At 43.4% G+C, this 144179-nt stretch overlaps 2 protein-coding genes across 6 annotated transcripts; one reads left to right on the top strand and one right to left on the bottom strand.

Moving 5' to 3' along the window:
* Positions 1-33046: 33046 nt before the first annotated feature.
* On the bottom strand, positions 33047-37803 carry DOK2 (docking protein 2). 2 transcript variants are annotated; one of them, XM_050801477.1, is made up of 5 exons: positions 37408-37803; positions 36083-36364; positions 35761-35848; positions 34532-34716; positions 33047-34104 (listed from the first exon to the last, which is right to left on the bottom strand). In XM_050801477.1, the coding sequence occupies exons 1-5, from the start codon at positions 37468-37470 to the stop codon at positions 33484-33486; spliced, it is 1239 nt and encodes a 412-aa protein (XP_050657434.1). In that variant the 5' UTR covers positions 37471-37803; the 3' UTR covers positions 33047-33483. The 2 variants fall into 2 exon arrangements, with proteins under 2 accessions (XP_050657434.1, XP_050657435.1); XM_050801478.1 differs by lacking the exons at positions 35761-35848; positions 37408-37803 and having other exon boundaries at positions 36083-36163.
* A 5677-nt stretch (positions 37804-43480) lies between these two features.
* Positions 43481-131714, top strand: XPO7 (exportin 7). Of its 4 annotated transcripts, none has more exons than XM_050801471.1 (28): positions 43481-43607; positions 91122-91268; positions 93746-93839; positions 94394-94560; positions 96130-96195; positions 98948-99052; positions 100632-100797; positions 102335-102408; positions 104665-104784; positions 106318-106464; positions 107231-107403; positions 109245-109438; positions 110179-110284; positions 111790-111925; positions 112430-112503; positions 113642-113722; positions 114641-114704; positions 115111-115219; positions 116165-116271; positions 118905-118993; positions 120030-120137; positions 123852-123934; positions 124186-124400; positions 124631-124769; positions 127204-127364; positions 128310-128408; positions 129006-129133; positions 130112-131714. In XM_050801471.1, the coding sequence occupies exons 1-28, from the start codon at positions 43590-43592 to the stop codon at positions 130203-130205; spliced, it is 3264 nt and encodes a 1087-aa protein (XP_050657428.1). In that variant the 5' UTR covers positions 43481-43589; the 3' UTR covers positions 130206-131714. The 4 variants fall into 4 exon arrangements, with proteins under 4 accessions (XP_050657428.1, XP_050657426.1, XP_050657425.1 ...); XM_050801469.1 differs by having other exon boundaries at positions 96130-96222; XM_050801468.1 differs by lacking the exon at positions 43481-43607 and adding an exon at positions 87991-90577 and having other exon boundaries at positions 96130-96222.
* Positions 131715-144179: the final 12465 nt, after the last annotated feature.

Raw genomic sequence — 144179 nt, 5'->3', positions numbered from 1 at the left:
GGGGTTTCACCACATTGGCCAGGCTGATTCGGAACTCCCAGCCTCGTGATCCACCTGCCTTGGTCTCCCAAAGTTCTGGGATTACAAGCATGAGCCACCGCACCCAGCCCACTCTCACACTTTTTTAAGATGGGGTCTTGCTCTGTCACCCAGGCTGGAGTACAGCAGTGCAATCATAGTTCACTATAACATCAAACTCCTGGGCAAGTGATCCTCCTGCCTCAGCCTCTCAAGTAGCTGGGACTATAAGGGTGCACTACCACATCTGGCTGATTTTTTAATTTTTTTTTGTTTTTTTTTTTTTAGAGACAGGGTCTCACTATGTTGCCCAGGCTGGTCGCAAACTCCTGGGCTTAAGGGACCCTCCCACATCAGCTTCTCAAAGCACTAAGATTACAGGCATGAGCCACCATGCCTGGCCCTACACTCAAACTCTTTTTAATCTCTTTCTCTTATTAATGATATCAGCTGGGGCCTTCAAACACAAATGCTTACAGGGACCAAAAAGGAAATATTTTCTTTTTTCTTTTTTATTGAGACAGAGTCTCACTCTGTTGCCTAGGCTGGAGTGAAGTGTTGCAATCTCTGCTCACTGCAACCTCCGTCTCCTGGGTTCAAGTGATTCTCGTGCCTCAGCATCTCAAGTAGCTGGGATTACAGGTGTGCTACCATGACTGACTAATTTTTGTATTTTTAGTAGAGACAGGGTTTCACCATGTTGGCCAGGCTGGTCTCGAACTCCTGACCTCAAGAGATCTTTCTGCCTCGGCCTCCCAAAGTGCTGGGATTACAAGCGTGAGCCACTGCACCCAGCATGGATATATTTTAATGAAATTTTTATATCCTGGAAGATGATTTTTTTTTTTTTACTTTAAAATGCTATGTGGGTCAGCATGGGTAGGCCCAACAAAACATCCATGAGGGTCACCAGTTGGGGATGTCTAGGAGAATTCTTGCCTCTCATCTTTCATTTTCCTTTCTTCTCTCTCCTTCTCCACTTTTTATTAGTAAGTTCAAATCATTACGATGGCTTTAGACATGAGAGACATAGGTCAACCCTATCTCAAAGAAAAAATACAATGGTTTAGCAGGTATCCTTGAATTTTTAACCAAAATAAGACATTTCAAGAACCTACGCCACCAGCCTCAGTCTAAATCCCTTGAGAGAGCCCAGAAGCGAAGTTGCAGATTCTCCCCCACATGTTTCCTAGACCTCCTCCTCTTCTAAATTAACCTGCTTCCCTCAAGCACCAGAATTCTAGATAAATAAAAAATGAGTTCTTATTCAATGGGATTGTTTTTCTGTTTGGTTTAATTACTAGTGTTGTGACAGTATTGTTTCCCACTGTTTCCAATGCAAACGTGCAGAGTCTCTGCTTCACTGTGCGGTAAGCAGGGTGTTATAAGCTAGCCCCGGAAAGCTAACCATCACTTAAAAGACTACTCCTATGGGAACATAGGTGCCAAATTCCAAAGATCCAACTTTAACAGATCAGCTCTGGGAAGCACAGTCTCTGATAGACTGATGGCTGCCTGGGAAAATGCTCTAGTTTGAGGGTTACATTTTGCTTTTCACACCAATCTTACTAGAATCACAGACTATGAGGGCGAGAGGCATGCTTAGAAATCACTTAGTCCACCCCCTCGTTTTACAGATGAGGGAGATGTTTATATGTGAGAAAACGGCAAGATGAAGTGACATGCCCCAATTCTCCCAGCTAGACAGTGACCCGGGTCCCCAGACACCCGGTGCAGAGACTCCTGCTTTTTCAGATGATGGGAAACACCATGGCCTTAAGGCAGCCAAGGAAGAAAAGAAATAAAACATGGCAGCCAACATTTATTGAACACTTTGTACGAGTCAGGCACTATGCTGGGCACTTAAGCTCATTTAATCTTCTAAAAGCTCTATCAGGTGGTACAGTTCTTATGTCCACTATACAGATGAGGCTACAGTTTTTACGTTCACCCAAAAACACACAGTGAGTATCACAGCCAGAGATGGGGATGAAAATCAGGCCTCTATATCTTTTTTTTTTTTTTTTTTTTTAGACAGGTTCCAGCTCTGTTGCCCAGGCTGGAGTGCAATGGCACAATCTCAGCTCACTGCAACCTCCACCTCTTGGCTCAAGTGATTCTCATGCCTCAGCCTCCCAAGTAGATGGGACTACAGGCATGCACCATCACACCCAGCTAATTTTTTGTATTTTTAGTAGAGATGGAGTTTTGCCATGTTGTCCAGTCTGTTCTCGAACTTCTGGCCTCAAGTTGATCCATCCGCCTTGGCCTCCCAAAGTGCTGGAATTACAGGCATGAGCCACCATGCCCAACCCAGGCCACCATACTCTTAATCAAGGCACTGCTTCAGGGTCACCTAATTTGCTCCCCGCCCCACCATGCCCTCAAAGGAAGACCTTTGCCATTTGGTTATCCAGTGGAGGTAGTGCATTTTGCTTTCTCTGTTGACGGAGAGGTGGCCTCCAGTGTGTAGGATTTCTCTGTTGAGAAGTACTTAAAGGCTTGTCATTTTCAGGTCCTAAGCAGTTTAGATGTCCAGAAAATCCTCCCAGTAAGGATTCATTTATTTTGAAACTCAGAATAAATGGATTTCAGAAATACATAGCTGAGCTAACAGAAAAGTAAGAAAACTCTTCAAAGGCCAAAAATCATTGCAAAGCCCAATCCCAGGAGGTAAGTGCCCACTGAGGCCTGTGATTGGGTGAGAGGTGATCGGATGATCCCTGTTGACCTGGAGCTTGGTTTTTTGTTGTTGTTGTTGTTGTTGTTGTTGTTGTTGTTGTTGTTTTTGAGACAGAGTCTCGCTCTGTCGCCCAGGCTGGAGTGCAGTGGCCGGATCTCAGCTCACTGCAAGCTCCGCCTCCCGGGTTTACGCCATTCTCCTGCCCCAGCCTCCCGAGTAGCTGGGACTACAGGCACCCGCCACCTCGCCCACCTAGTTTTTTTTTGTATTTTTTAGTAGAGATGGGGTTTCACCGTGTTAGCCAGGCTGGTCTCGATCTCCTGACCTCGTGATCCACCCGTCTTGGCCTCCCAAAAGGCTAGGATTATAGGCTTGAGCCATCGTGCCCGGCCTGGAGCTTGGTTTTTTAATATCGATCAACATGAAGGGAAGGAATTCAGGAGACAAAACCTGGAGAGAAAGATGAGAGACTGAAGAGAGAATTTTTTGTCTCACAATCAAAAATTACAGGACACAGCAGGCAGAAAATGAAAAACCAAATAGGGAAAAACCAAAATGAAGAAGTTGCTGAAGTCAATCCTGGGAAATGAGAGTATAAGTAGCAATTAACAGTCATGGGACACTAACTCTGAGCTTGATCTGTGCTAAAGGCTTTACATAAACATATCTCTGTAACTTTTAACTGCACATGAAACCAATCGATCACTGACTGACTTAGCAATAAGCCTAAAATATCAGAATTGGAAAGGGCATTATCGACCACTTAATCTCTTGTTTTTCAAACTGCAAGTCTTGCAACTTTTGGTTCTATAGATAGGTTAGTATATAAATAATATGCATGGCCGGGTGCAGGGGCTCACACCTGTAATCCCCCAGAACTTTGGGAGGTCGAGGTGGGTGGATGACTTGAGGTCAGAAGTTCGAGACCATCCTGGCCAACACGGTGAAACACCGTCTCTACAAAAAATACAAGAATTAGTTGGGCGTGATGGCAGGTGCCTGTAGCCCCAGCTTCTCAGGAGGCTGAGGCAGGAGAATCGCTGGAACCCAGGAGGCGGAGGTTGCAGTGAGCCGAGATTGTGCCAGTGCACTCCAGCCTGGGCAACACAGCCAGACTCCATCAAAAAGAACAAAAAAAAGAAAAGAAGGAAAGAAGGAAGGGAAGGAAGAGAAGAAAGGGAAGGAAAGGAAGAGAAAGAAGAGAAGGAAAGAAGAAGGAAAGAAGGAAGGCAGGAAGGCAGGCTCAGAGATTGACTAGCCTTGAGCCTTGGACAGAAGGTGAACTCAATGCCAGGCCCTTCTGACTCCAGGCCCTCACAGCAAAGTGAAATTCCATCTAAAAAAAAAGATTTTGAATCTGCTCTTTTAAACACATTTAGCAAAATTTATAATTCTAGATAAAGTCTGTGCCTTCAAAGCCATCACCTTGGGAAACACATCACTTACTTCAATAATCCTTGTACTTATTTCAGGGTCTCTGTTTTAGGAATATTAATAATTACCTATTATGAAATGCCTGCTACAGATCAAAAACTATGCTAGGCACTTTACACACTGTACCTTATTAAATCCTATAAAACAATTGTCCCCTTTTCAACAAGACAAAGCTAGTTTTATTCTATCTGTATCAGACCTCATCAGTGGCCACAGAAACTCTAATCCCTAATTGTAGTCATCACACTTGGCTCTAAATGACTTTAGACTGTTCCCAGAAATCAGTCTACCCTTGAAATGCAAAAAGTGACCTCCACAAAGAACAGCCAAGACAGTATGTCACACGCTCAGTTGGATTTCCCATAAAGGAATTCCAGGAATATTTTGTTCCATGGCAACATCTTTGTAATAAGTTCATGGCCTCCCAAGATGACTGCTTTGATGTGTGGATGCACGTGTGGGTGCATGTGTGTTGAATCAACCAAAGTGCTTTAGAGATACAGACTATACCCTTAGATCTGCCTAAATGTCTGACTGGTACTTTGAGAAGACAAGAGACAAGAAGGAAGTGTCACAGAAGTTTCTTTCCTGATGGGTCAGGGGCATGGCTCCCTGGTGCTCCTGTCTGTCTGATTCTGGGCTTTCCTTCTCATCCCATTGGCTGTGTTTCTGGTGACTGCACACAGCTAGTGACAGAAAAGACACCTGTGACAGAGAGGATATCTGGCTCCCAGCTATAGGGTTCACCCTGTCTGGAAGGCCCTCCCATCCCCTTCCCCTACTGCTGTAAGATCTACCCTGTCGGGTCCTACAGGGCTATTTCAGGATTGGTTATTCTTCTCCCTCTTCCGTTACTCTTTTCCTTGGTGTGGAGGACTGATGTTTTTACCACCTCATGCTGCTGTTTTGTGAGTTCATTGTCAAGCTCCCTTCCAACTAGACCCCTCCGGCCCTCGGCCCTCATAGAAATTCTGGAGTTGCCACTGGTCAAGGGAGCCCTTAGCGCAGCTCAACAATCACCACGTTTCCTGAAGCAACTTTCGCTTCTCTTCTCTCTTCAAACTTCCAACACCTTCTCCCTACCCCTCAGTCTCAGCCCATGATTCTTTTCTTTTCTTTTTCTTTTTTCTTTTTTTTTTTTTTTTTGAGATGGAGTCTCGCTCTGTCACCCAGGCTGGAGTGCAGTAGTGTGAACTTGGCTTACCGCAACCTCTGCCTCCCAGGTTCACGCCATTCTCCTGCCTCAGCCTCCTGAGTAGCTGGGACTACAGGCACCCACCACCATGCCTGGCTGATTTTTTTTCTATTTTTAATAGAGACAGGGTTTCACCGTGTTAGCCAGGATGGTCTCGATCTCCTGACCTCATAATCCACCTGCCTCGGCCTCCCAAAGTGCTGGGATTACAGGCATGAGCCACCGCGCCCGGCCCAGCCCATCATTCTTAAAAAGAGAAGCAATGAACGCCACAGGCTCCCACCACTGTATCTGTCATCCCACCTGCCTCTGAACCCACCTTCTCTGCCTTTCCTCTTATTAACACATTTCCTCCAATCAGCCACATTTAATGAACAGGGTGAGGCATGCCCTCCTCCTCCAAACACTTTCTTTCTGAAGCCTCCAGGACAACACTCTAGTGGTTCTTGTCTCAAGTCACCACCTACTCCCTTTCCACTGTCTTTGTCGATTTGTCCTCACAGCCCGGCTGGTTGCAGTGCCCTAGAGATCAATCCTTTGACTCCTTTTCTGTAAACACTCACTTTCAAGGTGAGCTCATTCTTTCTCATGGCTTTAAAATACCATGTAAACACTCATAACAAACTCATAAATGTGCCTCTCTGCCCAGACCCTCTCCTGAGTTCCAGGCACATCCATGCCACTGCCTAGCAACCATCTTCCCTTTGAAGTCACATCTTCACTTCAACGCACTCCACTCAGAAGCCTCAGTCTTCCCTCCAGGCTTGACCCTGAAGCCTTCTCCATCTCAGTCAGTGGCTACTCCATTCTTCTAGCTCAGGCCAAAAACCTTGGAGTCAGCCTGAAACCTTCCTGGAAGCTCACGCAGTCAGTAAACCCCACTGGATCTACCTTCTGAGTAGATCTGGAATCGGATCATTTCTCACCATTCGCCACCTTCACCACTGCCACCTGCACTTCAGCTGCCATCACCTTGTCTGGATAGTGTGGGAGCCTCTCTCTGCTCCTACTTTTGCCTCTCAAAGTCTATTACTCTCAGCACAGCAGCAGGGTAATCTGTTTAAAACTAAGTCAGACTACTGAGCTCAAGAACAAAATAGCAAACAACCCAATTCAAAAATGGACAAAGAATTTGAATAGACATCTCCCCCATGGAAGTTAAGCAAACAGCCAACAGGCGCATGAAAAGACACTAATATCACAAATCATTAAGGAAATGCAAATCAAAACTGCAATGATGCACCACCTCATACCCATTAAGATGGCCACTATGAAAAAAAGGTGTGTGTGTATATATATATATATACACATATATATAGGGCCAGATGCAGTGGCTTACACCTGTAATCCCAGTACTTTGGGAGGCCAAGGCAGGTAGATCACTTAAACCCAGGAGTTCAAGACCAGCCTGGGCAACATGGCAAAACCTTATCTCTACAGAAAATACAAAAAATTAGCTAGGTGTGGTGGTGCACAACTGCAGTCCCAGCTACTTAGGAGACTGAGGTGGAAGGATCACCTGAGTTGGGAAGTTGAGGCTGCAATAAGCCGTGATCACACCACTGCACTCCAACCTGGATATTAGAGTGAGACCCTGTCTCAAAAAAAGATAAAACAACAACAACAACAACAACAAAAACAGAAAATAATAAGTGTTGGTGAGTATGTGGAAAAAATGGAACCCTTGTTTGTGCACTGTGGTGAGAATATAAAATGGTGGAACCACTGTGAAAAACAGTATAGCAGGCCGGGCACGGAGGCTCATTCCAGCACTTTGGGAGGCTGAGGCGGGTGGATCACAAGATCAGGAGTTCGAGACCAGCCTGGCTAACATGGTGAAACCCTGTCTCTATGAAAAATACAAAAATTAGCCGGGCATGGTGGCAGGCACCTGTAATCCCAGCTACTGGGGAGGCTGAGGCAAGAGAATTGCTTGAACCAAGGATGCAGAGGTCGCAGTGAGCTGAGATTGTGACATCACACTTTAGCCTGAGTGACAGAGCAAGACTGTCTCAAAAAAAAAAAAAAAAAAAAAGAATGGAAAAACAGTATAGCAGTTCCTCAAAAATAGAAAGTAAAATTATCCTATGATTCAGCAATTCCACTTCTGGATATACCTAAAAGAATTGAAAGACAGGTCTCAAAGAGATATGTGTACACCCGTGTCCATAGCAGCAGGATTCACAATAGCCCGAGGCAGACACAACCCAAGTGTTCAACAGTGGATGAAGGGATAACCAAAATGTGTTACATACTTACAATGGAATATTATTCAGCCTTAAAAAAGAAAGACTTTGGGGGCCGAGGCGGGTAGATCACTTGAGGTTAGGAGTCTGAGGCCAGCCTGGCAAACATGGTGAGACCCCACCTCTACTAAAAATACAAAAATTAGTCAGACATGGTGACGCACACCTGTAGTCCCAGCTACTTGGGAGGCTGAGGCAGGAGAATCGCTTGAATCCAGGAGGTGAAGTTTGCAGTGAGCCAAGATCACGCCACAGCACTCCAGCCCGGGCAACAGAGCAAGACTCCATGCTCAAAAATAAAAAAGAAAGAAAGAAAAAAAGAAAAAGAAAAAAAGAAAGGAAATTCTGGGCTGTGTGCTGTGGCTCACATCTCCCAGCACATTGGGAGGCCAAGACTGGAGGACTGCTTGAGCCCAGGAGTTCAAGACCAGATTGTACAACACAAGGAGACCCCATCTCTAACAAGTTTTTTGGTTTTTGGTTTTTGGTTTTTTTTTAATCAGCCTGGCACGCACCTGTATCTCCCAGTTACTCAGGAGGCTGGGATGGGAGGATGGCTTAAGCCCAGAAGGTCGAGATGACAGTGAGCTATGATTGCACCACTGCACTCCAGCCTGAGTGACAGAGTGAGACCCTGTCTCTAAAAATAAAATTTTCAAAACAGGAAATCCTGACATATGCCATGACATTGATGAACCTTGAAGACATTATGCCAAGTCAAATAAGCCAGATGCAAAAGGACAAATACTGTATGATTCCACTTATACGAGGTCCCTACAGAAGTCAATTCACAGAGACAAACAGTGGAATGATGATTACTAGCAGCTGGAGGGAAGGGGAAATGGGAGTTGTTGCTTAATGGGTACCGAGATTCAGTTTGATATGATGGAAAGAGTAATGGAGATGGATGGTGGTGCCTGCTGTGCATTATGAATGTATTTGATACCACTGAACTGAACACTTGAAAATGGTCAGGATGGGCTGGGCACAGTGGCTCATACCTGTAATCCCAGCACTTTGGGAGGCTGAGGCAGGTAAATCACTTGAGGTCAAGAGTTCAAGGCCAGCCTGGCCAACATAGTGAAACCCTGTCTCTACTAAAAATACAAAAATTAGCTGGGTGTGGTGGCACGTGCCTGTGGTCCCAGCTACTCGGGACACTGAGGGAGGAGAATTGCTTGAAACTGGAAGGCAGAGGTTGCAGTGAGCCAAGATTATGCCACTGCACTCCAGCCTGGGTGACTGAGTCTGTCTTAAAAAAAAAAAAAAAAAAAAAGTCAGGATGGTACATTTTATGTTGTGTGTATTTTATTTTATTTTATTTTTTGAGATGGAGTCTCGCTCTGTCGGCCGGGCTGGAGTGCAGTGGCCGGATCTCAGCTCACTACAAGCTCCGCCTCCCAGGTTCACGCCATTCTCCTGCCTCAGCCTCCTGAGTAACTGGGACTACAGGCGCCCGCTACCTTGCCTGACTAGTTTTTTGTATTTTTTAGTAGAGATGGCGTTTCGCCGTGTTAGCCAGGATGGTCTCGATCTCCTGACCTCATGATCCGCCCGTCTCGGCCTCCCAAAGTGCTGGGATTGCAGGCTTGAGCCACCACGCCCGGCCATGTGTGTATTTTATTACAATAAAATAATGGAAAACAAACAAGTCAGATTCCTGGCTTCTCTACTCAAACTCATGCCTAGGTATTTAATATTGAATAAATTATTCTTACCCAGGTGTGACTGCCAGGCCCCTGCCTCTCCCTTCCTTTCCTGCCTCTTTCCTCTCGTCCACTCTGCCCCAGCCCCGCCAGCCTCCTCCCCTGTTGCAAGGGAAGCTTGAGGTGCTCCTGCCCGTCCACTCACCACTCACTCTTCAGGGAATGTTCTCTCTCCCCTTAGCCTGGTTTATTTTTCTTCTTATCACTGTCACCACCTGGCGTATCATTTGTCTGCCTCCCCTCCCCCAACCCTGGCACAGCTCTAGGAGAACAGGGACTTCCGCTGCTTCTGTTCATGAACGTGCCTAACAAGGGCCTGCCCGTCCTTCTGACATGGTCCTCCCAGAGCCGCAGCTGCCCCTCTGTCTCAGGAGTACAGAATTTCCTCCTCCTCCGCAGTCCCCACACCTGGCCCACCCTTCCCCTTTGTTCTTCTGCCCAATGCTGCCAGTGACAAGCGGTTAAGACCAGACACTCAAGAAAGCAGACAACTAGGGACCCAGGGGTCTTTGTCCCAAGAGTATCTCAGTAAATGTTGGCTGCTTATAAAGAATCTCTGCGGTGTTGATTTTGTGATCAATGAGGGGCTGTTTGCTCCTCCTCAAGTGCACCCATCCCCACTTCAGGGCACCTACTGACCCCAGAACCAAGTTACCAAAGGCCCATTTAGGCCCAAAGGATGCCACTTGCCTCTGAGAGATGAGGGGAGCTCACAGCCTCCTCGCAACCCTTTAATGCAGTATTTCTCCAAGAAGTCAGGTCTCACTGGTGGCCCTTGGACAGGCATTCAGTGGCATTGTCCACATCAGGAAAAAGTTCTCCCTTTTCAATGCTTTTTCAAAGACCCTGTCATGGGTTGAACTGGGTCCCCTACAAAAAGAGAGGTTGAAGTCCTAACCCCTAGTGCTCAGAATATGACCTTATTTGGAAATATTATAGGATTGGTGCAGATGTCATTAGTTAAGATGAAGTCAGCCTGGAACAGGTGGACCCCTAAGCCAATATGCCCATTGTACTTATAAAGAGAGGAGAGCCCCGTGAAGACAAAAGCACTCAGGGAGAGCTCGTGACCAGGAAGGCAGAGATTCCAGCTATGGGGCTGCTAGCCGAGGAACACACAGATTTGTCAACCAAACACCAGAAGCTGTGACAGCCAAGAAGGGATTCTCTCCTACAGTTCTCAGAAAGTGATGGTCCTGCTGACACTTTGATTTTAGACTTCTAGTCTCTGGAACTGTGAGACAACAAATTTTTGTAGTTTCAAGCCACCCAGTCCGTGGCAACCCTGGGAAGCCAATACAGACACTGATGACCTCAGGGAGGAAGTCTCACTTGGCGGCTGGCGGGTTTTTCAAGCCTTTCTGGTACTTGCTAATTTTCCTTATTGCAAAGAGAGAACAGTCCACAGGTTAAGAGCTTTCAGCAAGAGAGGCACCAAAGTAAATTTTAATAACCTTGTTTGGATTCCATTATATGTATTTTTATGATTGCCATTGATTTCTAACGAGTGATAACAGGCTTTCCTTGCACAACAGTAAAACAAAATCTCCTTTTCAAAGACATAAACCAAGTTTAAAAATGAGTTCATTTAATGAAAAATACTATGTCACATTAATAGAACTGACGAGAAAACATGACAAAAATAGTGAATGCGGGGAAGGTAACTAAAGTTTGTCATATGCCATCTTAACGAAAGCCAAGACCAGATAGCCACTGTGTCTCATACTTTCATGTCCCAAATCATAAATGCAAAAGATTAAAATGAAAATGACAACATATTCAATGATTAGAAAAAGTACGAAGTGGGCAAAATTCTTTGCACATTGGTCTTACCTTTTTCCTGTCTTCTCCCCTTCTCATTTGCCTTCCCTCACCTTGGAGCCCAGGACCTGCATCCAGCCCGGCTTCTGCTTGTCTCCGAACAAAATTGATCTGGCCGGGCGCGGTAGCTCACACCTGTAATCTCAGCGCTTTAAGAGGCTAAGGCTGGAGGATCACTTTAGCCCAGGAGTTCAAGACCAGCCTGGGAAGCACAAGGAGACCTCTCTTTACTGAACATTTTAAAATTAGCCAGACACGGTGGCACATACCTATAAGTCCCAGCTGCTCAGGAGGCTGAGGTAGGTGGAGGATTGTAGAGCCAGGGAGTTCCGAGGCTGCAGTGAACTATGATTGCACCACCACACTCCAGCCTGGACAGCAGAGTGAAATGAAAGAGAGAGAGAAAGAAGAAAAGAAAAGAAAGAAAGAGAAAGAAGGAAAGCAAAGAAAGAAAGAGAAAGAAAAAAGAAAGAAAGAAAGAAAGAAAGAAAGAAAGAAAGAAAGAAAGAAAGAAAGAAAGAAAGAAAGAGAAAAGAAAAAAGAAAAGAAGAAAGAAAGAAAGAAGGGAGGGAAAGAGGAAAGGAGGGAGGGAGGGAAGGAAGGAAAGAAGGAAGGACAAGGAAAGGCAGAAAGGGAAAAAGAGAGAGAGGAAAAGAAAAGAAAAACAATCTGATAAAGTAGACTCCACTGAGCTTGGAGTTAGAGAACTCAGTGACAGCACCATCATTGTCACTAATGTGATGAGTGACTTTGGGCAAATCCCTCAGTCTGTCTAGATTTTGGTTTCCTCTCTACAAGAGAAGATAAGACTACTGGGGCTCTTTTTGCTCAGGATTCTATGCTTCTGGGATGTTAGCATTTAATGTGTTCCCCTCTTAGGGACTCACGTTTCACTTTAAAAAAAACTTTAGGAAAAAGATGAATAAATTCAGAGGAATGAGCCCCCAAAAGTGAAATTCCAGGTTTAGGGGCATGTGGGGGAGAGAGATTTTTTAGGGTGGTGGGGTAAGGCACTTGTAAAATCACATAGTCAGCAACCGGCAACTGCTGCCTCTGCATGAGGCCAGCTTCACCTCCAGATGGTAGGCCTACCTCTGTCTCAGACCCCCTCGGACCCCACGAGGCCTGCCCTGGCCCTCTGGCTGGCCTTCCATTCCATCAGGAATCAGGAAGTCAGGTCTCTGATAGGGATAAATACTGCATTTTTAATTTTTGAAAAGCAAAATGTAGGTATTTATTTACATTCATGTCCATGTACACACACACACACACACACACACACATGCACACACACACACACACACAGTTGGCGACAGGAAAGGGCCAAGAAGAAAAATCAGCTTTGACAACCTAATAAATGTCAATTTCTGAGGGGGGCTGAGTTAGAAGATGAATCCTCAGAACTTTAATTGGAGACATGATGCTCTCACTTTGCCAGCACCCCCGCCTCTCCTGATCCCTCCGCAGATAGCAAAGCCCTTGCCTTGCTCTAATTGACAAGAGGCCTCTGTCTGCTAAGATATGCCTCTGGGATGTCAGGAGGCCCGGGGATGGGGTGAAGGTGGTGCTCTAATGCCTTTCAGAGAGAAGAGGTGAAGCAGCAGGATTTGTGTCCCAAAGGCGGAGAGCCCAATGGGCTGAGCAGTCACAGATGTGCCCTACACTCTGCCTGCCCTACGTGAGACCCTGCAGAGACAAAGGGGTCCCTCCTGACTAGTGATGCTTGCTTTCCACCTGACAGCAAGTCAGGAGGCTCCCTTTGGCACCCCGGTGGTACCCTAATCCAGGCACGATGGGAGAAAGGGAAACCACATGGAGGAGGTGGTGGTGTGTGGTGGTTGAGAGGATCACTCCCCAGCCAGGCTGCCTAGAGTCACCACCAACTGCTGAACTTTGGGTCAAGTGTTTGACTCTTCTGTGCCTCAGTTTTATCATCTGTGAAATGGAGGTCATCACAGCTTCTGCCTGCATGCACTGTGAGAGGATCAGATGGGTTAATCCGAGTGGAGCAGCCACACACACTCATGCCCAACGGAAGACTCAGTGGTAACAGCCCTTCTGCAGCTCAGCACAGCTGCCAGAGCTTTGGAGCCAGCACTCCTGGGCAAACTGTGGAGTCTCAGCACCATCACCCAAACAAGCTGCATGTCATGCGTGAGACAGTTCAGCTGTGACAGACAGCCATCACAGTGATCGAGCTGGGCAGGAGAAGCAGTCATGGCCACCAACACCTGACCCGCCACTGCATTCTGACCATCACTTTCTAGTAAAACACCGAGGACCACTTTTCCTTTGAGACCCCCACTCTAACTTCTGCCCCTGCAGAGCCCCCAAGCATTCCGCTTTCGGCCTCCTACAGACTATAATCCTAGCCATGCAATTTAGCTCATTTTTATATTAGTAATAGTTCAGGTAACTAGCATCTGCACAGTGCTTTGCAGTTTACAAAGGAATATTTAGTTTACATTTTTGAATTGTTAATACACTGACAAGGCTCAAAATTTAGAAATCTGTATTAAAAGGCAACAGCGAAGAGTCTCCCTGTTACTCTCATCTCCTACCCTTCCCGACCCCAACCTCAGCCCCCACAGGTAACCACTGTTTTTACTTCCTCAGAGATCCTTCTAGAATTTCATTCTGTATGCATGAGTAAATATTTCTATTTCCCCTCTTTTCATTTTATTTTATTTTATTTATTTATTTATTGGAGATGGAATCCCACTACATTGCCCAGGCTGGTCTCTAATTTCTGGGCTTAAACAATCTTCCCTCCTTAGCCTCCCAAAGTGCTGGGATTTTAGGTGTGAGCCACTACACCCGGCCTCTCTGCTTTTTAAACACAAAATGTAGCATGCTACCTATACACACTGTTCTGTGCCTTGCTTTTCTTCATTTGATGGTATGTCTTATACACAAGTACAAAGCTTTCTGTCTCCTTCCTTTCTATAGCTGCATAATACTCCATTGTGTGGGAAAACAAAATATCTTAAAGAGACCCCTCTTATCGAGTGTTTACATTCTTCTCAATATTTTCCCATCACAAACATTCTGTAACAAGTAGCCATAAACAAATCCTTTGCACTTATGCAGATGTATTTATAGGACAATTTCCCAGAAATGGAACTGCTAGTCAGAAGATATGCGCATTTAAACCGTGGAGAGATGTTGCCAAACTGCCCTCCCTAGAGGTTATATACATTTATCTTCCCATGAGCGATAGGAGACTATCTGTTTCCTTACAACTCCACTATGACTGTGTTACCAACTTTCTGGACTTTCGCCAATCCGATAGGTGAAAAACTTGTTTATTGGTGTAATTTTAATTTACATTTCTCTTATTTTGAATGAGGTTCAGCATGCTTATACACATTTAGGAGCTATTTGTATTTCTTTACCCTAAATGTACTTTGCTGGCCATTTATCTCCTTTATCTTCGCAATCCCCCGGTGAGAAATGTGAGGTAAGTATTAATAATATCTGCATTTTAAAATGATAGAGCTAAGACTTGAAGCATTTAAGATACTGGCTCAAAGCCTAGGCTGGTGTGGCAGGGCCAAAATACCATCTTGCATTTTTTTCTGATTGTTTTATGTTTAGGATATTCCCAGTTGAGTGGTACATTTCTTACCTGCCTTCAAATCTTCCCCATGAATCTAGAATGGCACTAAGATGTGGCAGAAGAGTGAGCCAGGGCACCATGGGTCCCGAGCCCTGGTTTCTTGCTGTGGCTCCGTGAGTTACTGGCTGTGTGCCTCTGGTCAAGTCCCTTGACTCTCGGGCGGACTTTCCATATCTGTAAAGCCAAGATTTAAACTAAATCACCAAAGTCCCTTCCAGGAAATGATTATAGTGGGAAGCACTCCATGAATCTTTTATTATTATTTCTTTTTGAGCAGAGGAAAGAAAACCATTTTCAGACCTCCCAAGATGAGAATGTTCAAATCATACCCGTTTATGTGAATGCAGTCTAATCAGAGGCGGTGAGTGAGGCAGCAGGGGAAGGGATTAGGGGGTCTTCAAGCAGTAATGCAAAGTGGGGAGGCTGTCACAGTGGTATGCTGGAGTCTGTCTGTACTGAGAGCCGATTGCAAGATCTTTTAGGAGTTTTGTAAGCCAATTGACATCCCATTGATAGCTTGAAACAGGCCATGGTGGGAATATTTACACCATGGAAATCAGCAAATGCTACATGTGATAGCATCGCCATCTCCCACACCCAGAGCCAGTTGTTCACCAGTGTTTAGCTGCCACCACACCGCTGCCTGAGGATCTACAAAAAGTCATAAGCGGCCAGGCTCAGTGGCTCACACCTGTAATCCCAGCACTTTAGGAGGCCGAGGCGGGAGGATCACCTGAGGTCAGGAGTTCGAGACCAGCCTGATCAACATGGAGAAAATCCATCTCTACTAAAAATACAAAATTAGCCGGGCATGGTGGCGCATGCCTGTAATCCCAGCTACTCGGGAGGCTGAGACAGGAGAATTGCTTGAACCTGGGAGGCAGAGGTTACAGTGAGCCGAGATCATCCCATTGTAATCCAGATTGGGTAACAAGAGTGAAACTCAATCTCAAAAACAAAAACAAAAAGTCATAAGCAACAGAGGCACTGGAGAATTGACAGGACTGTCAGGGAGCATGAAGGGTTCCGGGAGTGAGAAGAGCTCACACAGGCCAGAACCCTGCTCAGACAGGGGCCACTGGGCCACATCCTACCTTTGCCAGGAAATCAGTTGACCCCAGAAGTCCACATCACCTCCAAGGGTAAGAGCACTGACCCTAGAGCAATCCCTGCTGCCCACATACAAGCTCTGTGACCTTCAATAAGTTGCTGAAGTGCCATGTCTCAAGCTCCCCATCTGGAAAATGGGGACGTAATAGCCACTATCCCTACCTCAAGGGGTTTTTGTGAAAATTAACAGTTAACACATAGGATGCATTTAGAACAGTAAATGTCTGACACGATCAAATGCTCAGTAAGCGATTGCTACTGTTAACTCTTACTAGAACCACAGGGTAAGACTCTGGACTGAGCGTCCTGGGGACTAGGTTTCTGGTCCTCCCTCTGCAGCTGTGGGATCTGGAAAAATTCTCTTTCCTGCTCTAGGCCTGTTTTGCTATCAGTCAAGGAAGGGATTGGGGCAGATCATCACTGGGATCCTTCCAGCCCTTCCCTTCCCTTGTCTAGCACCCCAGTCCCTTGACCCTATGGGTTCTCATGAGGGATACTCCTTTGTCGCCACCCCTGGGAAGCCTTCCTGGGTGCCCTGGCAGAGTGAGGCCTCCTTCCTCTGGGCCCCCACACCCCAGCACTGTGTCTCTGAGCCCCTCAGCACCGAACACACCACAGCTTGAACACCTGCCCACCTCCCCACTAGATTCCTCGAGGCAGGGATATGCCTTTATTTTCTTCTGTATCCCCTTCCCTGGAGAAGACGCTTGCCCTTCCCCAAAGAAGACCCTCAATAGTGGAATCAGGAAGGGAAAGAGGCCAGGCACCTTCTGAAACATGCCCTTACCCACCTAGCCTGTACCCTTCTAATGCCCTCTGCAACCTCCACAACACCATCCCAAGCCTCGACTTTCTGCTACAGAGTGACCCAAGCCCCACCTCAAGGCTGTACTGCTCCGCTCCCTCCCCATCTTGATGTGAAACAAAAGAGCAATTGCCTAGAACAGGGCTGAGTAATAAGCCATGCATGGGAGCCAGCACCTCATTCCCCCATAATCTGGGCTGGTCCAGAGCTTGCCATCTCCACGCACTCCCTCCTTCTGACAGCCCAGGGAACATCTCCAGCTGGTGGTCTGCCAGGGGGCTGGTTCCCCACAGTCCGCTCCACTGGGCTCCGAGAGTTCTCTGGCTGTTGGGGCGTTGGGTGCAGGAAGGGGATGGGCAAACTCAGAGGGCAGGCCCCAGGGCACTTGCAGCCTCTGAGGGCCAGCAAGGACCCCCTTCAGTTCTGTGTCCTGGACACCTCGCCTACTGCACCCTAGTCCTGGTGCTTGCAGAGAAGAAGAGGCTTGTCCTTCCCTGGTAGCCAAGCCCACAACCAGAAGGTCTGCTCCTTCCCCCAGCCATAACCCTATCCCTCCCCGCTGCTGTATTTTTCTCCATAGCATTTACTGCCATCTGACATATCATAAATTTTATTTGTTTTTTGTTTAGTGCCCTCCTCCCTCAAAAGAAGGTGAATTCCACAAGGGCAAAGGTTTTTGTTTTTTTTCACTCTCTATCCCCAGGACCAAGAACACTGTTTAGCGTTTCATTAGTGCTTGATCAATATCAGTTGAATGAATGAAAAACTACATCTGTTGGCCTCAACCCAAAAACACACACATACGCGTGCGCACATGCACACACACACATGCGCGCGCGCGCACACACACACACACACACATTGATTCTTCTATCCAGATCAAATTTCTGGCTGTCACCTATTTTCTGCTCAAATGATAAAAATTGAGTTGTTGGCTGATAATGAACTTAAGGCATGACCACTTTATATAGGTATTTGCATTTTACAAGGGAAGCTTTTAGAAATGGTAAAATCTTTCACGAGCCAACAGAGTAAAGCTATAATGGGTGAATTATATGGGGAGGCATTTGGGGAGCCCTCTCCCATCCTGCTCAGAGTGCCTCAAAGGAGATCAGCACGTCGGAGTCAGGCCCCCACATCACACAGCCACCAGCGGCACCCCTCAGCCCAGTTCAGCTCTCCCTGATTCCTGGGGAAGACATATCAGCTGTCCCGACCACTGAAATCTCCATCACGCTCCCCTTCCCCAGCCTAGCCCCTCCGCATAAGGACTTATTTTATCTTCGTCCCAAGAGTCAAGTGGAGCTGCTGGGCCTGGACTTGGAGCACTGGGAAGCATGGCTTTCTAGAGCAGGGGTTCCCGACTAGTGCCAGGGGTGGCCCAGTCCTCAGCTCCCAGAGGCCTCCTGGCATTTCATGGAGGTGTTACTAGGCCTGGAACCTCAGGTACCCGCCTGGAAGAGCCAGCATACTGACATTCTGGGCATCAGACCCCATAGCAAAGGAGAGAATGATTAAGGATGGAGCAGGGGACTCTACAGAGTGAAGGCCGTCAGGGATTGATGGATGAAGTCATCCTTACCAAGCATCTAGTTCATGCAAAGCATGTGGTTGGGCCCCAGGCAAAGAATCCATCCACCTCGGCCTCCCAAAGTGCTAGGATTACAGGCATGAACCACCACGCCCGGCCACAGGGGAGAGGACATTCTGAACAGATGTGCAGGTCACCATCTCCTACCCGCATAGCCCTCATCAGCTCTGGTCTGGCCAGGGTGCAGGCTGCTTTGAGGGAGCCAATCAAGAGGCTAGCCTGGGAAACCCCTGAAAGTAGAAGGTGCTCTTCAGATTGCCCCTCTACGTAGGAAGGTCACATGTGCAAAGTGGTGGTGGGACTTTTCCATGGGGGGACCCCAGCCTGCTCAGTCAATCCTGCCCCACTGTCGCCCAGGCTGGAGTGCAGTGGTGCGACTTCGGCTCACTGCAACCTCCACCTCCAGCGTTCAAGTGATTCTCCTGCCTTAGCCTCCCTAGTAACTGAGACTACAGGCGAGCGCCACCACACCCAGCTGATTTTTTGTATTTTTCGTAGAGACAGGGTTTCACTATGTTAGCCAGGATAGTTTCGATCTCCTGACCTTGTGATCCGCCCACCTCGACCTCCCAAAGTGCTGGAATTACAGATGTGAGCCACCACATCCGGTCTTTTTTTTTTTGGGGGGGGGGGGGGATGGAGTCTCACTCTGTCACCCAGGCTGGACTGCAGTGGTGCGACTTTGGCTCACTGCAAACTCCGCCTCCTGGGTTCATGCCATTCTCCTGCCTCAGCCTCCCAAGTAGCTGGAACTACAGGCGCCCGCCATGACGCCCAGCTGATTTTTTGTATTTTTAGTGGAGACGGAGTTTCACCGTGTTAGCCAGGATGTTCTCGATCTCCTGACTTCATGATCCGTCTGCCTCGGCCTCCCAAAGTGCTGGGATTACAGGCGTGAGCAACCGTGCCCGGCCTAGTCTTTTTTTGTTTTGTTTTGTAGACAGAGTCTCACTGTGTCACCCAGACTGGAGTACAGTGGCACAATCTTGGCTCACTGCAACCTCCACCTCCTGGGTTCAAGTGATTCTTATGCCTCAGTCTCCTGAGTAGCTGGATTACAGACATGCACCACCACGCCCGGCTAATTTTTTGTATTTTTAGTAGAGATGAGGTTTCACCATGTTAGCCAGGTTGGTCTCGAACTCCTGGCCTCAAGTGATCCACCCACCTCGGCCTCCCAAAGTGCTGGGATTACAGCCGTGAGCCACTGTGTCCGGCCACAAGGGAGAGGACATTCTGAACAGATGCTGCTCCCGCATCCGGACCTCCTGGAACTGATGCTGTGGCAGGTCTGCCCCTCTGAGCCTCACCTCCTGGGGGCAGGAGGAAACCCTGAAGGCCCAAACCAACAGTGACCTCGGGGTGCCCATGGACACCAGCAATGACAAGCCAGGGGACATTCAGATGTGACTGCATCCAGACATTGCAATGGGAGTACACTCTCCCAACCCCACCTGCTCAGTGTTCCTGGGGCACAGCTTCAACTACCAGCACATCCACTCCGATCACACAACCTCTCCCAGGGTCTTAGACAGAGCCTTGCCTGGGGTACAGTCGGCAAGGAGGCTTTCTGGCTGTCCTAGAGTCAGGGTGAGACTCCAGCTGCTTTCTTCTGTCGGGAGCAGGGCAGCATATAACAGGCTCCAGGGAGCCCCTGAGCTCCCCGCCTGACCCCTAAGTGCAGCCTCTCCATCCAGATGGTCTCCATTGATCTGCTGGAGATTTTGCCGACTGGTCAGTTCTTCATCCCATTCTTTTTCCGGCTCCAATCCCCTCCTCCTTGGACCATCCATCATCCATCCACCTGCCTGAATCACATCAGGGGCTGGCAGGGGCAGTCTCTTAAAGGAGCCAGGGCCCAACCCTCAGGTGCCATGTCAGCTGCCCACAGGTACCAAAGCCTCCCTCTGCCCTGGGACCTTTGCACTTGGTTCTGGCTGTTTGTGCAGCTTGTGGCAATCCCTACAGGGAGCTGACCAAGCTCACAGCAGGTGGATCTAAGGGTCTCTAGACCTGGTCCCCTCAGTGGGCCTGTCTTGTGCCCTATCCTCATCATTCTCATTCTGATGCCTCGTGGAAGCTCCAATGACCCCTGAGACACGAGCTGAGGAAAACGTAGACATTTGCTTGCCATGCAGGACTCCGAAGGATGATCAAGACTTACGATTCAATAGAGGTACACGACTTCCACTCTCATCCCAGGAGCTTATTCAAGCCACGTGACAACCCCATGTGGTCTACCCTGTTTCTAAACCTATGTGACAGATGGGAGACCCCAGCTCAGAGCAGCGAGGTGACTTGCCTAAGGTAGCACAGCTGTCAGGGAAGAGTCCCTGGAGTTAGTTCTCTTGCCACTGCCCCTTGGAATTCTTCATGTCGCAAAGGAAGGAATCTCCCCTAGGGACCGTAATGAGCAGCATAGCCAGCAGGCAGCCTGGCATGCTGGGAAGGGCTTGGCCAAGTCCCAGCTCAGCCACTTAGGAGCCCGAGCAGCCTGGAGCCAATCATCCAGTTTCTGTGAGCTCAGTTTCCTCATCTGAAGAACACAAAGAACATCCACACCTTTCTGGAAAGGAACAAAGGAAAACGTGGAGTGTTCTGGATCCTAAAAAGTCCTGTGCCCCTGTGCAGGAGGGGTCAAGACCACTGCACTCCCCAAGGAGGTCTCCATGCCCAGTATTTGGGACAATGTGACACGCTGTGACAAAGCAGCCTCTGCAGCTAACTGTGGTTTCCATAAACAGAAGCTGCTGTCTCACTTCCTCCTGTAAGGGAGACCTCTGTGTCCATGACTCCCTTTGTAAAAGGAACAAAGAGAGGACGGGCATGGTGGCTCACGCCTGTAATCCAGCACTTTGGGAGGCAGAGGTGGGCGGATCACTTGAGGTCAGCAATTTGAGACCAGCCTGGTCAACGTGGTGAAACCCGTCTCTACTGAAAATACAAAAATTATCTGGGCGTGGTGGCACACACCTGTATTCAAAGCTACTCGGGAGGCTGAGGCAGAAGAATCACTTAAACCCAGGAGGCAGAGGTTGCAGTGAGCCAAGATCATGCCACTGCACTCCAATCTGGGCGACAGAGCAAGACTCTGTCTCAAAAAAAAATAACAAAAGTAACAAAGAGGACCAGGCCAATGGCTGAGAGGAAAGACAAGAAAGCTACATGTAGAGGGCAGGGCTCAGGTCAGGCATGATTCGCACTTGGAGACAGATGTTTCTGGTAGCTGAAGGAGGTAAGCCCAACTGGGACCCAGCCCAGGTGAGACACAGCCAAGCGGGGACGGGAAGGAGAAGAGGCAGCTGGACTGGGAGATGGCTGTAAGACCAGCTTCCCAGGAAGAATGATGCTGGGTTTTACAGCCACTTGGAGGCACCTGCTAATGAAGGAAACTAGTCCATGAAAAGTACCTCGCAGGTATTTGTGGCTGTACCCAGGAGCTGGCTCTGTGTCCTCTGGCACTGGTGCCATCTCCACTGAGATCACTGCTTCTACACTTCTGTGTTTGCTGGGCACCACCAACTCCCAAACTCCTGAGGCTGACAGTGCTTGGCACCCTGTAGCAAAGTGACAAAATTGCCCCATTCCCTGCTCTGTTTAAACCTCAACTAGACGAATGCCCAAATGTGCAGTGCATGCCCAAAGGCCTTAAGAACTCTAAGTGAAAGAGGTGTGTTGAGAGATAAGTCCTAGAGATAGATGCCCAGAGGTGACTCCACTGTGGTCTAATGGTGCCACCTGCACTCCTGCAGTGCACAGCCTGTGCAGCTGTCCATGGTGTCCTGGTAGACACTATACCATCCTCAAAGCACCTCATCTACCTGACAGCTTGCTCTTTTGCCTTGGGCAAGTTTGTCACGCTTGTCTAAGCCTTCATTATAAATGGTGCCTCCTAAATTTGCTCCTTGCTCAAGCTGCATAAGCTTTGCACAGAGAACCTGCAGTGCTATCTCCTTGTTTTAGGGTAAGTTCTGTCCCAGGGAGCTCCTCTTTCCCTGATACTACTGGACCCACCCTACCATTGCTCTGGACATAGCTGAATCCCAGAAGAGAGCCCCACAGGGTTTCAGTTAAGACTTTGAACCTATATTTTCCTCATTGCCTCTTAGCAAAGTCATTCCTGCTGACTTGCTCTCCTGACAATTTCCCCAAAACAAAAGACTATATAGCATTAATGGGAATTTTGAAGATCTCCTGATCCAGGCCAGGATCATTCTGCAGATGGGAGAATAAGGCCCAGAGAGAGAAGAGACTTGCTGGACAGCCCACAGCCAGTTAGTGGCAGAGCTGGGATTAAGCTCCTAATTTAGTTCCCTGTCTAGTATCCACTGTCACGGACCTACGGAGGTTATGGGTTGATGAACAAGCCACAATGTCCAAGCGCAGCGCCCTCTGCCCTACTGCGTCCTCACCTGCCTTCCCCATCGAAGAAGTCAAAGACCAGCCTGGCCAACACGGTAAAACCCCATCTCTACTAAAAATACAAAAATTAGCCAGGTGTGGTGGCGGGCACCTGTAATCCCAGCTACTTGGGAGGCTGAGGCAGGAGAATCTGCGATAGAACCTGGGAGGTGGAGGTTGCAGTGAGGTGAGATCGAGCCACTGCACTCCAACCTTGGGTGACAGAACAAGACTCTATCTTAAAAAGTCAAAGGTGGCCGGGCGTGGTGGCTCATGCCTGTAATCGCAGCACTTTGGGAGGCCGAGACGGATGGATCACGAGGTCAGGAGATCAAGACTATCCTGGCTAACACGGTGAAACCCCATCTCTACTAAAAATACAAAAAATTAGCTGGGCGTGGTGGCAGGCGCCTGTAGTCCCAGTTACTCAGGAGGCTGAGGCAGGAGAATGGTGACAACCCGGGAGGCAAAGCTTGCAGTGAGCCGAGATCACACCACTGCACTCCAGCCTGGGCGACAGAGCAAGACTCCATCTCAAAAAAGAAAAGAAAAGAAAAGAAAAAAGTCAAAGGTGACTTTTTTTTTTAGGAGACAGCTCTATTTTGCCTGATGGGGAACAGGGCCCCGTGCTGGGCCAGCCAAGCCAGAAGTCAGGACGAAGAGAACAGAGATTGGCTGGCTGGAGCGTCCGATAATACCTGAAGATCCGAATGCCCTGCAGATTGCTGGCCCATTCTCTGCTGTAGGTTCCCGCTAGGTTTGCCGGGCATGGCTGGTCAATTCGGCCCAAGTGGCCCTAAGGGCCCCAGACCCTGAATGTCTGGCTCTGGGCACCAGTCCTTACTTCCAGCAAGGCTCATCTCCAGCTTGCCAGGCCTGCCCATGAAAGCCTACTGAGTGCTCTGTGTCCAGTCCACCCTGGCTGGCCGTGCTTCTGTGAGCCCTCAACCCCTCCTCCATGCCTACCTCCTACTCCAGAGCCAGCCAGGTTCCCATTCTCTTTCAGCTAACAGTCTGAGAAAACCAAATTTTTTCTCATTGCTTCTCTGCCATAATCCTCAGGTTCAGACAAACCAATTTTTTTTTTTTTTTTTTTTTTTTTTTTTTGAGACGGAGTTTTGCTCTTGTCGCCCAGGCTGAAGTGTAACGGCAGGATCTCGGCTCACTGCAACCTCCATCTCCCGGGCTCAAGTGATTCTCCAGCCTCAGCCTCCAGAGTAGCTGGTATCACAGGCATGCGCATGCACCACCATGCCCAGCTAATTTGTATTTTTAGTAGAGATGGGGTTTCACCATCTTGGCCAGGCTGGTCTCGAACTCCTGACCTCAGGTGATCTGGCCACCTTGGCCTCCCAAAGTACTGGGATTACAGGCGTGAGCCATCGCACCCAGCCAGACAAATCAATCTTGCAGGCAGTTTGGCAGGGCTGAAACCTGGTTTAGTAACTACTCCAGCAACCTCTTGAGGCTTCTCCTTGCCCTGTGACCCAGCAGGATCATCTTGTCCCAGCTGCCCTCCCTTGAGCCATTCCTAGATGACTCCTCATCACCATGGAATCTCTGGTTCCTTTCTTAGACCCCTTGTTCCTTCGTATGTCCACTCCTTCCCCTTCAACCAGACCCATCCCAGTTACTTCTTCACCCCATCAGCCCTAACCCTGTATGGCCTCGTGCATACTCATGGGCCAAATGGTTCTTATTTGTAGGTGGAAGCAGGAATTGGAGCCCAGAGTTGGCCGCTGTACCTCCTCTGAAGTTGCCTGCTGGGGAAAGCTACCCCTCAGGGATCCAGGTCAATGGTAATATAAGACGAGTAGTCATCAGAGGAGGATGGAAAGAGAGTAAGTCCGCAGAGCTTTCCTTCCAGCATGGGCAGCGAGGTACCAGCAGGAAAAGAGCAGCTCAGCCTCAGCTGCCTGTAATTAGCCTGGGCCCCTCACTCATTCCCCAGTGAATTTGCTCAGAGCCATGCAGTGATGGCCTTAGGGAGGGGAAGAAACCCTTGCTCAATGATAGTAGCCCTTGCAGGAAGGTAGAACGGAGTCAGAAATCTCCCTCCCTTTTGCTCTCCCTCATTCGCATAAAAGGTCAAAAACTATCTCCCATTGGCTGGGCATGGTGGCTCACGCCTGTAATCCCAGCACATCGGGAGGCCGAGGCGGGTGGATCACCTGAGGTCAGAGGTTCCAGACCAGCCTGGCCAACATGGCAAAACCCCGTCTCTACTAAAAACACAAAAATTATCTGGATGCAGTGGTGCATGCCTGTAATCCCAGCTAACCGGGGGTGCTAAGGCAGGAGAATTGCTTGAACCCGAGGCGGAGATTGCAATGAGCCAAGATCGTACCACCTCACTCCATTCTGGGCAACAGAGTGAGACTGTCTCAAAAAATAAACAAAGGAGGCCGGGCGCGGTGGCTCACGCCTGTAATCCCAGCACTTTGGGAAGCCGAGGCAGGTGGATCATGAGGTCAGGAGATCAAGACCAGCCTGGCTAACATGGTGAAACCCCGTCTCTACTGAAAATACAAAAAATTAGCCGGGCATGGTGGCGGGCGCCTGTAGTCCCAGCTACTCGGGAGGCTGAGGCAGGAGAATGGCGTGAACCCAGGAGGCGGAGCTTGCAGTGAGCCGAGATCGCACCACTGCACTCCAGCCTGGGCGACAGAGCGAGACTCCATCTCAAAAAACAAAACAAAACAAAACAAACAAAAAACAAAGGAAAAAAAAATTTCCCTGTGGATGCAGGAAGCCTTGACTTTGGTGATTGAGTCCTTTCCCTGAAGCACAACCATAAACAAATTCTCATAAAATGTAAAACACCTGAGAGGGATTTAAAAATTAACTTGTCCTCAGTTTCCATAAGTATGAAAATAAGGCCTTAGGCTGGAGTGCTGTTAGGACCTTTCCGGATCAGACATTGTGCTCCTCGAAATCTCCGTGATGAAGAGTTTCTCAGCCCCTGGGACTTCCAGACAGCCCCATCCAGTGCAGGACGAGGGCCGAGGTGAGGACATAGGCACACGGAGAGAGGTGGGAAAAGTGTCCATGCCCTGTCTGTGCCTCCATCTGCAAGCCTGGCTGCCAGGTTCTGAGAGTGCATCAGAGATGCAACACCAAGCAGCCCCCAACTGCAGGTCCTGCTCGAGACCATTCTCACCCTCTGGGGGCCCTGGAGACCTCATTCACTCCAGTGATGCCTCACTCCACAGCATCTGTGTTTTAAAAGAAGCCTGCTAGGAGAGGGAAGGTGCTCTACCCAAAATGCAAATGGTGGGATTCTTGGCATCAGTAGGGGCTGTATTTACGGAGAGAGAGTCCTCTAGAGCACCACAACTCATTACATACTGGAGATCACCTGTGTTCCTCAAAGGCAAAGTGGGCTTCATTTATTTTTCCAATCAAGAAGCAGTTATTTGTACCTACCTCATGCCAGGCATTGTGTTAAGGGTCAGGGATAGAACAATGGACCAGGTAAAGTACGAACCCTGGCCTTGGAACATTTGCAGTCTAGTGGCAGAGATGGTAAACTCCTTCCGAATGTTCTCTTGGCTCCTTTCTGCCCACCTCCTCCTCAGCTTCCTCCTCTCAGAAGGGTTACTGTTCCCAGAGCTCCTCTGGCTGGCTGCAGGGCAGCGGCCGTGGGGGTCTGTATTGATCGCATCAGTTGGTGAGCCCTGTCAAATGAACCAGGTGCTCCTGCCCAGCAAGGAGCCTGCCTCTGCACCCCGATGAGCCGCCTGCTGTGCGGTGAGTGGATGTGGCAGCTCAGATGAAAGGAGGAAAGCCCCCGCCGTGGCTGCCTGTTCTCCAGCCTTGCCTGAAGCCAAAGGTCTTCTAGTCTGTGAAGTATCTTCCCTTCCTGGCTCTCCCATTTCTGGGCATAATAGGCCACTTGAGCATTGCTCTGCCCTGGCATGCAAATTCGCCCCCGCTAAAGCCCCCCTGTCCAGCAGCTGAAAGGCCATTCATGCTGCTCTCTTCACCTCTCCTGAAACACTCTTCCGCTTTTGTGCTTTCCTGTCAAAAGACTAGCTCCTTCCCAACCAAGTCCTTCTACCCGCAAAGCCTCAGTTCACCCTCCGAAGACAAGGAGATCTCTGCTCCTCTATGCCTCCATTGCCTTGTTGGTAAGATAGGGATGTCTTGCCTTGCCCACCTGGCAGAGCTGTTGAAGGTGAAATGAGATCATGGATAATCCCGGAGCTCTGTGTGTGGCAGGCACTGTTCTCCGAGCTGGGCATTTATTCACTCATTTCGTCCTCACCACAAGCCTCTGAGACACATATTATCATCATCTTCATTTTTCATATGTGGAAACAGATGCAGCTGCCCAGAGACACAGCTAGCAAGTTGCAGAAGCAGATTTTGGACCCAGATAGTCAGGCTATGGTCTGTGTGCTTAACAGTCCACACTCAACTGCCCCCAAAGCAGTTTGGAAACAGAAAGTGCTGTATGAACTCAAGAACATTCTTATCATCCTAAATGCCGGTGCCCCCTCCTGCACACCTCTCACTCCACCCCACCCACCCCTCCCCAATCAAACACCTGGACGCACAAGGCCAACCCCGCCCTGGATGCAGGTCCCCGAATTACTTAGCCGAGCACTGGGACCCCATTTCCCTCACAAGTCTGTCAGAACCCAGTGCTCCCCAGTCTGTTCCCCTACTCCATCCCCGACCAGCCGTCTCTGGCCCAGAGATCCAGGAGCTAGAGTCAAGAAGAGGGTTCTGACCAGGATGTAATCCCAGCACTTTGGGAGACTGAAGCTGGGGAATGGCTTGAGCTCAGGAGTTTGAGACCAGCCTGGGCAACACAGAAAAACTCCATCTCTACAAAACAAAACAAAACAAAACAAAATACAAAAAATTAGCTGGGTGTGGTGCATAGCTGAGTATGGTAGGCAGGTCTGTCCTGTAGCCCCAGCTACTTGGGAGACTGAGGTAGGAGAATCACCTGAGCCCAGGAGGTCAAGGTTGCAGTGAGCTGAGATCACGCCACTGCACTCCAGCCTGGATGACAAAGTGAGACGCTCTCTCAAAAAAATAAAAAGCAGACAGGGCGCGGCGGCGCATGCCTATAATCCCACCACTTTGGGAGGCCAAGGTGGGTGGATTACCTGAGTTCAGGAGTTTGAGACCAGCCTGACCAACATGGTGAAATCGCGTCTCTACTAAAAATACAAAATTAGCCAAGTGTGGCGGTGTATGCCTGTAATCCCAGCTACTCGGGAGGCTGAGGCAGGAGAATCGCTTGAACCCAGGAGGAGGAGGGTGCGGTGAGCCAAGATCATGCCATTGCACTCCAGCCTGGCCAACAAGAGCAAAACTCCATCTCAAAAGAAAAAAAAAGAAAAAAGAAAAAAGAAAAAGCAGAGGGTTCCAAAGGTTGCAGGGAGGCACAGGAGGAGAGAAGCAGGTCTGGCCAGAGCCTGGAGATTGATGGGTTCTGCTTCATGCTGTCCAGCATTGGACCCGCCCGGGAGCTGAAGATGGGAGCAGAGCAATGATGAACAGCCTCCTGCCATGGGGAAGCCAGCTTGAGGCCTAATCAGATCAGATACCCTCTCCCGGCTCCTCTGGCTCCTCTCCCTCCTCCTTACAGCTCACCGACCTCCCGCACTTACTCCCCAGCCCTGCCCTGCCTGAGGTCTCCAGCCACCCCAACTGGTTTTATAAATGGCCCTTGCAGGCGGTGGGCACCTTGGCTAATTGAGTCAGCACCCATGAGGCAGAAGGCAGGAGGCTGGTTAGCATCACGGCTGAAAGGCAGTGACAGCAACAACTTGAGTGGAGTCGTCAGGGAGGAGCCTGCAGGAGCAGAGAGCGCCAAGGAGCTGGGTCTTTGTAGATTCTGAAGCTCCAGGGGGAGAACTCACGGGGTGGGAAGTAGGGGGACGACCTGGCCACCCCCACTGTCACAGGCTTACACCATGGACCACAGGCCAACACACACACACACACACACACACACACCACTTCTATGCTTTGGAAAAAGAAAATCCAAGGTGAGGCAAGAAAAGCAGAGAAGAAAAGGAACAGGAAGAATGATGTTGTGTGCTGTGTGTGCACATCTCTATGCTAGATGCCAGTCATGCAGCCAACCTTACCTGCCCCGATGTCACCTCTGCATAATAACTAGCAAATGAAACCAGTTTATAAGAATCCTGGTGACAGCAAACCTCATGGTGTCAACAGCTGTCTGACTTCGAACCTTGGAGACTTCAAGAGGCCTTCTGGGTGGATCAATCACTTGCTGTGACATTGCCCTGTCCCCTTTGAGGGCAGCTGTTTCCTTACATATGAATTTGCCCCTGGGCATCCTGGTGGCATAGAAACCCTCCAAGGAGGCCCGGCGCAGTGGCTCACACCTGTAATCCCAGCACTTTGGGAGGCCAAGGCAGGTGGATCACCTGAGGTCAGGGGTTTGAGCCCAGCCCGGCCAACGTGGTGAAACTCCATCTCCACTAAAAACATAAAAAATTAGCCAGGTGGGGTGGCAGGTGCCTGTAATCCCAGCTACCTGGGAGGCAGAGGCAGGAGAATTGCCTGAACCCGGGATGTGGAGGTTGCAGTGAGCCGAGATCTTGCTGTTGCACTCCAGCCTGGGCTACAAGAGCGAAATTCCATCTGAAAAAAAAAAAGAAAGAAAGAAAGAAAAGAACCCTCCAAGCAGGCCCTCACTGCCGTGTGTCTGTTTGAGGAGGGTGATCCCTCAAGCAAGCTCCTTCATTCCTGTGTTCAGCCTGCCCACTCCACACTGTAGGCCCCGCGAGGGTGGGATAGGTTTGTGCTGTTCCCCAGCTCCTAGGCGGGGCTGGTCCATGAGAGATGCTCCACAGCATTTGCTTTTTTTGTTGTTTTTGTTTTTGAGACAGGGTCTCACTCTGTCCCCCAGGCTGCTGTGCAGTGGCTCAATCACAGCTCACTATAGCCTCAACCTCCAGGGCTCAAGCAATCCTCCCACCTCAGCCTCCCGAGTAGCTGGGGCTACAAACAAGCACCACCAAACTCAGCTAATTTTTAATTTTTCTTAGAGATAGAGTTTCCCTATGCTGTCCAGACTGGTTTCAAACTCCTGGGCTTAAGCGATCCTCCCACCTTGGCCTCCCAAAGTGCTGAAATTATAGGCATGAGCCACTGTGCCTGGCCCATGGCATTTGTTGAATGGAGGAAGGTATACGTTGCAGGTGATCGTGGTGCCACTGAGGTTGGTTGTAGTGGCACTGACACCATTCTCGGGAGGGTGGCGCACCCCTTGGATCAAATCTTCTGAAAGCGACCCTGATGGCATGATCAGCATTTTCTCAACAACTGTCTTAAGGACTTTCATTACCCCTCCCAACTTCCCCAAACACTACTTCCCCTGCCCCTCCAACCCTCACCCCACCTTTCCCAAGAGCCCCAATCAACCACTTCCCCTTGCATGGCACAGAGAGCACCAGAATGGAAGAACCCAAGTCCCTAGATATGGAAAGTGACAAGAGGGGACAAAAGGACGATGTCCAGCTTAGGACCCCGAACTTCTTGAAGGCAGGGTCCACACATCTGGGAGTAGGATTCTGAGGCTCTGAAGGGACAAGCTCTGACATGCAGATTCCTCAAATTATCCCCAAGCCCTTTGGGTAGTAAATGCCTTCCTTCAGAGCCAAGCCCCCAAGCCTGGTGGTGGTGAAGCCCCCAGTGGCCTTTTCCACAGGTTAACACCGCCCCCTGCCGGGCTAAGCCGGGACAGCCACTTCAAATGCCACCTTAGGAAATCGGAAACTTGGATACCTGGCCAAAGAGAACACCCAACTCCCACAGCTGGCCTGAAGAGGGGAAGAGTAAAATCTTTGGAAGTGGGGACTTCTAGCCTTCAGTGATCCTGAGGCTGGGAAGGGAGGGTGACAGGGGGCACCTTCCGCACAGACAGGAAGGCCCCTCACTGGCTCTCTCCAGGCAGCTGATCCATTGCTCAAGTTCCTTCAACAAGGGAAAAGGCCACAGTGAGAGGAGAAACAGAGGTCACAGCACACCTGGGAGGTCGACGTATATGCCTATGTCTACGCCCCTCTTCCTCCTAAGCGCTAGCTCTTCTGTCCAGTTTCAGGACTCATCTTGCCAGATCAATACCAGCCATCTCCATCTCAATGCATCAGAAACTAAGTTCATCTTGTTCTCAAATCCTGAGTCTCAGGTTGGGCACGGTGGCTCACATCTGTAATCCCAGCACTTTGGGAGGCGAGGTGGGCAGATCACTTGAGGTCAGGAATTTGAGACCAGCCTGGCCAACATGGTGAAATCATGTCTCTACTAAAAAAAAAAATACAAAAATTAACCTGGCGTGGTGGCTCACACCTGTCATCCCAGAACCTTGGGAGGCTGAGGCAGGCAGATTACCTGAGGTCAGGAGTTTGAGATCAGCCTGGCCAACATGATGGAATCCCATCTCTACTAAAAATACAAAAAATTAGCCGGGTGTGGTGGTGCACACCTGCAGTCCCAGCTACTTGGGAGGCTGATGGGGGAGAATCGCTGAACCCAGGATGCTGAGATTTAAGTGAGCCGAGATCGCACCACTACAGTCCAGCCTGGGTGACAGAGCGAGATTCTATCTCAGGAGGAAAAAAACAAACAAACAAACCTGAGTCTTTCTAGAAACCCTGTTTCTCTGTGTTCCACATCCACTAGGAGTCCAAGATCCACAGGTGCTAGCTCTATACCATCTTTTGAATCCAGTCCTTTCTGAATTTCTCCCTTTCCCACTTTTCTTGAGCCAGGATCTTGCTCTGTTGCAGAGGCTAAATGATTCTCCAGCCTCAGCCTCCCAAGTAGCTGGGACTACAAGTGTGCACCATGACACCCGGCTAAGTTTGTTTGTTGGTTTGTTTGTTTTTATAGAGACAAGTCTCATCACCATGTTGCCCAGGTTGGTTTCGAATTCCTGGGCTCAAGTGATCCTCCCACTTTGGCCTCCCAAGTCGCTGGGATCACAGGTGTGAGCCACGGTGCCCAGATGAATTTCCCTTTTTCTTTTTCTTTTCTTTTTTTTTTTTTTTTTTTTTTTTTTTAGACAGAGTCCTGCTCTGCTGCCCAGACTAGAGTGCAGTGGCGCGATCTCAGCTCACTGCAAGCAATTCTCCTGCCTCAGCCTCCTGAGTAGCTGGGATTACGTGTGCCCGCCACCATGCCCAGCTAATTTTTATATTTTTAGTAGAGATGGGGTTTCACCATCTTGGTCAGGCTGGTCTCGAACTCCTGACCTCGTGATCCACCCTCCTTGGCCTCCCAAAGTGCTGGGATTACAGGTGTAAGCCACCTTGCCTGACAGATTTCCCCTTTTCAATTCAGCCCCAACCTACCCCCTCCCACCCCAAGTCCATCCTCCATAGGGCTATTGGGTTATTGCCCTAAAGCTCAGCTTTTATGGGACTCCTTGTTCAAAAGCCTTTAGTCATTCCACCTTTCCCTCTAATTAGGTACAAATTCCCCTTAATACAGTCAGAATCTGCCTTCCCAACAAGATTGTCTCACCTTCCCTGCACTCTGAGCATAGAACTCCGTCCTGAATGCGACACATCCATACCTCCCCATGGTTTCACCCACACTCCCATTCCTAACCAAGACGCTCCTTCATACTCCCTTAATCTCCAAATAACTCCTTCCCACCCATAAACGCCCATCTTACATGGTACCTTTGATATGAAGCCTTTTTGCGCTCCCAAATAGTTACCTCTCTGGCACTCATGGCCCTGTCTGGCCCCTTGTGGCACTCACACCCACTCTGTGACAGACACCTGTGTCTTGTCTCATCGCATCCCCTTCTGGGCAGTGTGCCTCTCACAGGCCAGGCAGTCTACAGCCTCCCACAAACAGTGCTCATGCTCTTGGTGGACTGGGTTGATAGCTGAAGTCCATGGACACACCCTGCCAGGAAAGCAGGTTTTGATAAGAGGAGCAAGCACAAGGACACAGGCTGAGCTGTGAGGAAATGGTGTGCGGGGACCTGGGAACCCAGGCCCAATGAGAATCACAGAGCTGGAAGGCTCCTCCTTGTCCACATGGTGCAACCTCCTCCTTTTACGAAGATGTGCACAAATCTCAGGGAAGGGAAAGGGCCCAGGACCACACAGCTGATGACTCCCACTCCTGGTGCGTAAAAGTCTCCATCAATCCAATTATTTCCTTCCTTGCAGTTCAGCTTTCCCCCACTCCCCAGTGCTTCCCCCACCATTTTTCTGACATTGACCTTATCCCAGCAAAAGGGAGACATGCTTGAACACTATTCCCAGGGTGCCCTGACTTCTATGGGCCTCTGTGAGTAGATGCTTGAGGCCCAGCCTAGGCCCCAAGGGGACCTTGCAGCTGGGAGAGGATGTGATCAAGGGTTGTCAGCTGGAGCCTTCTCTCACACAGCATTCATGCCACATAAAACGTTCCAAAAATGCTTTAATGCCACCGAGAAATCTGAAAGGTACAGGACGCTGCCACCATTCACCTGGGTGCCTGGGCCCGGGCTGTCCCTGAAGTGGCCATGAGCAGGCAGGAGGCTTGCATAGCCAAGCAGCCCAGGCAATTGCTGACATCCTTTGCCCTCTGCCCTAAATGCCCCAGGTTCCCCCTCAGCTGGGGAAAGAAAGAGGAGGAAGTGGAAAAAGAGTAGGAGGAGGGTGGTTCTCTCCAGGGCACCCTTCCTGCTTTGGGATGGTGACTCACCCAGCAGGCCCTGGGAGAGGCAATTTATCAGCCCCAACGAAGGCAGGCCAGGCCTCGGGCTCCAGAAGGGGCAGAGGAGGTTCTTCTGATGCAGTGGTCAGGAGGAGTCACCAGCAGAAGCCAGGGGGGCGGTGGCCCATCCCTCTGCTGCCTCTGTCACTTCGGGCCTTTCTTAAGTACAACATTGTCATACTCAGTTCCTGGCTGCCAGCCAGAGGCAGAGAAATCCTGCCCAGCTGGGTGGATATGCTGGAGGCCAGCAGGGTCCCTGTCAGCTGTTGCCTGCCTCCTCCATGCCTCACCCCGGGGCTCCTGCAGGCTGTCATACAGGGACAGGGCAGCCACTCCTTCCGGCTCATCGTATATGTGGTCGTGTCGAGGAGGAGGGGGCTCCTCAATGCTGTCGTACAGAGGGTCGGCCGGGAGCTGAAGAGGGACTGCCAAGATGCCCCTGAAGTTCTTCCCCAAGGAACGGGCCACCGCATCGAAGGGCACGGCATACTCCCCCTCCGGGCCCCGAGGCCGTGGAGCAGGCACCGGTGTGGTGGGTGAAGGCGGTGGCAGTGAGTCATGGGGCCGGGAGTAGGGGCTCTCAGGCCGGGGCAGCGAGGCGGGGATTGTGGCTGGCTGGGGTTGCAGTGTAGGGGGTGCAGCATTCTTCTGGGCAGAGATGGCCTCTTCCAGGGCCAAGAAGATCTCATTGCCTTGCCGGGTTTCGAACTCAAAGTTGCCCTCTCCAGAAATGCAGCGCCGGCCTGCCTCAAAGGAAAAGGTTACCTGGGCCAGGGAGAAAGGAGGTTATCGGCCAGGCCACAGGGCAAGGATGCCTTTTTTTTTTTTTTTTTTTTTTTTTTTTTTGAGACAGAGTCTCACTCTGTCTCCAGGCTGGAGTGCAGTGGCACGATCTCAGCTCACTGCAACCTCCGCCTCCCGGGTTCAAGTGATTCTCCTGCCTCAGCCTCCTGAATAGCTGGGACTATAGGCACGTGCCACCACGCTCAGCTAATTTTTTTATTTTTTGTAGAGACAGGGTTTCACCATGTTGGCCAGGATGGTCTCAATCTCTTGACCTCATGATCACCTCCTGCCTCCTCCTCCCGCCATCCTCTCTGCCTTGGATGTCCACCTCTGCCTCTCCCTGATCACCCCTCTGTTTGTAGCTTATCCTTTCTCTCAGCCTGCCCTGGTGCACCTTCCCACTCACCTTGTCCCGCCCAAAGCGCCGCAGAAACCTGTAGGGCCAGTTGTACAGCTGGGTCCCTGGCTCGGGCCCACCCCACAGCTCCAGGGCACTCTCCCCAGCCCGGAGGGTATAGGACCCCCGCAGGTGGCACCTCTCGCTGGCTTCTGTAGGTCTCATGGTCACAGCAAATTCCTTGTGGGGGGCAACTGGGGAGAAGAAGAGAGAGAAGGCAAAGGCAGTTAATGGGAAACAACTGGCCTGCCTCACCACTGCCCAGTTCTAAATGAGTGTACCAGAAGTTTTCTAGAAAGAGTATTATCCACGCACTCATGGCCCCCTACCTGGGCCTTGGAGGCTGCGCTGCTCTGTACCAGGTCATACTCTCCAAAAGGTCAGGTACCTCCACCACCTACCCTAGTAGGCATCAGGCCCCTACCCACATCCACCCCAATCTCATGCCCACATCCTTCCTGCCCCTGTCGCCAGAGCCAGTCTTGTCTTCCCCACCCCATCTCTCACCCCAAACCAGCCACCACCCCAGTCCCTATGGTCACAGCTGCAGGTGAAGCCTTGGCCCTGCCCTCCCACTGCTGGGGCCCTGGGGGTGGAGCTTAGATGGAAGACAGATGAAAGCTTCTCCTTCCTCCACCAGCTCCCCAAAAGCAGCACCCAGGGCCGGGTGTGGTGGCTCACGCCTGTAATCCCAACACTTTGGGAGGCTGAGGCAGGTGGATCACCTGATGTCAGGAGTGCGAGACCAGCCTGGCCAACATGGTGAAACCCTGTCTCTACTAAAAATACAAAAAATCAGCCAGGCGTGGTGGCAGGCACCTGTAATCCCAGCTGCTCAGAAGGCTGAGGCAGGAGAATTGCTTGAACCTGGGAGGCGGAGGTTGCAGTGAGCCAAGATTGTGCCATTGCACTCCAACCTCAGCGACAAAAGCAAAACTCCGTCTCGAAAAAAGAAAAAAGCAGCACCCTCACCTGGGCCCCCTGCCTTCCCCTCTCCCACCAGCAGGCCCTAGGTAAGATGAGGTGAACCCAGGGAGAGACTCAGGGCAGGGCAGGCTCCCCTAGGTTGGGCTGCACCCGGAAGCGAAAAGGAGAGGCTGATAAGGGGGCTGGCCCAGGCTGGCAGTAACCACAAGGCAGGAAGACTCGGGGCCAGCAGCTAGCCAGCCCACACCTCCTCTCCACCTCACCCTGGGGAGAGCCCCTGGGGGAGAGCAGGGCAGCCCCCGCCCCCTCACCTGTGGCCGCGCTGCTGTACAATTCATTTTCCTCCATGCAGGGCCGGCTCTGTTTTCCCTCTGGCCCCGAGAGCTCCTTCCTCTGCCCCTAGGGAGGAGGCCCCAGGTCTCACCACCTTCCCCGACCAGGCCCCGCTCTGGCCCAGGCCTTCTTTCAGGCCACCTCAGCCTGCTGGCTTTGTCTGCACACTGGGTTCGGGTCCCCGCCATCGAGGAAGCACCCCATTACCCTGACCTCATCCTCTAACACTTGCCCACAGGAAGCATCTAACACCCTCGGTCTGCACGCCCCCTTGCCCTTTGGGCACCCCGGGCAACTCACGGGGAAGGCCAGGAGGCAGATGGCCTGCACCCAGTCGCCGCGCTCTGCAGCAGGGGCCGCCAGCAGGTACAGGCGCTCCTTGGTCTCCAGTAAGAAGGCACTGGTGTCCCGGGGGCTGCTGGCCTCTCCGCCGGCCTCGGCCACCCGCAGGCAGTCACTGAGGCGGATGACCTTCCGGGCAGCCTCACCCCGACGTGGCTTCTCCGGGCCCTCCTGCAGCTCCAGCCGGGCCAAGGCGCAGTCCGATTCTCCATACAGTGAGGCCCCGAAGCGGCGCCATTTCTGTGCCAGAGGCGTGGGAGGCGGGGGCGGGAGGGAGCCACCCAGAGATGGGAGATGGTGAGCCAAGGGGAGAAGAGGAACCGTGGAAGGGGGACTGGAGCAGCCACTTGGAGATGGGGAGAGAGAGGTGAAGATCACAGGAGACCCAGGGAGGCAGAGATGAGGACAGTGACTGCAGGAATTAGAAAATCGGAGATCAGCCGCCAGCCCCGAGAAAGAGGGCCACGACCAGGAGCAGAGACTGCCCAGGCAGAAAGCAACACAGGGATGCGCCCGAAGCAGGCTGCAAGAAGGCCAAACAGGCCCACCGCAGCGGACTCCAGTCCCGGAGAGGAAAGCCGGGCAGTGGCCGAGGCCCAGAGGAGGGAGTGAGGAGGGCGGCATGTGACCCGGGCTGACAACTTATTTTCCTTCCGTACAAAATCCTGATGGCAGCCCTGTTCTCCAGGAACTTCTCTCCACCCTCCTGAACCTTGCTGCCTCACTGCTTGATAGGTTGGGCCATGAGAGAGAGACAGGTATTCCCGCCAGTATTGGTTGGGGGACGAGGACTTCCTGGTTCAAGGAGGCCAGGGAAGGAGAAAGAGGATGGACAGCCGGCTGGGGTCCAGGCCCCTAGAGGCCCCAGCCCAAGCTGAATACCAGCCACATGCATCCCACTGGGGTGGGGAAGGAACCTCTACTGTCATCCTAAACTATCCCTCCAGCTGCCCATTCCATTCCCTTCCAAGGTGTCCGGTGAAAATAAGTCAACACAGAGCAAGAGAGCAAAAGAGGCAAGAGATGAAGCCAGCACAGCGCCCTACCCCCACCCAGGGCAAACAGCCCTCAGTAAAGAGCACAGTTTGGGACCTGGTTGGGGCCTGGTTCAGGAGACAGAGTCTGGTAGGAAAAGAGCCCTCCCAAAGTTGAGCTCTGGGTCTAACTTGGTGGGTGCACAGTCAGACCTATAAGGGTTTTGAGTATGAAACTCCCTCTCCACCCCAGGAATTCTAGCAGCCCCCCAGGCCTCCTGTCCAACCCCAGCCCAGCCTCACTCCTACCTTTCCAAACGTCTGTTGCTGCTGAAGATACAGGAAGCCTTGTTTCACTGCCCCGTCTCCCATCCTCTGACCATCTCCGAGCCCCAGGCTTCAGCAATCTCCTTCTCTCCTGCCCTTGCCTCTCTCTTCTCAGCCGTGTGTTCCCCTTCTCTGAAGTTCATTTCCTCTCTGCCTAGGGTTTTCTACACTATTCTAGTCTGCTCGATGACGACAGGCCGATAGGCCCTGTGGTTTCTTCTGAGTGTGTGTTCTTTTTTTTTTTTTTTTCTGAGTGAGTTTTATACTCAAGCTTCCTGCATTTTCAGTGAGTTAGAGACAATTGCCAAAAAGCCAAATGCCAGCTCTTCAGTGAGCAACAGTTCAGGTACAGAAGTTGGCACAGGGAGGCACCAGCAAAGAGTGGCTGACCGGCTGGAAAAGAGACCCAGAAACCAAACTAGACAGTGAAATCAGTAGCAGAAGGGCCCCACCTTAAGCTGTACACAAGTTGGAAGGGACAAACCACTAAGTTACCTGAGGCTTGGAAAGTCTGAGGAATTTATTTGAGGCCACCAAACCAGAACCCAGCCCTCTCAACTCTTAACAGCTAGAACCATACACATGGCATTGCACGGAGAGAAATATAAGACAGCTCATGTGGGCCTAACCAGATACCACTTTCACATATGCACACACACACACACACACACACACACACACACAGAAAGAGAGAGGCAACCGTTGAACTACATGGGACCACTCCCTGCCTGCCAACAACACACACTCACACCAACCCTGTAAAGATTCTAGAAACATGATCATCCCCTCTGGATGGAGATCAGGAGAAGGGACTGACTCCCCAAGTACATTTCAACTGTTGGATTTTTGCCTTCTTTCAGGCGTTCCTGAGCATTAGAAAGATACTTAGGTTTCATCTGCAAATTATCTTAAGTTTCAATAGCAATCACTTTCATATACATTTTGAAAATGCTTCATAGTTACCGAAAGTGCTTTGCAGCTCACAAAGCTTCTAGGTACCCACTTTTCATCAGCCACACTGTCCCTTGACAAAGGCAGGGCTGGTGTGAACACATTTATTTTCAACTTGCCTGAGGTCACAGAGGTAGTTGTGGACAGAGGAAGAAGTAGAGACCAGGGCTCCTGATCTGTAATTCGACATTTTGCAGGGCCCCTAAATGGAATCCAGATCCATGCAAAAAGATCCATTGCTGTGGAGAAATCCAAGCTGCTCAGAGAAGTTTAACTTAAAGCCAGATGGTTTAGAGAAGCAATCTGTATGGAGGCACAGTGCAGAAGTGTTGGAAAAAACTTGAGACTCAGACCAACACTCTTAGGGTTAATCCCATAACAGGTGCTTATATAAACAGGCCCGTTTCCTCTACAACAGGGGTTCAGTTACCCTGGCAAGGAGCAAGCAGCACTGTGCACAGCTCAGGCCTTCTGCTGTACATGCCATGGACTGGACCAAATCAGCTTGAAAAAATGAATGTCACGAGCTCTGTGAGGACAGGGCTGAGTCACTTCAAGCTGACTGCCCTCAGCCCTGATGCCTGGGTTTGAAGAGGTTGATCCAAAGCTCCAGGGAGAACCAAGGATACTGCTTTGGGAAAAGCACACCTTGGGAAGTGGTTAGGGGTATGGAAATGGGATGTGGCCTAATCTTCCTCTTTAGTCCTTAGGGAGAGTCAACTCTGCCTGGGAGCTGCATGGTCTTCGGCTCAGTGAGTGAGAAGAGGAGAGCTTTAGGGCCATCCTGGGGGCTGCCAGAGCAGTGCCTTCCAAACTGTAACATGTAGATCTTGTTCAGAGTAGATTCCAATAAAGCAGGTCTGGAATGAGCCCTGAGATCCTGCTGATGGCGGCTGGGCCAAACCACACTGAGTAGCAAGGTGACAGAGGATGTCTCCTGCTACCCTGCTCGCCTTCCCTGAAGGTAAAACAGACACGTTCCACTCAGAACCACAGGGGGGCACCCAAGTTTACCAGATTACTTGAAAGCTGTTTAAAACCGGAGGCCTGAACCCCAGGCAACCCAGACACTCCCAAGTCATCCATTGCTTATGGAAGTTGGAGGAGTTCTCCAGTAGCCGTTGTCTGCAGAAGATAGGGCGGCAGAGTAATACCCTTGCAATCCTTCTAGGCTCCTTCAACTGTCCCTAGCAGGATTTGTGGCGACCCTGATGTAGAAACACTCACCCCAGTACCTTCTTCCTAGCCATGGGGAAACCGTGTAAGGAGGAGCCCAGAGACATTGCTCCAAGACACAGCAGAAGCACGGAGAATGAGAGGCCCTTAAGGTCCGTAGTCACCAATGATGTGTAGAAAAAGCACCGTAAAGGAGTTTAGCGTGCCTCTTGGCTTTCAGGAAGAGGCACTCCAAACCCCACCTGTGGCTCATTCTAAACCACTGGGATCCTGCCCTTTACAATGGTTTCTCTCAGCAGGAGTCAGGAACCACAGCTCCAAGAACTTTGTTACTATTCTGCTGCAGTGATTAGCAACCCAATCCTAACATAAGAGGGCTTGGGACCTTGTCTTTGGGGCAACAAAGGAAGAAGAGGAGACTTTGTCTGACTCCTTGGGCAGGCTCGGGGATTAGGTAACCCTCAAATGATGTGGAGGTAGGGAAGCTAGCTAAGGGGTAGCTCTGGCCACACAATAGGTTAAGTACATATAGGATGGGCAGAGAACTGACATGGGCCTGAGAGAGGTGAAGGACCAAGTGAAGAAATCAGTAAGCGTGTATTCTGAAGGATCCCATCCCTGGCCCTTCCACCCCCAGTGGTCCCTGACTGTGGGGGGTGGGAGGGGGACAATGCCAATCTCTTGAGCTTCATTTGTAGCCCCCACCCTTTCTCCATTAAGTTTATCACTTTTCTCAGTACTAAGAGAGAACCCAGTTCTAGAAACCTGCTGAGAGGAAGGGCCTATAACATAACATAACACATGTCACCTAACAGTGACATAATATTTAGAATGCTTTGTCTTCATATGAAACCCACATGCACCCTAGAATGAGACATAAAGAAGTTAATACTTCAACAATTTTTAAAATTTATTTTTATTTATTTTTTGAGATGGAGTCTCACTCTGTTGTCCAGGTTGGACTGCAGTGGCACGATCTTGGCTCACTGCAACCTCCACCTCCTGGGTTCCAGCCATTCTCCTGCCTCAGCCTCCTGAGTAGCTGGGATTACAGGCGCACACCACCATGCCTGGCTAATTTTTTTTTAATTTTTAGTGGAGACGGGGTTTCACCACGTTGGCCAGGCTGCTCTCAAACTCCTGACCTCAAGTGATCCACCTGCCTCAGCCTCCCAAAGTGCTGGGATTAAAGGCATGAGCCACCATGCCCAGCCTCAACAATTATTTATTGAGCATCTACTCTGTGCAGAGGTACTAGGGATACAACATAGACAGAATCCTTGTTTATACTATGTCTGCCTCTAGTTGGAGAGACTGACAATGAGTGAGTAATAATACGTAGTTTTGGACAGTGATCAATGCTATGATAGTGATAGGCACGGGGGCAACTTTCAAGAGGGTACTGAGAAAAGCCTCTCTGAGGAGGTGACAAGTGAGCTGAAAAGTCCATGAGGAGAGTGAGCCAGCCACTGCAAGATCTGAACGGAAACCAATCCAGGCAGCAGGAGACCCTGGCTTTGCAGACTGCAAGGCCAGAATGACCACAGAGCACTGAGCCAGAGGGGGCATGGTAGAGATAAGGTCAGCTCATATGACCTCTTGAGCCACAGCAAAGATTCGGATTCTAAATGCAACATGAGGCCACTTAAGGATTTTAAGTAGGAGTGTAAATTACCTGAATTATGATTTTAAAGGAATGTTCTGGGCAGGCACAGTGGCTCACGCCTGTAATCCCAGCACTTTGGGAGGCAGAGACAAGCAGATAACCTGAGGTCAGCAGTTCCAGACCAGCCTGGCCAACATGGTGAAACTCTGTCTCTACTAAAAATCCAAAAATTAGCCAGGTATGGTGGTGGGCACATGTAATCTCAGCTACTCGGGAGGCTGAGGCAGGAGTACCGCCTGAACCAGGGAGACGGAAGTCGCAGTAAGCCGAGATCGTGCCATTGCACTCCAGCCTGGGTGACAGAGCAAGACTCTGTCTTAAAAATAAATAAATAAACAAATAAATAAATAAAATAAAGGAATGTTCTGCAGCCAGCTACATGGAAAATGGGTTATCAAGGGGCAAGACAGGAAGTAGGGAAACTAATTAGGAATCTATTACCAGAGCACAGGAGAAATGTAATGGTGGCTTGGACCAAGGTGTTAACAGTGGAGATGGGATGGAGAAGTGGTCACACTGGGTATATATTAGATACAGATTCAACAGGACTTGCAGGTGACTTGCATGTTGGGGACTGATAAGACTTGAAGAATCAACTCCTGAGTGTTTATTAGGAGCAACTGGATGAATCGTGGTACCATTTACTGAGAAAGGGAAGACACAGGGAGAAACACAGGGAGATTGGGGTACGGGGGTGGGAGATGGGAGGGCGGACAGAAATTTGGGCTTGGCTCACTGTGAAACTGTTGCCTCTATTAAGTCCAGTAGCTAATCCAAAAGAATTTCCATTGCAATTGTGACTCTGAGAGTATATCATTGCCCGATGCCAGGTTCAGAAAGCCACTGACCCCACCACCCTGCCTCTTTATACTCTTGGAGCTAATGATTGGACACTGGGAGGTTTTGGGGAAAAACAAAAACCCAACATCTCAAAAGCTCTATGCTTGCTAGAAGTAACAGTCAAAAGCTATGCCACTTAAATCTTCTGCCTCTTAAATCTCTGAGTCAGCCTAATTGGCAGAGCCTAACTTGCATACAGAACCCTAGCTGCAAGGAAGTTTGGGTAATGTAGTTTCCAGGTGCCCTACCTCTGTAAACCAGGAAGCCGAGATCTCAACTAGGAGGACGTAAGTTGAAATGAATGCTGAGCACAGGTCCACTATATCCACCAAGGGTGTGTAATTCACTACCACCATCGTTTGCATATGATGGTAGCCCTCTGTAAATACAAACTTCAAATAATCAGTGTTCTCAGAATCCAGCTATGATCTAATCTGGGGGCCTTGAATGGAAGCCACAGTGGAATCCAATGGAAAACAGGAACCGGCATTATCTAACAGATAATTCCTAGTGAGGAAGACTGGAATTGGCCTCAGCATGCAGGGGCTGACCTTATCTGACGCAGAGAGATGGCTTTCCCACTCATACCTCCACAAGACCGAGCCTAGTGGTCCTAACCACCAGCCCCGCTGCCTCTTCCAGCATCTAATCCCTCTCGGGAGGCAGTCTAGAGTACTGGTGACGATAACAATGTCTTTGGGAAGATAGAACTTTGCCTTCGTATGTTTTGATCATCACCACTATTCGGTGGTTATTTCCGTGAATGTTTATCAAGGACGAAAGGACAGAAATGAAAAACACGAGATCAACCACCGGGGTTGCTGGTGAAATCCAGACCAGAGAGCAATGGCCCTGGTCCAGAAAGCTAGACAGACACAAGCACAGAATCGGCCCCCGTTGAGAAGAGGGCACTGGAAAATAAGGAATCTCGCAGGTAGCCTAGGTGGGGTGTGGGCGCGGGCGCCCCGGAAGACTCCTCCCGGGTGTGGGGGTCACCTTAGCTGCACGGTGGGGTGGGGGTGGGAGACGTCCAGGGGCGAGACAAGGGGGAAGACGGTTGGGAAGAGAGGAAGCCACTGCGTACAGGAGTCCCGGGGCGGCGACAGATCCCGGCCCCCATTCAGGAGCCCTCACCACGCAGACAAGCAGAAGGCAGCGCCAACTCCCACTCCAGCGCCCGCCAGCCGGAGCGAGCGCGGCCCCTTTAAAAACCATGTAAACAAAGCTTTGTTCCCCCAGCCGCCCCTCCTTCGCGCTCCCCGGGCCCGCTCCTTCCTCCCACCCGGCGTCTCCGTGCCGCTGACGTTGCCCGCGCCTTTACGCCGTCCCAGCGGTGCTGCGCATTCTCCAACCACGGCCCGAGCCGCCGGGGCCTGCGCAGCTGAGCGGCGCTACGCCACGAGCGTAGCGCGACGAGCCCCCAGCGCGCAGGCGCAGCGGCGACGGCGTCGGCGGCGGCGGCGGCAGCGGCCCCGGCCGAGGTGCGCGCTGGGGGGGAGGGGGGGCCGGAGAGGAGCATGAATGGAGCAAAATGGCGGATCATGTGCAGGTGAGAGGAGCCGCGGGGGGGAGGGGGCGGCCACGGAGAGCGGCGAGTGGAGTGGGGGGCGCACGCGGCCCACAGGGCGCCAGCCGGCTCGGGGTTCGCTAGGCCCACGCCGCCGCCACTCGGGGCTCTGGAGCCGCCGCCCGTCCCGGAGCCCCGGGGCCTTTCCCGCCTCCCGGGCCGGGGGCCTCCTTCGTCCCCTCCCACCCGGTCCCACGCCTCGCTCGCGGGGCTGCAGGAGCAGGAACGGGCGTCCCGGCGCGCGCAGCCCACAACGCTCGTCAGTCACTGTCTTCGTGCCCAGGGGAGGCCTCCGTCAAGTCCTCGGGGGGCCCCCCCCGCCCCATGGTGAAGCGAGGGGGTACCCCCTTGCTGACTCTATCCTGAGGGGGACGCCCCCATTACGCCCGCCATCCCTCAACAGATAACAAAAAGGAAACCTCGCGCTGATAAACCTCGCTCTCCGGAGTCTTTCCCGCCGCCTTCCTCTCACGCCCTGGAATATGGGAGACCCCCCAGCAACCCCGGCCTCCTTCCCCCTCCCACGGATGCGCCCTTCGCTCCGACACTCCAAATCGCACAACCCGGAGGGCCGAGCTCCCCGGTCCTCCAAAATGGGTGCTCAGGCCTCGGCCCGCCTCTCCTCGCGTCCTCCTAGCCACAGTGAAGGAGTTGAGCGCCCACACCTACCATGAAACACTGGGTGGAGGGGGGTGTGTCTGAAAGGAGAGATGAAGGGTTGGGTGCAGACGTTGCTCGGAAGGGTCTGGATCCGGCTCAAGAGCTGCCCCGAGGGTGCTGTGGGACCAGGCCACTCTCCTCAAAGACAGGCACAGGCCCTAGAAAGGGACAGCCCACATCAAACCCAGTAGCAGCTGGAGGACTGCAGGGTTTAATTTCTTGCAAACTAGATAAAGTTTTTCCTGTCCGTGCCTGAGATCTGATATTTTTATGACAGTTATTGATGCACGTCCATTGTAGGGAACCTTCCAATTTTCTAGGTAACCAACTGCACAGGTTTTGTGTTGTGGGAAGGAAAGATTAGAGGGCAAGAAGTGTCGCCTTTATACTCTATGGCATCATTCCTCAAGTGAAAAGAATGATGTCATTCTTAATACGTCTGCAAGAATCTGGAGTGATGTGACTTCTGCCCCTTTCTTTGTAGAGCAGGGACTAAATAAAATACTTAATTTTCGGGCCAGAGATCAGTAAAGTAGATCTTCAGAGTGTGCGGGACAAGTAGTCAGGACAGAATTATAGCAAGAAACCTAACCACAGATGGAAAACCACGGGATTTGTGTTTCAAAGTCAGTACCTTGGCTTAATTCAGAAGTGGCAGTAAAAGTTGATACAAGATGATGATAATAATAATAATAGTGTAGCACCTTGAGTTTTATAGCAGCCATTTCTAAGAAGCGTGAAAGATTTTATGTGATTTTTAAAAATTCTTGCATCTTAGAAGACTCAGTAGGCAGGAATTACTTCTGTCATTTAAAGGAACAAAAACCAAAGCACAAGAATGATAATGAGATTTGCTTAAGATAAGGCTAAGTGTCCCAAAGTCTTTGGAGGTTGGATCTAGTGCGCTTCCTTACTGGGGGATGGGGGGTGTCTATGAGCATTCTAGAACAGACTTTGAGTAGATAGCATTTCTGAACCGTGCTTTGGAATGCAGAGGGGGTCAGTACTTTTATGAATACACATCGTGCTATTTGCTGTTTCCCGTAAAGAAATCTCTCTTAATGTGATCTCCCACGTTTTTGAACCGAAAAGGTTGTCATTCCTGTGAAAGTCAGGATGCATCAAAGCAATCTTCACGGCATTTGTCGCTCCAAGGAAGGTCTCTTTTATTTTTAGTAAGATGTTGTTCTCCCACTCACCACTCAGAAATCTACGGAAGTAAGAATTTATTAACTTTTCAAAACAAAGGGGAGCATCTTGGTCAATGTTTTATTTGTAGCCTTTATTTACTTTTAAGAGCTGCAATCTGTTGGTCTAAATTAGTGCTTAGTGGTCTTCATATCACCGGGGTAAGTTTGTGAGTGAATTTTTTTCTCTTTGGAGAGAATGGGACATACTGCTTTTCTTTGTTAGACCAGTAAGTGTTAATAGTATTGGGCACTCACAGACTTTAAGGTGGTACTTTATTGTGGCAGAATAGTATTGGGCACTCACAGACTTTAAGGTGGTACTTTATTGTGGCAGAAAACCTTCCTATGAAAAAGATACACCCTTCCCTAGGTAGAATGAGTAATTGAAGGATTCATTAAAGACCTGTCTACAATGAATTGTGGGGAGGGTGGCAGGGATATTTTTCTCATAACACTGATCAAACGTGAAGTTTATATAGGTGTCTGTTACAGATTCATGACTGATTATTTGAGAGTTGCATTTGTAGAACTAAATAGTCGAGTCATTATGTATCTAGTGCTTTTCTGAACCACCAGGGTGAGCAGTTTTTTCATAATTCAGGCTGAGTGTCATATGATTCTCGGGTTCTCTCAGGCTTATGTCTTGGATATCTCTCTTCTAAGGATATGTGTTTTATGGACGATTTTAAGTGCTATAAAACTTTAGTAATGGGGAAATTACAATATTTGGTTTGCTTTTTAGCTCTTGATGTTATAGGCAAGTGTCTGTAGAAGAGTGCCCTTAAGCAGCTCCTCGATGTGATGGGTTTCTTACTCTTGGTCTCAGATAACCTTATCTAACTTTCACCCTGAAGAGAGGGTGGTTACAAAGCTTTGCCTGGGAGAAAAAAAAATCAAACTTGTGTTTTGTGTTTAATTATCTTTAGTTGCCATTCCTTTCATGCTTTTTTTTTTTTTAACATATCTAAAGCTGGCAAGTTATTGCAAAGAGATGAAGACAGTGCTCAGTGAACAGCGGTGATGAAAAAGATTAAGAAGAATCAGATGTTTTAATAGTGCTAGCTGGTGTTCGGGAGCTCGAGAGGAAAAGGAAAGAATATGATTTATATGTCGAATATGCTATTTAATATGAATTAGCTATACTATAAATAATGGAAATGAAGACTGATTTTAGGATTTTGTTGGAATTACTACTTTGTTTTATTGGGTCTTATCCCAAATCCTGAAGTATTATTTAGTGGGCTCTGCATTATGACTATACTAGCAGAATGTACTATTTGCAAAGTAGTCATAGTTTGTTTTAAATTCCAGGCACAGTAATTAAATATTGACTGCCAGTGTAACTCTAGGGAGTTGTGAAGAATCATTACAACTTGTCAGGTTAAATTTTAGCAGGGTGCAAAAATTCGGCCTGATTATAGCAAAAGTGATGGTTGTTTTTTCAGATTTTAACAATACGCAAGGAAATGATAAGTGCTATGGGTAGTCCATTTTGAGAAGGGAGTTCCGTATAACTTTTGAGAGTTTTAAATGTGAAAAACGATAACTTTTCTAACTTTTTTCCAGTTCAACTAATACCAGAATTCTTAGTGTGTGCAAGGCCCTTTCTGTGCTGGGCACTGCAGAGGATTCAGAATGAGAAAGACCCTGGAGCCAGGCTGCTGAAATGTTCAATTCTGTTGCTCTTTTGGCAGGCTTCAGGAGCACACACGTAGATACAAGAAAGAATACATTGATTTCAAATCCCAGCACTTTGGGAGGCCGAGGCAGGCGATCAAGAGGTCAGGAGATCGAGACCATCCTGGCTAACACAGTGAAACCCCGTCTCTACTAAAAATACAAAAAAATTAGCCGGGCGTGGTTGCGGGCGCCTGTAATCCCAGCTACTTGGGAGGCTGAGGCAGGAGAATGGCGTGAACCCGGGAGGCAGAGCTTGCAGTGAGCGGAGGTCGCGCCACTGCACTCCAGCCTGGGTGAGAGAGCGAGACTCCATCTCAAAAAAAAAAAAAAAAAAAAAAAACAGAAAGAATACATTGATTTCAAAACATACTACATTTGTGTTGGGTGATAAGCAATAACTATGTCCCATTACCCACTCCCACCCTGATATACCTCTTTCGTGGGTTTATACAAATAATACGTGTGTGTTTTATTTCATTATTTTACTTCCATTCACACTGGAAATGTCTGTATTTAAAACATACATATATTTACTTGATTACTCTGATTTTAGTATATTTCCTCTGAAAGCCTTGGGAAAAATTAAGGGATGTATATGTACATGTGGGATCATTCAAACACTTAACATACATGTAAAAAAATACAGTACAGTGATGGAAGAATCTCTAATTTAGATGAAGGTATAGAAAGAAGTATCAGGAAGATCCCTGTTATATATCTTACAGAGAAATTAGCTTCCATTTGACCCAGAAATTGATGTTCATAACCACCAGCTGTATTTTCTTTTTTCTTCGTTGAGTTTTGAAAGCAATATTGTACCACAGCCTTTCAAGGTGGGAAAGTTGCCAGTTTAAACCAATAAGCTAATGTCTCTCTGTAGGTACAACTACTGAGGCTACTTTCCCTGCTTCACTATGTTCAAGGAAGATAGTGTTTTGAAACTGCGTCTTTTTTTTTAAACACCTAACATTATCTCACATTTTCTCAGAGTTAGGAATCTGGGAGTGGCTTAACTAGATGGTTTTGGTTAGGGGTCTCATTTGCAGTCAAACTCTTATCTGGGGCTCCAGGCTGCATTCAACCTCAGGGTTTGACTTGAGGATAGATAATTTTCTTCCAGGTTTACTCACAGTGGGCCTGGTCAGGCCTCAGTTCCTCACTGGCTGTTGTCTGGAGACTGCAGTTCGTTACCAATGGACCTCTCCTAGTGCATCATTTTTAAGGACTTCATTAAATTCTGCAATGATATATGCTGTGTATAAGTGACCCATCTTGTTATTTGTTTCAAAAACTTTTTATTGAAATATATACCTGCAGACAGGTACAGAAATCATAAGTGTTCAGCTTGATGAATTTTCACAAAGTGAATACTCCTTTTTAACCAGCACCCAAATCAAGTCAATATTATCGGTGCCCCAGAAGTCCCCTGATACCCTCTCAACAGCTACCTGTAGCCCCCGACACCCTGCCACTAACTACTATCCTGTCATTTGAGTTTTAAATCTGCTTTTAGAACTTAAGCTGAGTAACTTGAGAGTTTTAGCTTCAAAGCCAGGGGGAGAAGCAGTACAGAGCAGTGATTATACAGCTTTGGGGGGATTTATTTCAGAATGTGATGGAAGCTATGTTAGTGCTCTCTGGTAGGGGTGGGGAGAGTGTGCCTACATAAAATTTTACCTACAATTTTAGGCCATTCATGAACCTTGTTAGAGTTTAAAGATAGGTGCCTTTTTAGATGAAAATGCTTACAATATTTTATTAAGAAACTGATTTACAAGTATTTCTCTTTTGACTTATTTGAAACCTAGTTCAGGACCACGATAGATGTTCCTGGAGAGTTACATGCAAGCTGAATTTTTAAATACTGAATTAAATTCTTGAGGATGATTAATGGTGACCACTTAAGCATCTACTAATATCCCATTTTTGTTACTGTGCAGACACATAGAAGGAAATATAAGATGTGATATTCTACTTTCAGGGCCTTACATTGAATTGAGCATCATAACAAGCCTGGTCATTGAGTTGTGAATTTGTAATGAGACTGGTTTTGTCGACATGTCCCTGATTGAGGGGGCAGTTACTACCCCGTTATATTTTTCCCCCATTCCAATACATCTGAGGAATACATTCATTCCTAACATTTATAGTGACTCATTACTAGGAAATTCTCAATGGAATGGGATTGGTACCCGGGAGGCATATCAAAATCTTGGGGGAGGAAGGACAGTTGTAAAAACCTAGATCCTAAGTATTTCTGATATTTGTTTTGATGGCTGTTCACCCCTTCACACATGTGTGCATACACACAGGGACACACACACTCCTACTGCCATAAAATGGGAAGGATGTATTTAAGAGAAGGCAGAATTGGAAACTTCATGCCAGCATTAATTGATCTAATTTAATGCTCACTGCAGCACTGTAACATCGGTATAGAGCTAATAGTAATAGAATTTTCCTTGAAATAAGCTGATTGAAAGACCTCGTATCTCTGAAAGACCGGAGAACTCGCTGTTGGAAGATTTAGATGATGTTCGTGGTGGTGGTTATTGTAAGACTTACTGGAGTGTGACTTGGTTGGGCATAGGGAAAGGGGAATACCAATATTAACTGAGTGTCTGTTATATGCCAGGCACCATTCTAAGCCTTTTATAGTGTTATGCCATTTAATTGGGAAACTCATTTGGTCTCTGAGCCTGGATTAAGTGATCTGTGAAGTCCCTTGTAGTTCAAGCATTCCAGATGGGATTTCCAGTTGTCATCCTTGTATTCTCTCCCCAGTATACCACTGTGTTCTCAGTTCTTCTTTTTTTTTTTTTTTTTTTTTTGAGACGGAGTCTCGCTCTGTCGCCCAGGCTGGATCTCGGCTCACTGCAAGCTCCGCCTCCCGGGTTCGCACCATTCTCCTGCCTCAGCCTCCCGTGTAGCTGGGACTACAGGTGCCCACCACCTCACCCGGCTAGTTTTTTGTATTTTTTAGTAGAGATGGGGTTTCACCGTGTTAGCCAGGATGGTCTTGATCTCCTGACCTCGTGATCCGCCAGTCTCGGCCTCCCAAAGTGCTGGGATTACAGGCTTGAGCCACCGCACCCGGCCAATTCTTATGTACATGTTTGTAAAATTTCTTAAAATATTTATGCTCAAACTAACATTTCCATTTCATCTAACTTAAATATCTCTTTCTCTTCTTTATGCCCAATTTCTTAAACTCCCAGAGTTTTTTTCTGTAAGATCTAGTCATCTGTAGCACTTCTCACAAATTGAGCTCTCTTATGCCCCAAACAGTAACAAAAGAGGTCGCTTAGTTGGACAATAAGCAGTGAAAGATATTTCTTATGGGACAAGAAATTAACATTATTACTCAAATGTTGATGCCAGTAGGCTGAGAAATGATTCTCACTTAAAACCCCTGGGTTTTAAACCTCTCTTAGAAAAACATTAGTTAGATGAAAAAAAAAAATCAAAATAATTTTCTCTGGAAAATAAGGTTCCTCTGAAAACAAGCAGATTATTAAAATATCCCTTATACTACTTCAGGAAATTGTAATGTTATAGCTGTGGTGGCCTTTTAGCTTTTAAGTATATGAACTTGTGTTGGACACATGCTGATCTCGTTGGTATTTGCATAAGAATAATATTTAAAGTGTGCAGTCTCAGAAAGAATTGAGAGTTTTGCTAGACATTTGCCCTAAAGTTTTAGTCAATTTATGGTTTAAAGGGGTGTATTTAAGGCTAGAAAAGGGAAATGAAGCGTTTTCTTAGGATTTTTTCCAATTCTACTTAGAATTGTTTGCAAAGTTTTGAAAGCATATGTCATGAGTTTGGCAAAAATTATTTCAAAGCTTGTTTGTTTTTTTTTTTTAACCTCATTCACCTCCACTAACTCCTGAACTTCAGTGCTTTATTTCTGTCTTCCAAAAAGACATCTAAAATCAGTCATGAAATTTAACTTAACTCTAAGAACCTGTAACATAAAGTTTGCTCTGAAAAACATCTGGGAAACCCGATGTATATTTCTCATATCTATACATCTGTACTCAGTTGAAAAAACATCTAAATTTTACCCAGTATATAGCCACAAATTATTTAGAATATAATGTTTTGTGTCAGTAGGTGATATTTTTATCTTCAGCTTGTCATTGACCCATCTAAGGATCCCTGCAAGGTCTTGTCAAAAACTAGTCTGGGGCATACCCAAGAATTTTAAAGATTAAATAAAACTTACTGGAAAATGTGACCTTGTTTTCCTTAGTCTTATTGAACTGGTAATGATCCAGAACTGACCAACTTTCTTCAGGCTTTCATAAAACCAGTATTAAATTGTTTTTAGGCAAATTGAACCTGAGCAACAGGGAGTATGTAAGGATAAGCCAGGCAGGGGCACACATGCTTATAGTCCCAGCTACTGGGGAGGCTGAGCTGGGAGGATCACTTGGGTACAGAAGTTCAAGTCCAGCCTGGGTAACATAGCAAGACCCCAAGTCTTAAAAAATAAAATAAAATAAAATAAAATTCAAATAAAATAAGGACATTATCCCACAGGTGTTACAAATGAAAATTTGTTGTAATGTAAAAGATTATTTGCTAGTTCTTGGAACTCTGCAGTTAGACACACTCCAAATAGGGAGAGCAGAATGTTGTGAGCAAAACGTTTTAATTTCATATAATTCCTAAAACCTGTCCATTCAGAGCTGTTTGGTTTAGGTTACTATTAATGTACCTTAGAGGTTCCCAGAGGCACATTTCCTGTCAATATTGATAACATTGATAGAGTGAGACTTGAAAACCAGCTTCTTTTTTTTTTTCAGATGGAGTTTTGCTCTTGTTGCCCAGGCTGGAGTGCAGTGGCGTGATCTCGGCTCACCGCAACCTCTGCCTCCTGGGTTCAAGCAGTTCTCCTGCCTCAACCTCCCGAGTATCTGGGATTACAGGCATGCACCACCACGCCCGGCTAATTTTGTATTTTTAGTAGAGATGGGGTTTCTACATGTTGGTCCAGCTGGTCTTGAGCTCCTGACCTCAGGTGATCCTCCCGCCTTGGCCTCCCAAAGTGCTGGGATGACAGGTGTGAGCCACCACGCCCAGCTGACCCAACTTTGTATCTATTCCTCCCATACCTGTCACCTCTAATGTAAACAGCACTCACGAAAGTAGATATGTGGTTCATAAAAAGATGACTTTTGGGTAAATCTGATGCCAGTGGAATAAAATCTTTCCTTTTTACTCACATTTTATGTGTACAGTAAACGACATCCATTTAAAATGTACAAATTGACAGATACATATACCTGTGACTCTGGGATCAAAATATGGAACATTTCCATTTTGCAGTCTGTCCCTCCCTCAGCCCTCAGCCCCACACAACCCTGTTCTGCTTTCTGTCACTATAAATTAGTTTGCATTTGCTGGAATTTTATATAATGGACTTACTGTGTACTCTTGTTTTCTGACTTCTTTCACTCAGCAAGGTGACTCTGAGATTCATTCTCATTGTTGCATAATAGGAGTGCTTGGTTACTTTTCATTGTTGACAAGTATTCCATTGTATGAATATATCACACTGGATGTATCTGTTCACTCTTTGGGAGACATTCAGGTTGTTCCCAGTTTTTAGTCATTGTGAATAAAGGTGCTGTGAATATTCATATACCAGTCTCTGTATGGATGTACATTTTTATTTTTCTTGAGTACCTGGGAGGAGAATGGCTGAGTCCTATGGTGTACGTTTACTTTTTTTTTTTTTTTTTTTTTTTGAGATGGAGTCTCACTCAGTTGCCCAGGCTGGAGTGCAGTGGCGCAATCTCGGCTCACTGCAAGCTCCGCCTCCTGGGTTCACACCATTCTCCTGCCTCAGCCTCCCGAGTAGCTGGGACTATAGGCACCCACCACCACGCCCGGCTAATTTTTTGTATTTTTTTAGTAGAGATGGGATTTCACCTTGTTAGCCAGGATGGTCTCGATCTCCTGACCTCGTGATCCGCCTGCCTCGGCCTCCCAAAGTGCTGGGATTACAGGCATGAGCCACTGCGCCCGGCCATGTATGTTTACATTTTTAAAGAAACAGGCAATTTTCCAAAATGACTGTACCTCAAGTTATTTCATAACTTCACCAATATTTAGTATGTCACTCTTTTGCCATTCTAGTAGGATCTCGTGTTTTTAGTTTGTACTTCTTTGATGACTGACATGTTGAGCATCTCTTCACGTGCTTACTGACATTTGTATATCTCAGACTTGCAAACCAGGCTGGTGTTTTGGCCTGACAGCCTATTTTTGTATGGCCTGCACCCTGAGAATAGCTTTTACGTTTTAAATGGTTGAAAAAAATCTAAAAGAATAATAATACTCCATGTTGCATGATAATTATATGAAATTCTGATTTCACTGTTCATAAATAAGTTTTATTGAAACATGCATTCGTCTCTGTATCCTCTCTGGCTGTTTTTGTACCACAGTGGCAGAGTTAAATAGTCTTGACAGACATTTTGGCCTAAAACATTTACTCTCTGGCCCTTTAGAGAAAACATTTGCAGACTCCTGGTAGATCTTCTTTGGTGATAGATCCCTTCAAATCTTTTGCCTGACTTTTGGGTGGAGGAGGTACCAGCCCGGTATGTTTCTAATCCAAGCCCAGTTTGACAGGAACTGCATCAAGTTCTTCAGTCGTGCCAACCACGTTTCAAGTGCTCAGTAGCCACATAAGGCTAGTGGTTACCATATTGCATAGTGCAGATATAAAATATTTCCACTATCATGGAAATTTCTATTGGACAGTGCTACTCTAGAATAAACTTGCCACTGAACCAAAGGGATTAGCAGCAAAGTGGAACATAGGTTATAGGATTGCTTTCCTAGATATCAGTAAAAATAAGCTAGATCCTCGTCCTCTCAGATGTGTGTGAATGCAAATGGATATATTTTGTTATCCATGTATGTCCTGTTCTCTTGGCCAAGTGATGAGAGAAAGCAGTTAACTCATAAAAGAAATTCAGAATTTTACTGATAGGAAATAATTTTAAGAAGAAAAAAACAAGTGTTAATATATTATCTCCCAAAGCATTTTGCAAAGAACAAACCTTCTAAAATTCCTATGTATTTGTAACTATTTTACAGATGACATGGAGGATATGGAGGGAAATATTAAACCATGAAATCACTTTTTCCTGGGGCTAAGTCCTGATACGCTAGCAATCCTAGTTCTCTTCAGCTTCTAATTTTAAAATATTATTTACCATAAAGTTTTTCATAACAGCATGAGCTTTGAAAATAATACAGAAATATTCTAAGTTGAAATGGCTAAGATAGCCTATTTTAAGATTGAATTTAAAGGGTTTTTTTTTTTTTTCCCCCTGAAAACTGTTTTGTGTGACTGTGCTGAGGGGCAGGCATAACTGACTCTAAAGAGTGAAGTGAAAGTCAGTAAATCTATGATTACATAGTCATTCTCTTTGGCAAAAATATTATGTAATTATGCATTATTTTGTTCTTAACATAGAGATGTTTGTAAGTTTTTGGTGATTCATCACTCATGTCAATAACTTCCTAATCCATCCTAGAAATAAATGTTTTGCTGAAGTGGGAATATAAATGCACCAGCTAACATTGAGAAAGTGGAGGAAATGTGTAATGAGTAAATGTTTTAGAGGCATCCAGAAAGATACGTTTTAAAACAACTTCTACCATTTCTGGTTTCAAACATGGTTTCTGTCACATTCTCTAATTGACCAGATATATTTTATGTGTACCCTAAATGTTCACCTATTTAATAGAATAGTATTGTTTAGAATACTATTATCCTCCTGGTTATTTGGTGAGATACACACATCAGTAAACATTCCCTCATTTGGCTAGTATTGTTTGGTCATGTATTGTGTGCCAGATTGTTAGGCAATGGGAATATAAATGTGAATAAAATACAGTGTCCTTGTTCAAGGACCTGAATACATAGAAATGTACACCAATAAGGGTTATAGAGTGAGATCAGTGATAGGACACTTTTATGCATAGAACATAAGACACAAGTGTCAGTCCTCCCTTGGAGATCCAGGAGAGCCTTCTTAAAGTGGTGAATCATTAAGCCAGATCTGAAAAGGCCTGGTGTTCTCCGGATTGATAAGAGCACAACAAGCAAAGTACCATAGATAAAGCTATATATATGTTCGCGTAACATTCCAGGAGAGCAAATATGGCTTCTATAGAGGAAATCAATGTAATGGTAGGAAGAGACCAGAACATGAAGTGCCTGTTGTAGCATAATAAGGAGTTTGTACTGTAGGTGTATAGTTGAAGGTTTTTAAGTAGAGTGACAGAATAATTACTGCAACAGTGGTATAGGAAATTGTTTATCTGTTATCAAGTTGAATTAGAAGTCACATTTTTTTGATAGTGAAATTCCATTTCAGTAGTCTTTAGATGTTGTAAATATCTCAGATGTCAGCTGCTTTGTTGCCTAAGCTGGAGTGCAGTGGTGTGATATCCACTCACTTCTGGGTTCAAGCATTTCTCCCACCTTAGCCTCCCAAGTAGCTGGGACCACAGGCACACACCGCCACACCCAGCTAATTTTTGTATTTTTTGGTAGAGACAGGGTTTCGTCATGTTAGCCAGGCTGGTCTCAAACTCCTGACCTCAAGTGATCTGCCTACCTCTGCTTCCCAAAGTGCTGGGATTACAGCCATGAGCCACTGTGCCCAACCCATGCCTATCTTATTTCTCTCTCTCTCTCTTGTTTTTTTAGACAGAGTCTCGCTCTGTTGCCCAGGCTGGAGTGCAATGGCGCAATCTCAGCGCACTGCAACCTCCGCCTCCCGGGTTCAAGCGATTCTCCTGCCTCTGCCTCCCAAGTAGCTGGGACTGCAAGCACCTACCACCACACCCAGTTAATTTTTGTATTTTTAGTAGAGGTGGGGTTTTACCATGTTGGTCAGGCTGGTCTCGAACTCTTGACCTCGGCCTCCCAAAGTGCTGGGATTATGGGCATGAGCCACCGCACCTGGCCCATGCCTACCTTATTTCTTATTAACTTACAGCAACTGCAAGACTTGGGTGAAACACTGATACTTTATTCTATTTTGTTTGCTGGAACAGCCTCAGATTCTGTTACCACTGACAAGAGTAAAATGTTTTTTACAACCAGCAATGAAATAGGCATGCATTTAATGCGAAAAAGAAGAGGTCGTAGTCTCAGGAGTTTGAATAAATCATGAAATGCTGACTACTCTGGCCGCCAATACCCATTAAAGGTTTATACCAATTCTATCTTACCTACCCTTGGTCTGTTTTGTTTCTCCATCCCATGTTTTAACTGTTAGAAAATCAGGTTCATTTTCTTTATCCTTTATCAACTGTTGTTTCAAGGTTATCTAGAAAAAGACTTCTTTTTTAAAATCTTCTATTCTGTTAGATTATTTTATTTATTTTGAGACAAAGTCTTGCTCTTGTTGCCCAGGCTAGAGTGCAGTGGCACGATCTTGGCTCATTGCAACCTCTGCCTCCTGGGTTCAAGCGATTCTTCTGCCTCAGCCTCCTGAGTAGCTGAGATTACAAGCACCTACCACCAAGCCCAGCTAATTCTTATATTTTTAACAGAGACGGAGTTTTACCATGCTGGCCAGGCTGGTCTTGAACTCCTGACCTCAGGTGATCCGCCCGCCTCCCAAAGTGCTGAGATTACAGGCGTGAGCCACCACGCCCAGCCAGAAGCTTCTTTTAAATATGCTGTTTGCCTGGTCTTCCTTGTTTGCTGACTTGATTAATAAAAAGCATTTTCCATAGATCATACAGCAGTGTAAACTTGAAAAGCAAATTGATATTTTACAAAACTGTTAAGGGAAAAATGATTTAGAATTCCAGAGAACAAGAAAACTAGCAATGTGTGGGGCATGTATGTCAAAACTTCCTAAGAAACATTTACTTAATATTCTTTTTTGCTTTTTTTTTTGTCAGAGGGTAAATATGAAACCCCGAATTCTTTGCTTCTGTGAATCAAAGTTCAGGGTTCCAAGATTAAGTATTGTGATTGCTTTTATCTTTCTTCCCTTTAATGTTCTGTTTTGAATTTCTTATGCTTCTTTCTTGCCGAGTCTTCTAAAGGAGTACACACAGTATTTAGGGTTTTCTCGTGGGAAAAGAGATAAGGAGGGCTGAAAAGCTTTCTTTTGAATTTTTATGCCAGTTAAAACTCTGTCTTCTTCCTTTATGCCTTTATTTCTTATCTCTTCTTTTATTATTTCTAACTTTTAATTTTTTTTTTTTTTTTTTTTTTGAGACGGAGTCTCGCTCTGTCGCCCAGGCTGGAGTGCAGTGGCGCGATCTCGGCTCACTGCAAGCTCCGCCTCCCAGGTTCACGCCATTCTCCTGCCTCAGCCTCCTGAGTAGCTGGGACTACAGGCGCCCGCCACCTCGCCCGGCTAATTTTTTGTATTTTTTAGTAGAGACGGGGTTTCACCTTGTTAGCCAGGATGGTCTCGATCTCCTGACCTCGTGATCCACCCGTCTCGGCCTCCCAAAGTGCTGGGATTACAGGCTTGAGCCACCGCGCCTGGCCTAAATGTTTATATAATAATTGGACCGCAGTTCAGTAGGCCAGAGGGGATGCTAAATGTTAATGTAGTCTAGCAGCTAGGCTATTTGTTGTTTATACCTGTGATACAAAGTTCATCCCTGTCTAAACTGTAGGCTATTCGTTGTTTTTACCTGTGATATAGAGGCGTATACATGAATAAATAACATACAAAATGGGAGCATTCAAGGAAAGTTGGCTGTAATGTATATTTAATATTCACATTGACCTCTGTTAGAGAATCAAAGGTGTGTTTCTACAGGCAAGAAAATATTCATTGGCATGTGGTATACTGTAGTATTTTACTGCCAGGATTATAGGCATACATCACATTCTAAGGTTTTAGAACGTGATGGAAATTTCCTTCTCCTTTTGCTGGAATTTTTTTTTTTTTTTTTTTAAGATGGAGTCTCGCTCTGTTGCCCAGGCTGGAGTAGAGTGGCACGATCTCAGCTCACTGCAACCTCTGCCTCCTGGGTTCAAGCGATTCTCCTGTCTCAGCCATCTGAGTAGCTGGGACTACAGGTGCATATCACCACACCCGGCTAATTTTTTCTATTTTTAGTAGAGACAGGGTTTCACCATGTTAGTCAGGATGGTCTTGATCTCCTGACCTCGTGACCCGCCCACACGGCCTCCCAAAGTGCTGGGATTACAGGCGTGAGCCACCACACCCGGCCCCTCCTTTTGCTGGATTTTACAGTGTTATTGTTGTTACCGTTATTTAATAGATAATATACAGTTTGAAAATTTCTCTAATTTTTGGCTTCAAGGCTATATCTATCATTACTTTCCTGAGCACATGTACTCAAGTCTATTTAACATTGAAATATTACCCTGACTCTTGTTTTTAAACAGAGACAGCATTATTCTATTAACAGTGTAACATTTTTTATATTATATTTTATTTATGTGGTGGGTCTATTAAGAAAGCATTGTTAAGCCAGTTAACATTTCTCTACCGGGTCCACCCCTTTTGTTTGCCCATAGCTGAATATTTGTAGTGTTTCATTTGTGAATGCAGAAATTTTACTGTGTATCCATGGTGTTCAGAATAATAACTGTTATCAGGTTAATGAAGTGATGTTAGAATCACATAGTTTTTAAGCTAGAAAAAAATCTTAGAGTATGATTATGCAGTAAAAAGAATTCATACGCCATTTTTGTAGAGGGTAGCTAACTGTATATTGCTTGTTAGAGATAATGTATGAATTTTTAACTTTTCCAGCCATCAAAATCTTAATTTTGTTTCATTGTTAGCATAGTGAAAGAAAATATACAAGTAAACATGCTTAAGGTTTAAACGAGAAAATTTTTTTTCAGTTGTATATTGTTACGGGGCAAATACTGTGCTACATACTAGAGATAAAACAGAAAACAAAATAGACATGTCCTTGCTTTCATAGTGTTTATAGATACTCAGTAAATTATACCAATAAATATATATTTATAAATTGCAATGAGTGCTGTGAAGAAAAAAGTTGTAATGAAATATTTTTATTTTGGGGTGACAGTATTCACTGAAAGAAGGGGACAGTGTGCCAGACAAAAAGAAATAACATGTTGAAAGTTCCTGAGGTGAGAAAGACCCGGAGGAACTGTAAGGAGACATCCCGACTAAACCTCGAGGAGCTAAGGAGGCAATGGGTCTCAAGAGATTAGCAAGAACTAGAATATGATAGATTGCTGTGCAGGCATTCAAGTCAGATTTCCAGAGATTTGAGTGATTTATTAAAATGCGAATTCCATAAATTAGGACAAAGCAAAGAGTGAAACCTTGTGTAAACATCTTGACTATGATTTTCAGTTGCAGGGAGTCTTACAAGGTGGATTATAATAGCAAAAAACTGAAAGTACGCCACAAAGCAGGTTGTGACATCTGTGTGATTAATGAAGGAAAAACTTCATATGTTTTCAGCTGGGCTGTTTGTTGGAATTAGATCATGAGAAATGATAAACTGAACTAAGGACATTTGCATTGTATGCAGGCATTACCAAGACCAAAATCCACACTTCCCGTTTGCATCAGGACAGTCACAAAGGAGCTTTCATGCTTACTGCTCTGGGTTTTAGTTGTCTTCGGTTTGGGCTCTAATTGATTTTGCCTACTCTTTAGTTAATACAGCCAGGCATCTAAAAGGATTTTTGTATTTAAATAGCAGCTGTAGATATTTGTGGCAGGAAGTTTCGATGCTAACTAGTTTGCCATATTGCTGGAACCAAAAGTCTCAACCTAGTTTACACAGTTTTCAAATGCATTATTTCTTTTGATTTTTATGTCAAGGTGCAGGCTTCTTTCAGGTGAACAAACTAATTGGAAATTAAAGTAATTTGGACATTTTGCCTAAAGTCCTACAAACAGTGAGAGTCAGGATTAAAACTCTAGTTTTAAGCTTCACGTTCAGGTATCTTTCCAGTACTCCCTCCTTTCCATTAAATACAGATAATCTTAACTCATATATTTGGCGTGTCCATTAGTTTTCACTGATTAGCTTGACCTTTTGCTTCTTTCTCATAGATAGAACTTTAAGAGGAATTTGTTTCATTAGACCGAATTTGGAGGGAGCATTGGATTTCGAAGCAAGATCTAAATTTTTTTTTTTTTTTTTTTTAGATGGAGTCTTGCTTTGTCACCCAGGCTAGAGTGCAGTGGCACGATCTCAGCTCACTGCAGCCTCTGCCTCCCAGGTTCAAGCGATTCTCCTGCCTCAGCCTCCCGAGTAGCTGGGAATACAAGCACATGCTACCGCGCCTAGCTAATTTTTGTATTTTTAGTAGAGACGGGGTTTCACCATCTTGGCCAGGCTGGTCTGGAACTCCTGACCTTGTGATCCACCCGCCTCGGCTTCCCAAAGTGCTGGGATTACAGGCTTGAGCCACCATGCCCGGCCAATGCAAGATCTAAATTTTAATCCATTTAATAGTGGCGTGACCTTGGACAAATAACTTGAACCTTCAGAGCTTTAGTTTTCTTATATATAAAATGGTGTTGGGCTTCCTACTAATTAAAACCATGGCCCTTCTCATGCCCATGCAGAGTCCTCATGAGGGGTGGTATGGGGCCAGATCTCTCTCTCTCTCTCTCTGTCTCTCTGTCTCTCTTGTCTGCAAATCCCACAGACTCAATCAGCTTTCCTCATTTTTTGATAGTTGCCACTATTCTGTCCCTTGGGGTTTTGTTTTCTCAAAACCTTTTTGTGGACTATTTCTCTCCAACAGTAACAACAGTATTTATTGAACTCTTGTCACCTATCAGACAATGTCTGCTAACCCTACCTCTGTTAAAATTGCCTGGGACCACATTTGAACCTACTGAATCAGGGTTTCATTGTGGCGTGTTAATTTTTTTTAAGATGAACACCCTCAAGTCATTCCGATTAGCAGCCATTTGTGGATCACTGATAATTATTCCTTCTACCATGGCCTCTGTCTCTGTGTCCAGAATATGCAGTCAATCAACAGAACAATTTTTGCCCTTTTATTTCATGGATGTAATTTGAATATTGTAGTCTGCCGTCTTGCCCAGTATGCAGGTCACTAGATTTCTGCTCTGTAAAGAATGTTTGATGCTTGTTTTCACCAATGTTACTATGTGTATTAAATGATACATATTCTAAAGATAGTCTCAAAAGATTAATCTCCCAATTTTGATGACTGTTCAAATTTTGTGAAGCCACAAAAGCAGCATTTCCTAAGTATTTTGTGTCTCGTTGGTCTATCACCTATTGCCCACAACAAGGATTATTTAATCTTAAAGTTAGAAACTATGTATTTTATCTTTCTCTTAGAAATTTTTGGCGTATATTAGCATACTAAAGACTCTTACGAGTTCTTCTGTTTAAAAACGAGTTAACTTCTGTTTAAAATTGGTTAACTGGGCAGTTCCCAAATTGGAATTTTTTTTATCGTGTAATCCTGTTAGTGGTCAGTGTGAAACACCGACTGCTCTATAGGTAGAATTTTCTGGGGGTTTTTCTCTTTTTTTTTCATTTGAAAAAGAGGAATAATATTTACTTCATATGGGGTAGTTTTGCAGGTAAAATGAGAGTTTAGGGGAGAGCATTGTTGAGTGGTTAACAAGGCGACGGACTACTGACCTAAGTGCCTTGCTGTTACATACTGGCCTTAGCAAAATAAAAACTCACTCTGCTATCAACCTTTAGATCGCTCTTAACAGACTCAGACTTTGACTAATCTGTTAGTTCCAAAATTATACCTTATTTTTAATGCATAGCACAATAAGAGGTTAAAAATTTCAAAACTGCCTATCTTGTGGAATTTTTGGCATGGCTAGAAAAGTTTAGATTAACGTGTAATTTATATAATCATTGGTAGATTATGAACGACCACCATAGGGCATACACAAATTCATATTAGTCGAATAAATGAATGAATCTTATTTGGATGTGTTAAATGTATTTCCAAAACACACTTGAGTTCGGTCATTAAACTGTTTGCTTTTTAAAACATCTTGATCTGTTACGTTTCAGGCTGAAGCACTTTTAATATCTTACGGTAATAGTTACCAAGAAGATTAAACCTCTTAGTACTCATATAATAGGGAAGACTTTTAATTGATGTTTTGCTGGCAGACTCCACAGGAGCTGAGTTTAGTGTACTTTTCAAACTGTGCTTGTCTAATTTCCTAGGATTCTGAAGTAGCTCATGGCTGTTTCCCTCTGTTCCCGTCACTGCTCCTGTCACTGCAGTGTCCCCATCTACAACAGCTACCATTTGTCAGCACAGGGAAGAGATTTCTCTTTGGAGTTAGTTCATTAATTATTAAAAGGTTCACTAAAATCATCAGAAGTTATTTATTGGTAACCCTGTTTAATTGTAGAGGATCAAGCAGAAATTGAAGTACCCTGGACCAAAAAGGAAGTCAGTATCCGATTCTTGGTATCTTTGTTCCTCTTTTATAAAAGCAGTATATATTTGTTAAGCAGATATGTTCAAATTAATCATTAGTTTTTGCAAGTAGAAATGTTACGTGAGTAAATGAGAATCTTAAAAGGTTTTGGAGTAATTTATAAAGTAGATATAAATTTTGCATTAAACTCCCACTTTCATTAAACTTTTATTACTAAAGTTTCAGAGAAATAAGATATAGATAATATTTATGAGCCTTTCATATCAGTTTTTTTTCAAACTTTCTTAATATATAGCCCCCCTTTAAATGGCTATTGGTGTCTCACAAGCCCTCTGGTATTGATTTAAATTATTTTGGTTTTAATGCAACAGATATTAACAAACATAAAAATAGATGTAAATTCCCCAGGGTTGTCTTCTTGTGCAACTATAAACTGATTTACAGATTTAAAACAAACCACAAAACCAATTATGTTCAAATTAGCAACATATATTTAATATATTAGATGATAATGTCTATAATGCTGACTGGTATACCATACTTTCTTTTCTTTTCTATTTTTGTTAACATTTACATAACATAAAACTTAAAATTTGAAAGTTAGAGAATTCATTGACTTCCAGTACATTCACAATATTGTACAACCATTAGCACTATCTGTCTAATTCACAACATTTTCATCACCCCACAAAGAAACCCTATACCCATTAAGCAGTCACTGTAAGTTCTTTTTTAGTTCAGTATATTAAGACTGCTGGTATGCCATGTGATGACTCAATTTTCTCACCATTTTTCTGCATTCAAGGCACTGAGAAACTCATTCATAATGTAATTTGGCTTTCACTTGGTAGGATGCATCGTTTACATATTAGGTTCACCTCTGCTCCTTTTATTTAGTCCTCGACGATTAAAATTATAGCTACTTGACACTAGTCACCCCTAAACAGGAATGTGAAAACCAAACATGATATAGTACTAGATATGAAGGTGATCAGCCAGATGATTCCGAATACCCTTATATTAACTTTTTTAACAGTCATAAGAAAGAAAATACATCATTAAAAAAAAAAAAAAAAAACTCATAGAGAACTCATGGAGCACTGAGACTTATCTCAGGATCCCAGATTGAGAAACGTTATAAATGATTCTTGAGGTTTTATGCATGCTGCTTAATGAGAATGAGGAACCTGGGCCTTTTAAATCTCGTATTATACTTTTAAATGTTTAGGATAATTGCCCTTCTGCCTGAAAATTATCTTTTTGGGAAAGTCTTATTCATGTCTCATTTGGTAACAGCAGGATTTTATTTACATAATTTTTTTTCACTGGGAACATGAAAAATACTCCCCTTTGGAAATTTCAAGGTGATAATAAAATGAAATAATGTAGTTTTTAGCTCTTGTATCCTTATTTTGTTCTTTACATATTCTTTCCATCTTAAAAATAGATAGGTGTAGGTTTTGCCTATGGAATATGCCCATTGTTTTCAAGCAGTAACTTGGTTTTGGATTTTTTTTTTTTTTTTTTAAGGTGGAGTTTTGCTCTTCTTGCTCAGGCTGGAGTGCAATGGCGCAATCGCAGCTCACTACAAGTTCTGTCTCCCGGATTCAAGCGATTCTCCTGCCTCAGCCTCCCAAGTAGCTGGGATTACAGGCATGCGCCACCATGCCCAGCTAATTTTGTATTTTTAGTAGAGACGAGAGTTTCTCCGTTTTGGTCAAGCTGGTCTCGAACTCCCGATCTCAGGTGATCCATCTGCCTTGGCCTCCCAAAGTGCTGGGATTATAGGCGTGAGCCACCGTGCCCGGTCTGTTTTGGATTTTTAAAGTTGCTTTAGGGCAATTACTTCCAACAACCAAGTAATGATTTTTTAGTGCCAAAATTAATTGAGTCCGATTCTTGTGGAATACTTGTAATATGAGCTGTCTCTAGATTTTTGTGGATTAATTTTTAAACATATCAGGAAAACAGTATCTCCAAAATGGACAACTTTTTTTAATACTACCTGAAACGATCAGAGGATAAATGACAAAGTGGCAAGAAATGAGACTGAAAAGACCAAATCATAACATGCTTTATGAGCTAAGCTAATGAGATTTAGTTTTATTCTGAAAACCAAGGGGAACTCATTGAAGAATACTTTCAAATGTAATTAGCAAACATTTACTAGTCTTTTAAATTTTATCTGAATTTATTTTCTTTGTATATGTGTTAAGAACGTTATATTTTATAATCTCCCTGAATTCTGTCATATTTTTGAGAACTAATGAGTTATTATCCTTTTCAGAACTGAAATACCTTTGCTGATGGAAATGTACCTTTTCAAATGTGAAGTTGATCTTCACACTCCTAAATCTAAATAGCTAAATCTAGTCCTTAGTAGCCAGAATGTGCTATTTGAAAATTTGGCAGAGATTGATCAAATATGTTTAAATCCATGAGTTCTTAATGATATTTTAAAAGTGATAGTAAAAATAACACCACCTTCAGAGGATGGTAGAATACCAATACCAATTCATTATCTTGAAAATTGATATAGGAAAAGAATCAAGTATTTACCCTGCCCTTTTGTGAGCTAAACCAATAGATAACCAAATAGTAGATGAGTAATAAAATGTTTTGTTAAGTGTATTCTGACTAATAACTGAAAAAGAAATGATGGAATTAAAGTATCACCATTTTGTAGTCCCCACTGACTGGAGAGACGTGGGAAGTATGGGTAGTAAGCAACAGTGGCTCACGGGATTACACGGATCACGGGATTACAAAAAGATACAAAGTCAAAGTCAGGCTTTTTTTTTTTTTTTTTTTTTTTTTTTTTTTTGGAACTGGAGTCGTTACTCTGTCACCCAGGCTAGAGTGCAGTGGCATGATCTTGGCTCACTGCAACCTCCATCTCGTGTGTTCAAACAATTCTCCTGTCTTAGCCTCCCGAGTAGCTGGAATTATAGGCATGCGCCACCACACCCGCCTAATTTTTGAATTTTTAGTAGAGACAGGGTTTCTCTGTGTTGGCCAGGCTGGTCTCGAACTCCTGACCTCAGGTGATCCACCTGCCTTGGCCTCCCAAAGTGCTGGGACTACAGGCATGAGCCACCGTGCCTGGCCAGTGGTCAGGCATTTTGATCATCCTGTATAAGTCTTGTCCAAAACACTACCTGTATGTAATCTTGCCATTAGAAGAACCTCAGTCTGATCCAGTCTCCGGATCTATCTGTTAGTTTTCAGGAAATACCCCAAACAGAGGTACATGCTGGATTATACCAAGTATCTGTAATCAGCACAACCTAAAACTAGGGAACTCTATAGGTCAAACAGCCTGGGTTCTTCAATAGGTAAATTATAGTCATGCCTTGGTGTCTATGGAGGATTGGTTCCAGACCTTCCCCATATATGTAAATCTTGAGGATACTTAAGTCCCTGATAGAAAATGGATTAGTATTTGCATATAATAAGTATATCCTCCTATATGCTTTTTTTTTTTTTCTTTGAGTCAAGGTCTTGCTCTGTCTTGCAGGCTGGAGTGCAGTGGCACAATCCTGGCTCACTGCTACCTCGACCACGCCACCAGCCCACTCCTTGGACACAAGCAATCCTCCTACCTTGGTCTCCCTAGAAGGTGGAACTACGGGGGGTGCCACCTGACTAGTTAAGAAAATTTTTTTTGTGAGACGGGGTCTGGCCCCATTGCCCAGGCTGGTCTCAAACTCCTGGGCTCAAGCAACCCTCTTGCCTTGGCCTTCCAAAGTGCTGGGATTATAGGCAGGAGCCACTGCACTCAGACTCGTATACTTTAAATCATCTCTAGATTACTTGTACTAGCTAATACAATGTAAATGCTATATAAATAGTTGTTATACTGTATTTTTTGGGGAATAATGACAAGAAAAACAGTCTATACATGTTCAGTACAGACAGACAAAATTTTGTTTTCCAAATATTTTCAATCCATGGTTGGTTGAGTCCATAGGTAACAGAATCCACAGATACAGAAGGCCAACTATATAAGGAAATGAAAGGGATGCTGGAGAAACCTGTGGATTAAAAGAGACCTAAAAGGTATTTTCATTTGTTTGTTTGTTTGTTTTTCACAGACTCTATCTTCTAGGCTTAAGCGATCCTCCCCGCCTCAGCCTTCCAAGTACTAGCTGGGACTACTGGCCTATGACACCAGTAGTGAATTTTCTAAATTTTTGTTGTTGTTGAGTTGCCGTCTCAGGATGTTGCCTAGGCTGTCAGTTTTTTATTCTGATGGACAAAATAAATAAACTATAATGTCTAAAGAAGCACACATAGATGCTAAAACCATAAAAAGAAAATGACAAGGAAGTGATTACTATAAAAGTCAGTAATGGGCCGGGCGCGGTGGCTCAAGCCTGTGATCCCAGCACTTTGGGAGGCCGAGACGGGTGGATCATGAGGTCAGGAGATGGAGACCATCCTGGCTAACACGGTGAAACCCCGTCTCTACTAAAAAATACAAAAAACTAGCCAGGCGAGGTGGCGGGTGCCTGTAGTCCCAGCTACTCGGGAGGCTGAGGCAGGAGAATGGCATAAACCCGGGAGGCAGAGCTTGCAGTGAGCTGAGATCCGGCCACTGCACTCCAGCCTGGGCGACAGAGCGAGACTCCATTTCAAAAAAAAAAGAGTCAGTAATGGTTACTTACATCAGGGAGGAGAGGGTGTTATGTTTGGGATAAGGCACATGGAAAGGGCTTCTGGGGGTGGTTGGCAAAGTTCTGATCCTGGACTTGAATGATGTTCTTATAATATGTCCTTATAATAATATCATTGGTCATACATTGCAATATTGGAGAAGATACAGAGGTAGCAAATAGTATTCCTAAGTATTTCTTGGTAAATAAGATAAAGTAGATCATTTGTAAGTCCTACTGTGTGTAAAGTGGCGCGGGACTCCCCAGGGGGAAGCTTTTCATCATCTGTAGCAGCAGTTCCCAAATTTTTTGGTCTTAGGGTCTTTTTACACTCTTTAATATTTTCAAGGACCTCAAAGAGCTTTTATGTGGCTTACAGCTAAAATATTTGCTGTAGAAATTAAAACAATTTTTAGAATATGTGATTCATTTAAAATAACCTTCTTAAACCCATTATAGACATTATTGTGAAAAGCTTTTTCAAGCCAAAGCACACAATTTTAGTAAGGTAGCATTTTATAATTTTTTGTAAATTTCTTTAATATGTATCTTATTAGAGTACAGCTGGATTCTCATAGTTACTTCTGCATTCAGACTATTTATGATACATTATTTTGGTTGAAGTGTGTGATAAAAATCCAGCCTCACACAGATACGTAATTTGAAAGGGGAGGAGTATTTTAATAGCCTTTTAGATAATTGTGAGTATTCTTCAACACTTCTTCAACAAGTGATAGTTTTGTAAAGGTTAATTGCAATGTGGAATCCGAAACCATATCTGAACTTTCCTTACTCTTACATGAAAGCCCCTTGGTATGCAGCAGAAATATTTATTTATGCTTCCCATATTGTTGCATGGAATAGTACAAAGATGTGTCCTCAAGTTGAGATTTAGTAAAAATAATACTTTTTCTGCTTCTTTATGAAGGGCAATCTTACTTTAAACTGGCTCGGTTTTTGTTTTGTTTTGTTTTAAATGAGTGTGTGGCAGTGAAGAATATAATGGCTCCCACTCCACTTTGATGCCACTGCCTTAGTTTGTGATAAAGTACCAGCTGTTTTATCCACCATGGCCTTTGTACCTTTGGTGTACTGTTTGTGCAAATGTCAGTATAGCAAAGTATATAAATAATGTCTTGGTATTGCTATGAAAATAACTTAGCTCTTAGAGACCTCCTAAGTTTCAGTAACCCCCAGGAGCCCATGGACCACATTTTGGGAACCTATGAACTGGAGAACTTCATATATCCTCACTGGCTGTTATATCCAGCACTCTCAGGTTAATTTTTTAGAAAGATGAAAGTAACTACTTGGATTTTTAGGGAATTGGCACACAGTACAGCTTTCCCTGGCTTGTCAAGAATTAAGAACTTGATATTTTATGGCAGTTCCCTTCGAGTGTCATGAATTAAATAAAATATTTGGGACTTTAGTGTTAGAATGCTATGGTGATTGACAGCATGTTTTAAAGTATTCTAATTCAAATCATGTGAGAAATGTATAGCCCCTTTTATTCTTTGGATTACTGTAACTGAATACATTTTTCTCACAAGCGTTTCTTGCTGTAATTTATTTGAAGAAATTTAGATTTAAGGATATAAAACCAGATTTTGATACTATTAAAGGGTGAGTCATTTTGTTAAACGCGTAAAATGTTCCTTATTTCCCTCCCTTGAGAGTAAATACAGAATCCTATTTTTTCACTCCTATTTTCCCACTAGTGAGGGTAAGGCTAAGATGAGAATTCTCGTTTTCTCACCCAAATATTTCACACATTTGAAAGACATCCTGCTATTAAAAAGCATTTATTTATTGACTGCTTGCTGTATGTTCAACACTGTGGAATATCATGGGAAGATAAGTTATAATCTTACTAAATAGTCAAAGAAAAAGGCAGCATATGATTAAAGTATTTAAAAAGTATATTGCTGAATTCAAAGTTGTGCCGGAGAGAGTAATATGGTCTGAATATTCAGAAAAGCTTCATGAAGGATTTAAGACAAGCTAATAATGTTCGTAGAAAAGGGAAATGTTAGAGACAAAAATGTATCTGGAGTTTAACAAAGCATCTGATAAAATCTCTCTGAATACCCTCATAGACATTAGGTAATTGACTAAAATGTAAAATGTAATGCAGTCTCAAATATTCGTTGAATCATTGAGTAACTAGTTGAATGGCCATATCCAAGAGTGGTAATCAGTGAATCACTGACAGCTAGGAACAAAGTCTAAGGCCCAGGACTCTGACCATGAGCTTGTCCCGTATCAGTAACTTAGATAAGGACATTCATTCAGTATGCATTTATTGAATACCTCCTGTGAGTTATACATTCCACATGCCATCAAAAATAAAAAATAAGGGCCAAACGCGGTGGCCCTGTAATCCCTGCACTTTGGGAGGCCTAGGCGCCTGGATCACCTAAGGTCAGGAGTTCGAGACCAGCCTGGCCAACATGGTGAAACCCCACGTCTACTAAAAATACAAAATTAGCCGGGCGTGGTGGTGCACAACTGTAATCCCAGCTACTCAGGAGGCTGAGACTGGAGAATCGCTTGAACCCAGGAGGCAGAGGCTGCAGTGAGCTGAGATCACACCACTGTACTCTAGCCTGGGCAACAGAGTGAGATGCCATTTCAGAAATAATAAAATAAAATTTTAAAATAAGGAATGTTCTTTCCTTTAATCTCAAAGGAATTACCCTTTACTCACGAAGGAAACTCACATGAAAAACTGCTGGGATAAAAGTCTTAACATGCTGGTCATAGACGGGGGGTAGATTATTTGATAAGAGCTAGAAAGATGTCTAAATTATACTGGAACAGTTCTCCAAATCTGACAAGATAAAATTTCATACAAATGCAAGATCCTGCAGGTAGGTATGAAAAAACTGCATAGGTATAAAACAGGAAAGATATAGTTTAACAACATGTTTGAGAAAAAATAGGTCTAATGAAATTTTTAGCGTGTGGCATGGTACATTATCTGAAAATCCTCCTACTATACAACATCCAAAAATGCTTAGTAAATAAAATATTGAAACAAATCCTTTTAAATACATAGTCAGCCTTACTCAAAGTAAGGAAAATCCGTTGGGAGCAAAAATGAGTAAGAATTCCATTTCCTATTGTATGGCAAACCAATTATTCTAAAGTGCCTTATCACTGTACTATAAGTAGATCCTGTTTAAATTTGAATAAGCCTCCAATAAGGGAAATCTCAATACCCTCACTCCCATTAATTAACTTAAATGAACCTGTTCGTCAAACTGGAGTGTTGGGAGTAGTGAAGTCAAAATTGCTGTAGGGTCAAATGCCAAAGTGAAACACTTACACCCGCTGCCAGATGAGGAAGCCGAAGCTGAGACTTCAGGACCCTAGAAAGCACCTTGGAGTTGTTAGCCCTCCATAGCCACTCACAGAAACAGGAAAATGGAGGTGCTCGGGATTTCCATAGATTTGTATCAACATATTATGAGCTTATAAACAAAAACTACCACACATACATGCATCTGCATGGGAAAAGCCACCATAGAAGAGATTCAGCACAAGCTGCAAGTCGCAGGTTTAGATTACCCCATCCTCCCACGCTCACACATCAGATACTGACTTCAGATACTGGAAAATCATCAGATACAGAATTTAAGTTAAATGCTTAACAAAATAATATTTAAAAGGAGAAATAAGCAACCAAAAAGTCGTCAAAAACAACAAGGCATACTTGAAAAAGTATCAAATATAAGTTTAAAATATAACAGTTGAAATTTAGAACTCAGTGAATAGATTAGCATATTAGATAGTGTAGAAGAGAACTAGAAGATCTGAAGATACTGTTCAGATTACAGCACAGGGTGACAAAGAACATGAAAAGTACAAATGGTTAAGAGACATGGAGGGTAAGATACCATGAAATAACTAGAAAGAGACTAGAGGAGAGGCTTTTCTAGAATGGAAAAAAAAAAAAAAAAAAAGCATGAATCTAAGTTAAAGAAGTTCCACATATACAAAGCAGGATTTTTTTTTTTTTTTTTTTTTTTTTTTTTTTTTTTTTTTTTTTTGAGACGGAGTCACGCTCTGTTATCCAGGCTGGAGTTGCAGTGGTGTGATCTTGGCTCACTACAGCCTCTGCATCCTGGGTTCAAGTGATTCTCAAAACAGGATAAATGTTTAAAACTCATACGTACACACTTTATAGTAAAGCCACAAATATTAAAGACAAAACATCTTCTCAGAAAGAAAACATCACCTGCAGAGAACAGACTGGCAGATAAAGACATCTCAGCAGCAACCTGGAAGCCAAAAGAGAAAAGTGAATGTCAGCCTAGCATTGTGTGCCCAACAAAATTATCTTTCAAGAATGAGGGCACTGAAAGTCATTTTTAGATAAACACAAACTGAGTTTACCACCAGCACATCTTTACTTAAGGAACTTCTGTAAGGGATATACTTAAAGAAGGAAAGTCCCATAGAAGTGTTTGGTTATGAAAGAAGTAAAGGTGACCAAAGAAATTGGTAAGCATAGGTAAATCTAAACATTGTATGATATAATAGTATTGTTTAATTTTTAGGGCTGTGGAGACAAAGCCAAAATAAGGGACAGTAACAGCATAACACAGGAGACAGCTGATTGGAGTTTATCTTCTGAGGTCACTGTTACTCAAGACGGAAGGAATAAGATACTGCCTAATTTTTGACTTTTTTTTAGAATATGTGATAACTAGTACTGGGGAGAAAAATGGAATTCAAAAACAAGCAAAAACTTTAAAAAAGGAAAAATAGGACAAATATAGCACAAAGGAATAAGGGACAGAGGAGTCTGAGGTATATCAGTAATCACAAATATTAAGTAACCTCAAAATGAAAAGCCAGGTTGCGTGAATTGAAAATAATACTGTAAAGGAAATTAAACCTTGCTAATACCATCACCACTACCCCTGCAACGTAGACACATATCATACACAATACTCAACAGGCTTTTAGATCTTGGGTGAAAACAAAAGAAACACAGCTCTTGGAAGATAATAGAAAAGAAGATGTTTATGACTTTAGGATAGGGAAAGATTTCTCCAACAGGGCAAGCAAAGGACTCATCATAAAGGAAGATAATGATAAATTAGGCTGTGTTAAAATTAAGAATGTATGGTCATCAAAAGATGACCACACAAGGGAAAAAGCAATCTACAAAGTGGGAGGAAAGATTAATAACACATTCTGACAGAGGCCTTTACAGATTACAAGAGTCACTAAATAACAAAAGATTGAGCTCCTCAAGTTGTATGTGCTTTGTGAAATAGCTTCAGAATATATACAGTAAAAACTGATAGAACTATAGGATAAAACTACAAAACAAACAAAAAACTAGCAGGTCTGAAGCCCAGAGGAAGAAGGAGCACAGTGGATTTGAAAACCAGAGAGACCAGAGGATTCTCATTGAAGAGTAATGAGAGAGTAAGTTTAGAATAGATGAATTCAAAGTCAGATTACTTATCAAATTTGTAATACTCTTACTCTCATATATTGACCTAAAAGTGAAACCCAACCCTTAATTAGAAGCAGAGTGCAGATTTCAAAGTGCAGTCATGCCCTGAATAGCGACATTTTGGTCAACAATGGACCACATATATGACAGTGGTCACGTAAGATTATAATGTAACTGAAAAATTCCTGTTGCCTAGTGACATAGCTATCATAGCACAACATAGTACTTTAAACATACCTGCTTATGTGTTTAGATACACAAAGACCATTGTGTTACAGTTGCCTAAGGTATTCAGTACAGTGACATGGTACAGGTTTGAAGCCGCGGAGCAGTAGGCTATACCGTATAGCTTAGGTGTATTGCAGGTATGCCATCTAGGTTTGTGTAAGTACACTCTGATGTTCACACAACAGTGAAATTGCCTAAGGCTGCATTTCTCAGAATGTATCCCTGTCGATGAGCAAGGCATGACTATACTTTAAAGGAGTTTTTAAATGTTTTTATATACTAGATTGACTCACATAAAATTGTCATTTTTACCAGTCAAAAATATTTGGATATTTGGCATTTTCGTGTGATTCAACCTAATATAAGATGAGGAACTGAGCTTTTCTAGTTTTTTTTTTTTTAATTCATCCTTCTCCAGAAAAATAAGTATTGAGAGGCCAGAATTCAACATCCTATCAAAAGCATCTATGCCAGAATCTTCCTGAATTCATTTAACATTTTACACACCAGAAGGCATCACAGGTTTTAGGAATGACACATTCTCAGACTAGATAGATGTGGGATTATTTCAGAGAAACCATTTGGTTCCTCCAAGGATCCTTTAAAAAGTCACCCTAAAGAGCATAGCTACTGATTGTGTAGACTCATCCATAGTTACTTGAGTCATTACCAGGAAATATGCCCCTCAGTCTGTGGGCTTCTGGCAGCAGTCGCAAGTTATGGGCCCTGAGATGAGAACAGATGAAAGTTTCCACAAGTCAACTTAGTTTTCTAAAGGTTTGCTGATCTCTCTGTTCAAATGATATCCCTGCTTCTAATTTCTGTTTTACTGTTGAATCACATTTTTCAGAAAAATCTCATGAACTGACACATTAGTTCCAAAATTAACGTTATACATAAAATTGTTTATTCTCACCCTGTGAAGTTTAATTTCTGCATTTATAATTAAGTGACTTTAGTTTCTAGGGTAGCACAAGTCATGGGGATTCCGTTGTTGCTCTGCCAGCCATCAAAATACAAAATACTGACCCAGACATCCTTAGCCCATTGCCTGCCTAGAGGCAGTTGCCCATATAGCTGCCCTTGTCTGAAGCCTACATACTGATAGCATGGCACTGATAATTCTTAGATTATTACTATGTGGATACTTCTCTCATTGTTTCCACTCAGATGGAACATCTTTTTTATGCATTAATTGTGTCAGAGTAGTTACAGAAAGGGTTAGCATTTAAGAATTCAGTTAAAAGCAATGTGGTGGGGGAAGAAATTTTAGAAGAGCAATATAGTGAACACTATAGGAGTGTTACCTATAGTGTTAAAGGCCATGTGGTTCATGACTTTCTTTCCCCCATGTAACAACAAAGGCATGGCAGCCACTGCCCTCTGCCGGAAGTCAGGTGAAGCTCAGTCATGCCCAGGCTGGTGGTGGTGGTGGTGATGGGTGGTTGTTTTTGAAATGGAGTCTCACTTTGTCGCCTAGGCTAGAGTGCAGTAGCACGATCTCGGCTCACTGTACCCTCCATCTTCTGAGTTCAAGCGATTCTGCTGCCTCAGCCTCCCGAGTAGCTGGAATTACAGGGGCATGCCACCGAGCTAATTTTGTATTTTTAGTAGAGACGGAGTTTCGCCATGTTGGCCAGACTGGTCTTAAACTCCTGACCTCAGGTGATCTGCCTGCCTTGGCCTCCCAAAGTGCTGGGTTTACAGGCGTGAGCCCCACTGTACTCGGCCCTAGGCTGTGTTTTTAAAAAGCACTTGATGTCTTCAGTCCCTTGCTCTCAGGTATTGTTCAGTTCTGAACTTGACTGAACACTGTTGGTCATTTTGGGTAGAGATTTGCAGGTAGACATTTAATGTATTGCAGTTTGGGAAATCTTTTACGTTTCTAAAGAAAATGTGGGTAGTTGTAAAGACTTTGCTTTAAACCTAATCACCAAAGCAGAATCAGAAATTTAAGTTCCAAAATAAATTTTTAAGGTCATTTTTAATCTCACTTGTTTCATAGACGTTCAAGGACATTTTCAAAGAAACACTTACCTGAAGGTTTAATTAGCTTTAGTGCCATTCATTGATGGAATATTTTATATTCCTAAACTATAGGATCTAATTTTTGTTCTTCTGAAGAGAACAAAAGTGAGAATTACTCTCTCTATCAAATGAGTAAGATTTGTTGGTGAGGTTATGTTGACATGTTTAGGTTGCATCGTGTGTGTTTTGGGGAACATTAGCGGTGTTTTCACTTAGGTTGCTAGATTGTCAAATTAGTTTCAAGTTATCTTTGTTAGTCTACAAATAATATTACATGGACTTTCCTTAGATGAATTCAAATTGATGTATATTGCAACAGATGATTGTTAATTTAAAAGAGTTCTATGAATTAAAAACATATAGTATATACATATATATTCCTATTTGTTTTTCAGAAGCCTTTCCTTGAATTAATTTGTGTAAAATTTATATTTGCCTTTTACTTTTTAGAAAATGAGAATACCAATGGGATTTTGATATTCTACCATAAATTTATATAGAAAATGAGGTATATATAAAGTACCTAGGGCCTGGCGCGGTGGCTCATGCGTATAATCCCAGCACTTTAGGAGGCTGAGGAGGGCGGATCACTTGAGGCCAGGAGTTTGAGACCAGCCTGGCCAACATAACAAAACCTCGACTCTACAAAAAATACGAAAAAAAAAAATTAGCTGGGTGTGGTAGTGCATGCCTGTAATCCTAGCTACCCAGGAAGCAGAGGCTGGGGTGAGCCGAGATCATACCACCGTACTCCAGCCTGGGCAACAGAGCGAGTAAAATAAATAAATAAGTAAATAAAGTAAGTAAGTAAGTACCTAGCACAGGGATCAGCACATAGTTGGTACTCAGCAAACTGACAGTCTTTCCCTTTTGAGGACTTGGTGGGCATTATCCAGAGAGAATCCTTGTTAGGTGACATAGGTAGATGTGCTCACCTCTTTGGTTAAGTACCTCCTTTTCTTTTTTTTTTTTTTTTTTTTAAACCTGTGAGGCCTACCTTAATTACCCTTTTGAATACTGCAACCTGCATTTCTATATACCCACATATACTCTTAATCATCCTTACTCTTGTCTGTTTTTTTCATAGTATTTATCGCCTGCTAACATACCCTATAATTTATTATAATATGTTTAATCAACCATTTAGAATTGTGCTTGGCACAAAGGTACTCAGATATTTGTTGTTGTATGGATCCTGTTTCCCATGTAATGGAATAGAAACATTCAAGAATTAGGGGACTTCAGAGTCACATAGTCTAGGACAGAGCTGCGCATAAAACCACCAGTTAAAGGCCTTTTCTGATTTGCATGTTCAGTAGTCTGCTTTTCTGCCCATTTTGTTTGAATATTAGTGCAGCTTGTCAGCATCTGGTCACACTTAGAAGAACCAATAGCCATGTAAGTGTGTTGTCAACTGTTTTGTTATTGTCTCCAGCTATTGCTGAGGTTTCTCAGAACCTCATGTTCTCAACCCAGTATTTTGGAAAATTCTTTCTGAAGAGTATGTATGGTATTGGAATTTACATTAAGTCATATTAATTATGTGTCTTATGACTGTCGATCCTGATGCTGTCTCTACAGTGTGAATCCCTAGAAGTGATGGAGACACAGCAGTTAATCAAAATAGGAGGGATTGATGATAACCAGCCCAGTCTCAGCAAATTTCAGTAAAAATCCAGTATCATCCCCACATTGTGGAAAAATGTCTCCTTGGCGTTAATAACATGTTCAGCAGGTGTTACTTCTCTCCTTTCATAGGATGGCCTGCCTTCTTCCTTTGTGAAACTTTGGCCCAAAAAATATGCCACTTTAGGATGTGAGGGATGGTAAAATACCTGTAGTCATTTCCTGCAACAAGTTCTTAAATGAAAACTATTAGGAATATTCAAAAATAAATGTATTGGTATGCTGCACACTGACTTTTTTGTTACACAGTAACATATCTAACAACAAATCTGCTACAATTTACTATCAACCCTGTTCTTCAGGTGAATGAGTATTGGAATTTTTTTTTTCTTTTTTTTAATGGAAGCAAATGCTTGATTGAGCTGCAGGAACTTACAGAGAAAATATTTTCAACTGTTGAAGTATGTCAGAATTGTATTCAGAGTTTTGAAAGGAGGGTAGAACACCAGAGACGCTATATAAAATAGAAGACCCATACAGCAAACTAAAGTATACTTTGCTGACCTACCTGTAGAGACATATGTTTGGATGGGTGGCAGGCAATAATTTAGAAAAGTAACAGTAGATTATTTAATATGAGCATTACTTAGAAATGACTTTATAAATCTAACTAATTGAAGGACTTTCTATATAGATTCTCTAGCAGAAAAATATTTTATACCAGATAGGTACAGTATGGATTCTAGTTTAGATGGCAGAGAGCCACGCTTGGTTACATTGGCTTTGACAGTGAATGTCAGTGTTATAACACCTGTGTTTTCAGCTAGAGAATTGTAACCATTCTGTTTCCGTGTCAGGTGGTAGGGAGTGGGAGTTGGGTGTGAAAGCTAGGATATAAAATGTCATGTTTTAGTATTAAATATTGATTAGTAAACCAGCCAGTATTAAGATAAAACCCTGGAAGGAAGAATAGGACGTCTTAAACTGGCAAATTAGATGTTTTTACTAGACTTTATTTTTTAGAACAGTTTTAGGTTTATAGAAAAATTGAGCAGAAAGTACAGAGTTCTCACATACCCTGTTACCCCGAACATCTTGCATTGGTATGGTATATTAACAATTGATGAGCCAATATTGATACATTATTAACAACTGAAGGGCACTCTTAGTGTTGTGCTCTGTGGGTTTTGACAAAGAGACAATGACATGTATCTACAATCATAGTATCAAAAAGAACAGTTTCACTGCCTTAGACATCCCCTGTGCTCTGCCTCTTCATTCTTCCCTCCCTGCCTCTGTCACCATCATTTCTCCGCGCTGCAAACTCCTGGCAACCACTGTTCTTTCTGCTGTCTCTATTGTTTTGCCTTTTCCAAAATGTCATATAGTAGTCGGAATCATCCAATAATGTAGCCTTTCATATTGGCATCTTAAACTTAGCAATATGCATTTAAATTCCTCTGTGTCTTTTTGTAGCCAAGTTTTGGTAATTATGAATAAAACTGTTATAAACATTTGTTTACAGGTTTTGTGTAGACATAAGTTTTCAAGTCATTTGGGTAAATACCAAGGAGCGCAATTGCTGGATCATATGGTAAGAGTATGTTTAGTTTTGTGAGAAACTGCCAAACTGTCTTGTAAAGTGGCTGTACCATTTTGCATTCTCACCAACAGTTCCTGTTGTTCCACATCTTTGCCGGCATCTGGTGTTATAAATGTTTTGGGTTTTAGCCATTCTAATAGGTATGTAGTAGTGTCTCACTGTTACTTTAATTTGCAGTTTCTTGATGATACATGATGTTAACCATCTTTTCATATGCTTATTTGCCATCTGTATATCTTTGGCGAGGTGTCTGGTCAGATCTTTTGACTATTTTTTAATTGGGTTTCTTATTGTTGAGTTTTAAGAGTTCTTTGTATATTTTGGATATCAGTCCTATATCAGATTTTTGCGAATGTTTTCTCCCATGTGGTAACTAGTCTTTTCATTTTCTTAAGCAAATTAGATTCTGTTTGTAAATGCAATTTCTGTCAATCCTGGAAATTTTAAGAACTAGTAACATACTACAGAAAGAAAAGGGGCACTGGGAAAGATATTCTCTGGGTCATTTTATGTATTTGGCTAACCTAATAATAAACCTGAGTATAATTGCTTGAATCTAAAATCCTTTTTATCTAGTCATTGTAAAACATGATGATAGAGCTTAGTGATTGATGGCCTCAGAGAATTGATGATTGTGTGTTTTTGATCGCTTCCTTTGCTCTATTATATATAATGCAGTGTTTAAATGGAGGTTTTAATAGGATTCTGTACAAAATACACCCAATAATCCGTTTTGAATGTTGTATCAAATTGATAGTAAAAACATAAACTTAAAGTAATAAATGTGGGTTGCGTGCAGTGACTTACACCTGTAATCCCAGCATTTTGGGAGGCCGAAACAGGCCGATCACGAGGTCAGGAGTTTGTGACCACCCTGACTAACATGGTGAAACCCCATCTCTACTAAAAATACAAAAATTAGCCAGGTGTGGTGGCACACATCTATAATCCCAGCTACTCGGGAGGCTAAGGCAGGAGAATCGCTTGAACCCGAGAGGTGGAGGTTGCAGTGAGCTGAGATCTTGCCACCGCACTCCAGCCTGGGCAACAGCGAGACTCCGTCTCAAAAAAATAAGATAGATAGATAGATAGATAGATAGATAGATAGATAGATAGATAGATAGATAGATAGATAGATAATAAATGTGTCCCTCTGCGGTATAGCTTACATAAGAACTCAAAAACAAATAGCTCTTGGAAACCAGAACTTAATGAAGTGAGTTTATACAACTCTTTCTCACATTTTGACTCCTTTAATATCTAGCCAGTAGGTTATCATTTTCTGAACTTCAGAAGTCAGTTGTTTGACCTTGCTTGCTATATGGTAAACACTATTTGTAAGGAAAAAGTTGATAAGACATTAAATTGATCACATCAATTTAAGTTATTTGAGATGTTGGTTAACATTCTTAGGAGTACTGAGCTATTACAGGATTTTTCTCCCAGTATAGACCTGCTTATAAAAATGCAGTTTTTAGGGAAATGGTAATATAGCAGAAAAGTTTTATTTACATACGTGGTTGTTTCACATTGCAAATTTGGGTTCTCAAATAGCTGGATATTGGCATCCTTTCTTCAAGTAATCTGCCTGGCCTGTATAATCTTTCATACTCAGCCATTTTCATAGTGGAGTACGTTGTTTTGGTCTTTTAATATTGTCCATGCAGAATCAAGTTCCATAAAAGGCATTAAAAACCTTCTTTTTATAAAGAAGGAGTGAAGGTGGCAAAAGCCAAGTATATTGGTTTTTTCTCCTCATCAGAATTCAAACTGTCTTTTGTCTTTGGAACATTAGTTAAAAATGGTGTGGCGCACCTTTGTAGAAAAACTTTCCAAATTTAAAGTACAGTGTTTACTTTGTCAATCGAGGGCTTTTCTGTGCACTAAACTTCAACATGGATTAAGGTGAAATCTTAAATGAGAATTCTCATCCAGGTATTCTGTCCTCAGGTTAAAGCAGGCAGTGGTGGCAGGGATCTTGGTGATGATTCTGTGAACATGACTTGTCCCTAAAGCCACACTGCTTGAATAAGACCTGGTTGCTCTTAATGGCCAACTCATAGTTGTTGTCCTGTGCCCTTTGCTGTCGTTCCAGGGGTTTCCTTGACGTCCCTCTTCTCTGTTGGGTTTCATAGGATCAGCATGGCTGTATAACTCATGACCTGTAGTCTTACCTTTTTTTTTTTTTTTTTTTTTTGAGACGGAGTCTCGCTCTCTCCAGGCTGGAGTGCAGTGGCGTGATCTCGGCTCACTGCAACCTCCGCTTCCTGGGTTTATGTGATTTTCCTGCCTCAGCCCCCAGAGTAGCTGGGACTACAGGTGCCCACCACCACGCCTGACTAATTTTGTATTTTTAGTAGAGACGGTATTTCACCATGTTGGCCAGGATGGTCTTGATCTCTTGACCTCGTGATCCATCCGCCTCAGCCTCCCAAAGTGCTGGGATTACAGGCGTGAGCCACTGCGCCTGGCCCCCGTGCTTACCTTTTTATGGAACTACACTTTACTTTGGTGTGAAGTATATTCCTTAGTAGCTCTTCAAAAAGGGGAGCATGGAGGACAGATTTTTGTGGCCTTACACCCTCAAAGATAGCTTTGTTCTAATCACACATGATTCCTTCCTTGACTGAGTATAGCCTCGTATGCTGGAGCTCTTTCTCTAGAGGATGTCATAGGAATTGTTCTGTTGGCTTCTTGCGTCCAGTGTTCCTTTTGTGATGTCCAGAGCCATCTGATTCCTGATCTTGTTTTGTTTTCTAAGTTTCTGTCTCTGCTAAAAGCAGCTTATAGAGTCTTCTCTCTGTCATCAGGTTTCTGAGGTTTCCTAGTGGTGTGCCTTGGGTGTGGGTTGACGTTCATGTATTATGCTGGCATTAGGTGGACACTTCATTCTGGCAACTGATGTTTTTCAGTTCTAGGAAGTTATCTCAAATTATTTTGTTCATAATTTCCTTTTCTTCACCATTCTCTGTTCTCTCTTTCTGTAACTCCTGTTAATTGGATATTAGGCCTGTGGAACTGGGTCTCTGATTTTTTTAAACTTTGCTCTTTCCATCTTGGTCATTTTGCTCTGTTGTCTGTGAGATTTTAACTTTATTTTCCCACCTTTCAATAGAATATTTTGTCTCTGTCATTGTATGTTTATTTTCTAACATCTCTTTTTATGTTCTTTGAATGTCTTTTTTTTTTTTTTTTTTTTTTTTAAAGCACAGCCTGTTATTCCACACTTGCAATATTGGGCTTAATTATATGTTTTCATCTTTCATTTTTTGGTCAAGTTTCCTTCTGCCTTTATAGTTTTTACTTGTTTCAGATTGCTTTTTGTGTGCTTGTTTAGCTCTCCATCTTCTATGTTGAAGGCTTTCTTCAGATTTCTGATAATACTTGATTATTTGCTCAGGATGAAGATTAAGATAATACAGAGTTGACTGGAAGCCCTGAAAACGTGGCGAGGCGTGTCTGCTGAGGCATCACAGCAGAGTAATCGGGTGTGCCATTTGTGGGGTAACCTGCATATTAGTGTATCTGCAACTTTTTGCTTTGTAGCTAATGAGATTCTCAGGGGAAAATCTTCCAAACTCCTTCCTAAAGAGTATGTCTGCTCACTGAAATTTCTCGGTGGAACCCAGTGAGGGAAGACTCAGCGGCACTCCCACTTCATCAACCTATTTGTTACAGGGTGCCCATAGCTTCAGATGTGATTTTGACTGGCTTGGTGTCTCCCAGTCCGAAGAGAGGGACAGTTACTGAGAGGCATACAGTGAGGAGGACTATCTGGGAATCTTAACTTCTCAAAGATACTTTCACCCTGTTTCTCCTTCTTTGGGCCACCCCACTTCACCTAAACATCTGAGCATGTAGTGTGAATGAGGTTTGTTTTCAGCTTTCCTCACTGCTGGCTAGGGATTTGGCTTTCTTAGGTCATTAAGTCAGTTACCATTGATTTTTCTATATTCCAAAATTATGTTGCTATTGTCCCGTTCCTGTCTTCCCTATCTATCTTTGTGGGATCGTGAGGATTTAGGGGTTTTGTTTTGTTTTTAATACCGTTAGTGTTGTGTTAGTTGGGTTTTGGGAGGGAGTAAAATTAGATATGTGATCAATCTGCCATTTTAATATGAAGCTCCTTTGAAAGCTTTGAGAGTTAGACTTACCCAATGTTAAGACATTCTTAGGAAGCTCTTACTCTGTGCCAGACACCCTTGTACTTTCCATTTCCATACCAGTGCATGCACTGTGCTCACTAAAGTCATAATTCATGCGTAATTAATACAACTGGCGATTTAAGCAAACATTTGAGACAGTTGTACGGACATTAATATGGAAATTACATAGGCTAACAAATACTTCTATTTGAACAAATACCTTTAAAAAGTGGCAATAAATATAATTAAGTTTCTATGGGGAAGTATGTGCTGAATCTCACCCAGTGATGCCAGAAATAGAACTGATCCTCATTGTTTGTTGTCATGTTCTATAAAGTCACCGAGAACACAGTTAGCAAATACTGACCCATTGCTCCTAGGGGAAGTATAGGATTAGATCCAGGCCAGCTCCTGGTCACCACATTTGCATCAAACAAGCAATATGTAACCATGTTTCATTTGTTATTTTGTTTAAAGATACTTTAACACATGTTGTTGATTTATTAACATTAAACTAATGGCCAAAAGCACAGTAACTCATGACTGAATGAAATTTATTTAACACACACAATTTCACCATAAGTTACATCACAGCCTTCTTGCACTTAGGAGCTAGATGTAGACAGCCCTTAGCACTCTGTGGGCCATTTTAAGCAGTGGAATTAGCAATAAAAAGCACAAAACTGCAAGAAACAAGCAGTGAAAAAAAAGACCCCATAAAGGACCTTACAGTTTTTAAATTGTGAAAGCTGAAACAGAAGGCAAAGCAAGGCCGGGCATGGTCGCACATGCCTATAATCCCAGTGCTTTGGGAGGCTGAGGCGGGCAGATGACCTGAGGTCAGGAGTTGGAGACCAGCCTGGCCAACATGGGGAAAACCCCATCTCTACTGAAAATACAAAAACCAGCCGAACATGGTGGCGCACACCTGAAATCCCAGCTCCTTGGGAGACTGAGGCAGCAGAGTCACTTGAACCCTGGAGGTGGAGGTTGCAGTGAGCCGAGTTCACGCCACTGCATTCCAGCCTGGGTGACAGAGCAAGACTCTGTCTCAAAAAAAAAAAAAAAAAAAGAGAAGGCAAAGCATGGCAGTGTTCAGCCTGAGCTGGGAATGTGTAAGTCAGGTAACTCAAATTGTTGATCACTGTGTCCATGTGCATGAATGACTGCGGAAGCACCCTGAGCGAATATCGATTTGAGGATTACAAATACATTTTAGTGAGTAGGTGAATTCACAAAACAGAATCTCCAAATAACAAGGATCAATTATATATTTTATCCCTGATGCCCCTGGCCCTACAGGGAAAGGGCGTTTATAATCCCCTTAGAAGAAACAGTGCAGATTTTGTGTGCATTTATGCAAGCAATAAAAAAGCTGCTCTTCAGAGGTTTTGATAGCCAGTATAATCGGATAATAGCCAGTAATAATTAGCAGTGCACACACATTACTTCATTGATTTTTACAACCTTGTAAAGTGGGTGTTATTTCTATGTAAAAGAAAGAGAAAACGTTTGAATGATTTGAGTAACTTAATCATGCTCCTACAGTAGATGGAGGGGTAGGGATTTGTCTGGCATGTAAAATCTTACCCATTACTCTGTATTGAATCAGCTCCAAAAGAAACCTTGTTCCTGTTGCTAGGTCACTGAAGTTGTTTGTGGGTAAAGATCCTGTGCTACAATCACAAGGATGTGAGTGTTACCCAATTTATTTTTTAAAATATCATTCTCACTTTAAAAAAAAAAATGTCCTAATCATCATTTTCATGATCATTTTAACTTTGGTGTTTGTTTACTTGGAATTCTGATTCACTAATATAATTAAAATATGAAGGATAGTATATTACAGTCAAAGAATTTTAGAACTGGAAGTGTCTTTTAAAAATCATAAAATAAAATGCATTTACTTTACCTATAGAGAAACTGAAGTTCCTGAAAGTTAACTCACCCACAGTCACACATTAAGACCAGTATCTAACGATCCAGTATCAACCAAACTCTTCTTTGCCTAAGTTTTATGTAGTTCCTTGTGTTTTAACCAAATTTGGTGAAGCAGTAGTACCCAAAGGTAAGCCCAAATCTGTTGTTCTATCATGCATGCTGCTTTTTAAATTTGACATCCAGGAATGAACCACTGATAGGAGACAAAATTGCGGGAGATCAAGAGGAGAAAACAGCTGTCTACAGAGGAGCCATGGGGAAGGAACTAAAGAGAACCTGCCCAGGAAAGCACTCCCTCTGTGACCCTTTGCAGACCCAGTGCTTTCAGAGCTTCTCATTTTTCATAGGAAGCTGGAAAACCAGATAGTGTGAAATATTGCCAACTGTGTCACTTTAAAACCACAGTGCAAGACAAAAACCAAAAATGACTGTGGGCCTGTTTCAGGGCGCCAGATTGAAACCTCTTCTTTAGCGGATTCACCTTGCCCTGCAGCTTTCATTCCTCTGCACCATTAGTGACAATGAGAAGGAATCCAAGCTAGTTTCTAGTGACAACTTAAGTGAATGCTTTTGGGTTAAACTTATAAGTCAATAAACCTTTAAGTGACTAGGTGCATTCTGGCTATTTACTTCATGAAATAATTTGTTTACATGTGTTTTGGCCACATATTACCCATAACACAAAGATCATCTGTGTTTATTACAAGTTAGAATTGATTAGTATTTTGAAGTAAATGTAGAATTTTGCAGTCTCATGTGGTAGCAGACTTGCCATCCTTATCTCATGCACACCAGGCTCTGGCATAGTATTATCACTTGCTGAAAATACATATTTTATCTTGTTTTACCGTAGTAGACATACACAGCATCTGCAACCAAAAGTGTTACTCACTGTCTTAGTCTTACCTTAGTTCTTCCTGAGAAATGAATGGGAGTCATGGTTATAAAAACATTTAGTGTTGTAAAACTAAAGCATTCTGAATCTGAAGTGCAGCTGTAGGTTGTTGATGAAAACTTCTTTTCCATTAGTATTAAAAAGTAATCTATGACAATAAGTAACTAGAAAATTTGGGCAGAACTATGGCATTCATCCATACATATACAAAAATACATGAATTATAAATGTACAAATAATTAAAATATGCAAATTAGAAATACACAAACTCAGTGAATTTTCACAAACTGCACATGCCTGGGTAGCCAGCACACAAATTAAGAAATGAAACATCCATACTGCTATTGATGGGCATTTGGCTTTCTATTTGGGAACTGTTAACGTTTAGTGCTGCCATGAGTGAGCTTAGTATGCATCTCTATTGAGTGTATATCTAGGAGCGGAATAGCTGGGTTGTAGGGTGTTTTTTGTTGTTGTTGTTGTTTTTTGAGACAGAGTCTTACTGTGTCACCCAAGCTGGAGTACAGTGGCATGATCACAGCTCACTGCAGTCTTGACCTTCCAGACTTGTGCAATCCTCCTGCCTCAGCCTCTTGAATACTTGGGATGACAGGGACACACTGCCATGCCCAGCTAATTTTTTTGTTGTTATTATTTGTAGAGACAGAGTCTCCCTGTATTGCCCAGGCTGGTCCCGAACTCCTGGGATCAAGCAGTCCTCCCATCTCAGCCTCCTGAAGTGCTGGGATTATAGGTGTGAGCCACTGTGCACAGCCTCCATATGTGTACCTTTACACTCCCAGTTTTCCAGTGTATTTGAATCAATTCAGACTAAATTAGCAACATACGAGTTCTAGTTGTTCCACATGCTAACTAACACTTGATGTTGGCTTTTTCATTTTAGTCATTTTTTTCATTTCGTTTTGTTTCTCTGAGACAGAGTCTCACTCTGTCGCCCAGGCTGGAGTGCAGTGGTAGGATCAGTGGCAGGATCTTGGCTCACTGCAGCCGCCACCCCGAGTAGCTGGGACTACAGGCACACGCCACCACATTCAGCTAAGTTTTGTACTTTTAGTAGAGACGGGGTTTCATCACATCGGCCATGCTGGCCTCAAACTCCTGATGTCATGTGATCTGCCTGCCTCAGCCTCCCGAAGTCCTGGGATTACAGGCGTGAGCCACCACGCCCTGCCTCATTTTAGTCATTCTAATGGCTATCTCATCGTGGTTTGAATTTACATTCCCTGATGATTATTGAGGTTGCACACCTTTTCATTTGTTTATTGGCTGCTTGGCTTATTCTCTTGTAAAGTACGTAAACAAGTATTTGGCACTGACTTGGTAAACTTTTTCCATAAAGTGAGTTTAAAAAATAAATAGTGTACATTTATAAACATTCAAAGAGCAAGCTAGTTTGCCCTGTGAACTCCATTGTAGTAAGTAACTTTTGAGAGGTCTACTGATACATCTGTAAACCAAGACGACTTTGGCCACCACGATTGCCTTTCGTATAAATTTATAAACAAGAAGAACCCTTGAATATGCTTTTCAGGCCACTGAGGCTACCAGCATTGGTAAGAAAAAAGAAAATAAAATTAGTAATAAATGCAAATGCAGTTTTTTGGTTTTTAGCTTTGGGAATAGCTTTTTGTCTGTTTGTTTTTATGAATTGTTATATGAATTCTGATTGGTAACAGAATCAGCTGTTAACTAGTAAAATGTTACTAATGTGAAGAGTTAATTTAGGAAAAGAATGTAGCTTAAATTGCCCTTTTAAAAAATGCTTATCTTTACAGTTGTTAGGATTTTTTTTCTGCTTACAGAGGAATACGTGGTTGTGGTCAAAATTTCCAAGGTTACAGAAATTGAATATTCTCACCTCCCAGAGACAATTAAGTTTGGTTTGTGTTCATCCAGGTTTTCTTCTATAAATTTACTAACATGTATCACAAATGGTAATAAACTCAACATACTGTTTTGCCATTTGTCTTCTAATCTAACAATAATTGTTGTTATTGAATTTTTAAAGTTTCTTTTATTATCTATGATAATTGGATACTCAATTACTGACTAAAAGAATGCCTTGTTAAATAGATAAAAATGTAATTTATATGTCAGTTAACCTTCTAGGTCCTTAAAATGATTCATTTTCTGGCACGGTCCGGTATAAATATTTTAATTTACTCAATACAGTGTTTCCCAGTACACAGAAAAATTGCAACTAAGGGGGATGTAAATTAAAAGGGTTTGTGAAAAGGGTGAAAGTGGCTTGGGTTTTTGACCATTCTTTTTATATTTGTGGCATTAGAATTATGATAATTCAGCTACAGAATTGGTAAATCTACTCTAAGTTTGCTAGAACTTCTCTGGATTGAGCCTATATTTTGTAACATGATGGCAGCTTCTGCTCATCTCTGATGGCCGGGTGGCAGTCAGGTTAAGAATGTGCTCTTCAGAACACCTGCAGATCTGACTGGTCACCCAAGGATTATGCTTGTGTCTAGTTCAGTACTCAGTATTATTGGGAGTGTCATTAACTCCTTCCTAAAAGCAAGAATCCTGGTCTCTGATTGGAACTCTCCATGTGGATTTTTTTTAAGCAGTGAGGCTAATTTTAAAATATAGACCGGGCACGGTGGCTCACACCTATAATCCCAGCACTTTGGGAGGCCATGCCGGGCAGATCATGAGGGCAGGAGTTCAAGACCAGCCTGACCAATATGGTGAAACCCCATCTCTACTAAAAATATAAAAAATTAGCCAGGTGTGGTGGCACGCGCCTGTAGTCCCAGCTACTTGGGAGGCTGAGGTAGGAGAATTGCTTGAACCTGGGAGGCAGAGGTTGCAGTGAGCCAAGATTGCACCACTGCACTCCAGTCTCTGGGCGACAGAGTGAGACTCCATCTCAAAAAAAAAGTATAACCACTGGGCTATTTAAAGAGCACTTCGATACAAATAAAGTAAAATCTGAGGTATTCTGCTTTGTGGAGTAATATAACATCTAATGTACAAACAAAATCTTTATTTTCCCCTAATTTAGAGGCAACTTGCCAGACAAATTACTATATTCTAAGGTCTGTAATCTCAACAAATCTCGCCTTATGTTGAAATAAGAATAACTTAGCTGCATATCCTCTATCCAAGTTGAATAGACTAAAATACTGGTGTTGCCAGATATTAAAGAAGATGCATTATTTTAATACCTTCATCGTAATTGTTGTTGGTGAAATCGGTCTGATTCTAGGTTTGGGAATTAATCCTCTTGAGTTTCTTATGCTAAAAAGCAGTATTTTGCTAGCTGAAGATCACCTTTCACTTTTATAAAGCATTTTACCAAATGTGCTTTTCTGTTTCAGCGAGACCAGGCAGAATTTTCTCCGTGGATTATAGGCAATTTTTCAGGAACAGAAAATAGACATTCTTCTCTGGAGGATTTTCTCTGACCAAAGTGGCATCACAGAATAGATATCCTTAATAAGAACTGACGAATAGGAAAACACTTGACATAGATGTTATCATGCCAAGGAGAGTGCCGTGGTGTGTTTTTGGCCACCCTTAGTGTGAAGTACTGGTTTTAATAGCTAATCAAATAATTGTAGGATAAATTATTTTATGCTAGGCCAAAAAGAAGGTGATTCAAAAGAACCTAACCATTAGTTTTGTTTGGGAAACGCTGGTAACTAAAAAACCATAAATGTTAATGTCTCATTCCTCTCTCCTTCATTGGTAGTGTGGGCAACCCAAAGAAAATGACCCTGTTTTTCAGATGTTTCCACTAATTGTTTGGGAAAACATAATTGTTTCCCATTTGTTCTTCTGGGAACAAAAAAAAAATGGAGCTGTCGTTCTTCAAACTGTGTAAATGGTCAAATTGCGTTTTTGTTTTTTAAACAGTCTTGTTTCCTGAGCTGAGAATGCATTACCAGACTTACCCTGCAGTATGTTTTGTCTGCTAAATTAAAGCAAATCAAAACAAAACAACAACAAAAAGCCCACCATAACCTGCATGTAGGTTTTTAGCAGTAAGGAATTACCTGTGACAGATGCTTAGCCATTGTCATGTGAACAACTTTGTTGTAATAAACATAAACAAGAGTTGCATGGGGGAACCATGGGAACTGATTGATCAGACTTTTAAGAAGAGCCATTATACCGTAAGCATCAGGACTGTTTAGGGAGTGTCTGTTCAGGATGTTGGAAAGCTCAGTGTGTGATGGCTGTGGAGGTTCTGAGGCTGCTGCTACTCCCGGATACCTGATGCCAGGTTTTATAGCAGCTTACGTTTTAGTTACAGTGTCTTTCTCTTGATGTCTTTCTTGTTACCTATTTTCCTAAATAATTTTTTTCAATAAGGTCTTGAGCAGTACTGGCAAGCATAAAAATGGCTTTTGCATGTATTTTATGGAATGTATGTAATTAGCCTTATCTTCTACTTGTGTTCATAAGCCATGTGAATAAACTCAGGTCCTACTTGTAGAACTTTATTGCTTGAGATCTGACTTTGCAATTGCAATTTTCTCCATGCTCTTGAATTGAAGAAGATATTAAGTGGGACCCCTGGAAATCAGAAACAGGTTAAACATAAGCCTAATCAAAGTCCCAAGATTATTCGAAAGATGGTTTATTTTGTTTTAAGGGCAAGGTTGTTGTGTTTGTTCTTTTGGGGGCTCTCTGAAGTGAGACTGATGATCTTAGGGTGTCAGTATTCATCGTTCTTGTTTCCTTTCAGTTAGTGTTGGAAATTTATTAACCAGGTTGAGTAAAATATGAATCCTGCCCTAAGGGCTTTCCTGCTTAGTGGAAAAGCTGTGATTTATAAAGACACAGTGTAATGAAATAAAGTGATAATGAAAAGCCTTGGGCAGACTGGCTGTGTAATGTATTTTAGGCAATTTACACAGGTTGGTTTAATTATTATTATTTTTGTTCTTGTCAGAATTGTCCTTTCTAATAGTAGGATCTCTCAGACTATCCTTGCTGCTGGTGAAAATAGGCTCCAGTTTTTTCTTAAAGTCCAAACCATTCCTTTAAAGGCTAACAGATGTTTACTCTCCACTTCAGTCAGTGAAAGGTGATATTTAAGTATAGTCTTAACTAGTTACTTTCCTCTTTGCCTTTAAATACCACATTAAGTGCAAGTATATATGCATCCCTGTGGGTTTTTGACCAAAGCACACACCCATACCCCTTCCTGCCTCCCTGGAACTGGTTCAAGATTTGGAGAGAAGAGTGTGCTTGTGGGTGTTTCCCTTGTCTTATCTCTAAGTGAGCATATGCTAGGGTTGAATTTATTTTGATCCTTTCATTTTAAATTTGGAACCGAAGTAAGAGTTTAAAGTGCAACAGAAGAGAGTCTGCTGAACTTTAGACATGAGGGATCCAGGGAGGAAGGTGCGTAAATACATCCTGAAGCTTTCTCTAGAGGTTTTCTCATACAGATGACCATCTTTACACATATACAGTATTGTAAGCTAATAACTACTATTCAAAGGAATATTTAAAGCTATATGAAAATGTATGTGGCACTTATGTCATGTTTATGTGCTTAATTTTAGTAGCCGTGCCTCTAGTATTTCACACTTTTTACATTAATAGCAGAATAAGTAAATTCTGAATTTTTATTTGAAAGCCTTTTAGGAAGGCTTAGGAGGCTGGGTATTTGTAAGGGGAAAAATGTATCATGTATGATTGATCTTCAAGGGAATGATGAAAAAGTATATAGGTATTTTAAGCATTTTATCATTTTTTCTTCTATAGCATCAGATAAAGAGACCTATAAATGGTTATTAGGTGAATGTTACCCAGGTCCTCCTCAGAGTTCAGAAGCAATTCTTTCTTTACTGATTATTATTTATCTTTGTTCGTTAATTTTAAGCACAGTTGCTTGCATTTGTAGTAGGCTGAACTGATTTCTTTCCTGACTGATCTTTTCCAGAGCCTGGCCCAACTAGAGAATCTGTGCAAACAGCTGTATGAAACCACAGACACAACCACTCGACTCCAGGCAGAGAAAGCCTTGGTTGAATTTACCAACAGCCCCGATTGCCTGAGCAAGTGCCAGCTACTCCTCGAAAGAGGAAGTGTGCGTAAGATCTGAAAATCCTAAAGGATAACGGGCACTTAGGAAACTTTATTCTGGTTGTCTGTGTAGGGATGGCTTGGGATAGCTTCTGTTTCCTGATTTTTCTAGGTGTCCCTGACTTATTTTCACTTTTAAAAAGTACCATACTTACCAGGTTGGCAAAACGGCCATACAGCCTCATCAAGAAAATCTCTTTGAACATGCATTTCTGTTCTGTAATTTTTCATCCTAAATTTCCAGAACTTGTTTTCTGCTTTTACATTTAAGTGCCATATCCTATCCTTTCCAGAATAAGATAGGACTGTAGATAAATGACCTTTTTATTATGTATTTTTTTTTTTTTTGAGACGGAGTTTCCTCTTGTTGCCCAGGCTGGAGTGCAATGGCGCAATCTCGGCTCACTGCAACCTCCACCTCCTGGGTTCAAGCGATTCTCCTGCCTCAGCCTTCCGAGTGGCTGGTATCACAGGCATGCACCACCAAGCCTAGCTAATTTTGTATTTTTTTTTTAGTAGGGACGGGCTTTCTTCATGTTGGTCAGGCTGGTCTCGAACTCCTAAGGTGATCCACCAGCCTCGGCCTCCCAAAGTGCTGGGATTACAGACGTGAGCCTCTGCACCCAGCCAATAAATGACATTTTTAATCCGAAGTCCTAATACAAGATCCTCAGTCTTCTCTGTGTTTTGTGTCCTCTCTGCCACAGCTGCTGTTTATTGCCTTGCAAGTCCAGGAACAGTGACCTTGACAATGAAATTACAGGAGATTGTAGGATTTTAAATGGAATTAGAACCTCCTCCAGCTTAAAAATGTCATTGCAGTGATCAAAATAATGTTCCTAATGAGATATAATTTGATAAAATCACTATCTTTGGCAAGATGGAAGTGTTGGGAAGGGCAGGATCCCCCCAGGGTCCCATGAAAGGGCATCATGAGAGGCAGATCCCAGCTAGACTTCGGCAGCAAGCACTGGCCTTCTTTAAATAAAGTGGCAACGTACAGTGCAGTCCTCATATTTTCCCTAATCCTCAAACAGCTTCCCAGTCATGCTTACCTATATTACGCTCTTTCACAGATGAAAGAGAAGACACCAAGAAAAGGCACATATATTAGCCATCATTCTTGTGTGTGTGAAAAAAGAAATGATAATGCCATGTGGTATTCTGAACAACAGTAATCCCTAAAGAATTAGTTAATCGAAATTTGCTTTCCAAAAGTTTCCATAAGACTGGAATGAAATGTGAAAAAATGAAAGTTAATTGGTTGAAAGGATAGAATCCTAGTTGACTTTATTTTTGACTTTTTATAAGTATCATAATATTGTTTATACAATAAATAGAACAAATTATAATTGGTTGAAATTATCCCTTAGTAGCTGAGGGATATAACTTTTTCCCCAAGTATCTGAATGATACAAAGTCATGGTCAGAGATTGTGTGGTGGTCTGTTCTGAGTTTTATGCACATAGTGTTTTATATATTTCTCTTAAATCACTTGGTGTTTGGATTGATGCGCTTGTATTTGTCCTGTGGGAGATGCCCAGCTAGCTCTGCCAGCTAACTCCTGCTGGAGCGACAGTACAGTCTCTCTCACCACTAATCTTATACCTGGTGGTATTATGTAATACTAACATAAATGGATAGTCTGAAGGACTACCATCTTAAGGACTTTCTGTGTCATAGAAAATTGTCCTTGACCCTTGATTAAAATATTTTAATGGTTCTGAGCCTGTTCCTGATTTATGGCATTGTATATAATATAGCCACATGGAGGAATTCTTCCATGGCTCCTTTTTAGGCATTTTGATCAAATGGAATGCTTTGAGTCTCCATAAGGTTAATACTTGTTAAAGCCACATTTGAGAATGTGATGAAGCTATTCCATTGCTTAAGGCATAATTTTTATTTCTCACAAATAACCTTAAGTTTACTTTTAAACTATCATATACATTTCCCAGCACAATAGCTGATTGATAGCTGCACTGATGGAAAGATACAATTTGGAGATTAATTATACAGCATAGTATGGTGGTTTCCTCTAATAATTCTTTTCTTTTTTCTCTAATATCATGCCATAGAAATATTTTGAGGTGAAACTGTTTGAAATATCATTATAACAGATACTGAGGGGAGATTTCTTGGTTTAAATAAGGGGAGAGATTTTTTTTTTCTAATCTCTCTCTTTCTGAAAAGATGCCGTCTAGTGTCTGTCCCTCAGAGTGAAGCAGATATCTGTATTAGATTCAGTTTGATCATACTGCTACTTTATCTTTCCCATTGTTCATTGTTGAAGTCAGCTAAATAAACTTATGCTATGTGGTTCATTTTTCCTCAGAGCAGTAGACCCTCTAAAATCCAGAGGATCAAATCTGCCAAAACTGATTGCCTTTTCTTGAGTCTGAGCACAGATCTCCAAGTTAAAAACCTTGTGGCTGGCTTGCTCAAAACAATTTTAAGTCCTTTTTCCCTCTCTTTTCACAGTCCTCTTACTCCCAGTTACTGGCAGCTACATGCCTTACCAAGCTTGTATCACGCACAAACAACCCCTTACCATTGGAACAGCGAATAGATATTCGTAAGTGGAAAATTTTCTGTTTTGTCTTGAAGAAAATAGTTTGTTTAGTGATGCGCTAGTAATAGTCAAATGTATGTGTTTGTTCAGTGATGTGCTGAGATTGCTAACCATACAAAAATGTCTAGAATCCAGCTTGTTTCCAGAATTTGGGGCTTATGAAAGTGAAGGGCCCAACGCAATTCTGAATAAAGCCTAAGTCCTCCCTTTTGTCATCAGAAGATTTCTTTCATTCATCTTTTCTTTACTGTCGCTAATAACTAAGAAAAACATTGTTAACGATTTTGAATTCTGTGTAGACCACATTCTTTAGCTACCTAGGAGTAGAGTCATAGTGGCTATACTGCAAATTCTTCACGTGACAAAATAAAATTCTGAATTAGAACACCTACTAATCTTAAATTTGGAACAGTAGCATAAAGAATTAAGACAGTTTGGGTTAAATAGTCTAAATTTATAATTTCTTGGCCATTTAGCATGTCTAAAGATATACACCCTTCTCTGGCAGAGCTTTCTATTATGTGGATTGGTTTTGTTTGTTGTTTTTTTTTTAATAGGGAACTATGTGCTCAACTACCTTGCCACTCGGCCAAAGTTGGCTACTTTCGTGACACAAGCACTTATTCAGTTATATGCCAGAATCACAAAACTGGGCTGGTTTGACTGTCAGAAGGATGACTATGTCTTCAGAAATGCAATCACAGATGTCACAAGGTTTTTACAGGTACAGTGTATATATTTGATGTAATGGGAATGACAGAGCCAGCATATACATATATATAAACACACACACACGCTTATGCGCTTATCTACTTTTTAAACATGACACAAAATAGAATTATTTGATATATTCTCTTCTGCATGTTTTTTACCCTTAGTGTGTCTTGGTAGTGTTTGCATGTTGGCAAAAACAAACCTTGTCTCAGTCTTTCAAATCCCTATATATGGTCCCAAGTGAAAATATGATAATTTAATTAATTAGTTAATATTTTATAGATGGGCATTTCCTGGGTTTTTTTTTTGTTTGTTTTTTGTTTTTTGAGTGTTAAATTAATACTTCAGTGAGTAGCCCCGTAGATTTATTTTGAATAAGTGTGTTTGTAGGGTCAATTCCTAGCCTAGGAAAGATATTTCCAAGTTATCTTCAAAAAAGTTATACAGCATGCACTTCATAATGATGTTTTGGTCAACAGTAGACCACATACACAACAGCAGTCCCATAAAATTATAATGGAGCCTAGTGATGTTGAACTGTCTTAATGTCGTGGCACAATTTATTTTTTAAGTAAATTTAGTGTAGCCTAAGTGTACATATTTATAAAGTCTGTAGTGGTGTACAGCAATGTTCTCGGCCTTCACATCCACTCACCACTCACTCACTGACTCACCCAGAACAACTTTCAATCCTGTAAGCTTCATTCATGGTAAGCGCCTAGACAGGTGTAGCTTTTTTGAAAAAAATCTTTTATGCTGTATTTTTACTTTATCTTTGCTATGTTTAGGTACACAAACACTTACCATTGTTATAGTTGCCCACAGTGTAGTCATGTGGTATACAAGTTTGTGCCTAGGAACAATAGCCTGTACCATATAGCCTAGGTGTGTAGTAGACTGTACCACGTAGGTTTTTGTAAGTACACTCTATGATGTTAGCACAACAGTGAAATCCTCTAATAACACATTTCGTAGAATGTGTCGCCATCATTAAGTGACTCATGACTGTATCTACTTCCACCAACAGTTGATAAGAGGACCTGCTTACCTCAGCCCTGGAAGCTAAACTTTTTACTTTTTCCCATTTAATAGGTTAAAAAAATTGGTATCTTATTGTTTGGGTTATGAGTGAGACAAATTTTCATATGCTTGTATTTATTGCTTATATTTGTTTTTCTGTGAACTTCTATTTATATCTTAAGCACATTTCCTCACATTCTTTACCTTTTGCTTATTGTTGTATACAGTCTCTTTGTAAAATGTGTTGCTTACTTGTCATTTACTTTAGTGATGTATTTTGCAATTTACCTTTTTAAAATGTATGTGCTATAATGTTTATGGGAATTTTTTTAATGTAAAAGTTTTAAATTTTGATGAAGTCAGATTTCTCAGTGTTCCTTTGTGGTGACAGTTAGGTTTTATGTCCAGCAAAAAAACAGTTTTATGATTCCTTGCTGCCTTGTCTAGGCAGTTTTACTAATGACACAGGAGGCCATCATTCAAAAGTATGAGTGCATGCCAAATGCCAAAACCGAGCACCCATGACAGCTCTTTCTACCTTATGCTTTTTTTTAACCAGGATAGTGTTGAATACTGCATCATTGGTGTCACAATTTTATCTCAGCTAACCAATGAAATTAATCAAGTAAGTGCTACAGCCTTCCTCATTGAAGTAAGTGCCATATTTTTTCTTAGTATTGGTGTTTTCTGCTGTGTGTGGGATGATCTTTTTTGGCAGTTGTGTGCTTTTGCGGTAAGTGATTAATGCCCTTTTGAAACAAAATAGTTCCATTGGGTTTTCCTCTGTAAGTGCAACTCACTTTTTGTCCTGTTCCCCTTCTGTCTCCAGGTTATTTTCCCCTTTTCCATTTTAGCTTTTTTTTTTTTTTTTTAATTGGTACTAATTTTCATTTTAGAGATAAAAGCGATCCCAGCACTTTGAGAGGCCAAGGCAGGCGGATCACCTGAGGTCAGGAGATCCAGACCAGCCTAGCTAACATGTTGAAACCCCGTTTCTACTAAAAACAAAAAATTAGTCGGGCGTGGTGGCATGTACCTGTAGTCCCAGCCACTCGGGAGGCTGAGGCAGGAGAATCGCTTGAACCCGGGAGGCGAAGGTTGCAGTGAGCCAAGATCGTGCTATTGCACTCCAGCTTGGGCAACAAGAGTGAAACTCCATTTCAAAAAAAAAAAAAAAAAAAAGGGGTGAAATACTACTGCTTTGCCCATGAAAGAGAATGACTTCAAAAAAGGGACCATAAAGGTCGACCTTTTGTGTGCCCCTTCTGCTCCTGTATACCTTGAAAGTTTTAAATGGTCATTGATGTCACAGAATACTACAGAGGAAACACCAGTGGCTTTCTTTTGCCCTGGCTATATTTTAGTCATTTACTTTTTTATCCAGCTAAAAATTTGTGATTATAGAACAGGCCCGTATCAATATTAGTTATAACATCTCACCCTTAAGTTGGAAGCATATTAATGATATTAGCATTACTTTTGCTATTGCTCATAATTCTGCAGACATTTTTATTAACCCTGAGAAATCTTAACTGTGAGTTGGTCCTATTTCAAATGTGTTAGCTGAGAGCCTGTGTAAATTGGGAGTCCATGTTGTGTTCTCTTGCCACATGCAGTCCCCATTGTGATCAGTAATTACCAAAATAATAACAGCTTACACTTTTGAGTGATCACTGTTACCACCATTCTAAGCACTTTATAGTAACTAATTTTATTCTCGAAACAGTCATGTGAGGTAGGTACTGTGTTTATCCCATTTTCTGGATCAGGAAACTGAGGCACATAAAGATGAAATCATTTGCCTAAGGTTTCACAAGCAACGAATGTGATTCAAACCCAAATAGTCTTATCCTAGAGCCTGTGTTCTTAACAACTAATGTGCTGTTTAACCACTCTTACCTTTGCAGCAGAAGAGCAGATGCATTAACTAAGGATAGAGATTGTGGACTTAATGTTTTCCCCTTTGAAGCTTGGCCCCACAGAGTACATACATTTTGATATATGTATAATAAAAAACTTTTCAAGATTTTACTTTTCTAAGAAAATGATGAAATTGTGTGTACCATTTAGTGTGTAGTCATTCTCTGTATTATGATCAGTATAACAGATTATATGATATATAATTTAGCAAGACCTTTATTATGTAAGACACATGATAACACAATGACAGAAGCAAAAATTGGAGAATATTTTGAGCCTCTAAATCATTTGAATTTTCCATTGTTTTGTGATTGTCAGATTCAAAAAAGAAAGTATATTTCTGCCACTATTCTTACTTAGAACCTAGAAATAAAATTAGGAAGACTGGTTTGTCAGTAATCTTGGCTGTGTTACACTTTAATGTGGCAAAAACAAAATGAGTCTCCTCTTGGATGAATTGATCAGTAAACAGAAGAGATTTAAGCTTTCAGTACGTGGTTAGACTGAAAATACTCTTGACAACTTTGAAGTTATTTTATTCCACATGTTGAGTACCTACTGTGTGTTAGGACTAGGAGCATTCTAAAGAAGTAAAAGATTTAGTTCTTAGCCACAAAAACATTTATAATTTAGCTGAAAACACAAGAACAGCGAAATAAGAGACCAATACAACCACTTAAATTAAATTTTCACTTCTGCGTTATAGACAATATGTTGAAATAGGTTAGAAAAGGAGGCAAATATTATGGGCTGTTGTCATTTGGAAATTCTGCAGTAACTTCACGTTGAGGTTTTGTTTTTATTTTTGTTTTTGTTTTGAGTTTTGCTTACCAAAATCAAAGCCTCGTTACTCTGTCTGTGGGTGTTTAAGAGACAGGATCTCACTCTGCTGCTCAGGCTGGAGTACAGTGCAGCCATGAATGCCTGGACTGAAGGCCCTCCTGAGTAGCTGGGACTTACAGGCATGAACCACCACACCGACTTTTTTTTTTTTTTTTTTTTAAATTTTTAGAGGTGGGGGGGGGTCTCACTGTGTCTGCTCCTGGGCTCAAATGATCCTCCTGCCTCAACCTCCCAAAGTTCTAGAATTACAGAGGTGAGTCACCACGCCTGGCCCATTAACCCACAGTACAACATGAAAGTAATTATCAATAATGTCTGCCAACAATTTAAGTTTTACCTCCCTGAATACAAAGGAAAATAAGAATTTGCAGCAGAGATTATCTATCCTTTTGTTTTCCTTCTGTAAGCTAGAGAGAAAGGATACCCTGGCTATTAGCAGTTTACTATCCTACATCCTTTCACTAGATATGGTTTCACAATAATTTAAATGTTAAAAATGTATTTTATGTTTATGTTGCTCTTACTGGAAATCCTTCTAGCTTATTTGAAGTTTACATGAAAAATTCTTTTTTTGCAATTAATTCTTTGCATTGGTTTCTTCTTTTTCTGCACAGGCAGACACCACCCATCCTTTAACCAAGCACAGAAAAATAGCCTCTTCTTTTCGCGATTCATCATTATTTGATATCTTCACACTTTCCTGCAATTTACTAAAACAGGTGAGCATGTTGTTTGGGTCATGTTTCCCAGTTTCTTTTGAAAGAATGAGAATAGATGGGAATTTGTTAAATGTCAGCTTGTAACTGACCCTATGAGAGTTTATGCATCTCTTTAATCATCATCTCTTACATAAGACTCATAGAGGTGTTGAAGGAACTGGTCAGAGTGACCACTGAGGTTGGAGAAATGATTATCACTTCCCTATTTGAGATCAATTCCTCTAGGTAAAGAGAAGTAAGTGAGCACTTATCCCATACTCCTATCTTAAAGGGATCTGGTTTACCTAACTCAAAGTTTGAAGTTCTGTTGTTGTTGTTTTTATAACCACATAAAATATTTCTATATGGTGTGAAAGCATGTTAGTTTTATGGTGTTTGGATTCTTAGTGCTCTGAAAGTAGGTTCAGACTACATTGTTAGCATACCGAAATCAGGCTGGTTCTCCCGTCCCCCGCTGAGTTAAAAGCAGTACATAAACAAGCAACATCTGTAAGGAAAAGTAGATTTTGAATTTTTAACATCCATTTGGATTTAATAACCTGGAGGGGTAGACAGTATCACATAAGGAAATTACCTGTGTTAAAATTGAAAGTTGGTGTTTCAGTTCATTTATTGATAGAGCTGAACTGAGAAAGAAGTGTTAAGCTGGGAGTTCCACACAGTTGCAACACAGCTCAGATGCTTTGTCCCTATAGAAAGCTAAATAGGGTTGGCCTCTGGCTTTTTGTTCATTTTTGTAGTTTTGTTCTCATTTTCCAACATTTCCCAATTTTAGTTTTAGAAGCCAGTTTGTATTCTTTCTGTTATTCCAGTTAACGATATTCATCTTTTTCCTCAATTACTTAGTTTTACCTTAGAATTCCCAGATAATCCTCAGGTTAAGCAAAGCTGCCTAGCAAAAGCTGTTGCACCCCCTGGAGGGGAAAAGCTTTTAAGAAAACTAAGGATTGAATCCTCCTTACTGATACCATCAGAACAAATAATTAGCCAGCCAGTCACGAAGGCTCAGCTAGTGTAACCTTGGAAGGGACAGGCACGGTAGCTATGGCCAGTCCTCACCTGTAGTCTGCAGGTACATTGCAGATGAGTAAATAAAATTCAGTGATGATTTTAATTCTGGTTTGAGAGATTTTTGGTAATAGTGGTTGTAAAAACAAGGAAAGAAAGTAGGGCAGGGTGCTACTTTCTCAGAGCTCCCTCCAGAGTTTAATCCCTGCCCCGTCTAGAAATAACTAGGATCTCACATGCCAATAAAATAATCACAGGAGCCATATTGCTTCAGAATTCTCTGTGACCATTATGTCTACATTGTGTGAGGAATAAGTGTAAGTGTTAAAACGGGGCTTTCTTTAAATACCAACTTCATGTTTTTATAGTAAATATATTTTAATAGTATATAAGGAGCCAGGTATTTTCATAGTAACAGGTGATAGAAGTACGGTATCTTTGGAGAGAAGGGGACATTTTACTGTGCTCCCACATAGCCCTCCTTTTCTGACTTAACAGCCTTGTCGAGTCTGGTAGCAAGCTGGGAAGAGAGGAGTGATTTTGGGGGCTCATTATGTGGTAATTTTTACAGGCTTCAGGAAAGAATCTAAACTTGAATGATGAAAGTCAGCATGGCTTGCTCATGCAACTGCTCAAGCTCACTCATAACTGCCTCAACTTTGACTTCATCGGCACTTCCACTGATGAGTCTTCAGACGACCTGTGTACAGTGCAGATTCCCACCAGCTGGAGATCAGGTAACAGAACTTCCTCCACCTCAAAGGCTGTCACTCCCCTACAGAGTGTCTGTAGGATGATCTAAAGAACTCCTGGCAACCCCTGTGTATTCTTTTTTTTTTTTTTTTTTTTTTTTTTTTTTTGAGACGGAGTCTCGCTTTGTCGCCCAGGCTGGAGTGCAGCGGCGCGATCTTGGCTCACTGCGAGCTCTGCCTCCCCGGGTTTACGCCATTCTCCTGCCTCAGCCTCCCGAGTAGCAGGTACTGCAGGCACCTGCCACCTCACCCGGCTAGTTTTTCGTATTTTTTAGTAGAGACGGGGTGTCACCATGTTAGCCAGGATGGTCTCGATCTCCTGACCTCGTGATCCGCCCGTCTCGGCCTCCCAAAGTGCTGGGATTACAGGCTTGAGCCACTGTACCCGGCCAACCCCTGTGTATTCTGAGGGAGAATTGAGAAAAAATTTGAACGTCTTTTTTGTTCGTTTGTTTTTTAAAGACAGGGTCTCACTCTGTCACCCAGGCTGGAGTGCAGTGGCACGATCACAGCTCACTGCAGCCTCAACCTCCGGGACTCAAGCAGTCTTCCCGTCTCAGCCTCCCAAGTATCTGGAACTACAGGCACATGCCACCACACCCGGCTAATTTTGTTTGTTTATGTTTTGTAGAAGTGGGGTCTCACTATGTTGCCCAAGGTCGTCTTGAACTCCTGGGCTCAAGTGATTCTCCTACCTTGGCCTCCCAGAGTGCTGGGACTACAGGTGTGAGCCACTGTGCCCGGGCAGTAACATCTATTTTATAATGTAGGGGAGGTTGTTGGAGTGATCTTATAGATCTGCCAGTGTCAAAGAACTTTTAAAATTGCTGATTAATAATAGTTACATATTTCACCTTGCATTAATTGCCCAGAGACTTCTGTAATCTAGTTAGGATAATAACTGTCTTTAAAAACAAAATCAAACAGAACAGCTTGTTCTTAGTTTGTCTTTGTATTCCAGAAGGATAAAAGTTTTGAATTCTTTTTATGGACAGAGGTGTTCAGATTAAGTTCTCAGAGAATTGAAAGAATGAATCTGTTTCTTAGAGAAGCTAAAATAGTACTTTCAAAAAAAGAAAAGAGGCTGGGCGTGGTGGTTCACACCTGTAACCTCAGCACTTTGGGAGGCCTAGGCAGGCGGATCACGATCTCAGGAGTTCAAGACCAGCCTGGCCAACATGGTGAAACCCTGTCTCTACTAAAAATACAAAAATTAGCCGGGCATGGTGGCACGTGCCTGTAATCCCAGCTACTCGGGAGGCTGAGGCAGGAGAATCGTTTGAACCAGGACCCAGGAGGCAGAGGTTACAGTGGGCTACAGAGGGAGACTCCGTCTCAAGAAAAAGAGAAAAGAAAAAGGAAAACCGAAAAGCCCCTATTTGCTTATCACTTCCAAACGAAATAAATGCTCTGTAAGATAAGTAGGCATAAGGATGTGCTCCCTGATGTACAGTGCTGGAAGTATGCCAGCGGCAGTGTTCATCCCTAATAAAGTGATGTCTTTTGTCTTTTTCTTCCCCAGCATTCTTAGATTCTTCAACCCTGCAGCTGTTTTTTGACCTGTATCATTCCATCCCTCCTTCATTTTCACCTCTGGTGAGTCAGGACTACTGTTTCTTAAAGCAAACCTATTTCTAGAAGATAGCAATGGTGAATGAGCCTTATATTCATTTTGTTTTATAAAATTATACAAGTAAAGCATAGAAATACTAGGCTAGTTATCTAGTCTTTTGAGATTAAGCTTGTAGCCTAAAGGTTCTAGCCATAAAGTCTTAATTATTTTTAAATTATTCCTGTCTAAAGGCCAATTCCTGCAGATGGTCAAGCTCTTTTGGGTCTCACCGTGTATCTGACTTTATGCTGTTCCTGAAATGGCCACAGGCTAGCACCTGGGGATTCACCTAATACTGTCTAGTTGAACTATTAAGATTGTCCTGACTTAGAAAACCCCTCAGGTGTACGTTAGATTGTCATAAATGGAAACTGTAATGGGAAGGCTAATTTGCATACTTACCCTGAATAACATTTGAAAGCTATTGGGAATGGTGTATTTCTCCTTTAAAGCCATAATTAACCTAAAACCTCAAAATTCATTCAGGTTCTAAAATACTATTGGTCTGGTATTTCAGATTGTTGGTGTAAATTACTGGTTGGTGTTGTACACAAAATATATAAAGATAACAGAGTGAAGTAATGAGTGGTATGTGTAGTGTTTGTGCAGTAGAGGACTTTTCTGGTCATTGTAGCACTTCTCCAAATTAATATAGACCTTTATGGTCGCTGAAACATGATTTCAGTGTTGTTGGATGTATCGTTAAGGTTACTGCAAGAAAAAGTAGCACAGTCAAGAGGGATAATTAAGAAAGTACTTCTTGCAAAGGTGTGGTTAAAATGAAGGGACACCAACACGGGGTGGTGGTGCATGCCCCTGGGGCTGGCAGTAGTGGGGAGCCTCAAAGGGCAAGTGAAGGAAATCTGGAGAGAGTTGAAGTTGTGGCTTAGAGGAGGGCTGGACAACAAGAACCATGGCCATCACTAGAGAAACTCTGCCACCACATAGCCAGGTGGATGGTCGGAAAAGGGGTACCATCTTCCCTCTGCCCTCTGATCTCCTGCTGGTGCTTTCCATTGGTTGAAGTCAACTAGAAGCCAGAGGCAAGGGAGCTTGGCTGCTGTCCTCAACAGAGGTCAGCCTCCTAGGGAATAGGGCAGGGTAGAGAAGGGTCAAAAGCAGATCTAGAGGGGCAAACACAGAATATAAATATCTAACAGCAGGAACAGGGGGAAATGTCTTCAGGGATAAAGCTGGCTTGTGTTTTTTTGTTTGTTTCTTTGAGGCAGAGTTTTGTTCTTGTTGCCCATGCTGGAGTGGAATGGCACAATCCATGGGTTCAAGTGATTCTCCTGCCTCAGCCTCCTGAGTAGCTGGAATTACAGGCATGAGTCACCATACCCAGCTCATTTTGTATTTTCAGTAGAGACGGGGTTTCTCCATGTTGGTCAGGCTGGTCTCAAACTCCCGACCTCAGGTGATCTGCCTGCTTCAGCCTCCCAAAGTGCTGGGATTACGGGAATGAGCCACCACGCCTGGCCAAAACTGATTTTTTTTTTTTTTTTTTTTTTTTTTTTTTAGGGCCCAGATATGTTTATTTCTTTTTTTTTTTTTTTTTTTTTTTTTTTTTTTTTTTTTTTTTTTTTTTTTTGAGATGGAGTCTCTCACTGTTGCCCGGGCTGGAGTGCAGTGGCACAATCTCGGCTCACTGGAGCCTCCACCTCCTGGCTTCAAGCAATTCTCCTGCCTCAGCCTCCCAAGTACCTGGGGTTATAGGTGCCCGCCACCATGCCCAGCTAATTTTTTGTATTTTTAGTAGAGACAGGGTTTCACTATGTTAAGCTGGTCTCAAACTCCTGACCTTGTGATCCACCTGCCTCAGCCTCCCAAAGTGCTGGGATTACAGGTGTGAGCCACCGCGCCCAGCCGATATGCTTATTTCTTTATAGCATGTATTGATATAAGCACATAATATCTACGTGTCAAGCTCAGATTAGCCAAGAAAACTAAATCTAAAACTTTAAAGTATAAATTGCTTGATATTTTTAAGGGTGAAGTAATATATCTTAGCAAGAACAAAGATGCCATTGGAGTGGTCAAAGGAATTTGTACCTAAAGGAATTTCCAAACTGAATTTAAAGGGCTGCTATGGTCTGGTTGGATCTATGCTCTTTTCTCTTTTTAAAATAATGTTGTTTCAGATATCCTAAAGAAGGATATTGTAGGAGGTGGAACGTTTCTGGTGAAAATAACTGTACGGTCTTTTTAATCATTGTGTTTGGGTTCTGCCCTGCGTTTAGGTATTATCCTGCTTGGTACAGATTGCCTCAGTCAGAAGATCCCTGTTTAACAATGCAGAGAGGGCCAAGTTTCTCTCTCATCTTGTTGATGGTGTTAAACGAATACTGGAAAACCCACAAGTAAGTTTATCTGAGAATTTGCATATGTATAGGATTAGCGTGCACCCAGCTGTTATGAGTCAGAAGGAAATCCATCCCAAGGTCCAGTAAATAATTCAGACTGTTGTTCTTCAGGGAAGACTGATGTGAATCTCTATTTGTAGGCCAGTTCTGAGAGCATTTGCCCCAAAGAGGAGCTTACATCCTCCAGCTTCAGAAATGTAGGAGTTACGGGAAAGAATCACTTTGCTATAAGGAAATAAGGAAGAAGCTAGTCATTTTTCCCCCCAAGAAATTAAGAATCTAACATCGCCAGGCACAGTGGCTCACACCTGTAATCCCAACACTTTGGGAGGCCAAGGTGGGCATATCACTTGAGGTCAGGAGCTCAAGACCAGCCTTGCCAACATAGTGAAACCCTGTCTCTACTAAAACTACAAAAGAAATTAGCCGGCCATGGCGGCACGTGCCTGTAATCCTAGCTACTTGGGAGGCCGAGGCAGGAGAATCGCTTGAACCCGGGAGGCGGAGGTTGCAGTGACCTGAGATCGTGCCATTGCACTCCAGCTTGGGTGACAGTGAGACTCTGTCTCAAAAACAAAAAAATCTAACATTTGCTTTTTGATTTTGTTTACCATTTTTAAAAAATGTTTATTGGTAACCTAAGTATATAGGACTGCTTTTAGGTGGGAAGGAATATACTTCTTTCAAATGTTCATTTCATAACTCGATTGCCCTTTTTGTCTTTTGAAGTCCCAGTGATTCAGTATTTTTTTGAAAGTATCACTTCTCTACACTAGAAGAAAATTAAAAAGCAGTTTATTTTAAAATATACTCAGTTTTGTCCCTCTTTTTAAAATTCATTCATTCATTCAACAAATTATATTGAGTACCTACTCTGTACCAGGGATACACCGGTGAACAAAACAAAGTCTTATTCCACATATGCCAACAGAGGAAGACATATCAGGAAACATACAATTAAATATACTGGTAGAATAGATTTTAAAATATCTGTAATATTTGTTATAACTATATCATATAAACAATATATGAATAAATTACAGTAAGTGATATAAATATATGAAACATTTGTATAACTTTGCTAACTATTGGTTAGTTTTGCTTAAAGATCAGTTTGACAGATGTGGAAATGAAAATTTCATTAGATTCCTTTTGTTGGTAGCAATCAATAAGCAGACAAGCTAGTCACGTCTTAAGTCGTGCCCACTTCTGCCATAATGAGCTTTACTGCCTCAGTGTGATCCTCCTGGGCTTCTGTTTCAAACTCTGTCCATTGAGGCTAATAATGTCATCTCATGGAATTATTATTGTGAACATATGAAATAATAAATGTGACTGTCCCTTTTCAAAGTGACTTTTTAAAAAATTGTTTCTGAACATTATATAGACGTATCATTCTGAATCATGACCTGCAGCCCAGAAGTTAAAAAGTAGATTTTACCCCTTCCCCCATGCCATCTCAAGTATACATCATTCTTGAAGTATGTTGTCACATTTTACATTTTTATTTTTCTCCTCTGCTATTGACAGAGTTTATCAGACCCAAACAATTACCATGAGTTTTGCAGACTACTGGCCCGATTGAAGAGTAACTATCAACTGGGAGAACTGGTAAAGGTGGAAAACTACCCTGAGGTCATCCGATTGATAGCCAACTTCACAGTGACCAGCCTACAGGTTTGTCCTTGATTACGTGTGTCTTCCTTCCTAAATACTGTAATCTCTTCTCTTGCTTGTTGGTTTTAACCATGTAAGAATATATTTTTTTTCTTGGCAAAGGTAACCATAAATACAGTATGGCCTTGCAGAGTAGTTACTGTTGTGGCCTGTGATTTATATTTACACAAGTGCAAGTAGTGTGGGGAGAGGAAAATGTGGGAATTACTAGGATAATATTTAGATTCATCCCAGAGAGAATTCCCTCATAGTCACCCCAAAAAAGCCAAGGTTGGAACAGGGAGCTAGACAGAAGAGTAAAAAGAGAGTTGATGCCCTATCTTTCTTAGTCGTGTAATATAGAACAATGGGTCTCACATTTTATGGCTTGTATCACAGTCATCTAGGGGACTGATGAAAAAATATAGATTCTTGAATCTAATCCCCATAATTTCTGGTTCACTAGGTCCTAATGGTAGAGCCTTGGTGTGTCTAACAATTTCTTCAGGTGATTCTCATGCATACTAATGGTTGAGACCCACTTATACATGGCTTTCCTTGTGGTAAGGCTTACACAGCCAGTATAGAGCAGCCCTTCTCATTAGATGCTTGCTCTCTGAAATACTAATAAACACATTTAACTAGTTGTCATACACAGACCAAAGCCCACAAAAGTCTATCCTCTTTTTTAAAAAAAGAAAAAAGTCTTTATCTTCTGTGTTGATAGTATGGGACTAACGTGTACAGAAATGAAAAATGTGCCTTCTGCTTTTCTACTTTTCTTTAGCACTGGGAATTTGCTCCAAATAGTGTGCACTATCTTCTGAGCCTGTGGCAGCGTCTGGCAGCCTCTGTGCCGTATGTCAAAGCCACAGAGCCCCACATGCTGGAAACTTACACTCCTGAGGTCACCAAAGCCTACATCACATCCCGGTTGGAATCTGTGCACATCATACTGAGGTAAGGAAACTTAGCCTTATTCATCCCCGCACCAGTGGTCTATTGTCACACTTCCTAGAGATCAGACACCCCATTGGCAAAAAGGTACTCGAAGGTTGTCTCATTGGAGCTGCTGCTGTTCATGATTCTTTTTCCTTGTCAGCAGAGTAGCCTGAGAGCATAAAGCCTGATAGAATGGTCTTGTTGCTTGAACCTTTATATTCTATTCATATTCCCCCTTTTCACTGTCCATAGCAATATCTTTGAATACCGAGTATATCCATATGTTTGTCCTTGTCGCTGTTTTTCTTTCAATGTGAGAAACATTTATAAGATATAGATGATAAGAATTATAATGTGTAACTTATAGGTGCTTAATGTGAACTCCTAAAGAAATAAGTGGATAAAGATTACACAATCTAGTTGTCAATTCTAATGCCAGAGCTAGAACACATAAGAATTCTAAGCCCCTGATCACTGATTGCATTACATTCACACATGGTTTCTGTCTACATTGACTTAACTGAACCAAAAACCCATAGCTAAAGAAGTGTCAAGCCCTTTCAAAAATGACCTATATTAAATGAAATTATCCCTGTTTAGATAGCTTTCTTCTTTTCACTGGCTGTTTGTCAAGAGAATTTACTTGGAGTCTAAGGGTCTGGGGCCTTTTTAAGTTGGATTCTTAATTTGCTTAGCCCCAAGTGCATTGAATAGTCGTGAGTTATAGTCTTAACTGTTTATGACTTGAATCAGTTCAAAATCTGAGTATTCATGAAGTTCACCAGCAGGCCTTCTCCTGTCATCTCCATAGCTTCCACTCCTGAGGATTCAGCTGGCTTTAGTGAGGCATTGTTGGGGAGTGGTTATATGTTTGTAGGCTCTGGGGCCAGATAGCCAGTTAGTAGCTGTGTACTCTTGGGCAAGCTGCTCCATTTCTGTATTTGTAAAATTCAAATAATAATAGGCCTACCTCATAAGATTCTTACAAGGATTAAATTAGTATGACCTGGCGCAGTGTGTAGCACGTGGTAAGCACACAGCTAGTTTTAGTGCTGCTGCTGCTGCTCCTGCTGCTGCTGCTGCTGGCATTATCATACTGCAGTGTAACAACAGAAAAAGCTCCTCAGTGGACAAGATGTTAAAATCTAGGAGCTGGCAGATAAAACAAGACCTAGTACAGGTCCACAATGCCTTGTCTGCAATTCCAAAGTCAAAGATGTGACAAAAGAAATTTCCTCATCAGTTTGGCATTAGAATTCACTTGTTACAAAACTGGACAGGAGTTGGTATGAGACCATTTATAGTTTTTTTTTAAATCCTACTTCGTATGACCATTTATAATATTCATAAGTTTTGCTATAGGAACGTTGAGTTTGATGTGCCACAAAGCCCATCAAGGGTTTTATATGATGTGGTAGAAGCATCATACTGCCTTCCTCCAATCTGAACAGTTCTGAATTCCAAGACACATCTGGCCACAATGGCCTCCCACACAAGACTGTGTACTTATCCTATAGTTTACTATAGTCAGGAACAAGCGAAAGACTAAGAGTCAAGAGGTCAGAGAGGTGAGAAGGGCAGGACTTTGAGGTTTAAGGCAGAAAAACATTAAGAGTTGAGAATTCAGATTGTAAGATTTGACACCAACAAGCAGAATATACCTAAGGGAGACTGATGCTAGGGCGAAGACATTGGCCTTCTGCCTCATTAAACATTCTTCCTTGGGAAAAAGTAATGTTGGGATGTAGGTCTCTACAGTCGGAAATGGTGGCTAAGTGAAGAAGTCAGAGAGCTGCTATAATGGGGAAATCAGTAGTCATATTTTAAGAGCGCTGCCTTCCTTCTTCCCTTGGGAATAGAGATGGCCTGGAAGATCCTCTGGAGGATACGGGGCTGGTCCAGCAGCAGTTGGACCAGCTGTCCACCATTGGGCGTTGTGAGTATGAGAAGACCTGTGCACTCCTCGTGCAGTTGTTTGACCAGTCGGCCCAGTCGTACCAGGAGCTGCTACAGAGCGCCAGCGCAAGCCCAATGGACATTGCAGTGCAGGAGGGTGAGTGTGCAGCATGCTGGGAACTCAAGACCTGTGAGGAGATATTGTCCAGTACCCTTTCACTCATTGCCACCTCTTTCCTACCTCCCTGCAAAAGGATTCTTTCATCATCAGTTACCTCCATATGCACAAAAATCTTTATGAATGAATAAATCCCTCAGGGGACTAGGGAAGAAGAACTGAAATCACATCTGCAGTGGGATTTTGTTTTACGAGATGAAGTCTTGCTATGTTGCCCACGCGGGCCTTGTACTTCTTGGCTCAAGTGATCCTCCTGCCTCAGCCTCAGCTGGGACTACAGGCATGTGCCACCACACCTGGCTCCTGTCTACTTTTTAATGCCCCACAGCACAGCTGGGACCAGGCCGAGAGGTTTATGACTACTAAATAAAGGCCTAGGGGAAACAGGGAGATAAGTACAGACAGTAACCTGGGCTTCCTCTTTTCACCAGGCCTGGCTGGTGTTTGTAACATAGCACTGTGCCCAGCTTGGGTGTTTTAACTCTAAGGAAATACTACACTAAAAATAATGGCCTTGTCTGATACAGGAACGTTGGTTACCTAACGAATTTCCCCCTTAGCATTGCTCTTAACCAAAGCAGAGAAGTAGCCATTCTCTGTAAGAAAAGTAAGACTTTATGGTTTCACCATAGTGTTCTTAAGATTAAGGAAGTTCAGAGTGAGGAATGTCTTCAAGAAACTATCACTGGAGGTGACACTGGGTCTGTCTCCTGCTGTAGGAAGGCTGACATGGCTGGTTTACATTATTGGAGCAGTGATCGGTGGCCGGGTTTCTTTTGCCAGCACTGATGAGCAAGACGCCATGGATGGTGAGCTTGTCTGTCGGTAAGTGCTCCCTACAGAAGCTCTCCACTCCACCTCGCTGGCACTTCTCCACTCCCCGATAGGGTCCTCTCCACTTACAGAACATAATCTTAACATGCTAACTGCCCATGAGACACAGCTTTCAAGCCTTTTATAAGTGCCATGATAACTCTGCCTATGATCTTTACTTTAAAAACAAAAACAAAAACAAAAAAAAACCCAGTAATTCAGCAAGGAAATAATGGATACAGAATTAGGAAAACTAAAGCAGAGATTCTCTGTTAGGTCTGTTTAAGAACAATATCTCAGAGTTAGTAAAATATGGATTGCTTTTGCCATCCCAAAATAAGTCTAAAAGGAAACTGTAGTTCTTTAAAGTTCACCAGCGATGGAGTTACAGAGTTCCTACAGCCTTTCAAACCTCTTGGCCATGCATTTCAAGTTATTTTGCATCTGTGCAGTTCTCATTTTATCAAAACTTTTTAAAAATTTTTTTGGAGATGGAATATCGCTCTGTCACCCAGACCAGAGTGCAGTGGCGCTATCTCAGCTCACTGAAGCCTCTGCCTCCGTGTCGTGGGTTCTCCCAGGTTCGAGCGATTCTCCCAGGTTCAAGCGATTCTCCTGCCTCAGCCTCTCAAGTAGCTATGATTACAGGCACATGCCATCGCATCTGGCTAATTTTTGTATTTTTAGTGAGACGGGGTTTCACCATGTTGGCCAGGCTGGTCTCGAACTCCTGACCTCAGGTGATCCACCTGCCTCGGCCTCCCAGACTGCTAGGATTACAGACATGAGCCACTGCGCCTGGCCTTCAATATATATATATATATCTTCTGAAAATCCTCATTTGTTTCTTTCCACCCCCATTTTGTTTATCAGATGCCCATTTGCCCAGAGGTCCCGTAATCCTGACAAAAGTCTCCGTAGCATTTTCCCACTGGCGTTTTTTGAAGAGTTGAGCAAAGCTTTAAGTAAGAATGAAATCTAATGCTTTCTGATTCTGCAGCCCAGTTCAGTACTGTGTGTGTCATAATTTTAGTTCAAACAATGTCTTGCAGACTGGTTCTGAGCTTGAGTGTAGCAACACAATGATGGAGTCTCATTCACTCATGGTGTGTCACAAATAGTTAACTATTCCCACACTCAAATGTCAAATGACTCACTTATTATGACATCTGTATTTGCATTCACTCACTTGCATTCCCGTATCCTTTCTTTTGGGGAGAGGGTACAGAGAAAAGGGATGAAGTCACAGGTAGCATTTCTGCTAGTAATCCGTGGAAGTGTTACCTACCTGTGAACATCATCCTTCATGTGTCACCATTCCTTTCATGGCTCTGTGAGAAAAAAAGATGGAAAACTCGTGGTCTAGTCCTGTCTCCCTCATTTATATAGATGAACTTGGTTGCAGGAGATTGCTCTACCCAAGTACAGGCATATATGACCACGTCAAGATAGCTTGGGTTGTCTAGAGTAACAAGGATGTCCTGCTGTTGAGAGAATCATTGCTCCTCTTCCTCCAGGGTGCTCCAGCTGATGAACCTAACAGATTCTCGTTTGGCCCAGGCGGGTAATGAGAAGCTAGAGTTGGCCATGCTGAGCTTTTTTGAACAGTTTCGTAAGATCTACATTGGGGACCAAGTGCAGAAATCCTCTAAGGTAACAGCCTGTTAATTGGCTCCCCTTAGTTCTCACTTCTTCTCACTTGTGCGATTGCTGATAGAGGGAAACAGTTGCTGATAGTTCACATAACCTCCAGATTTCAGGTAATAGGACAGTGCAAATGTTTTCTCTTAGCTTTTAAATTCTGGGAGATTCATCAAAGAATTGGGCCCATTTCTCTAGTGCTTAACAAATGGCCAGTCAAAACATCTGTTGTTCTCCCACAAATGGGCAATTCTTAGTCTCCATGCATGAATTAATATTCAGAACAGCAGAAGATTTGGACTGTCTGTTTGTAATTTCAGGATTGAAAGGGACCAGTAAGATTGCTCAGCATCTGTCCAGTAATACTTAGAAACTAGCTTATCCCTTCAGTAAAGTCCTCTCTGGGAGTCTTGTCCATTTTCTTCCACATCTTACCCACGAGTATGGGCAAAAATAGTACCGGGATGTGATTGTTCTAATTCATGTGTTCTGGTTACTTTCTCTTCTTAACACCAGCTGTACCGCCGACTCTCAGAAGTTCTGGGCTTGAATGATGAGACCATGGTCCTAAGCGTCTTCATAGGAAAAATGTAAGTGTTTCAGCTTGCCACCAGCAAGAGTCCTTTGCAATCCTGTTGCAACTGTAAAATGTGATCTTGGCATTGTGCTGCCAGTGCCTGGTATTCCAGCATTGATCGTTTGCGTCAGAAAATTGTGCATTTGAGTGTGTGACAAGCTGTGCTTAGAGATATGGCCCGGCCCCAGAGCATTCCAGGCTTGTACAGGCAAGGATTTAATTTTGTTCTTGCAGAATCTCCTCTTTAGCCTCTGGAATCACAGGTGAAACCCTGTCATGTCATTAGCAAAACAGACCTCCACCCCAGTAATTGCTGCTCAGCCCCTCACCCAGTTGCCGTGCTCCAGGGATGCCCAGCGTAGGCATTCACTTTCTGTTGCTGATTTCCTCTAGTTATCCCCTCGAAGGGGAAAGCCCCACTTAAAAATGGGCTTATTCCTCCCAGAAAACATCACACCCTTTAAGAGTGTTGAGTCTCCAAAATCTAGTGCTGCTGTTTGAACTGTCTTCAGAGTTGGAGCTCCTAATTGGCCCTTTTTTATTTTTTTACGTTATACCCCTTCGGTTACATTTTGCCCTTTTTAGGAGCTCAATTTATCAAAGCACACACTAGGAGCCAAATATATTACCCAGGGCTGTGTGCAGAGTGACATTTTGCCTCCTACCAACTGTCCCAACCCTAAACACTCATATCCATGAGCTGGTTAATAATTTAAGATGGAAAAAGCAAAGGGGGTCTAAAGGACTCTGCCAGCCAAGAATCCAGAAGCAAGGGCTACTAGAATTCTGCAGCTGACAGTGGATGGTGCAGGTGCAGAATTGCATACGTCTGCATGTTATCACTGCCGCAGAAATCTCTTACCCTTGCTGCAGAAATCAGCCCTGGAGTGCCCCAGAATTCCAAGGGCCTGGGTATGGGCCAGTGTAGCTTTGGAACCAAGTAGTGAAGATTATCTGAAGGATAATTTTTCTAGTCAACCAAATGTAAGTACAGAGATTTCCTACCCATCTTTTTTTGTGGTCGTGATGTCTGTGAATTGGTGGTGCAGATGTGTGGTGACTTTTGATGAATGACTTTCTCTTCTCCCAGCCCTCAAGGAAACCAGCAAATCAAAGGGGTCTCCTGCTTTTTTTTTCTTTTTGTCCTCCAGCATCACCAACTTGAAGTACTGGGGCCGTTGTGAACCAATCACCTCCAAGACACTACAGCTTCTCAATGACCTCTCCATTGGATATCCTTTTCTAAGCTAGTTTCTGTGCACAACAGAAAGTGGCATGCTACAGTCTTAGAATCATGGCCTCCTGCTCTTTCCACTTCAGTTTAACTTTAGTGTGTACTCACGTATCTTCCATTTTCCTAGGAGTCCAAAAACGCCAATGCCCATGCAGAATATAGGAATAATTTCAGACCCCAAAAATGAGCCGACACCCGACCTGATAGTTCAGTACAGATTTATCCCTGTCTATTCCTAAGTTCCAGAAGTGCATAGTAGCCCCATCTCATAGGTACACACTCTGTGTGACCAAGGTTTTAGTATCCTTAGTAGAGACAAACTCCTTCTTAAGTTGTCCCATCAGCTGGTTGGTAGAAACATCCTGATTCCAAACTTTATGATTGAAGTAATGACTATACTTCCTCTTGACTTGAACTAGATCTGCTATAAAGTTTGAATTGCTGTAGGGCAGCTTTTCATAATCAGGGGTCCGCAAGAAGGGTAAACCCTGTAAAATTATTGAAGTGATTTTCTTCTCGCTTCTCCAAATACTGTATATAGCTAGTACCATTCTAAATAGGAAAGAAGTTCATTAATTGTACACAATATATGCCTCTTAGGCAGGGGTTTAGGGCCTAATTCTCCCTTGGAACACCCACTGAGAAAAGCCATTTTAGGATATTCATGATTGTTTGGGGAAACTGCTAGGTTATCTATTTTCTTACAAATAGGAGTTTGGTATAGGTGTTTTCTTATTGATTAAATAGTGTTTAGAAGAGAACACATTTTTTCATATTTGGCAGTGGTATACTCAAGTTTTTTTTTTTTTTTTTTAAAGATATTTGGGTAAACTGTTCTTTATTCTGGAAAGTTTCCATCTGCCTTAGAGTCTCGGTCTGCTTCACACTTTCCTTGACCTTCTTCCTTTGTCTTTACGTACAGTAGTGTAAGGAAGCTAGTGAAGCTTAGTGCGGTACAGTTCATGCTGAACAATCACACGGTGAGTGATTTTAGCTTTTTTTCCTGCCCCTCCTACCACCCACACATACACTTTCTTGACACACAAAGGAGATATTTAAATTGAGGTCCTGGGTATTGCTACAGCAAAAACTGTGGTCCTGATTCCCACCACACTGCCAGATTACACTTACTGTCATCAGAATGGCTCTTTGAGATCCAGATGATCTGAGTTATGGTGAAGTCACCTACTGCTACTCATACTGCAGATAAATTAGTAATAGTAACAACGGTAGCCTGCCTTCAAAAAAAACAAAAGACCTTCAGATCCTCAAGGAATGACTACATAGCCATTGGCTTGAAAGAGCTCCGTACTTCTCTGATTACTGGCTTGCATTCTGCCTCTAACTCATGTTTTTACCTTTAACTTGTTTTCTTTTTTTCAATAGAGCGAGCACTTTTCATTTTTGGGTATTAACAATCAGTCCAACCTGACAGACATGCGGTGTCGAACTACCTTCTACACAGCACTGGGGCGTCTCCTCATGGTGGATTTAGGTACCGTAAGAAATCGTAGTGGCTCATGAAGTCATCTGGCACTATTCTAAATTTTTATTTGAGGACTGAAAACTAGATGTTGGGGAGGGCTTTTCTGTTATTTCAACGTAACAAAACTATCTGAAATAACAGTCTGATTTCACCAAGAACAGAGCATGCTGTCGAGGTCCTTGTAACTGAAAGAGAGTAACAGTCTGCTCCTGAAGTTTTCATCCGATATGCAGTGGCTTTAAAATTTTCTTCATATTCTTCGGGTGTTAAATAAAGGAATTGAGATTCCTAAATATAGCTTATTGGCCAGATAACTTCACCCCACAGGGAGGTATACACCCACTTGAAACAATCAACATGACTTTTTATTATCCAGTTTTCTAGCACAGATGAGCCAGAAGGGCTTAATCACTTTTGTAGCAGTAGTGGTGATATTAGCAGTTTCAGGTCAGTTAATAACTAAAGCTCAGTGGTATTACTCTAATTTTCAGCTGTTTAAATTTAATCCTACCAAAATGACATAAAACCTTCTAGGTTTATGAAAGATGACTTTTTTAAAAATTGAGTGTGAATGAAACCTCTGTACCCATTTGAAGTTTGAGTCTCATCTAGTTCTCACGCACCAGCTTCATTCTTTTCTCCAATGACTTGCTAATTCTCAGCAAGGCAAAATAAATAAATAACATAGTACCTTATACACATACCAATCTCTGGTACTGTGGCTCAGCATCAACAAACCTAGCCTAGACTAGGTGATTTCTGTCATCTTCTAGTTTAAAAATTCTGTTTCTATATATACATGTTATTCTTAAATTGCTACCAATACCTGTTGGGATAATAAAGGGACCCCCTTGAGTTCTCCTGGGTCTGCTCATCTTTCATCCCATCTTCCCATGTATGCACAGCTTTGAATTCTTGGTATTGGGGTTATACCCTGCGATGTTTCCTTTACAGGAGAGGATGAAGATCAGTATGAGCAGTTCATGCTGCCACTCACAGCAGCGTTTGAGGCTGTGGCCCAGATGTTTAGCACCAATAGTTTCAACGAGCAGGAGGCAAAGGTGAGTGAGTCTTTTACCCAGTAATTAATCAGCTTCTGGTTTAGGGCAGTCCCTGATTGAAAATTGTGCTTGACCGTAAACTATCCACTGCCTTAGCTTTTTTTAATATCTTGTACTTCTAGGGTTTTGGAATTGCAGAACCAGATTTGTAAACTTCTATTTTTATATTACAATGTATTTGCTTAAGTAGCTCTTAGGATTTTTTTTATCTGAGTTTTCAAATATATTAGCATAAAGTTGTTTACAGTTTTCTTACTGCCTTTTTAATCTCAGTTTTATCTTTAATTACATCCCCTTCTCATTTTTAATACTGCTCATTAGTGACAAGTTGGGTTTTCTTAAAATTGTGGTAAAAAACAAAGTTTACCATCTTTACCATTTTTACATGTACAGTTCAGTGATGTCAAGTATTTCTACATTGTTGTGAAATAGATCTTCAGAATCCATGATTTTAATATGGAACATTTTCGTTACTCAGTTTTTTGTGATTTCTAATATCCACTGAGATTTCTTCTTTGATACTTGAGTCATTTAGAAGGTTTAAGAATTTCCACATATATGAGTTTTTATTTTTAATTTTTTTTTTAGAGACAGAGTCTGACTCTGTTGCCCAGGCTGGAGTACAGTGGCATGATCCTAGCTCACTGCAAGCCTTGAACTCTCGGCTCAAGCAGAGTCCTCCTGCCCCAGCTTCCCATGTGGCTGGGATTATAGGCATGAGACACGATGCCCAGTGAATTTCCACATACATGGAATTCTAAGTTCTTGTTTTCTAACTCTTAGAATTGTCATTTCTTGATTGTTGCTTTCCTCATCTTTTTACTTCATACATACTGTTCTCTTGACCTGTGTCAAAATCAGAAGACACCAGGATGTTAGTATTGGTAGGACTTTTTACAGTATTCCTCAGGGCACCAAGGCTGAATGGTAGAACTACCAGATAGCCAGGGTATTGCCAGAAAAAAATGCCAGGCTTTACCTAACATTCTAAAGCTCTCCTTTTTCATCTTTAGCCTTTTCTTTTTCCATCTACAAATCAGCAGGGTAGACAGAAAGCAATACTTAATCCAGACCTCTCTCCCCTTTATACTTGTGTTTTAGGGTCTGAGATAGGTACCATTCAAAGCCTGGGTTATTCTGGAACATATTAGCAACTGTAGGCTAGAGTATCAACCAGTATCAAGGATTTAGGGATATCAGTGAATATCAGCCCTGTTCCCATTATATGGTATTAGTTTCATGTAAAGCAAGTAAAATTAACCAAAAGAACAACCTTGGTAGTGGACTACAGCTATCACCCACTTCTTTGTCATGTCCCATGTAGTCTTTTAAGATACTGACCCAGTCTTAGACTGGAAAACTGAGCTTGTGGTATCAGCTTAGGAGAGAACTGTTTGCTTACAAGCAGACTGTTAACAGAAGGGATGTTTTTGCCAAATGTGTCAAGATCCCCAAATGTGCAACCTTCTTGAGCATATTGATGACGACCAGATATTGTTGTTGTTCTGTCTCCACGTTTGGAGACAAATCCCAAAGTACGATTTTTAAAGTAGTTTTATTGCTGTTCATGTCCCAAGTAAAAGTTTTATTGAGAGAGTGAGTATTGGATTTGGAGTCTTCGTGTTATGTATGAGTCCTGATCTGGGCCCTCCTACTACCTGGCAGCATGACTGGGGGAAGTTTTTTGGCCTCTTTAAGCATCAGTCTCTTTTTCTGCAAATGGAGAGTACAGATTAAACATAGTCTCATCTAGATGGCCCACCCAAAGGGAGAGGTGCTGTGTAGACTCCCCTTTGTCTTCCTCTTGGCAGGGCCTGCATCTGACTTCCTTTAGGGTATAAACCATTAGGGTATATATGACTCTTCTACCTCTTTTTCTTTGGGACTTCTGTTTTTCTTTTTTGCTTTTTTCTGGCTTTTTGAGTGGGTTTCTTTGCCATGTGTTTCTCTGTCTCTCTCTGTCTGTCTCTTTGTCTCTCTCTCTCCCTTCCTTCCTTCCTCCCTCCCTCCCCTCCTTCCCTCCCTCCCTCCCTCCCCGCCTTTCCTCCCTCCCTCCCCGCCTTTCCTCCCTCCCTCCCCGCCTTTCCTCCTCCCTCCCTCCCTCCCTCCCCGCCTTTCCTCCCTCCCTCCCTCCCTCCCCACCTTTCCTCCCTCCCTCCCCGCCTTTCCTCCCTCCCCGCCTTTCCTCCCTCCCCGCCTTTCCTCCCTCCCTCCCCGCCTTTCCTCCCTCCCTCCCCGCCTTTCCTCCCTCCCTCCCCGCCTTTCCTCCCTCCCTCCCTCCCCGCCTTTCCTCCCTGCCTCCCTCCCCTCCTTTCCTCCCTGGGTGGACTCAAAGCTTTTTCACTTTTTACATGTGATGTATTACTTCAATGTCTTAAAACCTTATCAGCCTCTATTTTTGCTATGAACCAGGAACCTATTTTCTTGGCAAAACAAACTTCCAAAGCTAACAAACTTCAAACTTCCAAAACATAATGAAAATATGCCATTCTAGCATAGAAGAGATTGAATCAGAATATTTGAGAAGGAGTGTTTGTTGAACAGTGAGAGGAAGAACTTGACACATGTGTGGAATCCTCATTAGACTGTTGCAGTTTTGTCTTCTATTTTAACATTTTTGCCTTCTACTACAGCGAACTCTAGTTGGCCTAGTAAGAGACCTGAGAGGGATCGCTTTCGCTTTCAATGCCAAGACCAGCTTCATGATGCTCTTTGAATGGATGTATCCTAACTCAAACTAGGAGCACACTACAGCATGCCTTAACTGGAGTGTGATTGGGTGATGGGGTCCAGAGAGGGTGTGGGGGGAAGGGAGGGTAGTGAGGCAAAGAAGATGAAGAGTTACCCAGAAGGCCTATATATGTCCTGGAAGCCACCTTATGACAGACATAAGGTTGTCTGAGGTTAGAACATGAATGAGGTAGTCTCCCAGTTTTTCTTTTGGATCTCAAATATAAATGCCTGCGGAACTATATACCACTGTAGACCTGTTGGTTTTGCTATATTTAGAGAGATGTTTCAGTCTACTAAAAAAAATTAAAAGGCCGGGCGCGGTGGCTCGCGCCTGTAATCCCAGCACTTAGGGAGGCTGAGGTGGGCGGATCACGACGTCAGGAGATCAAGACCATCCTGGCTAAGATGGTGAAACCCCGTCTCTACTAAAAAACACAAAAAATTAGCTGGGCGTGGTGGTGTGTGCCTGTAGTCCTAGCTACTCGGGAGGCTGAGGCAGGAGAATGGCGTGAACCTGGGAGGCAGAGCTTGCAGTGAGCCGAGATCACACCACTGCACTCCAGCCTGGGTGACAGAGCGAGACTCCGTCTCAGAAAACATAAAAATAAAAAAGGATAAAAAACAACTTTTACAAATTAGGAAGTCTGACTTTACTGACTTCATACCCTTATGCAGATTATTTCAAATCCAGTTGCCTCTTTAATAGTTATGTAAAGGAAATGAGCTGATCCCCTGTAATACCATAGAAGTGATGAAAGGATAAGTAACAATATGAAATACATCATACTCTTCAGAAGAAGGGCACTATGTAAACTAAAATGTATTATTATATGCCTTTTACAGGTTAAAGAACGCAAAATCACTTTAGTATCTTCTGGTTAGAAAGACCCTAAGATTAGCAAGCAAGAGACAGGAACTTAAAGAACTGTAATTTGACAAGTTTGTGCTTGGCTAGTGCTGAAAAACACTTTTAAATTCTGTACCTTTCTGGAATCAGAAATCTTTCCTTAGCTTCTCATTTACAGATATCCATCCTATATGCCAATTCTCCAACGGGCAATTGAGCTCTGGTACCATGATCCAGCCTGTACTACACCTGTACTCAAGTTGATGGCTGAGTTAGTTCATAATAGGTAAGCAGGAAGTAGAGCTTGCAAGGGCACATCTGCCCTGTTATCTGAGAGAATTTGCTGTATCTAGTGCTTTGGGCAGATTGTGGGAGATAATAAGATTCGTTGCTGCATTTTAAAATTTGAAAAGTTTTTCTGTTTTTGTTTGTTTGAAAGAATAGTATTCCTAACTACACAAAACCATAGTCAACTGCAGGAAATAAGTCACTTTTTTTTTTCTTTTTTTTTTTTTGAGGTGGAGTCTTGCTCTGTCTCCCAGGCTGGAATGCAGTGGCACAATCTTGGCTCACTGCAAGCTCCGCCCCCTGGGTTCACTCCATTCTCCTGCGTCAGCCTCCCGAGTAGCTGGGACTATAGGTGCCCACCACCACGCCCGGCCGATTTTTGTATTTTTAGTAGAGACGGAGTTTCACCATGTTAGTCAGGATGGTCTCAATATCCTGACCTCGTGATATGCCTGCCTCGGCCTCCCAAAGTGCTGGGATTACAGGCATGAGCCACCACGCCCGGCCAGTAAGTCACTTTTAAAAAGTCTCCAGTGGGGCACGGTGGCTCATGCCTGTAATCCTAGCTCTTTGGGAGGCCAAGGTGGGCAGATTGCTTGAATGCAGTAGTTCTAGATCAGCCTGGGCAACGTGGTGAAACTCACCTCTACAAAAAATTAGCTGGACATGGTAGCACACAACTGTAGTCCCAGCTACTCAGGAGGCTGAGATAGGAAGATCACTTTAGCCTGGGAGGCAGAAGTTGCAGTGAGCCAAGATTATGCCATTACACTCCAGCCTGGGTGACAGAACAAGACCCTGTCTCAAAATAAGTAAAATAAAAAGAATCTCCAGATGTCCATTCTTAGGAGAAGTAAATTTGGCAACCAAGATTCTGATTTCCTGCCCACAGGTACAAAAGTTAACATCTGGTAATGGTGTCTTGTCCATCACATTTCATGGTTACAGACATTGAGAAGGATAGGTATTGGAATACCTTTCCTTAAGAAAGGTATTTATTAGAGAGGTTGTGGCAGGATCAATAAAAATTTGCTTTTAAAAAGTGAGAAAGAAGGCCGGGCGCGGTGGCTCATGCCTGTAATCCCAGCACTTTGGGAGGCCAAGGCGGGTGGATCACAAGGTCAGGAGATGGAGACCACGGTGAAACCCCGTCTCTACTAAAAATACAAAAAATTAGCCGGGCGCGGTGGCAGGTGCCTGTAGTCCCAGCTACTCGGGAGGCTGAGGCAGAAGAATGGCGGGAACCCAGGAGACGGAGCTTGCAGTGAGCCGAGATCGCGCCACTGCACTCCAGCCTGGGCGACAGAGCGAGACTCCATCTCAAAAAAAAAGTGAGATTTTCAAAACACCAAATTAAGGATAGTGAAAAAGAAAAAGTCTAGCATCTTAGCTTTCCTAGAATTTCAGGAATGGGCATTGGTCTCTCATGGCAGTCCTGAGAGAATTAATAAGGTCTTTATTTTTATTTATTTATTTATTTATTTAGAGACGGAGTTTCACTCTTGTTGCCCAGGCTGAAGTGCAATGGCACTATCTTGGCTCACTGCAACTTACGCCTCTCGGGTTCAAGCAATTCTCCTGCCTCAGCCTCCCAAGTAGCTGGGGTTATAGGCATGCGCCACCACGCCCAGCTAATTTTGTGTTTTTAGTAGAAACGGGGTTTCTCCATGTTGGTCAGGCTGGTCTCGATCTCCCGACCTGAGGTGATCGCCCGCCTTGGCCTCCCAAAGTGCTGGGATTACAGGCGTGAGCCACCATGCCCAGCAGAATTAGTAAGTTTTAAAACTGCCTTGTGGAGTGGGTAATACTTAAAGAGGCTATAACTTCCCAGGAGACTTATATTCAAGAGTTACTCATTTATAAAATAGATACTTGAGAGCACTTACTCTTTGCCAAAACTTTTTTTTTTTTTTTTTTTTTTTTTTTTTTGAGATGGAGTGTGGCTCTGTCGCTCAGACTGGAGTGCAGTGGTGCGATCTCGGCTCACTGCAAGCTCCACCTCTCGGGTTCACACCATTCTCCTGCCTCAGCCTCCTGAGTAACTGGGACTACAAGTGCCCACCACCACACCTGGCTAATTTTTTTGTATTTTTAGTAGAGACAGGGTTTCACCATGTTAGCCAGGATGGTCTCGATCTCCTGACCTCGTGATCCGCCCGCCTCAGTCTCCCAAAGTGCTGGGATTACAGGCGTGAGCCACCGTGGCCGGCCTCTTTGCCAGAACTTCTTAGCCACTATGCCAGACAAAATCTCTACCCTCTTTGATTTTACAAATGGTGGGGAAGACAGACAATAAAAACACATATGAAAGATCTTTCCAGTGATTAAGGGCCATGAAACAAAATAAAACAAGGCAGTAAAATAGAGGGGAATTGAAGGACCGGAGGGTCGGGGAAGACCTCTCAGAGAAGGTAATATTAACTAGGATCTAAATGACAAGAAAGATTCCAGTAGCCCTGCAAAGATAAGGAGTCTTCTAAACAGAAAACAGCTGCAGGAGTCCTGAGATAGGACAAGCTTGTTGGGACTTGTGGCAGGAGCCTGGTTGGTGGGGGAGTCTGTGGGAGTGGGTCAGACCAGCAAGCGGAGCCAGATGATCTAGCACCTTTGCACAGCAGTGATGAGGAGTGGCATTGATTCTCGTCGCAGTGGGAAGCCGCTCGAGTGTTTTCAACAAGGGATTAAAATTATCTCATTTAAGTTTTTGAAAGGCTACCATGTGAAGAATGGGACTGAAGGCAGATTAGAAGCAGAGAGAATATAAGGGAAAGGTGGATTTGGGGTTATTTTAGAGTTAGATGTTGATGGATTCAGTGTGGGGGTGTAGGAAAGAGGAAGTAGGAAGGACTCCTGGGCTTTTCAGGTCTTACCAACTTGAATCTAATAAAGCTCATCAAAACATAGAGCAGACAAAAGAGTCAGGAACTTAAAACCAAGATGGTTACAAATTTTGGCCTTCTCTGTCTGACTTCTTTTGGACCATTCCAAGTCCCTATGCATCTTTTCTTCATATAAAATGGTAACAATGCTTTGGCCCCTCCCTCAGTTGCCACTGAAGCCGTAAAGGTGAAGGGCTCTGCATTAGTATCAAGAGGCGATGGGTAGAAAGTATACTTTAATCAAGGCCAGGCGCAGTGGCTCACGCCTGTAATCCCAGCACTTCGGGAGGCTGAGGTGGGCGGATCACAAGGTCAGGAGATGGAGACCATCCTGGTTAACACGGTGAAACCCCGTCTCTACTAAAAATACAAAAAATTAGCCGGGCATGGTGGCTGGTGCCTATAGTCCCAGCTACTTTGGAGGCTGAGGCAGAAGAATGTTGTGAACCCAAGAGGCGAAGCTTGCAGTGAGCTGAGATCGCACCACTGCACTCTAGCCTGGGTGACAGAGCAAGACTCCGTCTCAAAAAAAAAGAAAATATACTTTAATCAAATAAGAATTTTCAAATAGTAATTTTATCTGCTGCTACATTTTTTTTCTTATAAATGTTTTTAATTTGAGCAGCAGAATCTGAATCTAGCATGTTGGTCTTCAGGGTAGAAGCTACTTCATGGTTAAATGTCTATAACTTGGTTATTCTCATATTAGGATAGGCAATTGCTTATCTTAATGTAAATACAGGATCACCCAAAGTACTCAGATGAGAGCCTCAGTACCCCAGTCTTCCAAGAAAACACCTCTGACTTTTTCTCCTTCTGTGCTCTCTGCTCAGATCCCAGCGACTCCAGTTTGATGTCTCTTCCCCCAATGGCATCTTACTCTTCCGAGAAACCAGCAAGATGATAACAATGTATGGTAAGTGCTTCAGATAATCATGCCTCTAGAAGTTAATTCCAGCTCAGTCACCACACTGTAACCAGCATGTGGGTCTCCAGCCAGCCCTGGCAGGAGCCAGGACAGCATTCCTGTTTATGCTAATACGTGTGCATTAGAGTGCCACCTGTCACCAGGGACCTGCTGGAACTTGTATGCCTTTGGAGTAGGAAGGCTGAACTAAACGAGCACTTCTAATGTGGTTGAATAACATATATGACATGTCTACTCAGGCAATCGCATCCTGACACTAGGAGAGGTCCCAAAGGATCAGGTCTATGCTCTGAAGCTCAAGGGCATCTCCATCTGCTTCTCCATGCTGAAGGCTGCTCTCAGTGGGAGTTACGTCAATTTTGGAGTCTTTCGTCTCTATGGAGATGATGCCCTGGACAATGCTCTGCAGACCTTCATCAAGCTGCTCCTCTCTATTCCCCACAGTGATCTCTTGGTAAGCCTTACGCTGCATTGCCAGAATCTTGTTCCTCATCACATTCAGCCTTTTTCACCTGAGACCATGATTAAACACTGCCCTTGAGAAACTATATAAGCTAGCTCCTTTTGCTGTAACTAAGTCTTCTGTTTTCCCAGCTGAAAGGAGCTAAGCTATTTAAGATCGTCCCCCTGCATGCTGGAGTGCATAGTGCCTAAGCTGATTTTCTTCTTCCTCCTCTCCCACAGGATTACCCCAAGCTCAGCCAGTCTTATTATTCACTACTGGAAGTCCTGACCCAGGACCATATGAACTTTATTGCAAGCCTGGAACCTCGTGTCATCATGTATATTCTCTCTTCCATTTCTGAAGGACTTACTGCACTTGGTAAGCACCTGGGTGGGGTGAGTTGGTAGCTTTGTTTTTTACCACTTAACTAAACAGAAAGAGAGAATCTTGCCCCAGTGTCCAAAAAGATCACTGCCTTGGGGGTTTGGCCATAACAATAAAGTATATAATGCACAGCACATGCTCATCCAGCAGACACTCACTGATCGCCTCCTAAGTACAAGGCACTGTGGAAGCACTGAGGATACAGTAATTAACAACATATAGTCCCGTCCTTAAGGGGCTTATCTGGTGGGTAGAACAGACACATGAGCAAACAACTGCCTGTTTACCATACTTAACCACTTAAACATTACAATAGGGGTGAGTACAGAGTGCTACACAAGCCCTCAAGAATACCTAGACTCCTGGTTATGAGGAGGTCAGGATCAAGGAAGACTGGCTGGAAGACTTGGCATCAAAGCATAAACCTAAAAGCTGGACAGGTGTTACCCTGGTTAGCCAGGGAGGGTTCCTAGCAGCAGAGACAGCAAGCACTTGCACCTGTAGACGAAGGAACCAGGAAATCCAGACGGCTGGCCTACTAGTCCAGAGGAGTCAGGAATGAATTGAAGCTTTAGAGATAAGCAGGAGCAAATCTGGAGATCTTGAGGGGGATCCGCCCATAAGCTGTATTAGGCCGTTTGAATTGTGTCCTGAGGGCCGTGGAGGCTGGGGAAAGGTTTCATGCAGCTAGCTCCATAAGTTTTTTCATCCTAGTCCATATGGCTCCTGTCAACCATTTTGTTTCTAGGCTACCTTCCAACAATCTTTTTTTTTTTTTTTTTTTTTGAGACAGTCGCTCTGTCGCCCAGGCAGAAATCTCGGCTCACTGCCCAGGCAGAGGCCTCCCGGGTTCACGCCATTCTCCTGCCTCAGCCTCCTGAGTAGTTGGGACTATAGGCACCCACCACCACACCTGGCTAATTTTTTTGTATTTTTAGTAGAGACGGGGTTTCACCATGTTAGCCAGGATGGTCTCGATCTCCTGACCTCGTGATCCGCCTGGCTCGGCCTCCCATAGTACTGAGATTACAGGCATGAGGTACTGTGCCTGGCCCAACAATCTTATGTGTTCAGGGAATAAAACACATTTTTATATTACGCTGAACAAAACATAAGTAGGAAGATTAAGTCAACTGCCAAATAGTGATGATATATTGCAAATACACATAGACTGACTTTTGGATTATCAACTGTGGTGAATTACCCATGCCTCTGTGCCACTTTGATACACATTGACTTCCATCATTCTATCAAGGTGCGTAGCCATACCTAGTACAGTCCAATCAAGGTATCAGCCCTTGTTTTGGAAGACTTTTTTATATCTTATTGAAAATACAGGGACCTGGCCGGGCATGGTGGCTCACGCCTGTAATCCCAGCACTTTGGGAGGCTGAGGCAGGCAGATCACAAGGTCAGGAGTTCAAGAGCAACCTGGCCAATATGGTGAAACCCTGTCTCTACTAAAAATACAGAAATTAGCTGGGCGTGGTGGCACGTGCCTGTAGTCCCAGCTACTCTGGAGGCTGAGGCAGAAGAATCGCTTGAACCCGGGAGGTAGAGGTTGCAGTGAGCCAAGATCGTGCCACTGCACTCCAGCCTGGGCGACAGAACAAGACTCAGTCTCAAAAAGAAAAAAAAGAAAAGAAAAAGAAAGTAGAGGGACCTTTGCATAAACCGTCAGCCCCGTAGGAATCAGAGACTTGTTTACTCTTTTAAGGGTTCAGCCCCTTAGTCCTTTGGCCTCACCTCATCAGAGTTCTGTCCACAGGTTGTGCTGTACTGTTGCCTTTGTAAAGATGTATAGATGAGTCTGCAGCTCCCCCCAGAGATGCTTTGGAGATAAACAGATGATGCAGCACACCCTATTCTAACAAACAATAAACATTCAGAGGCTACATCAATCTGGGTTTAATTACATCCCACTGGTAACTCAGAGCATAGGCTCATAAGCCAGGCTTCTTGGATTCTAATCACAGCTCCTGCAGTTACTAGCAGTTGATCATTAGGCCGATGCATAACCTCTCCTAATTCTAGTTTCCTCATGTGTAAAACAAAAAACCTACTTCCTGAATTCTTGAGAGGATAAATTAGAGATAACACCTATAAGGTACTTAGAACAAAATCTGGCACAAAAGAAGCACTTGCTGAATCGAACTGTTTGTTATTTTGTGTGAGGCAGAAGACGTATTTACATCCACAACACATTGAGCCAATAATTTCGGTATTTTTTATTACCACATACTCACTTTCAAACATAGAAATTGAGCCCTGCTATACAATGAGGGTGAGAGGTTAACACGAGTCATCTTGAGCAACCGCCTTGGCTGAATTGGCCACAGTACCCTAATGGATCTCACCCAAAGATAGTCCATATTTGCTCAGGCCACCATCAGTAGCTCTGCCCTACCCCTACCTTTCTTTCTTACAGACACCATGGTGTGCACAGGCTGCTGCTCCTGCCTGGACCATATTGTAACATACCTCTTCAAGCAGCTATCACGTAGCACCAAGAAGAGGACCACACCCCTGAACCAGGAGAGCGACCGCTTTCTGCACATCATGCAGCAGCATCCAGAGATGATCCAGCAGGTAAGAAAGTGGAGGCATAGGAGGCAGTGATGGGGTGTCCCACAGAGGAAGGACCTCTGCAAGACAGGGGAGCCCACACATGATTAACGTAACATCTCATCAGGTTCCTGCTGCTGAGATGAAGTCCGTGTCTTAAAGTTGCAGTGGATTTTGAGTTTGCCAGGTAGTCACTGGATGTAGAAAAAACTCAGGTTCTGGATTATTATTATTGAGTGTCACAACGACCCCTGTGCCCTGGACCTATCTCATGAGCACTATCCTCTATCCGTGAAAATTACTTCGCTCACCCGCTGCTATAAATAGAGCAAGAGTTAGCAGCATCCAGCTTTCTAAAGGCCTGCGTTCCTGTTTACAAAACAGGAACAAGAATGTAAGACAGAAGGAAATAACTGGCCACAGAGAGATCAAACCATATGCTTGCTTTTATTTTATTTGTATGTGTCTTGAAGTAACTTACAGAAATACATGCTAGATGAAAATAGATAAGGAAATGGGATCAGTAACTATTGAGATTTTAGCCACTATTACCTTTGTCCACACTATTCTCTAAAGAAGCAGAGAAATAATTCAGAACTCCATCACGTTCACAAAATGTCATAAAGCTGTCATCTCTGAGTACCTGGAAGGGATCATGCAAGGTGGTTTTGCTTACTGTAATTTTGTTACGTGACCCCATCCCATTCCCCACAAGTCGGGGTGACCTGGAAAGATCCATTTTTGTAAGTGAAGTAATCAAACCAATTTTAAGAATAAGAAAGGAAATGAGTATCTTAGAAGAAAAGGTAACCTTGAAATATAAGACTCAGATGAAGCTTCACAAACTATTTGTCTGATTTACCCTATACAGAAAAGGCCTTCAGCCTAATATACTCCTGTATTTGGAATCTGTCGTTTTATCTTGGGTAGCAGTACATTAGGTCACTGCATCAAATTCTCTATTTTCAGATGCTGTCCACGGTGCTGAACATCATCATCTTTGAAGACTGTAGGAACCAGTGGTCTATGTCCCGACCACTACTTGGCTTGATATTGCTTAATGAAAAGGTGAGAGAGCCAGCTCCCTGGTGCCAACCCCAGAAGCAGTGAAAACCACGCACTTGCTATCACCAAGCACTGGGAGAAATGTGTATAGAAACACCCCACGGTGGTGAAACAGGGAAAATGGGTCATTTACTGAGCATGTCCCTTTCAATTCACATTTGTGCTTTCAATATCACATAATCACTTAACTGTTAGAAGTCAGCATGTGTGGTAGCTCACAGACACAGGATAAAGGAGGGTTTCCCCTAGGCAGTAAAAGAAACCTTTCAAGGAAATAATGTACCTGGGTATCAGAGGACCTAAAACCTAAGTTCCAGTTCTAGCTCTGCTATAAACAAGTCTTGAGATTCCGATAAAAGAAAGGTCTGGATCAGATGACCCTTTTAAAGTACTTTACAATTTAAAAATTCTTTATTTTCTTAGTAGGATGAAGACATATTATCCCGCAAGTGCTTGCCTGAAATTTTTTTTTAAGTGTCCAATTTTAGTAGATACTCCATTCCTCCTTAGAGAAAAACATTCTTCAACCCTGCAGATGACAGAGGGCTAATCTGCCTTCCCCTGCTTCTCTTACCTTCTGTTCCACTCCTTGCCCCACAGTATTTTTCTGACCTAAGGAACAGTATCGTGAACAGCCAGCCACCAGAGAAGCAGCAGGCCATGCACCTGTGTTTTGAGAACCTGATGGAAGGCATTGAGCGAAATCTTCTTACGAAAAACAGAGACAGGTGAGTATAGAGCGTCCTGCCTAGAAACCTCAATTGCTATTTTTCAAATCAACGAAACAGGCAGTTCCTTTAAAGTGTTTGTACATCTGTGTTTGGAGGCCATCTAAAGCAGTGCTATCCAATAGAAAAGTGAGCCATGTTAAACAGGCAAAATTCATTTTAATAATATATTTTATTTAACCCATTGTATCTAAAATACTGTATCAATGTGTAATCAGTATTTTTAAATTGTGGGTTTTCACATTCTTTTTGTACTACATTTCCACAATCCTGTGTACTTTACATTTAACAGCATATGTCAGTTCATATATTTTCATCAGAAATACTTGATCCGTATTTAGATTTCATAAATTTACAGTTGACAAAGTAGGTTCCCATAATACCCAGATTGTTTCAGACATACCTAGGGATTTTCCAATAACTGCATTGTGTATCTGGGCTTTGCAATTAATTTTTAAATTTTATTTAATTTTAATTAATTTAAAATAAGGCATTTTAATTTAAAATTAAGATGCAGTTGGGGAGCTGAATGTTAAATTGTATTTAATTTGGATTCATTTTCTCAGTCACACTGGCCATAATTTAGGGGCTCGGTAGCCGTATGCGGTTATCAGCTGCCCTATTGGACAGCACAGCACTACACTACCTGGTCTTGCTGCATTAAGAAATGAGATGGCTTCATTGGCTTACTGCCCTCACGTGTGAGGGCAACTTCCTACCTCTGTCAGTGAGATTTCTTTTGTGCTGCCATGAGCCCATGGTAGCCCTCAGGGCCCCAGATTTGACCAGATCTCTAGGCCAACTTTCTCTTAGAGTCTTAAGACTGAAATTAACTGATCTTTGAAACAGAACCCATCAATTCATACATTCTACTTCCCATGGTTTAAAAAAAAAAAAAAAAAAAAAAACCTGTTAGGCAAATACCTCCCCCCACCCCCGCCACTCTCCTCCCCCAACCCACATGCATCCTCTCTGCAGGTTCACCCAGAACCTGTCAGCATTCCGTCGAGAAGTCAACGACTCGATGAAGAATTCCACTTATGGCGTGAATAGCAATGACATGATGAGCTGACACCTCCTTGGACTCTACCTGTACAGAGCAGCGTCCCTTTGGTTTGGCCCAGAGGGGCGAACAATTGCAAGGGAGAGGGCCTGGCTGATCCTGGCTCTTTTCTCCAGGGGTGTGGGGAAAATGGCAAAGGTCAACTAGCTACATCCCCAGGGAATAGGGGTGTGAGTGCACTCACTAGGGGGCAGGGCGCTGCTGGTTCCTGGGGGACTGGGTGGGAAGGGTGGTGGGAGGAGATAAGAGACACAAACTGAGACTCCAGCCTCTCTTCCTGGGGCCACCCAAGGGGGGAGAACCCCTAGTGTCCTGCCACAACCTGCCTTGTATAAACATGTACATTTTTTCATAACATTTTGAACAAGGTTTATATTGACTCAAGTTTAAAAACAAAAAGTGTGACTGAAAAATTTTTACAGAGTCTAGTGCACCAATGCTGATGTGAGGGGTTGTGTATGCGAGTGAAGAAAATGTGTATTCTGGTGGCCTGAAGCTTTACTGGACAAGGATGTGTGAGAGTGCAGAGATATATTTAGTGACACAGTAGAGAGGCAAAAAAAAAAAAAAAAAAAAAGCTAAAATTCCAAATGTATATTTTTTCGTATTGCCCTGTCCTCACCCAGAAATATCACTTCCTGTTACTGTATTAACCCTTGTTATTAGGAACTCTAAGCCATGCCAGAACACCGTCCCTCCCCTTGGACCATATAGATTCTGCCCTGGGTCCCTAGCCCCTTGCAGTGATAAATAACTCCAGCTAAAAGTGTTTGGTGTTCTTATCTCCATCCTCTTTCCTACTTTGCTTACCCTCATCCTCAGACAGATGCCTCTTGCTTCTAAAAGTTGGATTTAACGACGTGTTGTAGGGTTCTTGGTCTCTGTGAAGGTAGAGACCAGAGAGAAGGAAGTGAGCCCACTGCTCTCCTGTGGAGCAATGTGGGTGAGTCCACCAGAGGCCCTGCTGTGTGTGGCCAATAAATTTTAGTCTTCCCCAGCCCTCGAGGCAGTGTGTGTGGATGTATGCGTGTGGATATTTATATATGTACCCTGCACTCATGAATGTATGAACTGGAGGAAGTTACTACAGTGGAGGGGTTCTTAATAACAAGGTCTACCTAGCATGAAGTATTTAACATTCTCCCACCCCTTAAAAAATATACATTTTTATAAAATGAAAACCATAATAAATGTTTTGAATATTAAAAAAAGAAATAACCTACAGAGGAAAATTAATGGAGAAAGCTATTTGCCTTGTACTTTTTCCACAACTGTTGCTGCTAGTTGTACACATCTCTAGTTCAGCTCTTGCCCACGGGACACTCATCAATTAGGTTTTATTTTTATTTCTCTCCTCTACCCCCAGAAACAAGCCTGTTAATTTTTTTCCCTTCTCCTCTGGCGACTGTGTGATGAATCCTTTCTTGCGTGATCAGGTTGCGGATAGACTTGTAAGGGTGTTTGCTGCATACAGTGTAAGCATTGTGACCGCCAATAAACTTCAATGGTTTCTACTGACCTGGCTTCAGCAATCACGTCCAGTGTGCGTCCAAGGACATGTCTCACTCAAAACACGTGAATATGTGTGAAACCTTCTTTAAAAGCCCGTGAATGACAGGGGCCCCTCCACCTGATCAAATTCACTTGTTTCTCATTGTACAAAGTCTGACTCAGTTTCTTTCAAAAGTATATGATTGATATATCTCTGTCAACAAAACCAGTCACATGCTATTGTCCACAGCTATGAAGCAGAAGCCATTCTACTTTTCTGTTAGCTTTCAAATAATAACATGGCTACTAGCAGACAAGTAGTAATTGAAGAAAGCCCACTGTGTTAATATTCTGATATCAGCTTCTCTGATGTGGACTGGGTTTCATTCATTAGCCTATGACAAGTTCAGGGGCAAATATTATCCCCCGGAATACTTTGCAGACCTCACAGGCCAGATTTATCAAACGAGGAACGCTTGTTAACAGAGACTACTTCTAACCCCTGCACTATGTATTCAGAGTACCTGAGTATGAGGAAATTTGATTGCCAGAAACACAGAAAAGTATTAAGACACAGACGTGTGTGTACCTTAATGCAGGTTTCCATCCCATGACTCTCAGGCGCTAGGGTGCCATTCTTGTCTGCCTTGTGTAGATGTACTACTGCCTTTGCAGTTTCAGCTTTCTGGGAACTGCTATAGCTGCCTCGGTCCTAAGTTATTTCAAAGGCAAAAAAAATATTCTGATGGCTACAAGGCAAATGGAGTTGATTCATCTTAGCTAAATTCCATCTCTAAGCCTAACACATATTAAATGGTGAGTTTTCATTAATATGCATATACTTCTGACACATGACCTAGGGACCTGGAATTCTGATTCTATAGTTAGGTGACACAAAATAACTTTCTCATGGATACTTGAAGAGGAGTCCCCTTTCCCCAACTGTTTTGAGATGCTGATTAATCAGCAAAACCCCAGACCTCTCCCTTCCCTGGGCAAGAAACTCACCAAGGATGGTGGTCTCCTCAGTTCAGCCCTGAGTGTAGTCCAGTCATAAGGAGCCATGATTAAAATCTTCCACAGCTTCATCAGATTTATTAAACAGTGAAGCTTTTCCCTCCTCTGCCATGGTTAAAATTTTCCACAACTTCATCAGACTTTTTAAACAGTAAAGCTGTTCCTTCCTTTGCTGACAATTCAGAGGGGGCACCAAATCACCTTTTGGTCAAAAATGGTCAGCGATTTCATATGATTCAACCTAGTAAATGTAAAAGTTGATTTTCTTTAGATTTTGGTTTCGCCAGAAATCATGAGATTTTATTCAGTCAAAACAAAAGTGTATTTGAGAATTTCTAGGTTTATTCCCTAGGCACTATGTTCAAGTAAAGTGTCTTTAGATAGTGTTTCCTGGCACAAACTATGCCTTACATTGAAAACTTTCTTTACTACAGATTATTAAATTGTATTCGTGTTTGTTGGCCCAGCCCAAGGGTTATCTATTCCCACTAACGTGTAAATCAGATAAAGGAAGAAGGGATTTGGCACAGGATTGCAATTTTAAGTTTTTAAATTTGAAGAAGTAATGACTTTGGTCATAAGTGCCCATTTTCTAATGACAAGTGACAACCTAAGAAATAAGTTTTTCATTCTCTAAAACATTGGCTTTATTAAGGGACTTTTTCCCCTCCCCACAACCCCCCACTGGAAATAATGTTTTAGTACCTTTTGAAATTTCAGCTAAGTACATCAGACCACTTTCCAAAATATCCATGCTTGTGGGGTAACATGAATTAAATCTAGAAAGCCAGAGAAACTCCCTATATCATATTTGCCACCAGCCAAACCTGTCCAGGCCAACCCTACCCCACGATTTTTGGCTAGATCTACAAGCCTAAATTGACATATAATGCTGCCAAAACTATCAAATGCCAAAGCCAAAAAGGAGAGGAAAGATAGTTATAGGGACCCTGTAAAAGCTACAAGCTTGTTGATTAGGCCTTGAAAACTGTAAGTGATTCTAACTACTTAAAAGTCCTGGTGGTTCTTTAAGTATTTGAAAGGATAAAAACGTGTTCATCAGCCATAATTAGATACTAGGTCATGTCTAAAAAGATTCTTGCCTCTGTAGCTTGTCCTCTGGGTCCATTACATTTATCTTGGGTGTCTTTATCCTGAACTCACTGGTCGGCTGCCACTTGGGTGCTTTTAAGGAAGAGCAGATCAACTAAGGGAATCAGGTGCCAGACAACGGGACGTGAGACTGTCAAGGTAGAGGATGAAATTAAGTTTGGAAAATCATTCCCCTTCCTCAGAAGAGCCTTCTGGTTCTCAGGACAGCCTGACTGCTACCCTTTGTCATCTGTTCATCAAATACTTATTCAGCATCTATTATGGGCCAAGTATCTTTTTGATGATCAGCAATGGAAAAGGAAACTCAAAAGCAGAAAAAGTCATTTGCAAGGCAAATTTATCTCCATTCTTCTGTTTTGTGATCACTTAGTAATACAAACTGACTGTAAAATATAGTAAACAGTACTTAGAAAAGCACCATGCACAATTAAGCATACAGCAGCACCCATATGGCCTAAAAGAATGGCAAGTGGGGAATCTCCTGACCCTTGCTATTGAATCACGAAGTTAGAAAGTCAGAGCGTCTGGATTCAAGGTCTGGAGGACAGACTCCGGATAGAAACTAACTAATGGGCAGTGGATCAAGCCTTATGTAAAGCTCAGAAGGGACAATAAAGAGTCTAACGGGCACTCCCTACAGCTAGTGAAAGGGTGGGAGAATATAAGAGCCGTGGTCTCAAAGTCAGAAAATGCAAACTTCTCCCTAGTTGACTATACTGTGTAAAGACGGTAAAGCATCCTCTCAAGGCCAAATTCAACTGGAAAATGGTTGAGAGTGCCAACTAAGATGATGGAAACAAAACCACTTTTAAGTTTAGAAGAATGCAGGCCATTATTTCACTAGGAAACTAGGTATCTACCCTTTAACACTTTGCAGTCCAGGGCATGTGTCACAAGTTAAAAACTTATCAGCCAAGCTACGAATGCTGCACCAGAATTCATAAATTCAACTATGCCTATACAACCACGATCTCTGCCTCCATATCCTACGCCTGGCCTTTGCAGGTCTGCAGAACTCTCTCTTCTCAGTCTAAATTTACATACTCTTTGCTCGCCTACCGTTTTCTAAACCCCAAATTGGACCCAGTCCCTCTCTCAAGTCTCCCCTTACTGTGCCCGTTCCTAAGAGCCTTAGAGCCCACCTGCTCTTCTGTTTGGAGTGTTCCTAACCACAACCCCTGCCTGTCCCAGTAGCCAAAGTGTGCTCCTTACGAGATGCGCCCAGACCATGGTGTCATGGCCAGTGACAAGGATGTACAGTTTCTGGGGCGTGTACAGTAAGGGGAGCGGTGGAACTAATTTGGGTGAAGCCCCAGCAGAGAGATGCCAGACTGTCTGGTTTATGCGGGTTAACCTCACATCGCTGCCATAGCTCACTACGACAATGAAAAGAGCAAAAGCTGTTGACACCATCCCGCCTGCACCCTGGGAAAGAAAGGGCGAGTTCCTACCCCACCCGGCCTGACCCTCCCCGGCCAGCGCCGCAGCCCCGGAAGTAATTTCGGAAGTTTTTTCCACCGGGAGGTGGCGCCTGCGCACTCAGGTGTCCGCGCCCTCTGGTCCGGCTCTCGCCCCGCTTACGCTGCCGCGCGCAGGCGCAGTCCAGACTCGGTCCTGGCCGGGGTTTCTAGTGTTGCCGCTGGAAGAGCGAGGTCTTAATTGCTTTGCGGTGCTTTGCGGGAGCGTTCTTGGGGAAGTCCAAAGCTGGGCTCCTGCGGCCCTTGGGTCCCCACGGCGCCGTGTGCCTGGCAGAGGTTCGAGTTCACAGCAGGCAGCCGCAGTGCTAATCAGCGGCGCTGTTCCCGGGCTGGGTGCAGCTGCTAAGGACAAGGTCCCTGCTCCGAAGAATGTGGTGGCGCGGGGATACCCTGAAAGGGACGGCCATGGCGCACACGAGATGCCCTAGGGTTCGTGGGAGGGCATGCAGGAGCAGCCCCTGCAGGGCTTGGCCCGCCGGAGAAGGCAAGGGAGAGCATTCGAAGCTGCACAAATGGCGTGGCTGGAGGGAAGGTGCAGCCTAGTGTGTGTCTGGATGAGGGCTGGCACAGGAGCTTGGTATTTGATCCTGAACGCTCTGCATTTCCAAAGGCCACTTGGCAAAGCAGCCTGGTGACCAGTCTTTGTTTAGCCCACCAGCTAGTGGGGAATACAGACTTGGACCAAGACAAGGACTGCAGGGAGAGTTGGGCGATGTTAGGAGAGGAGGGCTTTGTGATCAGTTGCATTTGGAGTAAAGAGGATTCTAGTATGATTTCCAGGTTCCAGGACAGAGCGGCAACTGAGTAAGGAAGAGGGAGTGTGGAGCACTTTGGGGATGAGGGTGCAGGAGCAAAGGCACCGCGCTGGGTGAGCCTGAATGGGACTCCCATCCAGAGAATTCCCTGCTCTTGCAGGCAGAGCACTGGGGAGATTGCTACAGAAGAAAATGCCAGTCCCACAAAAGCTCAGAAAATAGTATAAAGGGGGCCACGAATGGTGGCTCATGCCTGTAATCCCAGCACTTTGGGAGGCCGAGGCAGGAGGATCTCTGGAGCCCAGGAGTTCAAGACCAGCCTGGGCAACATGGGGAGACCTTGTCTCGATTTTTCAAAAATAAAAATAGTGGTAGAGGGAACACCTCCCAGCTTACTTTGAAATAAGCAGTTTCCAAATACCAAAACCACAGACATTAAAGAGAAAAACAAAACCTTTTTAGACCACTATCCTTCATGAATACAAATGCAAAACTCCTTAACAAAAGAGAAGCAAGTCAAATCCAACAGTACATTTAAAAAGTGGCTGGGCACAGTGGCTCACACCTGTAACCCCAGCACTTTGGGAGGCTGAGGTGGAAGGATGAGTTGAGTTCAGGAGGTGGAGACCAGCCTAGACAACATAGTAAGACCCCATCCCTACAAAAAATGAACAAGACTCATGAGCATATTGGCACTTGCCTGTGGTCCAGCTACTCTGGAGGCTGAGGTGGGAGGGTCACTTAAGCCCAGGAGGCAAAGGCTGCAGTGAGCTATGATCCCAACACTGCACTCCAGCCTGGGTGACAGAGCAAGACCCTATCTCAAAACCAAAAAACACTAGGGGGAAGGGGAAGCATATAAAATGACCAATGGGATTGATCCTAGGAATGCAAGGTTGGTTTGAATTTTTTTAATAAATGTAATTAACCACATAAAATAAAGGATAAGTAATGGCTCATCTCAATAGATAAAGATGTGACAAAACTTAATATCCATCCATGATTAGAAAATAAAAACTCAGCAAACTAGGAATAGAAAGAAAACAATCCAATAAAAGACATCTATGAAAAACCAACCATTAACAACATACTTAAAAGTGAAAAACTGACTGATTCCCCTAAGATCATGAATAAGGCAAGGTTGCCTATTTTCAACACTTCTATTCAGCATTGTGCCAGAGGTTCTAACCAGAGCAAAAAGGCACAAAAAAGAAATGACAGGCACACAGATGAGAAAGGAAAAAGTAAAACTGTTTATTCACAGGTGTCATGATTTGAGGTGTAAAAAAAGCTATTGTAACAAGGGAATTTAGCAACACAGAATAGAATGTCAACATACAAAAAATTTTATCTACCAACGAGAAACAATTACAAGGTGAAATTTTAAAATACGTACCTGAATCTTAGCTGAGAATATTTTTTTTAATTAATTAGCAAAATATATACCATTTTCTGTGGCATCCAAAAACATGAAATACATAATAAATTTAGCAATATATGTGCCGTATCTGTACACTAAATTCTATAAACCATTGCTGAGGAAAATTAAAGATTTTAATTGGTGTAACATGTTTGTGAATTGGATGAATAAAATTTGTGATGTCAAGTCCCAATAAAAATCCCAAGAGGTTTTTTTTGTAGCAACAAGTTGAATCTTACATTTGTATAAAAATGCAAAGAATCTGGAATAACCAAAACAATTCTGAAATAGAAAAAGAATCCTAACTCATGCTACCTAATTTCAAGGTTTACTATAAAGATACAGTAATCAAGACAGTGTGGCATTGACACTAGGATAGGATAGACATGCAGATCAGTGAAGCAGAATAAAGTCCAAAAACAGAACAACATATGTGGTGAATTGATTTTCAACAAAGATGCCGAAGTAATTCACTAGGAAAACATTATCTCTTCCAAAAATAGTACTGGAGGAACTGGATATGCAGTTGAGGGGAAAAATAAACTCTGATCCTTATCTAACACCATACACAAAAACTCAAAATGTACGACAGATGTAAAAGATAAAATATTTCTAGAAGAGAACTTAAAACAAAAACAAACAACTTTCATTACCTTGGGTTAAGCCAAGATGTCTTAAGACACCAAAAGCATGAGCCATAAAAAAAAAAAAAAAAAAAAGAACTTCAAATTTCAAATTTTCTGCCCTTCAAAAGACACGTTTTTTTTTTTTGAGACAGAGTCTCACTTTGTCACCCAGGCTGGAGTGCCGTGGTGTGATCTCGGCTCACTGCAAGCTCCGCCTTCCCAGGTTCACACCATTCTCCTGCTTCAGCCACCCAAGTAGCTGGGACTACAGGCGCCGGCCACTGCACCCGCTAAGTTTTTGTATTTTTAGTAGAGGGTTTCACCGTGGTCTTGATCTCCTGACCTCGTGATCCGCCCACCTCGGCCTCCCAAAGTGCTAGGATTACAGGCGTGAGCAACCACACCTGGCCCAAAAGACCCTATTTTTAAAATGAAACAGCAAGCCACAGATTAGAGTGAAAAAAATCTTTGAACATATATATTTGACACAAAACAGGTATCCAGTAAATTAAAAAAAAAGAAGGGCCAGGCGCAGTGGCTCACACCTGTAATCTAGCACTTTGGGAGGCCAAGGTAGGAGGATTCCTTGAGCTCAGGAGTTCAAGACCAGCCTGGGCAATATAGTGAGACCTCATTTCTACAACAACAACAAAAAATTTAATTAACCAAGCATGGTGGTGCATTCCTGTAATTCCAACTGTTTGGGAGGCTGAAGTGGGAGGATCACTTGAGCCAGGGAGGCAGAGCCTGCAGTGAGCCATGATGTTACCACAGCACTGCAGCCTGGGCAACAGAGCAAGACCTTGTCTAAAAAAAAAATAGAAGAAAAAAGAAACATACACACACAAAACTCACTAAGAATAACACAACTTTAAAATGGACAAAATAGTTGAACATGCATTTTGTAAAATAAGATCTACAAATGACCAATAATCACCTTGAAAAGAAGCTCAAAATCACTTGTCATCAAGAAAATGCAAATAAAAACCACAATGAAATGCCACTAGACATCCACTAGAATGGCTACAATTAACACCGAATGCCAACTGTTGGCAAAGATATAGAATAATTAGAATTCTTATACACTGGCCGGGCACAGTGGCTCACACCTGTAATCTCAGCACTTTGGGAGGCCGAGGTGGCTGGATCACAAGGTCAAGAGATCGAGAGCATCCTGGCCAACATGGTGAAACCGCATGTCTACTAAAAATACAAAAATTAGGCCAGGCACAGTGGCTTACACCTGAAATCCCAGCATTTTGGGAGGCCAAGGCAGGTGGATCACAAGGTCAGTAGTTCAAGACCAGCCTGGACAAGATGGTGAAACCCAGTCTCTACTAAAAATATAAAAATTAGCCGGACATGGTGTGGGTGCCTGTAATGCCAGCTACTCAGGAGGCTAAGGCGGAGAATTGCTTGAACCTGGAAGGCAGAAGTTGCAGTGAGGTGAGATTGTGCCACTGCACTCCATCCTGGGCGATAGAGCAAGACTCTATCTTGGAAAAAAAAAAAAGTACAAAAATTAGCTGGGGGTGATGGCACACACCTGTAGTCCCAGCTACTCGGGAGGCTGAGGCAGGAGAATCGCAAGAATTCGTATACATTATATGTAGAAATGTAAAATGGTACAGCACAGCCAGACGTGGTGACACATGCCTGTCGTCCCAGCTACATGGGAGGCTGAGGTGAAAGGATCACCTGAGCCCAGGGGGGTCAAGGCTACAGTGAACCATGATCATGCCACTGCATTCCAGCCTGGGCAACAGAGTAAGAACCTGTCTCAAATATAAAAATAATAAATAAAAGGGTACAGCATGTCAAAGTAGTTTTGTAGTTTCATATAAAGCTTAACATATGCTTACCATATATCCAGCAATTCCGCTCTTATTTACCCAAGAAAAGTTAAAACATATATCCAAAGGCTTGCTCTCAAATATTCATAGCCATTTTATTCACAATTGTTTAAAACTGGAAAGTTCCCAAATGTTCACCAACAGTTCTATCTGACAGGGACTTACTGCAAGGAATTGGCCCATGTGATTATGAGGACCGACCAGGAGAGTCTGAAATCTGTAGGGCAGGCCATCGGGAAGAGCAGCTTGGAAGCTGAGAGGAGCAAGGAGCTGAAGCTGCAGCCCCCAGGAAGGACTTCAGGAAAACCTTGCTTCTGTTCCTGAGGTTTTTCAACTGATTGGGTCAGGCATACTCTCATCATCAAGGGTAATTCCCTTAACTCAAAGTCAATGGATTGTAGATATTAATTACATCTACAGATTACCTTGATAGCAACACATAGATTAATATTTGCTTGAATAACTGGGTTGATAGCCTAGTCATGTTGACACATAACTCTAACAGGCAGATGACTGGATAGACCAATTGTGGGATACTCCTCAACCAAAACCAGAAACAAACTACTGATACAAGCACTAGTATAGATAAATAAATCTCAAATACATTTTGCTTAGCAAAAAAAGGTCGACAAAAAGACCCTGTAGGATTCTACTTATATCAAGTTCTAGAACAGGCAATACTAATCTGTAATGTCAGAAAGCAGATCAGCATTTGCCTAATGCCAATTAGGCATGGCAGGGGGTGGGGTGGGGGCATTGACTGCAAAGGGAAACAAATTAGGAAGGGACAATGGAAATTATATCTTGACTGTGGTGATGCTACATGGGTGTATACATTTGTCACAACTCAAACTATGCAGTTAAAATGAATGCAGTTTTGTGGGGTTTTTTAGACAGAGTCTCACTCTGTAGCTGGAGCACAGTGGTGTGACCACAGCTCACTGCAGCCTCAAACTCCCAAGCTCAAGTGATCCTCCCACCTCAGCTCCCAAGTAGCTAGGACTATAGGAGCGTGTCATACCACCTGGCTAGTGTTTTTTTTTTTTTTTTTTTTTTGAAACGGAGTCTCAGTCTGTCGCCCAGGCTGGTCTTGAACTCCTGACCTCAAGCCATCGTCCTGTCTTAGCCTCCCAAATTTCTGGGAATACAGGCATGAGCCATTGTGCCCGTTCAAGTGCAGGTTTTTGTATATAAATTATTTTTCAATAAAGTTAATTTAAAAAGAAAAAGCTAATTCCTGCACAGCAGAAGCCTGGCTCATGCCAAAGAGATAGATCCAGTTCCTCTGGCACCATTTTAGAAAAGACCACCCAGGCCTGTGTGGTGGCACATGCCTGCAGTCCCAGCACTTTGGGAGGCTGAGACAGGCAGATCACGAGGTCAGGAGATCGAGACCATCCTGGCTAACATGGTGAAACCCCGTCTCTACTAAAAAATACAAAAAAATTAGCCAGTCGTGGTGGCGGGCGCCTGTAGTCCCCCCTACTCAGGAGGCTGAGGCAGGAGAATGGTGTGAACCCGGGAGGCAAAGCTTGCAGTGAGCCGAGATCGCGCCACTGCACTCCAGCCTGGGCGACAGCATGACTCCGTCTCCAAAAAAAAAAAAAAAAAAAAAAAAAAGGTGGCTCACGCCTATAATCCCAGCATGTTGAGAGGCCGAGACAAGAGGATCACTTGAGCTCAGGAGTTCAAGACCAACCTGGGCAACATAGTGAGACCCCAACTCTACAAAAAAAGAAAGAAAAAAAAATCAAGAAATGTGTTGGCCTAGTGGTGCACACTTATAGTCTCAGCTACTCAGAAAGTTGAGGCAGGAGAATCGCTTGAGCCCAGGAGGTCAAGGTGGCAGAGAGTCATGATCATGCCACTACACTCCAACCTGGACTCCAGAGGGAGACCCTGTCTCAAAAAAACAAAAGAAAACAATTGTTGAGGATGTGGAGAAACAGGAACATTTGTACATGCTTGGTGGGAATGTAAAAGCTGCTAAGGAAAAGAGTATGGAGGTTCCTCAAAAAGTTAGAAATAGAGGCCAGGCATGGTGGCTCATGCCTGTAATCCTAGTGCTTTGGGAGGCCAAGATGGGAGGATTGCTTGAGGCTAGGAATTCAAGAGCAGCCTGAACAACATAGCAAGACCCTGTCTCTCCAAAAAAAAAAAAAAATTAACCAGACATGGTGGTGCACACCTGTAGTCCCAGCTACATGGGAGGCTGAGGTGGGAGGATCGCTTCAGCCTAGCAGTTCAAGGCAGCAGTGAGCTATGATCACATTGCACTCCAGCCTGAGTGACAGAGTGAAACCTGTCAGCAAGAAAATTAAAAATCGAACTACCGTCGGGCGTGGTGGCTCAAGCCTGTAATCCCAGCACTTTGGGAGGCCAAGACAGGCGGACCACGAGGTCAGGAGATCAAGACCATCCTGGCTAACACGGTGAAACCCCGTCTCTACTAAAAAAAATACAAAAAACTAGCCGGGCGAGGTGGCAGGCGCCTGTAGTCCCAGCTACTCGAGAGGCTGAGGCAGGAGAATGGCATAAACCCAGGAGGCGGAGCTTGCAGTGAGCTGAGATCTGGCCACTGCACTCCAGCCTGGGCAACAGAGCAAGACTCTGTCTCAAAAAAAAAAAAAAAATCGAACTACCTATGTTCTAGGAATCCCACTCCTGACCATATATTCAAAGGAACTGAAATCAGAATCTCAAAGGGATATCTGCACTTTTGTGTTCATGACAGCATCATTCACAATAGCCAAAATATGAAAACAGCTTAAATGCCCACTGATGGATGCAGGATATAGAAAATAGTACATACATACAATGGTATATTATTTAGCCTTGAAAAAGAAGGCAATTCTGTCATCTAGGACAACATGGCTGGACCTGGAGGGCATTATGTTTAATGAAATAAACCAGACACAGAAAGACAAATATGCATGATCTCACTCATGTGGGATCTAAAATAGTCAAAATAACAAAAGCAAGGAGTATAGGAATGGTTGCCATGCCCTGGGAGGAGAGGGAAACAGGGAGGTGATGGTCAAAGGGTACAAAGTTTCAGTTACTCAAGATAAATCTGGAGTCCACTATGCAACACAGTGTCTAGAACTAACAATACTAAATACAGTAAGTACAGTAGTATACTTACTATCTGCTAAAATAATAGATCTTACATTAAGTGTTCTTAATGAAAAAACACAGGCCGGCCGTGGTGGTTCACACCTGTAATCCCAGCACTTTGGGAGGCTGAGGCAGGTGGATTACCTGAGGTCAGGAATTCAAGACCAGCCTGACCAACATGGTGAAACCCTGTCTCTACTAAAAGTATAAAAATTAGCTGGGTGTGGTGGCGGGTGCCTGTAGTCCCAGCTACTCGGGAGGCTGAGACAGAAGAATGGCTTGAATCTGGGAAGCAGAGGTTGCAGTGAGCTGAGATCACGCCACTGCACTCCAGCCTGGGTAACAGAGTGAGACTCCATCTCAAAACAAAACAAAACAAAACAAACAAAAATAATAATAATAATAAAGAAGGCAAGAGAAAACTTCGGGAGGTGATGGATATGTTCATGGCCATGATGGTGTTGAAGGTTTCATAGGTGTATATTTATCCCCAAACTCAACAAGATGTATACCTTAAATATGTACAGCCTTTTGCATGTCAATCATACCTCATTAAGGTGGTTTCTTAAAAAAAAAAATCAATGAACTTTATATATGGATGAGAAGTTTCCTAGGTGGAATTGCAGGGTAAGAATACCAGGAGAGACAAAAACCATATAATCGTCTCAATAAATGCAGAAAAAGCATCTGATAAAAGTCTACATCCCTTCATGATAAAAACTCTCAACAAGTTATGCATACAAGTAATATACCTTAACATAATAAAGGCCATATATGACAACCCACAGCTAACATCATACTGAATGGGAGAAAGCTGAAAGCCTTTACTCTAAGAACTGGAACAAGACAAGGATGCCGGCCTTCACCAGTCGTATTCGACACAGTTCTATAAGTACTAACCAGAACAACCAGGTAAGAGAGAAATAAAAGGCTTCTAAATTGGAAAAGAAGGGGCCGGACGCAATAGCTCACGCTTGTAATCCCAGCACTTTGGGAGCCCAAGGTGGCCAATCACTTAACGTCAGGAGTTAAAGACTGGCCTGGCCAACATGGTGAAACCCCATCTCTATTAAAAATACAAATATTAGCCAGGCATGGTGGCGGGCACCTGTA

Source organism: Macaca thibetana, chromosome 8 (assembly GCF_024542745.1).
Source record: "Macaca thibetana thibetana isolate TM-01 chromosome 8, ASM2454274v1, whole genome shotgun sequence".
NCBI classification, from domain to species: domain Eukaryota; kingdom Metazoa; phylum Chordata; class Mammalia; order Primates; family Cercopithecidae; genus Macaca; species Macaca thibetana.
This window is presented reverse-complemented; position numbering and strand designations above follow the sequence as displayed.

Bases quoted from the DNA above. Each gene is read 5' to 3' on its own strand.
- DOK2 (XM_050801477.1), bottom strand. From the start codon at position 37,470: ATGGGAGACGGGGCAGTGAAACAAGGCTTCCTGTATCTTCAGCAGCAA. The intron at 34,717-35,760 runs GTGAGGGGGCGG...TCTTCTCCCCAG, and splicing joins GTACAGCAGCGCGGCCACAG to TTGCCCCCCACAAGGAATTT. The intron at 34,105-34,531 runs GTGAGTGGGAAG...TCCCTGGCCCAG, and splicing joins GGCGCTTTGGGCGGGACAAG to GTAACCTTTTCCTTTGAGGC.
- XPO7 (XM_050801468.1), top strand. From the start codon at position 90,557: ATGAGGGATCCAGGGAGGAAG. The intron at 123,935-124,185 runs GTAAGTGCTTCA...ATGTCTACTCAG, and splicing joins CAAGATGATAACAATGTATG to GCAATCGCATCCTGACACTA. The intron at 124,401-124,630 runs GTAAGCCTTACG...CCTCTCCCACAG, and splicing joins TTCCCCACAGTGATCTCTTG to GATTACCCCAAGCTCAGCCA.